The sequence below is a fragment of the Oenanthe melanoleuca genome, chromosome 5 (assembly GCF_029582105.1).
Source record: "Oenanthe melanoleuca isolate GR-GAL-2019-014 chromosome 5, OMel1.0, whole genome shotgun sequence".
Lineage (NCBI taxonomy): Eukaryota > Metazoa > Chordata > Aves > Passeriformes > Muscicapidae > Oenanthe > Oenanthe melanoleuca.
In genome coordinates this window covers 52,726,589-52,869,226 of record NC_079339.1, presented here as the reverse complement: position 1 = coordinate 52,869,226, position 142,638 = coordinate 52,726,589, and the positions used below count along the sequence as shown (strand labels likewise).

Here is a 142,638-nt window from a genome sequence, read left to right as displayed (position 1 = left end):
TGCTGGTGATAAAAAGTGAATATCTGAGTGTGACAGACACAGTGCAGGGACCCAGAATGAGCACAGGCTGTGCAGGCTGTAGGACTGGAAACTGTACAGCTGGGCTGTAGCTGTGCTGTTCCTGCAGCAGCATCTCCCAGGGAAGCTGGGCTGGGCAGCCCCAGCAAAGCAAGTGCCTGTCCTGGGGCTCCCAGCTCCTCTCTCAGGGCTGTGTGTGCTGTGCTGTAGCCCCTGCCAGCCTGCCTGGCTCCCTCACAGCTCACTGCACACAAATGCTCTGAATCTCCTCTTCCAAAGCAGCTCAGTGCAGGTCCCCACCTCCAAAGGTTTGCTTTTACAACACCCCCACACAGCTAGCCATGGATAATTATTGTCAGTGGACACAGAGGACTTTACAAGCCTACCCAGAAATGGGTGGATTGGGAAGTCCTGCTGCTCACCAAGGTGTTGTAGTGACAGTAAATGACTCTAATGAAACACTGTGCTGTGAACAATCTCATGCTGGCTCTGGACTGATCCATCACAGCTCCCCAGCTCCTTGTGCCCTGCATGGCTGAGGCAGCACCATCCCCAGCAGGCACAGACCCTGGCTCTGCATGGGGGCCCAGATCACCTCCCTTGGTTTGTGGACCCTGGGCCAGGCCATCCTGCTGCTCAGCCACTGCACCACGTCCAGGCTGGGGCTGGAGCTGGTGATGCTGCAGCCATGCAGGGCAGGGAATGTCCTGTGCTTCCAAATATCCCATATCCCACCTCCCTGAGTCACCCAGCCACACCCAGGAACATTGTGTGCTACAGGAGTCATGATGGCAAATTGTGGTAAGAACCTGAAGTATTGTCAGTGAGCAGTGCTTTTGAAATGAGAGATTGCTTTTCAAATACCACAACAGCTGTGGTTGTTTATTAACTTGCTCAGCATTTTCAATTTACAAACAAAAACTTTATTCAGTTTTCACACAGAATGAAACATTTCCTGGTGTTTTGAGACCATTTGCATTTTTCACTTGTTTAGATTTTGTGTGGCTGTTCCTCCTTCTCTGCTTTTCCATCTCCAATCTGGCAATGATGGGACTTGGAGAGGAAGAAAATAAATAAAGAGAACCATTCTCTTCTTTTGTTGAAACAAAATTGGAGTTAAAAAAATTCCTAGGGGAGTACTGGGTGGGAAGGCAAGCATAAGTTGTTATAATCACCTTCTAACTAGGTCTGCTCCCATCTCCTCCAGCTTCAAGATGCAAAGCCTTGCTGAGCTGGCAGTCCCCATCCCTGCTGAGGCTGCTGCAGTGCCCCACACCCCTGCCTGCAGCATCTCAGCCTCCAGCCAAGACTGGGAGTGCTGCAGACCCCAGCATTTAACCTTCCAAAGGGCTCCTCTTGTCTTGGAGACACACTGTGCAAATATTCTCCACTTAATGCGAGTTCTTGGCCTGGCCCTGAGATATTGAGTGGTTATGGCAGAGAAGGAGCCCGTGATGGGTGATCAATTAAAGATGGTAAACATGCTGTCAATGACTGTTCCAGGAAATACAATTTTTTTTGAGTCATTTTTATGTGAGAACATGAGGAGAGTAATTAGAAAAGCTAACAAGTGTATTCACTTGGAATTTATAACATCTCACTGAGATACACAGGCTTCCCATTAGCCAGCAGTGGAACAGAGACATCCTGGAATCCAGACTGCAGAAATGGATGAAGAATAACATGCAGCTGATGTAACTACTGCTGAAAATCAGATTTTTCAATACATCATTCACCTGTTAGGCTGTTCCTGAGGTGCATTCACGTTTGGGATGGCATTTTATTGTCAGGTCAAATTATTCTGGGCTCAGAGACTAGAGCCTCAGCTGGTTCAAATCAGCAATATCCCCATCTCCACCCAAAGCCAAGGGAGTTAAGGTATTTACACCTGTGGAGTCTTTCTCAAGAGATTTATGGAATGATCTTGGGGAGGGCAGAGAGCTGAGAAAGGGCTGTGCAGGAGGAAAGAGTTTCTGACCTGCTGTCCTGACCCTGAAAGTTGTAGTCTGAGAAAAACATTAGTATTAATTTTGTTTATCTCTGAGCTTTTTTCCCTTCCTTTTTCCCAGCATCAAGAAACAAAGGTTTCACTTTCCTGGGGTGTCTGTAGCTTCCCTCATCCATGAGTCTCAGACCTTCCCTAAAGGCACAGCCCACCTTCTGGATTTGGGAGTGATGCTCAGATGCAGAGCCTGGGCTGGAAGCAGCATCCAGCAAGCAGCAAGGATGAGAGTGGGACAGCACAGCCAGCAGCTCACTTGTCCCAGGGGTGAGGACAAAAGGCTCCCCAGAGCTCATCCACCCAGGGCTGCTGCAAGAGAGAATTGCCTGGGCTGCATCCTACAGGTTCTTTTAGGATGCTCATTGTGCATTTCTGTGTGTTGAGTTGGGGAATTTGTCAGCAATTGCTACAGTGAAAGCAAGTCAGAAATGATGTGATGTAATGTTCAGACAAATTAAATTATGTAATACTATCCCAGGGAGATTTTCTCTTCTGATTGCCCCTGAACACTCTTGCTCTTATCCTGTCACTGTTCTTCACCCTCTCTCTGGATTCTTCTCTTGCCTCTAGGCCATAATTTTCCTTCAGTTCCTCACTCCCTCATGTGTGCCCAGGTGTGCTGTCCATGTCTTTCACCCTGACCTTGCTTTGTGCCACCTTCCACAGCAGCCCTTTCCCAGGAGCATCATCTCCAAGGTGTGGTAGCTCTCCCATTAATCCAGACCCATGTGCCATTCCTCACTCCTGCTGGTTTGTGCTGTGCTTCTCCCATATTTTACTCCCCTTACCTCCATCCTAGAGGTCTTTTCCAACTGAAACAATTCCATGATTCTATTATTCCTGTGCCCTTGGATGAGGTGAGTGCACAAGCCAACCTCTTGGAACTTTTCATCACAATTAGGCAACAGCAGAGCTCAGGAGAAGGAAGCTTGGTGAGAACCAAGGTGTCTGTGGGCAGGAGCACAGGAAAAGCTGAGGGAGCTGCAGAGCTGTTCCTGGGCAGGGTGGGGCTGTGAGAGAGGCTTTCTGCACAGGGTTTTGCTGCAAAGTGTGCTCCACTCATCCTCCCATTTCCAGGCACTTTGGCTGTGAGGTAGTTGTGATAATTTCCTATTCTATTTTATTCATGCTGCCACACTTATAACTTATTTCTACTCCACTTAGGTCAGAGCCTGCTGTCTGCTAGGCATGACCCACCCATGGCACACACTCAGAAATGCTAAAGGAAGGTCATAACAACACAAATGTCTTTTTCATCAGGGGATCTGGGAGTGTTCCATGAAAGATGCCAGCACAGTATCCCTCCTGTGAAGGGGAAGCTGAGACTGTTGAGGGTCTTGTCCAAAGTCACTCAGCAAGCCAGGATTCCAGTCCAGGGATCCTACACTACAGTGCACTCTCTTCATTGTAGGTCTTTAAACAAAGTGGTATGAAACACCTTTTCCTCAATTCTCACCTTCCTAGAATAACACAAATTGTTTTGAAGTCCCAGGCCCCATTTCACATTTGCCTGCTGAGTGTCTGCAGCCACCCTCCCCTCTTGCCTGGGACCAGGAGGATTGTTCAGAACAGCACAGAGACTGCTGCATGGACAAGAGCCTTGGCATGGACACATGAGGGTTATTGCAGTTTCAAAAGCCCATATGTGAGTTCTGCTGGCACAATCTGGGCAGGAAATTTCACAAACATGCCAACTTTTCTTTGTAACTTCATCCCTCCTGACAGTGTATGTATGACTCACTCAGACATATCTTTACTCCATACTTTTCTCATTCCTTTTTAATTTATTTGAACTATGCCTCACTCTACTTTCTTCCAGAGGATGCCCTGTCATCTCACCAGTACACAGGGAAAAAATGTGATTTTTTTTTTTTTAAGAGTAAAGGGAAAAAATAATATTTCAGTCTTTTATTTTTGGTGAGTATTATGATGACAGAAATCATCAACAATAATCTTCAAGTCAGGGATCATATTTCAACCAATTAGGTTGAAAAAGACTGCCACAGCCAAGCTCTTTACCTCTTACATACATATGTTATATATAGTCGTTCATTACAATCCCTTCTTTTATAGCTTCCTTTTCCTAATAAACACATCTCTTTTTTATACCTTTTGGATCACACTGTGCTTTAGGCATGTACTTCTGTTTTCTTAGGGTCTGAAACTGCACAGACCAGTGCTGGTGGTGGAGTGTGTTACAGCTGGGGAGTTACTAGCAGCAAATTAAGCAAGGATTAATTCCTCACCCACAGCATTCTTGCAGCAATGCAGATCTGTTTATCTCTTTGGTGTGATGAGGGCAAAACACTCTGAGCCCTGGCTGGGTCTGTCTGCAGGGCTGGGCAGCAGCTGCAGCACAGGGGCAGGAAGGGTCTCACTCAGGTCCCAGATCACAGATACTGGTTTGGGGGAAACCTCCAGAGGTCTCACCAGTCACTTCAGAGGGATTTTGTAACAGCTGGAGAAGTGACTAAAGGTGTTGCAGCCCTCCATGGCAACGCCTTGTCTCACTGATTGCCAGAGACAGAAAGTTTTGCCATAATAATAATTAGTGTGTATTGCCTAATGTCATTTTTATTTTGGAGGTGGATGTTGTCTAGGATTTTGCAGGGAAGAAGCAGGGTTTGGAAAAAGGAATTGAAGCTCCTAAATACTCAGCTTAGCCCCTGCTGTCAGAAAGATAACAGAGTATCTGACCAGCCCTGGGCTGAGGTGCAGTACCTGGTGCTCATTTTTTGCCTTCTTCTGGCCAAGACAGCTCCTGACTCAGTTTTCCCATTTGTAAAGCAGTGCTAATTATATGTTCACTCCCTTTGTGAAATGCTTTGAAGCCTACTCATAGTATGTGTTACCTACAGGGCTGGTAATGGCTACAATAATGAAATTAAAATCAAATTATATATATATATATATATAATTTGCATATACATCATAATTAAATAATTAAAACTGGTATTATTTTTTTTTCATGACTTGAGATAACATACACAACAGTTCCCAGTATGCCAGGATATTGCAGGTTCATTCAGCATAGAGCAAAAATGCAATTAATTTCAAGATGGAGCTCTAGTGTAAGCAAACCAACAAAGAAAAGTCTAAATTAAAGAAAAAGTATCAAGGGATGCCAGGGTTGTGAGTACTTTACTGAGCATTTAAGTTATTTAGGCAGAGGTGCTTTTCAATATTGTTTTGACAATCACATAAAAGTAAAAATAACAAAATTCAGTCCTCTGCACCTGAACTGGAGATCTAGATCTGGTTTTGTCCATTTTTTGTCTGTTTTTTCTAATTAAGCTCAGCATCACTAATTTATAATTCAGACAGATGTGTTGACATTTTGTGAAACTGGCAAAAGTTTTGATTTTTCCTTAATTTAAGTGGCTGTTGGCTGCCAGTCAGAGAGAACTTTACTCTTTCCCACTGGTTTGTAGTATAAGACTAGCTCAAGCTTTGCATTATGTTGAAAGCTCTTTCCTAAAACTCTAACTTCCAGTAGTTGTTCAATTTAATAAGAAAAAGCTGAACTGACATGTAAGACATGTTGATTTATTTGTGACTCAAACTGTCTGCAAATACGATCTCCAAAAAAGAAAAAGAAAAACATTAATATAATGAAGCAATGTCAGATGCAGGGCACAGTTCTCTGGCTGAAGATGGAGTGAATTGCATTTCCAATTTACCAACACATCAGTCACCTCTGTTTCAGAGGCACTGTGACATTGAATGAGGTTTTCTTCTTAACAGGGCACTGCACGTGTTACAAAATTTAGGGTTAGAACCAGAAATGCATTTATCTGCTTAGTGTTTAATTTCCATTAGTATCAGTCAAAATGCAGCTCTCTTGTTTTAAAATTTTTAAAATAATTTTTTATTTTTGTTGCTCTTTTTTATTTTTGTTGCAAGTTCACCAAATCCCACCCTCCAGTGGGCACCTTCCCTTCTGACCCAAACCAGCAAGCCTGTGAAGGGCCACAATCAGTACTAACAGACTGTGGGACTCCCTTTTTGCAGCCACCACCTAAATGTCCCCTTAGCAGTGGGTTTTCTAAGCCTAGACCACACCACAATGCTCCCCCAGCTCTGCAAGCCTGGGATTTGTGCAGAAATGGGGCACAGTGAACACATGCTGTGTCTCACTCTGAAATGAAAGGTCTGCACTTGGAGCACCCAGACCCCAGGTGTGAGCCCTTCCCACCTGCTGGATGTCACCCAAAGGAGCTGGGCAGCAGCAGTGCACAACAAGCCTTCTCCAAGAGCAGGCAGAGAGAGCTCAGAGAGTTATTTGGAAAATACTTGCCATGTTTAGAGAGATTCCCTCAGTTCACCTGCCTTCAAATGCCTCTCATTTAGTGTCCAAGAGGTGCTGTGAAATCACAACAGTTCTGAATTCAACACAGACCTCACAGTTCCCAGTCACAGCCTGAAGGTTGCTGCTCCTTCAGGAGAAGCTCTTGACATGTTTGTCTCTTTGTGCTGAGACAGCAGTCCTCACTGCTCTGTGCTATGTGATTAAATAAATTACTGTTCTGTGGAAACTGTGCCTGGTGCACATTCCCTGCTCAGCAGCTGGGGGAAAACTGGGGCTGGTTTAGGTTATCTGCTGCAAGGAGATGGAGAAGTCCCTGCACTTCTGTGTTGACATGAAAGCTTTGCCACCACCTGTAGTTTATTTCTACTGTGTTGAAGGTGTGTTAGAGCCCCAAATCAAAGCTGGAATTCTAAACTGGATGCTGCAGAGAAGACAGTGTGTGCCACCCATAAACAAGCAAATCTAAATAAGCAGGAAAGTCATCAGGAGAAAGGCAGGACTGCCCAGGCTGGGCCTTGAGGCTGAGCTGGACTGCTGCAGATACTGACCTAACTCAGGGGGAATTAGGAACCTGCACAGGCAAGAGGAACTTCAGTCTGAGCAACTTGCTGAAAATCACACAGCAAACCTGGGATAAAGTTAGGAACTGATAGAAAATGCCAAACTGTTGGTCAGTGCCTGGACCTGCCACAGGGCAATTTCTGACAATGTTTTTTATTGTGCTTTTAGAACAATTTCACAGTCACCCAAGGAAGAGGCAGAGGGCTTGGTCTGGCAACCTTGCTCTGTGAGAATTTGGGACCTAGAGGTTCTTTCTTTCTCTTACCCCTGAGGGTATCTTGGCAGCCATTAAGTCTGAGTGAGCACTTCCAAGATATAATTTCTAGAAATACAGGTAATTATTTTTGCCTTGAGTTGCTTTTTTCCAGCAACAGGTGCTGTTGGAGAGTTTTGGCTCAGGTGGGAGCAACTTTGATGGGGGAGAAGGCAAGGAGCCTCCTGGGAGACCTGAAGAGCCTCTAGGCTGGGAGATATTTGTTTGAAGAAGCAGCAGAGAAGATTTTCTCCACAGATGTAGAATGTGAGCAGGCAGGAGCCATACTGCAGCAGGAGACAGAGGGTAATAATTTATACAGGTGCTTTGTTCTGTTAAAACCTGGTTTATTTTGCTGAAACTCATTCAGTAGGAACACCACCTTGGATTTTCCCTTTCTCAGCTCCAAGTGAGCCCTTCACAGTGCCACTAGGCTACTCAAGATGAGTCCTTTCAGAGCTCATGGACACACCAGGTGTGCCTTTAAGATGGAAAGAGGTTTTGCAAGAACTGGGAGAAATCAAGATTTAGCATGTGAGATAAAGGTAGAAGCTGCTTTAATTACAGATTCAGAGCACGTTGCATTAAGGATTACTCAGTGATGAGATGACCACTCAGTCCCCATATAACCTCATTAAAGACTGATAGGCTTGTCTTTTAAATATGTGCTTTTCCCTTTGCCAGATCTTAAATGGTTCTGTCCTGGTAATGCAGCTGCACCTTTAACAGACCTTCAGCTTTTTTTAGGTTATTGAAGATGCATTAAAAAAAAAATCTGCAATGCTTCAAATCTTGGATCTTAAATGCTGACTGCCTCTCAGAGGGCCTGGGCAGCAGCTGCTGGGCTTCTAAAGGTTAAGTTCTGCATCCAAATCCTGTAATGCTTTTAGCAGCCAAGCCTGGCTGGCTCAGTAGCCAGCCTGGTGAGCACCACACTGGCAGCCCTGGGTGGTCAAAGGTTTGGAATGTGTCTCATGTCTGCATTTCAGTTCACACTTGCTTTCCCTGGATCTCTCAAGATCTACAGAGTCCTTTGTGGTGGTTGTGAAAGGACCACAGGGGGTGTGAGCCCACCAGGACACAAGTGAAAACTCCAGGGGGATGGAGGAGAAGGGATGGAGACTCACCACCCAGCAGTGCCTGGGTGCTTCTGGCTAACTCTCACTCATCTTTAAATGAGATCAGGACATTTCTTATGGGAGGAAAACAGTCTTATGCATCTAGGGCACTATCCAGAGTCAATGCCACCTTTTCCATAGATTCCTCCTGTGACTACAGACAAATAAGTTACCTTTTCCCTGCCCTTTCCTCAGAAAAAAAAATGAGAATAACTAAATTTGCCAATGATTTGTCTCCCTCCAAAGTTGAGGTAAGTCAAGAGCATTGCAACTGGGGTAAATGGATTTGCAAGGATGTAAAAACAGGTGAAAATAAGCAGTGTTCAATTACAAGTCTACTTAGATTTGAGGTGTCCCTGACTCTTTTTATACCTCACTGTATAATGTGTATATAATATTTAGTACACTATGTCACAATCTCAGCTGGAGTCATTAGATGATTCTATCCTATTATTAATAAACACTGTTGTTTAAATATGACATGCAACATTTCTAATAGCAGAGTATTTTTCATCTGAGAGTCTTAAAACATTCTCAGAACAAACCCTGATTTCTACTCTAGAAATATGTGCTTTTCACTGGTCTCATGGAAAGAAAACAGCCTTCCCCCTTGTCTCTCAATCTAGAGAATACAGGGTAAAAAAGCATTTGTATGTCTTTGCATTCCTGCCAAAGTGATTATCAGTGTCTTTAACAATTACAGTATTCTGAAATGAATCATCAGCCTACATCTCATCTGAGCATCTATTTTTTCCCCATAATCTGCTTTTAGAGGAGCTTTTAACTGCATCAGATTTTTCTTTCCCATTAAAATGCTGTCTGGATGACTGGAAAATAGAATAGCCAGTCCTCACTGCTTAGTTTCCATAGTGAATGTCTGGAGCAAAGGGCTGTGGGATTATTCAATTACTGCAATAATGGCCTTTGACCTGCTAAAAACAATCCAAAAGACAGAATTCATATATTGGATTATTTTTAACATTAATCATATTCTATTTAGAAATCACAGTAGAGCAGCTATGGCTGAAGACAGACTGTAAACTATTTGTGTGTACTTTATATGTTGCATGGTTATACAAGTGATGCCTGCAGGGATTTTCCTCCCCTCCCCACATTTATGTACTTTGCTAAATGCAGTTCAGACTGCAAAGCCTCCTCCCTCAGCAGTGCATTACTAAATACAACAACCTGGGTGATCCAAGCACTCTGTAGACATTAAATTGCAGATAAATAAATGCTCTTGATCCTGAAACTGCAGAAGAGAGGGAAAGCAGCAACACCTCACACTTGAGCCCAAACTCTTCATTTCCATGAACTACAGGAAGAGGCAGCACACTCCAACAACTGTCCCCCCTTAACTCTGCCCCCTGTCCACATGTCATAACCTTCCCCAGACTCCCCTTTTTGTAAGATATTACTTTGGAAAAGAGTGAAACTCTGCCCTGGACAAACTCCAGGGAAAGATTCCTGGGATCCCCAACACATGTGTCATCTAGATGTGCTCCCCTGACATCCTGATGCCACAGCACAGCCATGCCACCACTCCCAGGGAAGGAGGAAACACACAGGGCTTGAAAAGGAGGTCTGTGGGGCTGTAGATCAGGATTAGGTTTTAAGTTCAAGTACCAGTTGAAAAACACTCATTATTCCTGCAACCTAATATAGGATCAGATGCCCTTGCTGAAATTTTTATTGGCATTAGAGCTACACCCGTAGCATTGAGGACATTGGCAATACAAATAAACATCTGAAAAAGGAATTCACACAGCAGTAATGCTGGCTGCATGCAGCTTCCCACCCAGCTGTTGCAGAAACTACAAAATGCACCTGCCTGGAAACCTGTGTCTGTAAAGAAGATGCACTCTTTATCAGGAGCACCGTGGCTGTTTTAAAACAGCTTCATCCTCTCGTGGGAAGGAGCAGATTTGTGTTTTGGCACGGAGGCAGTGGTGCTATGGGCACCAATCTCTCCATGCAGGCTCTCTCTCACATGGGTACCACTCCCTGGCTGCTCACAGTTTGCTGGATGCTGAGGATGTCTCTCTGATGCTGTAACCATGGGGCAGTGTGTCTGTCACTGAGAAGAGAGTGGTGCTGCTGGGCTGATTGAGAGGAAGGGATGGGAGCTCACCCTTCCAGCAGTGAGATCTCCCTTCTGCCACATCTGCTCATCCAGCAGCACCAAAACCACCTCTGTGCCTGCTGCTCCCCTGTGACCACCAGCACTCTGCACCTGCAGATGTGCAGCTGCTTTTGTCTTATCTCAACAACAAACACTTCCAGTGAAACCTCCCCTTCAGGAGCATATTTGAGGGAGGCATGTTTACTTCAGACACACAGTAAAATGAAAACTTTGCTAGTACAAAGAGAGACCTGCCCTGGAGCTCCTGAAGCACGAGGTGAAGCAAATTGCCACTACAGAGCAGTGGTTACTGTGATGCTGGGACTGTGTAACTGTGCCTTTACACTGGGGACAAGCAGAGTCCAAAGGGGTTCAGATGCTCAGTCTGTCCTGGCTCTGCCCAGGGCTGGATGACTTCCAGAAACCCCTTTCAGCCCTTATTTTTGATGATGCTGTGATAAAATTTGAGAGGATGAAGAAAAAATAGAACTTTTTCCCCCTAAAAGTAAACTAGTGATTTCCTACCACAGGCATAGCAAATAAATCAGGTGTGTGCTCACTGTGACAGCAGGATCTATGGCACCCTGTGACAGCCAGCTATAAATGACCCAGCAGAAATTCACGCTGGGCAAAATCAGAAACAATTGTCAGAGCAGGTGGCATGAATGTGCTGAGGGGAAAATCAGATGTCACAAATAAACTGTTACCAGGAGGAAGAGGCTGAATGCAAAGGAGTTCTTAAAAGCTCAGTTCTTCTCTGAGAGCCCTGCAGGTCCCTTCCAGGTCAGTGGGAGCTTCAGTGCTGCCTTTTGCTTGGCAGGAATGTGTGCCCACAGAACACAGCCCCAGTGCACTGCCCTGGCTTATCAGGCACCTCTGCTGATAAGGCTCTGTGCTGAGAGCAAGGAGCCCTGTGTGGGGAAAAGATTCACCTCATCTGAGGGGATAGCTGCACAGAGCATGGTTTTGCAAAAGCTGTTTATGCTTTACCCCCCTAAAATGCAATGGGATGGGAAAAGCAAATCCGAAGCCCCCACAGTGCACTGCAAGGACAGACTCCAGGGCAGAAAGTGTGAAAGTGAATCTGCAGCTTCAGGTCCCTGCCTGAGGAGCTGCCCCATGGGTTTCAGTGGAGCAAGGAATGAGAAAAGCAGCAGAGCTGATGGCACTGGGACAAAAGGAGTGCTGCCCAGCATGAGCCCCTGGCTCTTAAACACCTCCCTCTGCACAAGGGGTGTGATGGTTGGTGCAAGCAGCAGACAGCCCTCACAAACTGGAGCCTTCCAGCCCTCCCCAAAACCCTGGGCCTCACAGCAGCAGCTACAAGCCATCCCTCCACCCATATGATGCTTTCCAAAATGAGACTTCTGTCTCCAGACTGCCACAAGCCAGGGCTGAGCTCTGAGCACCATCTGAGTTTTCTCTCAGGTTCAGGGCTGATGTTTCCATTTAAAGTGATGGCAAACCACTGTGAGTTGCCTTCACTTGATGACAGAAAACTTGTATTTTGGGACTGGGGAGTTCCAGTGCCCTGCTTTGGAGCAATGACCTTGCAGCATCCCTGCCCAGTTACCCAGCACCACACCAGAGCTTTTGGCCACCCAGCTGCTGGAAGTGGCCATGCAGGTACCTGGAAAGAAAGCCATGGCTTCAAGATGGGAGAGGTTATAAAAAAGGCAAGCAAGCACACACTAGCACAGGTTTCTGTAAAAGCAGGGAGAGCTAACCCACCTCACCATGGAAGTGCTGTTTTTAATAGGGCACTAATTGGGGGTTTTTATTCAGCGTTGACTCTCTTTTATCAACTCCTTGCCCGCATGAAGTTCTTTTAGTCATGGTAAAATGAGATTCATATTAGCACATTCCTGCTCCTCCAGGCATTTCACATCCCTTTTCCCCTCTGCAGATGAAAAGCAGTGCAGTAATAAGTGGCATTTCTGTAGAATATACTGCCTCCAGACACAAACTGCATGCACAATTACTTCTCCCTATGGGGAAACTAAGACATAATGATAACAGCATCTTGCCTTTGCTAGGCTGCTTTGATCCTGGAGGATCTCACAGATTTCCAGAAAATCTTATCCTGAAGCAATAAATCATGTGAACTAGGCAAAACATTTCTGAGATTATTTTTTTAAAATACAAACACTGGTCATACATGGACAAAGCCCAAGAGGTTCTGTCAGATGTCTCCCGTGACAGCTTTACATAAAAATAGTGAGAGAGAATGAAAAATACCCATGGATAAGCATACACCTAAACATTCTGTATTTTCTTTAAAAACTGGATCTCTTACTTGTGTTTCCTACATCATGACAATCTGCAGCTGAGGATATATACAGGTAGGGAGTATGGTCCCTCTAAGTGGGGCTGGGCACAGCCCAGAGATCTAGAATAAAAATATTTTATTTCTTCAGTGGCTGCAAGGGATTGGAGTTACACCCTCTAGCTGTGGGAAGACCTAGGTACCCATCTCAGCTCCTGGAAACCCTTTATCCCAAGTATCCTACGGCCTGGAGTTCAGGGAAATTCCCTGTTAGAGAGATGTTTGCATTGTACCATGTTGAGAAGGGCTTAGGCATGTGTCTTCTTATCCATTAGTACAAGATCTCTGAGATCAGCTGGAGCCTCATCCCTCCAAGTTCATGTTTTCAGGGCACAGGCAAACTTGCACTAGCCCAGAAAGAGAAATTACAGAAAGAGAAATAAGCAGGAATCATATTAGGCAAGACTTGAATGCAAGTGGCATTGCACTTTTGAATGTGTCCATTTCCTTTCCTAACTTAGCTTAAAGACAGGGGATGCCAAATGGGTGCTTTGCAGTCAAACAGCACATTTAGTGCCTGGGATATTCCATGGGAGTAGTTTTAGCTGCAGTAATTCTGCATGGCCACCCAAGTCACTGACCCGATGTAGCTTTAAAGCACAGTAGGGGGATTTCAGAAAACTTTTGGTGATCTGGCTTTCTTTAAGTAATAAAATTAATGCAGAGGGTCTGTGAGTGAGCAATATACTTCACAGCCAGCTGGAGTTTCTGACCACTGACTGACTCAGGAAAGGACTATCAGACATGCAGACACACTGCATGAAAATTCTGCCATCGACAGAGCTGCAGGTCTGAGAGTTTCCTTTGGTCACCCTATGCTGGTGGAAAATATCACCCAGCTGTCAGCCAGATTTCATTCTGACTTGGTTTTAACAGACTCATTAGACCATTCCTGAGCTGGCTTTGGCTGGTGAAATTTCACTTCCTGAAACAGAGTGAAGTGAGAAATGAAAACGTAAAAGGTAAGGGAAGATGATTTTTGCTTATTTGCTCTAAGTAGATGGTTTTGCAGGCCTGACTAGGAAAGTCTTCCCAAAATCTGCTTTCACAAGCTCTCCAAGCCGCTCTCTGCTGGCTCACAGATCCTTTGCTGGCTCGGTAATGAGCTGTTATAAGTGAGACTCCTGTAAATCAGATGACTCTGTAGTCATTTGATGCTTATATTTGGCATGCTGAGTCACAAGGACAGGGGTTACATCATGTCAATCTCATCATGCAAAATGAATTACAGCTAGAGCAGAGATCTGGGGTGTGCACAGGGTGGCCCTGAGGTGTGGGAGCTGGGCACCACCACCCTGCCTTTACCCCATTGTCACCAAGAGTGGGGCTCTCTGTCCCTCATTTGTGCTCCTGGCACAACTCTTCCTCCTCCTCCTCTTTAAACAGCATTTACAAGAGACCTCTGGAAGGCCCCCACCAGATAAGGTCTGGTCACACACCCAGGTTCAGAGCGAGGTCGGACAAGTCCCAGCACAGACTTACACAGAGGATCCTATTTTTCTTTAAAACAGAAAAGCCAAATCATTTTATTTTCCAGCACACTGTTCCCTCTAACAGCCCATCCCTGACCCGCCTGTTGGCTGTACACTTCTCCCCCAGAGCCATGGCTGCCTCCCTGTGCCTCCTCCTTCTTCTCCTGCAGTGGCCCCAGCCTTGCACCCTCCTCATCTTCTCACCCACTGGCACTTACCACTGATAAATGCTCAGCAACCTTTAGACTTCCTAAAGAAAACAGCCTTCATTTAAGGGCTTAATGCAGTAGGGAAGCTACAGCAGCCTCTCTCAGCCTCTCCCTTTGGATAATTAGAGTTGCTGTTAAATGCTGCCCTGTGCTGCAGGTGGAGGTACCCAGCTCTCCCATCAAGCTGTGGGATCCCTTTGTACCTTTGGCTGCTCAGAGTTCACACCAAAACCACTGAGACAAGCAGAGTGGAAAACAGACATATTAACACCTTTACTTTTCATAGGGGTGCAGCAGTTTAGAAGAAAGAGCATTTCATTCCATTAGTTTTAGGGTAGTCTTGCAGCATGAAATAACTCAAAAACCTGCAAGCTGAAGCCAGGTCAAAAATCCCATAAGCTCACCAAAAAGCAATGTTTGGATAATGGTATTCTGGTATTCCCTGGTGAAATATTTTGCAAGTTACCTCTCACAGGTCACTCTTTTTCCTTCAGATTTCAGTAAGCAAAGCACATGCAACAAGGAAGAAATTATGACTTTGATGGTTTAGCAGTCAAGCCACTCACCTAGAAGAAGGGGCACTCTGCTCCAGAAAATCACTTTCTCTTTTTTTATGTGCTAAATATTTAATGCAAAATGTACAACAAGGTTTGGCAGCCACCTGCTTACCTCAACCACTAAATCACAGTGCTATTTGCAGTGGTGCCTCTCTATCTGATCAGAGTCTGAGCTCCTTGCTGCACAGCACATACATTTTCAGGAAATGCAATGGGAATTCCCACAGCTCCCATTAGACTACCTGATGAGCAAGCATGGATTTGAATCCCATTACTCTGCAAATCTGGCTCCCCCAATTCTTGGACCAAAGCTCCAGATTCTGTGTAATCACTGAGAAGTAAAGGATTAATTCAGATAGAAAAGATTCAGCTCTGGTGAGGTCTTTGGAAGGAAAAGGTCCTGGGTGGTGGCTCCCAGCTGGCTGTAGGTGTCTCCTTGCAGTCCTGGGAAGGACACTGGTCCCACAGAGGCACAAGTGTCCAGGTAATAAATACCCTGTGCTGGGTGGTGGCACTCCTGTGGCAATGTCAGCCACGGCAGGTGACACCAGGAGAAGGGCAGAGGGCAGTGGCCAGCAGAGCCTCACTGGCTGCTGAGAGGGCTCTGCTCCAGCAGAGTCCCTGGCTGGATATTCACAGTCTCTGCAAGGCACAGTGCTGTGCTGAGCCTCAGCTCCCACAGAGCAGCAGGGGGTTATTTCTTAGGGAGTGCATTATCTCTGGTGGTACTGCAGTTACCCTCCCTCTCACCAGCTCCTATCACTCCTCCAGCCATCCACATTTCAGCTATGTGACCATTTGCTTTTAGGGATTTTTGTTCACACACAGAGTACTTTCCTAGGGAGACCAGTTCAAGAGCATCACACGTTTGATTTTTGTCCCTATTTTCTAGAAAACAGCGCAGCCTGCCTGGAAGTGTCAGGCTATCCAGGGAGAGCAGCTCTCCCTGTGAGCCCTCACAGCTGGCTTGTTTTCAGAGGTGATGCTGCACAGATCATGGCCTCAGTTAACATAAGAATGATAACTGATCCCAAATTTTATGGCAGGTGAAGAGCAGTGGCTGCAGCTGATGGTGTGTCCTGGTGTTCTGGTGGCATAGCTGTCCCACCCCTGTGCCTGGCTGAAAATGTAAATCCCTGTGGCAGCAGCTGAGTCACTCCCATGCTCTCCCTCCACAGAGGTACCACACATGAAATAAATGGCAGCAGCCCTGCCAAAAGGTTCCTGCCTTATTGAGGACCAGGTTGAAACCCCAGCAAGCAACTCAGAACTGTCTCCCTCCTCAGAACTTGCTCTCCCTGTCCTCCTCTGTGAGAAAAAAGGGCAAAAATCCCACAGCCACAGCCCTTCCTGGTGGGAGAGGGGATGCCTGGGCTTGGAGGGGCACAGCTCTCACTGCCAGGGAGAGTAGAGCAAGGTCTGCATGAAACCTCCTTCAGGGCTTCAGAGCAGGAAGAAAACTCTCCCTGCCACCCTTGACTGGCCTGAGGCTGTCTGCAGCACGAGCAAGCAGAAGGTGAAGCCCCTGGCTCACAGAGAGCAGCCTCAGCGCTGGCTCAGTCCCTGCTCTCCGGGAAGTCGAGCCTTTGGTGTGCTCAAATATCTGATCCCGTTTGAGTCACAGCCCTCCCTGCTGTGACAGTGCTGGTGAGCTGACAGCAAGCAGCTCAGTCAGATGTGATGGAGGCTGCAGCACCAAAATGTCCTGTGTGACAGCAGCCCCAGGTGCTGCCCCTCCTCTGTCCCCAAGCAGAGCTACTGTGCAATAAGAAAGTGCTCTGGTCTTTGGAGAAGAACACCGTGTACCACTTGATCTCCCAAGGATAAGTAATTATAATGCTGTTTGCTGGTGCCTGTGGGGACCAGCAATGCATGTCTTGGCAGCCCTCATGTGTTGTTCAAGGCAGATTTCCTGCACAGATCCAGGCGCTGGATGGCAGCCACAAGTAGGACGGAGATGAACCCTCCACCCTCTCAGGAAATGATAAAAGAACTGAGCAAATGCTTTTGTTTGTGAAACAGCATCATTTGGAGCTCCATGAGACCCCCCTTCCAGAGGCAAAGGCAAAGTGTGGAAATCACAAGCAGCTCCTAGCCCCATGCCAGGCACTGGGTGTCACTGGGTGAGCTGTGCAAGTCAGCCAATACTAGAAAGAATCTTAATGCATTGTCACTTCTGAGTGGTGGGCCCTTTGGGATTGGCAAAAGGATGGTGATCCCCTTGTTATGAGCTCATCTCTGAAAAAGAATTTTCTTTTTCACAAAACAGCATTGAGGAATCAGGGGAATGATCCTGGCATGGGGGAAGCTGAGAGAACGAGAGAGCAGATACAACACAGGCTCATGGAGTGGGAGGCACTGCACAGGGGACACACAAGTCTGCAGCAGATAGAGGAGACCTACAGCAAAGATGGGCTGGACAGATTTCAGCACTGGGACAACACATGGAACCCTGTAGTTAAAAGGCCTTTTTCATGTGGGAGATTATTTTGCAGGGATGAGTCATGAAGACTCTTATCAGGCATCCTCCAAGGCAGCAAGCTCTGGAATACAGAAAGAAGAGATGCCCACCAGTCACAGCATTTTCCCAGACCTGCCAGAGCCCAGTTCAAACACTTTTGCTGCTGGTTGAGGGATGTTTTCAAGCAGGGCACTGTGCCTCTCTCCTAGTCCATGGTGCAGCCACTGCTCACAAGGCTCTCACCCAGCGAGGCACCTTCAGCATCCTTCTCCAGAAAATGGAAGGAATTGCTCTCCAGCTTCTCACCTTCCAGGACTGTGCTGCAAACACTGAGATACTCCATGCAAAGGCAGGTGTGCCTCTCCCCAGCTGTGTTTTGTGACAAAAGGGTGGCTTGGACATGGTCTCCAGGGAAAAGTCTATGGTTACAGATCCCAGGTGAGAGTAGGTACTTCTGCAGCTCAGAGCTAAGTGTCTATATCTCTTTGCAGGTCCCTGCTACTCTCCTTCTTCAGGCTGACTTAGGGGATTGCTCCTTGTTAGCCTTGGTGAATCCCACTTTTACATGCTGAGTTCTCCCAGAATCTGCACAGGACTCCAATCAGAACTGGCTAGAGAAATATAAGAGGTAATGTGCTGAAATACTCAGCCCTGCAGCCTCTAAAATCCTTTTTATCTGGGCAATGCATGCCACTGGATAGCTAAAAGATCATTACCTTTTGACTGGTTAATGGAGGAGCACTGATCTGTGGAAGGTCTTCCTGCACTGATATTTTCTCTTCAGCTGGGAAGAGGAGATTGGGAAACAGAACTATGGAAAACTAGCAGATTTTAGGCAACCAATACCTCTTCATAGCCTAAGGAATATAACATTGAAAAATGTGTCCTTGTAAAAGGGAAGAAACTTCTGTAATTGATTTTCTGGGACTCAAATGGCTGAAACAGAAAGAGATAAATGAATTATCCCCATAACTGGACAAATCAGGTTATGCAGATAGTTTCTTGTAAAAATGAAAGCTTTTATATAGTTGAGGTGGATATATCTCACTCAGAAATTTACAGAGACATTTTAATGAAACTTTCAAAGTTATTTTACTAGAATCCTAACTAAAAGTATTTTTGGGTAAAACACTGAGATATTACACCTGATTGTCTCAAAAAGGAAGCCTGAAAGCAAGTGTATTTTACTGGGAACATCTGTACTGTACTTTAGCATTACTATAGTGTGATGAGAGTGCAGGAGACTTAACCTGGACTAATTTTCTCACTGTTTAAAGCAGTGAAATCTCTTCTGCCCAAGCTTTGATCTCTGCCTAAAGACTTACCAGGAGGAGGCTAAAATCAGACAGCAGAGAGGGCACTCTTCTAAAAGGCACAAAGAGCAACAGTAGAAATTCTCCAGAAAAAAAAAAAATAATAATTTAGGCATAGAGAGTCCAGTTAGATCAGCAGCAAAAGTCAATGTCTTTACAAGTAATAATCATGAATGGATCAGTCTCTAGAGGTCCCTACCAGTCCTCAGTCAGCCTGAGACAGATGCTGAACTATACTGAGACATCCAGTGTCTAAATACCTTTGAACAGCTGGTCAATAGAGCTTGGCCAAAAGAGCAGCTGAGTCAGGACATCAGAACATGACCCTACAGAGATTCACTGGGCATATTTTCTTTCCTCCCTGCCCCATGGATGTACCAGCACATGCTCACTTGCATGCAATGCACCAAATACATTAAAAAAGAGAACAAACTGCCATGACAAGATCCTTTACAGACAGAAAACATATTCTGGGGTCTTCACTTAGTCCAGTAAAATGGTGTGTCCCAAGTTACTACAGGAAAAGATCTCAGGCTAGAAGGAAAACACCAAGAGCTTGGTGCCAATGTAAAGAGCTGCACCAATTTTTCTTAGAAAAGATCCCTTTTCTGATGCATCTGAACTCTGCACACAAAAGGCCAGTGCAACTGGGCTCCTTCTGCATCAGGGAAGCTGCAGCAGAAACTGAGGGGGCCTTGCATGTGTTTGTTTTGGATACTCCATGTGCACAGTTCCAACAGTGGAGAAAATCACATATTTAAAAGGGAGGGATGGGGCTAGAAGGCTGAAGTTGAGAAGGGTTTTTTGTTTATATATTTCAGGCAAAATATTTTAATGTTTTTTATCTAATTTTTCCATGTACAATTATTAGCTTTGCTTGCCTGTAGGAACAGTTTCAGACAACTTCTAAACTTGCTCCTAAGTTCTCTGTTCTGTTCTTGCTGTACTGCTTAAAAGAGCAAGACATGGCAGGAATGAATGACACCCATTTGGCTCCAGGGACTTTGTTGTCTGACTTTCCCATTTCATTTGTGCCAGAAAAGGTTTGTGCATCTGAGATGAGAGCAGCTCCCTAAGCAGATTTTTACCTTGGGGGAGTGATGAGCTGAATGTTACTGTCAGAGGGGATTGTGTAACTCAGCAGATACCAGATCACAAAAGTGAGGTGGGAAAAGTCACTGGAACTGGTCCATGTCACGTAGACTAAAACCTCCAATCACCTAGAAAGTTATGTAAAACACTCTAGGAAAAAAGCAGAGTCACATAAACAAAGCAAGAAAATTGGTAATTCAGGAGATGTTGCAGGACCCTGCAGATCTCAAACAGCTGAACTAGCCAGAGTATAAATCCAAGCAGAAGACATCCAACAAATAAGAATGGGCACGCTTCAGGAAGCCATTGAAGGGGAGAGGGAAGGCTGAGGAGGGACTAGCTGAGCCTTCTGTTGGACATGGAAATGTGAACATGTTTCCCAGGGCAATGCATGTCCCCTGTGATCCCAAGACACCTCAGTGGAAAAATCTCCTGCCACCCATTTTCCACAGTTGCCCAAACAGTGGCAGCACCATCTGACCAGTAACCAACAACTGAGGGTCAAGAACAGAAGGACATTGAAAGAAAGAAAGAAAGAAAGAAAGAAAGAAAGAAAGAAAGAAAGAAAGAAAGAAAGAAAGAAAGAAAGAAAGAAAGAAAGAAAGAAAGAAAGAAAGAAAGAAAGAAAGAAAGAAAGAAAGAAAGAAAGAAAGAAAGAAAGAAAGAAAGAAAGAAAGAAAGAAAGAAAGAAAGAAAGAAAGAAAGAAAGAAAGAAAGAAAGAAAGAAAGAAAGAAAGAAAGAAAGAAAGAAAGAAAGAAAGAAATGAAGACAGAGGAATCTGAGCCCTCAAAAGAGCAAGTATATGAATTTGGAACTTGAGCACAGTGCTGGGATGCACGCAGGAATGGAGACTGGGAGATAGCTGTGCAGCCTGGAAAAACACAGTGCAGAGTGACAGTGACATCCATGCCCAGGGGAGCAAAGGAGCTGCTCCCAGCTCAGCCATGTGCTGCTGCAGAGCAGCTGAGGGGCTGCAGAAGGCCCTGCAGGACTCACACAGCCCCTGAGAACAGATGCTGGTGCTGAGCAGCCTTCCCCCAGCTCGGGGTGTGCTCCTCGTTTCACCCAAGCATTTGAGGATCAGGGAGGCATTCAGCCTCATTAACCTCTCAGTGGTATGAACACTGCAGAGCAAAAGGACAGCTGGAACTCTTCCTCCTGTACACACTGACCTAGGGCAGAGTCATCTGAACACACTGGTGTGTGCAGACATGGAGTGCTGGCATTTGGAGGAATTGCTCAGGATATAACAGGGACCTGCTGGAGCAAGTCCAGAGAAGGGCACAGAAAAAATCAGAGGGCTGGAGCACCTGTCCTACAAACACAGGCTGAGAGAGCAGGAGCAGCTCAGCCTGGAGAAGGGAAGGCTCCAGGAGGATCTTCCAGTGCATGAAAGGGCTCCAAGAGAGCTGGAGAGGGACTTTTTACAAGGGCATAGAGGGGAAAGGTTTTAAACTGAAAGATTAGATATAAAGAAGGGTTTTGTGAAATGAAACTGGTGAAACACAGGCTGCCCAGAGAGGCAGCAGATGCCCCACCCCTGGAAGGTCAGGTTGGGTGGGGCTTTGAACAACCTGATCTATTGAAGAGGTCTCTGCTATTCCAGGGGGTTGCACTATATGACCTTTAAAGATCCCTCCCAACCCAAACTGTGCTGGGATTCTGTGATACCTCTAGGAAGTATATTGCTAGCCCCTAATTTCTGGTACTGTTTATATTTTTGGCAAGACTGTGGTGTTACTGTGAGAATCGACAGATGGGAGAGGGGATGAGGTCTGTGCCCTGACCTCACCCTGCACTGTGCTCCTGCACAGGCTGCCCTCCTCCCACAGCACACAGGGAATGAGGTGTGCCAGGCCAGAGCCATAAATCCCACTGGAGCAGTGCTACCTGAGAAATGAACTGGGTCACACATCAGAGGAGGAGGTTTCTAACAAGAAGCCAAATGAAGTGCTGCTATCCAGGAAGTACACACAGGACAGAAATACAAGCTCATTTGAAGAGATTTCTTCACTGTTTGGATGAGTTGAACTGCAAGGGAAAGAGTAATTCAAACAAAACAAGTAGGAATGAATGTATAAAAATAAATATGTGTCTCTGAACCATTTTGATCTCCCCATTATTCGAACTGTCAAGATCCAGAACAGATGTGTTGACTCAGCTTTAACAATGACAAAGTGCAGCCTCCCTGGCCAGGTTCAGCTGTCCAAATGTAAGCAAGTTGTGCTCCCTGAGACAACCAGGATATGCTGCCTTGCCTCTGCTGGCCTCTCTGGAAGGGAACAGGTTTATCCTGTGTCAGATCTGCCAGCCACATGTAGATGTCTAGGGGCCCTAAGGTACCTAGGATGGGCATCAGGCACCTTTGTGTACAGAAGAAAATGGAGAAACTGGACTGAATCCCTCCTGCAGGCTCCTTGAGCTGTGGTGGAGAGGTGTGTATGTCTGCAGCACCCATCTCTAGAGGGATCTCCTCTCAGAGGTACATTTCTTTCCCCAGACACTTTTAAAAAATCCTTGAAAATTAACTTGCAATGTACATGTTCTGCTTTAGAAACAAAAGACTCTTCAGTTACTCTCTTCCTTAGTCATGCAAACATACTCCCCCCAGTATCTCATTTTGGGTCTTTGTAGGCTCAAAGATCCCAGAAATCCCACACCACCAAACTCTGACAGCCAGTGACTGCCTTGCTCTGGGACATTGGTGGCCTGGTCCAGGGGACGTGACAAGCAGTGAAGGGACACAGAGCAGCAAGGCTGCACATCACATGGAAAAAGGCTCCTGGATAGGCAGCGTTCCCAAACCACAGCCCACTTGCACCAGGGACTGCTCCTCCCCCACCACAAATTTTCTGGGGTGCCAAATATCACTTTTCATCTTATTTTTGTTCACAGCCCCGTAGGGAGCGTTAGCACTTTGCAATTGCTTTTCGCCGTTCTTCTGTCATCTGTGGATATTTCCATGACACGCTTGCCCTGAGGCCATCAGACTCAGCTGCCAGCCCTGAGGGCATCTCCACCTGGCTGAACTAATGAGCAAAGGAGGGAGGACATTTTCAGAGGACAAGATGCTCGGATTTTACAGAGAAAGGGCGTGATCAGAAAACGGTAGGATTAGCCCTATTTGCAGGTTGAGAATGCTTGCAGAGAGCAGCAGGAAGGCTGAGGAGAGCCTGGGGAGGACGGGCTGAGCAGGTCTGTGTGGTTGTGCAGTTCTAAATCTTGGGTCCCTTCTATCAGCACCTCAGACCTTGTTTCAGCAGAGACTCTGGTGACATCTGGTCCATGGGCAAGCAGCGACTGGTTTATGGCCATTTCCTTCAGGAAGGGGCTGTCACTTTCCCTTCATCTGCGTTTGTGAGGACTCTGATGGAATGCATGCAGCAAGCAAGAGATACAGAGCATTCTTAATGGTGTCACGAAAGGATGTTTTCCAGATCCAAAGAAGCTCCATATTTATGTCTCTGGTTCTTCTGAGATAAGGAAAATGTGAATCCAAGCTCTCACCCTCACAGAGCAAACTGAGACCTGAGCCCAGACCACCTGCATGCCAGGAGGGAGCTCCATGGACTGGTGTGTTATGACAAAAGTGGGTACCACCCCTAAACCACTGCAGGTGGAGAAACCCAGACCTGCTCCTGTGGATAAATTAAGCTCCAAGGATACCTAACAAAACAGCAGGGAGACCCAGCAGCTCAGCAGGCTCAGGAATCCAGATGGACTGAACTTTTCCTGCAGAGCAGCCCCCTCTGTGCTTGTCTGGGAGAGATCCAATCTCCTGGCCAACAGAAACCAGGTCCCCCTGAGGATATTTGTGTTTAGCACGAGGCAGCAGCCCGAGCAGAGAGCTGGGGTGCCTGGCAGCACAGTGCTGGACTAATTTCTGCACATGTCATGCTTCAAGCTCTGAAACCTCATTTAAATCTAGTCCCCAGTTATGGAGCTCTTCCAGATTCTCCCCTTCTGCTTCCTGTGCTGGATAGTGACATATTGGTGCATTCCTTATCCTGCTCACTTTCTGCATTGTACTGATACCAGAAGCAAAAATAAAGTTAACCAAAAATATCTGCCCAGTAAGTATTTTGGCTTTGTAGGTGCAAACATATTGCTGAAATGAGTAAACAGGGAGATCTTCCAGCTGAGTTGTTCTGTGTGTGCATGCACATGTGCTTGCATCTGCATTTTCACTTGAGCTGTTGTCATCTTCACTAAATATTTTACTATGCTCAAAAGCATGTCTTTAAAGGGCTTTCAACAGTAGGAAAGAGCACATGGATTTTTATTCCTCTACTGCACTAAGAATAATTCACTTGTCAGATACCACACCACTCTCTTGATCAGCTGGTTCTGCAAATAGAGAGGAACCACATCCTATGCACACAGAGAATCCCTGAGTCACCACTCTGTCTTCTGATCCATCTTCTCCACGTTTGAGCCAAGCTGGGGCCTTGGACTGACCCTACTGCTCAAGGATTTATGCCATCAGGCACAGTTAGCAGAATACAAAGTTAGAGATGCAATTAACAAAATCTGGCTGGATGACTACAGTCCTTTGACTACAATGGGACACAGCATGAAGCTTTTATTCTCTACACATCTAAAGTGTGAAAGTTGAACCACAGAGCTGACTTCTGGTGGGAGTCACCTCTCCTGTGATCTTTGAGGCACCAAATCCCCACAGAGCTGGTGGGGCCAGGCTAACTGGTGTCATGGGGATTATGCTCCTCAAGACAAACTAAGGGCTAGGTATACTCTAAGGTGGATGCCAGCAGTACAGCCACACTTGTTGCAAGGAAGCCATCTCTAGCACAAAGCCTTGAAGTCCCTTCCCACCCTGTGCTCTTCACCAATACCACTCACAGCCAGAGAACAGGGGTGATGCTTTGGGCACACTCCCTGCCTTTAGCAGCACTGCCCTCCTGGCTCACACTGGCTGCTCTCATCCTCTCCTCAGCTTCCACTAGGATCAGGGAAACTTGTCCTGTTGATTTCAGTGGGCACTGCATCAGAACCAGTGCACATTCTTGCACAGCAGCTGGTTTTGGCTGCAGGGTGGTTACATATGGAATGGGCAGAATGATTTTCCTGTTTTTTTAAAGATTACTAATGAAATGTCTGAGCATCATAATAAGTTCAACACAGAAAATCTACATATAATTTATATCTTGCTCTTTTTCGTTCTTGGTGGTGGTAAGTACTGGCCATGGATACGAGTTCATTTCCAAGAAGTGTCCCAAACCCCTTCTTCTGATGAGTGTCCAGAATGCAATTTTAAGCAGATGGGTGGGATTCCCTTCTGCTGATTTCGGTGAGGAGGGTTGCAGCAGACCTTGCTCAGAGGGGAGGGAAAATCCCAGGGTGTGCTCACCCTTCCTGCATGCAGAACAGTGCCAGCCCCAGCGCTCCTGGCTCTCTCCATCTCCAGGAGGCTGCTGTGCTCTGTCAGCCTGGCCTCTCCCTGGAGCTCGGGCAGTGCAGCCAATCGGGCAGCCTTCATCAATCTCCCTAAGTGTGCTCAGACTCTGCGAGGAACATCCTCACCACTCCTCTCTCTGCAATGACCTGAACTCCAGCTCTGCAAGCAGTGATCAGTGAGGCATAATGCAATGCAGGGCAGCCCGGAATAATCTGGTTTGCATCCAAGGATGTATAGTCACTGAGAGGCTGAGGAGTGTGTCAGCATTTAGTTTCAGGCTAGCTGCACTTTTCCTGCAGCACAGAATCACAAAGTCTCCGTCTCCTCCTCTGGATTGGGAGTGATTCTGCACCGGGATCCTCTGAAAAGACAAAGTTTTCCTCTCTTGTTATTGCTGTACCACCATAATCTACCAAGATGTGTGACTGCTTTCATCTAGTTCTTCCTAACTGGCAAGGATCTCCAGCCAGTGGTGGGCTCACGTTTTCTATACTTTTCTGTATTCTGCTTCTGCTTTCCTGTGCTCCGCTCGCTGCGACTCAGCCTCCCCGGCAAACCCTGCAGCTGCTGGGTGTGGCTTTCTCTGATGCTGCATGAATCAGATAAGGAAAAATAGAGTTAAGAAAAGCCTGTCCTTACCTCCTCTAAACTTTGCTGCCTATGTCGAAGCTGTGCTTAAAGAAGCCTTTGACTTTGTAAACAAATTAAATTCAAGCTGTGTCTAAATGACCTCTTTCGGGTTGCATGCCTTAATTCACGAGCTTGCCCTTCATTTCTCAGAGTAGCAGGATTCCTGCATGATCCAATCCACCCAGCATTTACAATAGCTAAAGCTGTGCCGTGCACTGTATGTTTGCAAATTCAACGTGTCCTGTGCTCTGTATTCGCTCTGTTGGCTGGACAACACGGCACTCTGGAAGCAGGGATTAATTCCCTGGGTTTCCCTGCAGAGCAGAAGGAAATTAGCAATTTAATTTTTTTTTTTTTTAAGGGGAAAAGATACACATTTTAATATAAAATATTGCTGAAGCAGAGCAGGGATGACTGGAGGAATGAGTCTAAAGAGTAATGCAAAACAGTGCTTAGCTGGCAGAAGAGTATCAATAAATTACAAATCTGCTCTTTAGTTTATGCAGAGATTGACCTGTTTTAAAACAAGCAACTTGTAGTCTTAAAGTTGTGTCTACAAAAATGGCAGGAATCTGAAATTTCTACAGTATCTTTTCCCCCCTAAAATATACAAAAAACTATGTTTATCTACATTCTGCAATAAATTTCCTCGCTATTTATTCTGCTAGAAGTTGTAATCTACAAAACACAGTCTGTAAGATTTTGATAGTCTAAAAGTGGAGCACTTTTATTTTTTTCTTTAAATGCCTGATTATTTCTGTTTTCTTCTGTAAATAGTTTAGGATTATATTTTCCATAACAATGGAAAGTCAGAAATTGCTTGTCAGACTCTGAGTCCTATTATTGCCTAAGTTGACTTGTTGAAATCAAGGAGACAACACAAGGAATAACTCATCTCTCCACCCAACAAAAGAAACAGTCTGGCTCTCTTCTGGTTACCTGGTGATTAGATAAAACAATTGAATGGCTATAAGGTTATAGCAAATATTTTAGGACTACACTCTGACAGTATTTAAATACGATTTATTTAAAATATATTTAACATAGTTTTGGTGAAAATATTTTCTTTTATAAATGTGACTTTTCCAGTAGTAGCATTTTCCTAATGTTTGTCTGCCTGCAGAGATTTACTTGTTTAGCAAACAAACTAGTTTTGTGGCTCTTACTACTCTTTCTATTTACCACATTAGAGACATTCTTGGGACTTCTAGGTGCTACCTAATAGAAACAAATACAACCAGAACACTAACAGAGCACTCTAGCAAACCAGGCTTTCCTCACTGGTTAGTAAAATGTTTGGGTTGTTTTTTCAGGCTTTTTTGGCTGAGGAAATAAAATTCCATTTCCCCCATGCCATTACCTGGGTTGTTACTTCCATGGTAGCAGTTTTCTGGTGGTGTGGCAGGATGCTGTTGGTGGGTGACAGGTGAGAGGAGCATCTCCTGCCCTCGTGCCACGGCACCATCCAGATCCTGGTGCCTGGGAGGTGCCAAGCAGAATCAGGGCCATGGCACCTACAACAGGATCAGTGCTGGGAAGGGATGCAGCAGGGAAAGACAGCTGCATGTGAAATTTGACAGGCATCTGCTTTCCAAACAGTTATTGCTGATGTTTCCTGACAGTGGGTTATCATCCTCAGAGCTCAGGGTGTGGCGGGGAGAAGCAGCTCTGTTTTTCTCAGACAGGTAGGCTGGCTGGCTGCCCAGGCATGTGATATGGGTTTGAGAAAGGAATATCAACGTGGTGATGAGGCAGGATCATCTGAGCATGGGTGGGGAAAACCACACCATGAATCCCACATCAAGCAGAGCATATTAAATGCCTCGTTTCCTCCACAGCATGGAAGGAAGGCTGGCTAAAAATAGGCTGGTTTTGTAAGCTCCTGTCTCTGCTGGCTATATTCATCTGTTCCTGCTTTAGCTGACTGTCATGATGACACAGGTGAGAAACTGATAAACAAAAATTTGCCAGTTTTCTTTATTAGCCAGGCAAGCACAGGCATGCACTTGGATCTGACATCTGGAGGAGGCAGTTGTTGATGAACATGTTTTCAACAGATAATTTTTGAGTCAGAACAACAAATAAGTAGGAGAACATCTCCATCAGCAAACTGTGGCAATTGGCCAAATCCTAAAATATAGAGGTCTTTCTAGCACAAATGTTTTCTAAACCTTTTCTTCACCTTGTTTTGGGGCATGATCTAAATCCCCAAAACTAATGGCTGTAAAACACTCTGTTCACTAAGACATTGGAGCAAGTGTGTATGGCCTCCTAATTGCCACCAGATTGGAGCAAGGGTCAAAATAAAACATGTACCTTAGTCCTTTGCTGAATGGACACCTGGACCACAAGATTGCTGCTTCTCAGGTGCAATGTTGATCTTGGCATTGTGTGGGAATAACACACCTGAGACCCTGAGATCAGCTGGAGCTGTGGAAGTCCCTGGTCAGGGCTCCAGTGCAAGCTGTGACATCCAGAAAAGCACTACAAGTACAGTGACATCCCTTCTCCTCTGTTCTTGTCTGCCATGCCAAAGGCTGAGTGTCCATTGCACCATACGAGCTGCTGAACATGGTCTGCAAATTTTGAGGATCTAAACCAAAATGCCAGCTCAGTTGCACTTTTTCTTAGAGATATTTTCTCAAAATGTTTGACTGTGACCTGCAACAGCATCTTTTCCAGCCCCATCAAGAGACAGAGATAAACAAAACCTGTAGGAGGCAGACTCCCAGCTTGGGTGAGGAACACCCTCCTTGGCTCTCAGGAGAAACTCTGACCTGGCACACCAGCATATTTCATTTTCCCTCCTTTTACTTCCTCCAGTGAGAATATTGTTAAGATGACAAGCTGTTTCAGTTTCAGCAGACACTCACTCTCTGCCCAGTAATGCTTCCCAATACCAACTCTTGTTCTGCCCGTGGTAACACCAAAATAACTGTGGTGCCAGCAGAGACTGAAAGGGAATCTGATTCATCTGGCTCTGGCAGAGAGCTCCCTGCCAGCATCATGAATCAGGCTCACTAAATTGCATCCCTCTGGCTTCTCTTGGTCTTCCCTCCCTCCTGACTCATTTTCTTCCCTCCAGAGTTTATATTTTTAGTTATTAGTTTCACACTTCTATTTCCAATGGGTACGCAAGGGCCCTTTGGTGACTTATGAGCACAAGTGAAAAAGAAACATCAGCATGACAGAGCCCCACAGCCAACAAGGCTTTCTTTGTCCATCCCCTGTCCAACGAAGGGTTTGCTGTTCTCCATCAAGCTGCAAGAAATGGGGATGGTATGTACCCACCAGAGGCACAGCACATTGTGTTTGCCATAGCTTCTGATTCATGTGAGGAACAGACATACCCCAGCAGCAAACCAAAACCAGCTGAAAAATGTTGATTTTTCTTTACTGCTGTGTTTCAAAAATTCAAGAAGGAAGGAGAATCAACAGACATCTCAAGACAGATTGGGTAGTGTGCTCCTCTCTGGGCACCAAAGTGTGATGTACTTCCCCCAGCAGTTTGTGCACCATCTGTTTCTGTCCAAGGCACTCTGGCTGCAGCAGCCTCTTTTCCAGGGCCCTTGTTACTGTGTGAGAGGTGGAAGAATGCAGAGCAAAGGCCAGGGAAAGCCCCCACAAGCCAGGGCCTCCAGGGCTGTGCTACAGCTCCTCGCTGGGGCGAGTGCTGCCGTCACTGGAGATAAATGACACCCTTGGTTCAACGTGGGGACTCACTGCCAAGGCAAACACTCAAACAATCAGCCAGGCTGGGCTTGTCACACAGAGGAGTGGCTGCAAAACACTTCTGGATCCAAGCTTGCAGCATGCATGATCACCCAGTGCCAGTGTCCTGTGCAGATGGACCTTGTGCTTTCCTTGTTCCTGTGTTTCCTGTGGCACAGGGCTGCACAAACCACAATCCCATCCCAGCACATCTGTCCTGTGGTGTCTGCAGCCACCATGGGTAACCTGATGTGTGGGGTGCTCAGAGCTGCATTGCTGAGCACTGGGATATCCCCATGGGGTTTTGGTTGGCAGTGGGGTTGCTGGAGGGTTATTTTCTCCCTGGTCTAACTTAGAGCACACCTTTGGGGGTGATGTGGCAGTGCAGAGAGGGATAACAAGGAGCTCCTATAGCCAGTGTTGATGTGAAAGAAAAGGCACATGGAGCTGGTATTCTGCATGAGGGAGCTTTCTCCATCTTGGCCAGCCCATGCTAGAGCCTGTTCACTGTAGGAAATCCAGGCCACCAAATCCTCAAACACCAAAGGAATAACTGTCCCTCAAGGACACACTCCTGCCTTTATAGCAACAAAGAGAATTTCCTGACTGTATTGTCATGAGACACAGATGAGTTTGAAAGTTCCAAAAAGGTCCTGATTTTTCTAGCCTTAAGCCTTTGCATTTACTAGTAGTAGATATTACAGCTGAACAGTAATGTCTGTGTACCAAACCTTGCTGGCATAATTTTGTGTTGAAGTATCTTCAGGGCCATAAGGGATGCACAAGTGTAACTTTCATTCCTGTTTTGCATTAGTTTGCTCCCCTACTAACCCTGCCAGCCCGTGTGCCTGCACAGAGCCTCACCATGCAGACAGCAGCCAGGTCTGAGGTTGCAGTAATTAGTCCTGGCTGGGCTTCCAGTTTTCTTTAGTGCTATATTACCATTAGATTTCTATCAGTGTGTCTTCCTCTGTCAGAACAGGTAGTACAAAAAAAATAAAAATCTACCTAGTTGTTAGAATTACAGTGGGAGAAATATTAGTAAATTAATGCTAGCAAATTAATTGTAAATTACACAGGTGCAATACACATGCACATTTCTCTTGCATTTACTGTTGTGTTCATAGAATACGTTTCTTTCACTGCCATCTCACCTCAACACAAACTTTTTTTAATGCAACACACAGCTGGGATGGACCAGCAGACTAGTCCAGTCTGAGAACATGATAGATGCTTATGGGCCAAGAAAATTAAAGGAAACAGTCCTACCACCTTTACCCTTTTCTTAGGGTACAAAAGGCAGATGCACTGCACAATCTGGGAAGTTTTCCAGGCTTCTATTTTTTTTTTAAAGTTCATGACACACAGCATGAAACAGAATCCTTTAAGCTACTGTGGCATCAGATGTGTTTCAGGAGAGGTGCTGGGAACGTGGATGAATGCAGAACAGATCAGGTTCTCCACACTTTTGTTTTCAAGGTCTGGCAGCACCAAAACTGTGCTTAGCTTGGACTGATGGCCAACATCAGTAAATCCCTTTGGGACTCAGCAGTAGCATGAAAGGGGAAAATCTATCCCAAATCCAGAGGGACTTGGAAGCTTGCTGCCATGGGCTGGCAGAAGAAATGTGATAGTCCCAGTGAAGCCAGTGATACATAGAGTGGCTTGTCACAAACATTTATATTTCATCTGACCCTATTCAACAAAACACTGATGCCAAATTTGACACCATTGTGGCATGGGAAAGACTCTGCACCCATTCTGTGGCACCCATTTTCACAGTGGGATCAACATTCTGGTAAGACACAGACAAAAGACAGGGACTTTTCTCTTATTTTGACCCCTATTGCTGAATTTGAGCCAATAAAATCAATGTGAGGTTTTGCCACAGAGCCGGGGGGGACTCCTCGTATGTGCCTTTGAGAACATTGCTGCCTTCTTAGTGCCTCACCCTGAAAATGATAACCCTTGTCTTTGTTGGGCTCCTATTCTTAATTAATGGCTGAAAAGCATCTGGAGAAGGTTGAAGTAGGTGAATGATGCAACTTCACTCCCAGTCTGATGATTGGTATCACTGTTCCCAGACTACAATCTCTCTTTGATATTGGAAACAACGGTGAGAAAGATGCTGACGATGGTGACATTGGTTTTGGCTCTGGCTCCTGGAAGGTACAGTCACCTCATATCTTATGATCCCAATTACACCAGCAGATTTACTCTGGATTCACACTAGTGTAACTGGAAAAGGGAGCTGGACCACAAAAAGCTTTAGTAAATGGGGATTACATCTACGACTGGAAAAACAGAAAGGATTAAAAGAAGGTACGGAAAAAGATGGAAAAGGTGGGTCAGCATGGATCTGAAAGAGCTGGATCTGAAGTTGTTGAAAAGAACAGAGAAATCTGTGATCTAGCCCAACAGTCAGCATTTCTGAGCCTCCAACAGCTGCTCTCTGTATTACACAGAAGGGCCAACAGGACGATGAGAAGAGAGAAGCACATGAGGAGGAGCAGGAGAAAATGAGATCTGGAAAGAGCCACACATATCCCATATCAACAGAAAGGCAACACTGGCATTAAAGAGAGAAGGAAGAAAACAGCCTAGGAAAGCTTTGCCATGAGCTATCATGAAATGATGTCAAGCAACCTATAAACAGTCTCAGGAAAAAGCTAAATAGCAAAACAGTTTTTTGTCTCCCTCCCTTCCCTTTTGTGTCCTTTCTTAATCCAGAGTGACCTTAGCAAAACAGCACAAGAATAGCTGGGCTCCACCTAACTTGGACTAAGGATAACTCACCTCCTCCCTACCCTATTTCTAGTTCTTTGCTTGACTTGTGTCATGTTTGTCTCTTGCACTCTGATCTCTGGTATGTGCCACAGCAGGAGAAGCAGGGAAAGGAGAGATGTTAACCTTTTCCTTGAGAAGCAAAACATGACTGGTGTGAGGGGGAACACAGTGCCTTTTCTTGGCCACTGAATAAGGCAAGCAGAGAAAAAGCTGCCCCTTGCATGTCTCTATCCTGATTTCCAAAGGGGAAAAATTCATAAAGGAGAATACGCTTCTCGCCACCATCAATCCTGCAATTAAACTGAACTTTAGCAAAATATTTGCTGGGTTATGTAATAGAGGCGGATTACAACAGGCTGCCACATGGCTGGAAACTGCAGTTTTAACCCCTGGACAAACTGCCTTGTGGTAGGTAAAGATAAGTGACATCATGGAGCTGTAAGAACAGTCAAGCTCAGACAAACCTTTAAAATACAATTTGATGGTCCATCTGATAGAACAACTCCAAATATTCAAGGCTGCTTTTCTTCCTGATTTTCTTGTCTATTTACAGCCTTTCTGTCTTTCTCCTATCTCTCCTTCTGAGCAGTGAGAGCAGTCCCTCCCATTCCCCAGGTGCCTCTTTCTCAGGCTTCCCACTCTTTACGGCTGCAGAGGATGCCCTGGAGATGTTCCTTTGCACCAAGGAGTTCGTGGTGTCATCCCTTCAATGTCCCAGCCCCTCCTGCAACTGCAGGTGCTGATGGCTCCCTCTCTGTTACCTGAACCCAGTGATCTGTACCAGGACCAGGAACAAGGATGTGGCAGTTTTGGCTGCACAAACCAAGGTACAACCCCTATTGTGATACTGACCCCGAGCCACAGTGTCTCTGCTGATGTTCTGTGCATCAGCTGGATGAACCTGCCACAGGCAGAGACCACCTTCCTACCTCAGCACAGGCTTTAAAGTCTCTCCAGGTCTGACCAGCTATTATTCGGGCAGCACTTAAAGAAGCTGAGCATTGTAGCTAATTAGCTGAGCCAGAAAGGCACAAAGGATGTTTGAAACAGAAGAGAAAACAAACAAAGCCTTGGCGGGGACTCAAAGGCGAGGCAGGCTGGCTGCAATTTGGCAGAGAGGCTCCTCAGGAGGGCTCCCAGAGCCATGGGAGAGGGGAGCACCCTTTGGGAAGGGCTGGGACAGAAGGGCTCACATGCTGCGAGGCGGGGTTTGGAGCCAAAGCCGCCCCCGCTGGCCCCACCCTGGGACCTGGGCGCACGAATGACCCAAAGCTCTCATCCAGCCCAGCAGGGACACTGCCACCAGGACACCGCACCAAGCCTGCCCACGGCGTCCAGGTAGGAGCTCGCTCCGTGCAGCACATCCCCTTGCCTTGCCTGCACTGCCAGGCTGCTCATGTGTGTGAGAAGGCACCTGGTGCCTCCAGAAGATGCAGTTTTGCTTCTCTGAGCACACACCACATCAAGACTTTCTACCTGCGTGTTAAGTTTCTTCCCTCTCTTTCCCCCAGCTGCTGGGGTTTGAAAATCTTGTTGGATGTATGCTAAGGTGAAAAACTGGTTTTATTTCCTTTCTGCCTGGTATTGCTGTCATGACAAGCAGAGAAAAGTAGGATACCCCCCATCCTGACAGAGCAACCAACATGCTGCTGAGGCATGTGCATTTGCTTTCTTTACAAATGCCTGCAGAACAGAGAGTGGCAAGGAGCTTCTTGAAATGGTTATGCATCATTGAACTTAACTGGCACCCACCCAGACCCCCAGATGGGAGAAGAGGAGCTTTTTCTAAGCCCTTCCCACATTCTTGTGCAAATAGAAAGGATGAATGATCACCATCCCCTGTGCCAGACAGTTTTCTGGGCCAAATTCACACACAAGCACAGGAAAGCCAAGGGGAACTGAGACTGGTGAAGCTCTCCCTTCCTTCCGCTTCTCGCAGTGACTGTATTTCATATGTTCAAATCCTTCTGGGACTGCTTAGACTGACTTTGCGTAATTATTTTCATCCTTGGATTAAACAGGCCAAATATGTAAGCTGGATCTCAACTTGCTGAGATCTTACTTTACACCATATTTTGTCCCTCTGGCATATATATTACACAGCAGCAGATTGCATTTAAGTAGTTTTTTCAGAATAAAAGTCTGTCTTTGCTTGAGGGTGTCAATTTTCTCGTAATTCTTGCTGTTCTGTCTTGTATGGATACTTCAAAGGATCGTGGAAAGGTCCTAAACCAGGCATCTCCCCATTCTGGCTTCCAGTACACTCAGTCTGACTGACACCTCTCCAGACTTGGAGCATGCACAGATTTCTCAGCCTAGAGGTTAGGGGGAAGGTGTGACTTGATGCAAAAACCTGTAACTACACCCTTATTTCTACCAACTGTGCTTGTCCTTCATTGCTTGTGATTGATGATGAGATGGGCAAACTCATGGATGTGCCTAAACTTGAGGGATATCCTTGTTTTCAGAAAGAGTAGACAAAGATGCTTTTTGAAATTAAGGACAAAAGGGCTATGGGACCCCCAGGCAGGAGCAGTGGCTTTGAAATCAGCTTTTAATTGCCTTGTGAGATGTCAGTAGGTACAGGAGAAAGGGTGGCCATTGAGTCTGCTTTGCTGTGGGAGGTCCTGAGTGCATCCTGTGCAGAAGGACAAAGTATTTATGCATTATAAAAAATTCAGTGTGTTCCATCTGTCACCAGGTCAGGGTCAGCAGGTACAGCCAAAATTAAAACCAGCATTTTTGATGTGCACCATCTTTCTTTCTGCTGGCAAAGTGCCACCTTAAACAAAGCTTAAATCTTTCATGAGTGAAAATTACTTGCTCAGCAGTCAGAGATTTCCAGGATTTCCAGGGAAATAACAATAGTTTTGAAACCATCATCTGTCGGTGGTGATTTGGTCACTCGGTCCTAACCTTTTCTTTGAACATTTGGCATCTAAACTGGGAATTGTGGTGTGTGACCATCACTGGATACACATTGGCTAAAAATCTTACCACCCAATTACTTTGTCTACTATTAAGAGATGCTCAAAATCTTCCTCTAGGCTCTTCCCCATGAACTTAAGTGCTAGAGGCTTTGTGAAATGCAGTTGTGGTGAGCAGAAAATGCATGAAGGGCAAATCCTAGCTACACTCCTGAGAGGACTGTTTCCCACTCATCTCTCCAACACTCCCTTCCTCCTTGTTCCACACACTAAATTCCAATTTCTTCTGTATTGCTGGCATCTGTCTCCAGGAGCCCTGGAGGTTTCCACCACGCTTCTTGTTCAGTCCAGGTGAAGATGTGCTCTCCTTGGCTGAGCCTTGACTAGGTCCAGCTTGTACCTGAGCCTAATTCTTCCAGCCTGCCACAGTTCTTGCCTGCTGTGTCCTCTCCCCACCTCTACTATCTGCAGGAGGCTGATGTGCTGCCATCCTCTCCTACCCCAAGGGATGAGTGTTCCTGGTAAGGACATGTTCTGTCCAGAACCAGTGAAGTTTTAAGGGGCAGGGTCACTGAACTAAGAAAATGCTGCCATGGTTGGGATGGAAGGCACCTGTCTGTCTCATGCTGGCTCTATCTGAAGCACATTCCCAATATTCTCTGCATCTTGGCCCTGGCACTGTTCTGCTGTGCTGAATTCCTGCTCAGTTGGTTCTTCATAAAGTGGCTGTTTCTTAATAATAATGGGTGGTCTTGCTGGAAGGCTATAGGTAACATCTGGCAGGTGACTTTCCTTTTTGCAGCTCCCTGGATGACGACTGTGGGCCTTGAGCTGCAGACTCCCAAACCTGTTCTGGTTTGTAAGCACCCCAAGGGTGTTCTGCAGTGCTGCTCTGTTAGAACTTGTTCCCTTCTAAAAAAGCCAAAAGCTCCTCAAGATTAAAAAAGTGTAAACTAAGAAAATAGAAGATTAATGCTGTACCTGAAACTAATCTCTTCCCCAAGATGTCTTTTAAGTTCTCACCAAGGCTTCTCCTCTGTGCAGTTACCAGGAACCAATTCCTCCATGCTCTCACTCCTTTGTCTCACAACCCTTGGTCTCTCCAAGTTTTTGGAGGATTAGGTGGGTGCTCCAGACTACAGATAAATCTTTGAAGCTGTTGCTTGCACTCTCCCTTCTGCCTCCAAATCAGTGCAGGCAGTTAGATTTGCAGCTTGGTTGAGATTTAGGCATTTTTGAGGCTGTAAATAAAACACCGTGTGTGATATCCAGGTCGTCTGGATTTGCTGATTTTGCACAGGGCTCACACTGCTGTTTAAAAGTGAATTGGCTGCTCTGCCTCATCTCTTCCTGAGTATCATGACTCACATAAAAAACTCCTCTTGGGTTTCTAATGGCTTTATTATGGGGTATGCACATGCAACATCTTTTTGATGGTCTCAGAGTTTGTGAGATGTGGCCAGATTTTCACTGAGACCACACACAATATGATAATAAAACTGACTAATTGGGCATTTGGGATGTTTCACTCCTTCATTCCTTTACCAGTTTTAAAGTTTCAGTTTGTTGCTTGGGGACTTCATGTCGCCTCCAAGGGTTTCTAATTTTTTATGGTGCATGATTAGTTTGGAGATGGTTAATGGGTCCTTCATTCCTCACCAAAGGATCTGTAAGAAAAGAATAAAGTTCAAAATCCAGGAGAGGAAATTAATTCTTTTCTCAAGAGAAAAAAGAATCCATTTCTCTTTGAGTGAGAATTTTATATCTGAATATAAACTGTGTTTCATTTACTTTTCCCTATTGAAACTTCCCTCTTCAGCAGAATGATGAGAGAAACTTCAGCAAGGAGTGAGAGAATAATCAGAAAAGCCAATCTGCAGCTTTTCTGTTTTGATTCCTTGGCAAAATGCACTAGAAAAATATTCTAATGCAGGGAAAGAATAGTACTAGTCCACAGCTGTATGAATGTGGTTCCAGAATTGGTCTTGGAGCTGAAAATGATGGAAGCAAGGCGAGGGGGGTCATGGGAAGAAAGCTGAGCACCCTTCTGCAATGTGCCCAGCTCTTCCAGCTCTTCCTGCACCTCTGCAGGAAGCAGGGGGTGGTGTTCATGTTTCTTACTGAAGTCCTCAGTGAGAAGGGCTCAAAAAAGAGAGTGATTGACAAACCCTCTGAACCCAGCATAACTGCACATGAGAGGAGATACAAACCAAACCAAACCTGCTTTAATTGCTGTTAGATTGGGTTTGTGTGCTAAGCAAAATCTGCTCTGCCCCCTTATCCCCCTGCTCACAAGGGAAGAACAGAATTCCACCTGCCTCTGCCATCTGTGGCAGCTGAAAAGCACCTGGGGAAGCAGACGTGGTGAAGGCTCACCCATGGTGCATGTGCCATGCTCAGGCATTTTTCAGGACTGAGAGAAAGAAATGTTGTTGTAAATGAGATAAATTACTATCTCATCCCTGTAGCTGTGCTTAGTTCTACAGAACTACAGGCTATACCCAGAGAGGGCTGTTTTCCACACAGCATGAATCACTAGCTCGGTTTTTGTGCTCACCAGTTTCACGTTTGAGTTTTCCATCCCTCTGGCTTTCCTCACGCGGGTGAGTAATGATCATTTACAAGGCACCAGCAATATCAGAGCGCAGGGCTGGGGCTGTGCTCGGGGTAATCCCTTCAGACAGAGCACTCCTGTCGTGCACAGCCACGTCCTGCTCCCACAAAGGAGGTGGGAGGGGGTGCCAGCCTGGCAGCTCTGCCTCTGCCACCCGAAATAGGCTCAGGAGCTGAGTCATGCAGGGAGCCCGCGGTAATGGGTGATTCCTTCCACTCAGGGACAATACTCAGCTGTGCTAACAATTACAGATGGAAATGGGCTCCAGGCAGCTCATCACAATACACTCTGAGCCCTCTCATTGCCCTAAGTAAAAGAAAAAGGCAGCCCCAGGACTGGCCCCGTGCTGTTTTCCCATAGCGCTGTGCAGCCACACTCAGCATCCTTCTCATCCATGGATGCTGCTTAAAGGAGAACTTGCTTCTCTTCTTGCATCCAAAAATCTTCATTAAGGACTACCAAATCCCACTTGAGCAGGTGATGCTTGCAGTTCTGCTTTTCTGCTTCCGTGTCACACCTTGTCATGTGTTTGTTGAATATTTGGAAAAGGAATAGTTTCCTGAAACCAGGATTTTGAGTTTGGAAATATGTAGGGCCAGTGCTGCTTAACTGAACCACTCTCTTCATAGGAAGCCATCAGCAGAAGAAGGTCATGAATCATGTGTCTGTAGTGGGAAATTGGAAGCCTTCACAGAGCTGCTTGTGAGGTGTCACATGTGTTTATTTCCTTAGTCACTCGCATTACTCAGAATCATGGGCTGGGATGTGGCACATGGGTATGCCTGGGCAAGAGCCCAGTGCAGGCAGGATCCTGCAGCTGCCAGAGGGGCTTGGAGGGAGCTCAGGGCCGTGTGAGCAGGAAGGATTCACCCAAGTGATACCATGAGGAGCACTACAGCCTTCATTTGAGTTCCTTGAGCAAGAACTGAACAGGCGCTTAAAGAATACGTTTTAAAAATTCCCCACTAAAAATTCCCCACTACCTTCTGTCTTAGCCATTCATCCACAGGAACACCCATTTCAAATAAAGGAACTTATAAGGAAACTTTTGTCCCATTTTTTAAAAACAAAGATGTTCAAACTAAGCTAACATAATTAAGCTGACCAAGCATGAGGTAGAAAAGAGAAGAGCTACATCTCCTCTCCTTTCACTGGTCAATCTAGGTATTTCTTGGGATTGTTTTAATTAATAACATAACTTCTTATTTGAAACAAGACAAAGAAAAAGCTAAACTATTCTTTATTTAGCTTTTCAAATCCTTTCATGAACATTGTATAAAAATCTTTAAGATTCAGTTCTCCTCCTACTCCCCAAATACATTCAATACCTTTTTTTAAAAGGAAAATAAAACTAAAATACTTTTACTTATAAGCAAACAAGGACTGAGAACACAAGCACTTGTGTGAGATAACAGATTGTGGAAGAACAGGACTCACTGCTGGCAGTGTTCAGTTTGCTGTGATCTCAGAATAAATGCTCTTCTCTGCTCCTGACCCATTTTGGGCTCTTTCTTCTCAGCCTACATTTGCAGGGTTTGCATCAGCAACTGAGAGCACTTCTGCTGTCAAATCTCCACAATATATATAATGCCTCCCTTAAAAAAAATATGAGCTATTCTCTCTCACTTCATTGATTCCTATCTATTGACAACTGCTGCCAGAACCAACATAGCACTGTGTGCTGTGCAAGACTGAACAGTGACCTGGTTTACCATTAGCACCACTGAAAATTAGGAGGAATTAATTATCACACACTGGGTTTTTTCATCCAACCAAGTGGCTGGCAGCTGAACTCAAAGGCACCAGTGCAGTGGTGAGGAAAGGTCTCTTTCAGGGCCCCTTCCTCCACACAGAAATGCTGCCTCACAGCTGAGTGCTTCAGCAGAACCCAAGGGAATCCTGTTCATACTTATCCAGCCGATTTTCTCTGCCAGGATCATCAATCAATGTTTAAATTCAGTTTCTGGGTGTGTGTTGAGGAGTCCAGCAGTTTCAGTAATATTTTACCTTTCTCTGGCACTGACCAGTGAAAAAGATGAGATGATTTATTTCTCACCCCTGACTGAGGTTGGTTGCTGTTGTTGGGAGAAAGTCAGGAATGAAGCATTAGAGGGCTCAGCATTGCTGCCATTAAAAGTCACAGGCAATACTACAGCTGACTTCAGTGACAGTAACAGGATGAAAAGGCCTGAAACCAAAATATACAAGTGCCAAGACCCTTAAAGCCAAAAGTTTAATTCCAGCTATAGAACTGCACAGGACAGAGCCAATGGCATCACAAATGCATTTCCTATTCCATCTTGGCAGCTATTTCCTAGAGTTTTCCTTTCTGGGGCACTGGTGAGCCAGTTCAGCTGAGTAAGCTGAAGTGCACAAGTCAGATAACTGTGCTGATTATCTGATTTTACTTGCCCTGTACTTCTGGCTTTCCCCTTTCCAAGGGAAGGGTTTTTTTTGTGATGGGGTGTAGGGCTTTGAGGTGAATTTCGTATTGCTGGAAAGTCTCAGCTCTGTGAGGAAGCAGGAGAGTTAGAAATCCCAGATGGAATTAACCTAATGTATTTCCATCTCTCACTGATGTTGTTTACACAGTGCAAGCCAGTCCAGAGTGGTGAATGGTATATTTAAAACGAGATCCTCTAACATTTGGATCCACCCCATCACTCAACTTAACAGATACTTGATACCAATCGAGTGAGTCACTTCATTAAGAAATAAACCCTGCTGTGCTGCTGACATCCTACAGCAAACACTGAGCCCCATTGTCATCTGCTGAGCCCTTTCTCTGTCCCAGCCCACGCCCTGAAGATGCACACCGAGTCTCAGGCACAGCAGCAGCACTGACCCTGTTTTTCCATGGTGCTGTGTGCCAGCCACAGACACACAGCAACCCCTGTGTGTGTGGAATACCCTCCCTTAATCCCCAGACTCCCTCTGTGCCCTGACACAGAGGGGCAAAACAGGGAGAGCATTCATCATCTGCAGGAAAACAGTTTGTTTTATTAGCAAGGCAGGAGCTGGTGCTTGCTTGTTCCCAGTTTGAGGGAGTTTCTCCTGTTTTTCCCATTCACCTGGGCTTCTTGCTGGTTGTCAAAGGCAGCACCTGCCAGCTCCTGCCCACCAAGCAGGACACAGATACAGGTGCAAATAATCCAGCAACAGGTGATATTTCAGATGTGTGTGAAAGCTTGGGTTAAAACACTGTCAAAAAAGAAGTAACTGTAAGAAATGTCCCTTGTGCCCAGAGACACTGCCAGCAAACACCCTTTCCTGACTGGGCACAGCCAGGGCCCCAGGTGAGCACTGACACCTTTCCATCACCCAGAGCAGGTTTCATCGGGCCTTGGAAGCACAAGAAAGGGATTATTTCAGTGCAGTTCCCAGTTACTCCTTCACCAAACCTGCTAATTACTGGTAACCACCGCCGAATGCCATGGAAACCCCAGGGCACATCGTGAGATCATCTGCCAGGACTTTTTTATTTTCAGATCTTTGTTTAAGAACTGTTCTAAGGCTTTGGAGAGAAAAACAACAAGGGAGGGTTCACTAAAGCATTTCCACAGCTGGAATGTCACAAGCCACACGAGCACCCACAAAAGACAAGAGTTTGTGCCATTCCATACAGGAACTAGGGAAAAGGAAAAGGGAAAAAACCCAAACTGTAGTGAAGCATCTGAAATGAGTTTTGTTTTAGCAGATGAAAACTTCTGCTTTTTTCAATGGTGTCTGAGCAACTGCATTTAATAATTATACTTGGCTTTTACTGATGCCTGCTTTTTATATGAGATATTTTTATATGATTTTATGATACCACATCGGTGGCAATACCCTTCAACTTTCAATTTGATAGGAAAAGAGTGTCTTGATCAAATATAACAAATCTCACACAGTTGCTTAAAAGTACTTCAGAAATATCTAACTTAGTAAATGATTGAAAATGGAGAGTTTGTGAATGTTGTATTCATAGTTTGACAGTCCTTAAGGGCGTTTTTCCCCTGGATTTCGAAACGAGAAAACTTACTGACTTTGTGATATCCAGAAGTACCAAAACTGGAAAGAAAAGTGCTTAAGGCAGCATAATGACATTGCAGGAAGAGAAAGAGTTTGTTTCAAATAGGTTTTTTTTCCAGGTGCTAGAGCATTAGATCTAGTACAAACAGGTTATGCACAGGTAATTAACACCTATCTTTCCAGCTTGAGGAGCTGCTTTTGTTTCGCTCCTGTCGGCTATTTGTCACTAATATTCAATTTTCAGGGAGCAGCCCGGGGCTGCTCTTCATACAATGTCACAGGTTTTGAAACAGTAAAATAATAAAGGTCCTCGGTCAGCCAGCTCTGAATTCCAGTTGAGCGGGGAGCTGAAAACAGCAGAGAGCAGAGAACGAGACGGTTGTGGGGAACATGGAATAAATACCAGCTTTTAATTACAGCCCTGCACAGCACAGTCTGGAGATGGAGGAGGATGCTGATGGCGAGGTGACTCCTCAGGGGGTGTGAAGAGCTCTGTGGCTTTGTTCCCCTCGGCTCTGAATAATCTGAAATGCAGCTGGCAGGGCAGGAAGGCAGCTCTCCCTCAGTACCGTGGGTTTTGTGCAAACCTTGCCAATTATAGCAGTTTTCCCCCAGGTCCACAACCATGGCTGCCTTGCCCCTTGCTCTGGCTGGCTCCTGTTCTTCTGTTTCGTTCTGTCCAAGCTATTTCGGCTGCAGAAGGTCAATGCCAGCACTGTCAGGTCAGTGGAAATGCATCTGGGGGACAAAGGGAGATGGAGCACATGCCCGAGGACAAAATAAAAGAAACTGTGCAGGGAGAATTAGTTTCCTTTTCCTTCTCCTGCTGTTAGTGAAAGGATTGCTCTTGGAAATGTCTCATTTTATTTAATTTCTAAATAATACTTTCTCTGTTGTTGTTGGGATTTTTTGTTTATGCTGGTAGTAGATCTGCATTTTTAGGCTCTTTTGTTTTTTTTTTTTTTTTTTTTTTTTTTTTTTTCCCATCAGCAGCAATATTAACCACTAAAGTAGAAAAAAAATGTATTTAGGATTCTGGAAGAGAATATTTGAATGTCTGAAAGTATACAACTCTTCCCTGGGTTTGTTTGGGTTATTTTGCCATGAGTTTGGATTTTACTACTCCAGCCCTGGATACCTGGAGTTGACATTTGTTTATCTTCACAAAGGAGAAACCTCTTTCTGTACAAAATATTATCAGCTGCATCTTGGTATTAGTGCAGGAAGCAGGTAGTACTGGTAGAACTTGCCACAGGCAGGTAGACACTGGAGTCTCTTTTGAGTAAATTCTCAAATGAAATGACCAATCTCTTTGGAGGACAGACTGCAGTTAAGTTACAAGATACATGAATGACACCCATTCACTTTTTGGGGGCAGAACTCACCTGAATTGACTAACTTCAGAAAGAGGTCTTTGAGTTCAGCCCTGAGGTTTCTTAAAAGAGGCAGTGATGGAACCTCATTTCCATACCAGGCTCTCTCTCTGTTTGTGAGGTTGCATGTCTACCTGCAAATGGAAGAGTGTTATAAAAAAAAAAAAAAAAAAAAAAAAAAAGCAAATTAATGGCTTATGTATTGCAAAAGAGAAGAAATACAGAGGAAGTTTATATAAATTCTCATGTCGTAACAAATGCGGTCATGGAGACAAAGCATGGGAGATGTCTGTAAATTAATGTTACATTTGTCTTCCTCTGAACTAGAACTGAGAGTTGGTGGCCAGGTGCTTCTACCTATTCATTCCTCTCATTGCCTGTCTTCATGTTCAGTTCCATCCACTCTTCTACATCTTGAGTTCACACTGATCTTGTCTCTCCCTTTTTCTTTTTCCTGTGGTTCATTCTTTTAGCAGACTATTCTCTTTCAGCTGGAGGTCCTCAATTTTTTAACTCCTTTCTGAATTGTGCAGACAATTTGTTTTCTTTAGCTGGTCTCTGCAACCCAGTCTTATCTACTTGTGGAAATTCATGGTTTCATATTTTTCCCCCAAATATCTGAAGATTCCTAACTGCTGAAAAGGAAAATTAATAGAAACTTGTACCCTCCACACTAAACTACAGGAATTTGTGTTCCAGAGCATGCTTTACTATAATCTCATGGAACATATTGTCTCTCTCTCTTTGGGTCAAAGAAAACATAGGAACATTCCCGTTGTTTTTCATCTCATTTCTCAATTACTATTAAAGCAGCACACCCTTATGTGTCAGTCTAACAGGAGTCCATGCACAGGTCAGGGTGTGAATAGCACTAATAAAAGAAAGCTGTGTCACTCAATTATGTGTTTGCAGCCTTACCTGTGAACAGAGTAGAGAAAACAACGTTGTAACCCAGGGAAGTTGGGAAATGGGGTTAGATATGGGACAGAGAAATGTGAGATACAGTGATGCTCCCTGGTAAGGCAGCTGAGCAGAAAGGAATGTTTTTAAATATTGCTGCAGCGTAACTCAAAGAGCTTTATCTTTTAATATTTAGATGTCTGTCAAGAAGAGTAAACACAAGGGTTGTTTGGAGTGTTCTCACTAAATAACTTGTGCTGGAATCACTTGGTGAATTGGGAAATTATCAGTCTCATAGCATTTTTTCAATAGCTCAGTAGACAAACAGTGGATTTGATAAATATTTAAAAATAAACCAAGTAAGCATTATGAATTCCTGTCAGTCAAATAATGTTGAAATAGTTTGACAGTACTGGAACAGCACCATATTGGCTGAAAAGAGGGGAGATTTTAGGCTGGAAGTTGGGTGGGGATAAATCTCTGACACAGCAGTCGTCTTCACTGGAGTCACAGCTGCAGGGCAGTGCTCAGACACCCGAGCTCACACCTTCAGTTCTGAATGAACCTGGAAAAAAGCCACTGACAGTGAACACAGATTTCCCAATACCATGAAAACAATCGGAGTCATTTCTTCCAGGTTTATGGAAAAACAGTTGGCTTCTCTCAACTTAGCCAGGAGTTTGTCTCTTATGGGCTTTAAAAACTCTTAAAAGATGGAAACAACGCCCATCCATATATCCAGCAGAGACAGCTGAGGTGCAGCACTGGCTGGGGATGAGCACACTGCAGCTGCTGCCACCTCACAGCCTGTGCCCTGCTGGATGCTGCTGCTGGCACCACTCACTAAGGAGTTCTGCATCCAAAGGAACTGTCCCCACATCGGTCTGTGATCTAGGCTGGCCTCCTTGTTTTGCATGTCTGTTTCTGAAAATATATGTTGTTTGTCAGGATGTTGTTTGTCAGGATGTAAGATGGCTCAGAAAGGCTGGACCTTGGTATAGTCCTAAAGACTGCACAGAAACGGGAATGGCAGCAGAGCAAGCCTGAAACAGCTCTTAGCAAGTCTTGTTCCCATTCTCAGCAATCTCAGTTTACTCTGCTGCTGTCAACTGCACCTCAGGAAGCCTTTATTGCTTCTGGCCACCTCCATCCTTGAGGCAGCTGCAGGACATCTTGCTTGAAACACGGAATCATGGAATGGTTTGGGTTGGAAGGGACATTAAAGACCATCCAGTTCCTGTCCATGGGCAAGGACACTTTCCACTACATCAGGTCACTCCAAACCCCACCAGCCTGGCCTTCAACACTTCCAGGTGCCACCTTCTCACTTCCCCTGTGCTGACACTGCCCCATTGCCTCATGTTCCTCCTTCACAGCCTTACCACCCTGCAGTGGCTTCAGCCAACTTCTGCTTTTAGCTCTTTATGTGGCTGCCACACTCTCAAGAAGACAGAGGTTGCATGTGAACTGCATACTGCCTCACAACATATCTATATTAGTTATATATGATTATAGATATAGTATATAATCACACATTATATGTGATTATATATTACTTATTGTGTATAGATATACAGTAGAATCACATGATAAATAGACAACTGCTGAAGTGTTCATGTGCTGAAAAACTGTATATTAATTAGATAAAATTACATATAGTATTTCTAAATTAAATTATATATGTGATCTGTAATTAATATGCAATGCATAATTAGATGTAATAATATACATTAATTGCACAAGTTTAAGAATTGGCTTAAATATAAATACTGTAGTTCTGTGACCCAGATTTCATAAAATGCCTGTTAAGTACCCACATAGGATGGGATCAGATACACGCTCAGTTTTCCCTCTCAGATTTTCAGATATCCTCTGTGGAAACCACGTGTGCCCATTCCAAACTTGGGTCCAGAAACCCAAAATCTGCAGAGTTTCAGATAGTGAAACCTATTCAGAGCCAGCAGCATAAAAATCCCCAGCACAGCATCTGCTCCACACAAAACGAGGCTGCTCTGTTTTCCTCCTCCTTTGGCTGGAGTGTTTTTTACCTGCTCTGGGGTGTTGGCAAAGCAGCGGGAGCAATTGCAGGACACTCCCAGGGCTGCTCATGTGTTGTTTGTATTTTGCACCCTCTCTCACCTCACCCTTATTTAACAGAACGCAAACCAGCAGCCAGATGCTTCTGTGAAACACGGAAACCCAGGCTGAAATCTCTTGCTGTGACTTCTTAAAGCTCCAGGGAGGAGGAGTCGAAGGATCAGTGGAATTCCTGGGAGAGGGAGGAATCAGCTGTATTAGAAATTTCTTTCCTTTTCATGGGGTGAAATAGAACCAGGTGAGAGGAGGGGCTGGGAATTTTCATCAATCAGTTTTTGCTGGCATTAAGCAGCTCCTCTCGAGTGCAGAATATCAGGACACGGTGAACGCGGCACTAAGCACTGGCACTGCCACCACCGCAGCGTTCACTTGGTGAAGCACTGTCAGCTCAGCCTTCAGGGGGCTTTGGGAAAGGCTGGAACAGCTGACTAGAAGGGACAAGGAAAAACAGACTTGGGGAGGACACCGGGACAGCCTTGAAGCCCGTTTGAACCGCGCTGTTGTGACAGCCTGACAGGCTGCATCCTGTGTGTGTGCATGAGAATTTACTGATACGTACAACGTTAATTACCCAGTTACGTCCTGAAGCGAGGCTGGGAATGAATCTCAGGAAAGGAGATGTTTGTTTTGCGCGGGCGCCCACATCCCACAGAGTTTCTGTGCCGCGGAAATCGCCCCGCATCTCCGCCCTGCGAGCGCCCGAGCGCAGTGCGGGCAGGACCCCCCGACACCCCGCGCCCCATCCTCCGCTCCCCAGCATGGAGAGCCCGAGCAGCAGCGAGCCCCGGCTCTGTCCCCTGCTCCCGCCTCGGCTGAAGCCGTACAGCTGTTGCCTGGGCAGGGAAAGGGATTGGATTTCACGGGCTGTGTGATCTGCGGCAGCACTCTTTGCCTCGGGATCGCTGCGAGCCTCGCCCCGGCTCAGCCATCCCCTTTCTGCCCGTCAGGAACGCCCCGGCCGACATAGAAGGAAAATTGTTTGCTGAATTTCTGCACAGCCCTCCTTCCAATTGCTGCAGAGAGAGGGGGAGTGAGAAAGAGAGAGAGTTTAAGGCAGGCTCTGCACTGGTGTTCTGGGCTATTTCAACTTCAGGGCAACTTTAGAGAACTTCAGTTATTTTTGGTAAGTTTTTTTTTTCTTAAAACCCGAACGTCTCTCTCTCTCTTTCTTTCTTTCTATGAAATCTCTGATGCAGATTGCAAAAAGTTTGCAGTAGATGATGGGCTTTTAAAAATGCAGAGAGATGTGGGCGTGAGCGTTTTTCGTCCTTTGATACAGAAACCGGACTTTACAATTGCAAAGACATAAAGTTCCCAGCTGCTGTACTTGATAAGCGAAACCTGAAGATGTTGTGTGTTAAATGACACTGCTGTGGAAAAGGTTGCCCAGAGATTCAGCCAAGGTGCATCTCACCTGGTGTAAAGCTTTGCCTCTTTCTTGTGTATGGGAAGAGGTGAGATCAGGGATGAACAAATGTGTTCGCCCTGATAAAGTTTCTGATCCACTTTTTTACAGAGGGAGTTTCAAGCCTCTAAGCCTCCCAATGCTTTCAGAGGGATGTTGGTTCTCAGTGTATACACACCCCTCCATTCAGTAATCTCTATTCCAGATCATGCATGTTGTTTTCCTTACTTCCTCTGTCTGTATACTTAACCCATCGGGACGATCTCAGAGATAGTGAGATTCTTTTGTAGTGCTTAGAGCCAATCCCAATTGTTGCAATGAATTGCAGGGTGCAAAGAGCAATTTTCTTACAGTGATTTCTTATGAGTTTTCTGTTAGTTGTCCTTCCTCTAGATATGTCTGGATTTTATAGTATCTCTGCTCCTATAGGAGGAATACTATTTGTGTGGATATTGTATCTCAACAGATACTATTTGCTATATATATATATATATAAATATATTAGATGTAATATACTGACTTGGCATTAGGATCTCTGAATGTTTGTGGAATTGTGAGACTAAGATTAACCTTGAAGCCTTCAAAAAGCAGATCCATAACTGTGTCAGTAGAAGTTGGATCCTGGAAGTGCTCACTGCAAGGCTGCTGAGGCTAGTTCATAAATTGCTGGGAAATACACAGGGTAAAATTATTCTGTCCACCTGTCTAGGTTCATCTAGGTACCTTGATATCTCTCTGAACATGTGAATATGGATGGCTAGAAGTAGGATCTATAACTGTAACAACCTGTAGAGAAAATGAAATCTGTTCTCTCAAAACTTTGATAGAAAAGAGAGAAAACATTACTCATGTGAGAGAAAAGACTGAAAGTCATTGCTAAGACAAAAATAACCATTATTATTTATAATTTATGACACAAAAAACCACAGAAGGTTAGAAGATTACTTTAAGAGACACAGTACTTAGCTTATGATCACCTGTTGCATGCATGAGGGAAAAGGTCTAAGTGTTGCCTCACTCTTTTTTTACTATAATAAAGAAAAATTACAAGAAATTTTGAAGACCTAAGCAAATCAGAAGCAAAGCAGCTTACAACAGCCAATTTACTTCCAAAATCCATCCTAACATAGGTCAAAAATCCAGCATAAAAAAAGTTTCAGATGTGTAACTGCACAGGAAAACCTGTAACATCTCAGGATGCATTGAGTTTTATTAGCTATGCTTAAAGATGGTAAGTGGGACTGGAACTTTGAATTGTAGAAAGTCTATGACAATGGAGTTAACAATAACTCTTCAGGAATAAACTGAAAACTGTGACTCTGTGCCAGGCGCTCTGCGGTGCTGACACGCTCCGTGATGGCTGTAGCTTTTCTGTACACCCAGATAGATTTGTAGATTTGTCAGCTAAAACTGCATTTTACTATCTTTGGTGTGGCACTCTCGTAAAGTAAACTCTACTATTAGATTATGAGGCTTGTGTAAATCTCTGACTGAAGTCAGTTTGACTCTAGTCAGTGCTCATAAGCAATCCATGGGGGATGGCTGCCTTCCAACCTGCTCTGCAGCGGGTGTTAATGTCTTTCAGTGGGATGGGGCAGCGGTGACTCCTGGCAGTGGCTTGCCAGGGGTTTGGAGATGGCATGTATTCCCTGCTTTTCATTGTCTTGGACGCTCTGTCTGGATTCACAAAACTATGAGGTCAACGTGCCTCTATTCGCTTTTGGCTGTACTCGAAGCTCATCACTGAAACGAAATCCAGCAGTCTGTAATGCATGGTTATTGGGAATAGCTGCAATCTGAGTTAACCTCCTGTTGGCTTCAGGGGGTTCAGTGCCTTGTGCTCAGACACACCTTTCTCCAGGGAGCCACACAATGAACCTCACAGGCGCTTCACTTAAGGTTGTCACTGTGAGTGGAGGGAGCATCAGGGTCTTGCTGAGATGTCATGCCTTATATGAAGCCACAGGAATGTGTATTTGAAGGTTTGAACCTTAAAATATACTTGGAGCTTTGGGTTGTTTTTATTCCTCACATTTTCTACTTTTCTACTTCTAAGTAAGCTTATCCTATGCAAGTGTAAAACATTGAGGGATTAGAGCAAGATTTTTCCCAGGATTCCTCAATTTAGAGATCTAAGTAATTAGAATATAAGGCAGTGTATTTGAAAGGTGTGAAAGCTTATAATCTAGGTAAATATTTGAGTAAATAGAGTCAATCTATTTTTTTTTTTTTACATCTAGCTATTTTTGCATTCCATAATGTTGCTTACATTTGGAAACAGCAAAATACACTCTGAAAAACCCCAGGGTTTCCTCCTCTGGAGAAACATCTCACTGTGTTAGTGGGCTATGTATTGCAGGTACAATCTGAACCAGTAAGGCTGAGAAAAGCCTCACCATTAGCCTTGTTTGGAGTGAGGAGGGGACCAGCACAGGCAGACCCAGCAAGGGCAAACACTTGCTCTCAGGCACTTTGCCATGTCCCTGACCCCCAGTGCACCAACAAACTGTTTTCCTGACAACACCAGCAAACAACTGCTGCCTTGTCTGCTTCCCTGAGGTGTAACTTCCAGTCTGCCCAGCAGACTTTTCCCTCCACAGCCAAGTGGTGGAGCAGTGCTGAGCCACGTAGGGGATTCAGCTCCCAGTGGAGCTAAGATTCAACGTGACCAAAACTAGTTTGCCATCTCTCCAAATGCTGCAGGAATCAGAACACCATCCCTGTGGCAAGGAAGGTCCTTTGGATGACCCAAAGCTGTGCCTAGCCCCAGTGTGGGAGGGTTATACCTGCTCCAAGGAAAATTTGCTAAATCCACATGTTTGCTCATTTCACTCTGGATTTCGGAGTCAAGATTTCAGAGTCACATTTCATATTGGAAAACAAAACCTCAGGCTAGGAGATGACCTTTCACGTACTAAATACTTCCTATCAACATGTTTACTTCCTGAAAAGAGGACTATACGTAGCCAAATATCTGAAAGGAACTGCTGCTGACTTATTGCAGAGAATGACTTTTCTGTCAAAGAAGGGGATGACCAAATGTGTAGTCCAGAGTGACTGAAACAAGTCAAAATATGCCAAGGGTGCTGTGGCATGTAAGTAATGAATAGGCCAAGATAATTGCTAGAGGACCCATCAGTAAGGGATGGCAGCTGTGCAAGGGAGAGAGTCCCAGGCCACAGTAACCGCCCAAATCCCTGCAAAATTCCATGGAGCAGGAATGCAAGTGCCTGAAGAAGAGCAGGCACCAAGTCCACTTCATCTGCCTAATAAAGATAGCAGTGTCTTCAGGGGGCAGAATTATCTGTTTTTCAGAAACACAAACAAAGAGATAAGGTTTATATGATTTCCAAGCTTGCTGATAAACGCTCGAGACTCCAAAGCCACAGGAACTGCTCTTCACTGCTGGGCAAATGTTGTTTCTTCTCTGTAGTTAAGAGAACAAACACTACTTGATTCTGATAGCAGTGGTCTGTACCTGACTTTCATAGAGTCAGAAGAGAAGCTCTTATCCATGCAGCCCTCTGATTTTAAATACCTTTTACCTGCCCACTCACCCCCCAGTTCCCTCCCCTTGAACAGTGGTGTGTTTGCAGCCTCAGCCAGCCAGCACTGAAAAGCAAAGGTTTAAGCTGCACATACTTCCTCCCATTTCCACAAGTCCTGGCTAAATAGTCTAATAAATTGTTACAGATATAAAATATCCCACCTTGAAGTGCATCCTAAAAGCTCACTCATTTTATTAGTCCAAGAATCCTCACTTTTCCTAGGATTCCCATACTCCATACCAGTCATAGGAAGTAAATATCATCAGATTTCCACAGGTCCTCTCCTCATTTACTTGCTGTGTGGTTTGCTCCAGCTCTTGTACCTTAGACTGTCCAGTCCTCTACTTTTCTCTCAAGTAAACACATGCAGGAACTTTTCTTTCCCTTGCCTTACGTCACTCTTTTGAATCCAAAGAATTTGCCTTAGCACTATTACTTGATGAGAATTTTAGCCTGAGTAGAAGAAGCTCAAAGGATATGCATGCAGGAGCAAAAAATTATTTAAGTTAGCACATGGGATAGTAATTTTTCCACACAGCAGGAATGTTTTAACTGATGTTTGCATTGTATTCTGAAAGGGAAGAATGGCTCAGTGGGACTAGGCATCGTTATCTTGAAAATTAATTAGAGCCCAGCTTTTGGTGAACCTCAAAGAAGTTAGCAGCTCTCTCTGAGATCAGAAGATCAGATAAGCATCCAAAAGATGCGGTTTTTTTGGGGGGGTTTGTTTGTTTGGTTGGTTGTTTTTTTTTAATTTGCTTGAAAACTGGGCATGGCAGTTTCAGGTCAAAGGTCGGACTTTATGATCTTGGAGGTCTTTTCCACATTTAAAGATTCTCTGTTTGTGAGTGTGTGAGTTTATTGGAAGGTCTATAAGATGAAGATCTGTGAAACTATCATGAGAAAGCTGGTGGTTTCAGTTGCTGATATTTCCTGATATGAGCTGAGCTTCCCTTATTCTCCTTCTAAAATCAGCCGAAAGCAAATAATTTACAAGAACACAAAAATGTCATTAAACATTCCCCAAATATTTTCATATATGTCAGAGCTGATCTGATTTATGTTTCAGTGAAAGGTTGCATTGATTTTTATATGAACTGTGTCCTCACACTCCTTAAGGCTGACTTTTTCACATAATGGGCTTGATTATGAGGAAAAAGATAGTTTGCAGAATGAATAGCTCAGCCAACTCAGTGCCTAAAGAGCGAGTAAGAGCCCATTTTGGAGGCAAACTGGGCATTTTCTTATGAGAATGACTACAAGCAGCACTTGGGTTCATGGTGATGCCATCTTGCTACTCAGGTTTCCCATGAACAGTGATGGGTGTTTTAGGCTTTGCTATCAGTATCCTTTTAGGGAGCAGGTCTCAGACTAGAAAATGATTGACTGTGTAAGTGTAAAACAGAATTGTCACACACAGGTATTTATGAGGGGACATTCCAGTGATAAACAGAGCTGGATGGAGGCAGGGCCCCCACAGATCTGCTATGAAAGGAATAAATTTAGTAATGGCACTGTGATCTTATATCTGTGGATTATATGTTCACAGTGGATTTAACCACTGCTTCAGTCAATCTTCAATCTTCAATCAAAAGCAATCTGTGAATGAAAGGGTTTGGATAGAGATAGCAGGAGAAATCATGTTTTTCTTCTTAAAATTATCCCTCCTCAGAGATTAAAAAGAAGCTTTTGGATAACTGTACCAGGTTATGCCAGGAAAGCTCATCACAGAGATTAGTGCATTAACTACATAATTATAATGTATACATTGCATGCTTCACCAACCAAATATATAAACCTTATTTAGTCTAAATAAACCTTAAAGCCCAGAGAATAAGCCTAGCACTAAGATAAGCTCAAGCATGAATGTAATCTCTCCTTAATATACCAGCTTTTTTCTTAGAAAGAAAACAGTGTGCTCAGTGCATGTGACAACAAATCATCCCTGGGTCTCATGGTGAGGAGATCAGAGCAGCCATCAGGAGTCCCCAGGGAGCCCAAGCAAACTGTCCACAGCAACATTTTCCTGGGAGCTCTGCCCAGTGCTTCCCCTTCCTTCACTCCCTTTCTCACTTTGTCTGCTTTTCTGCTGTGGATAAACAGCCCCAGTCCTGCAGAACCACTCACATCCCTGCCTGGACAGCCCCAGGCCATGGGACCCTCCCAGAAACCTGGATCATCATTTCCCTTCTGCTGCTGCTGAGCACAGCAGGACTAGGAGTGGGGAGGGTGTGTGGGTGCCTGAGGTATCCCTGTGCAGAAGTCAGGCTGCTCAGAGGATATTGGAAAATACAGCATCCCAGACTGGCAGGATCAGCAGCAGTAGGCAGGGAGAACCTGGCAGAAGAAATGTTATTTGGAGGGCAGCAGTGTTTTGTCATTTTGGGGCCAGCATGAACAGGTACATGTGTCAGCAGCATTTACTGGACATCAGTAAGATGATGTCCTGGTCAACCTATGGGCTCCAGAGCACATTGTCACACAAATCCAGAGCTCTGCCTCTCTTGATTAGGAAAATGCTGCAGTCCCTCTCTGTCATGGAGCCGTGGTGTTTCCAGGAGAGCAGTGCCTGGTGCAGTGGCAGGCAGATGGCAGAGCAGATGGGGGCTGGTTCTGCAGGTTGGGTGTTTGCAGGCAGACAGAGGGTGCCCAGCACAATGCTAGCAGGGCATTCAGGGCAGTCAGCACTGCAGGTGCTCTGGGTGAAGCACCTGAGTCGGATCATCTTGTTGGATGTGGATCATAGTTGATGGCATGGCTTGGGTAGGAAAACCTGTGGGAAAAACATCTGATTTCTTATTTTCAGTTTTTGGAGCTTTTTTTCTGAATAAAAGTTTAAATTCATACAGCACCCATGAAGGAGGATTGTGACAGGGCCACCTTGAAGTCCATTACAGATGGTACCTCTGGGATCAGTCTGCTTGGCAGAGGCAGTGCTGAGGGAAGATACCTTGGCAAAAAGACAGGTATGGGAGCAGGGACACCCCCCTACCACAGCCTGCTGCCTCAGCAAGGCTGCCCAAAGGTGCCTGAATACCTTTGGGATGCAGTGATGGAGTCAGAAACAGCCCCAGAGCAGGGATGGAAGCAAATGGCATGGAAAGAAAACCAGTGATTTTGGATTATTTTTCAAGGGCACTGACAAAGCAGCCAGCAGGGCCACACACAGACACATCCAGCCACAGGCCAGTGAAAACCAGTGTGGGTGAGACAACCTCATGCAGCAAAATCCCCTCCTTGCCCATGTGGACAGCCACAGCAGTTTCCAGCCTAGGGGAAACACCTTGTAGGAGTTTTGGCTGGTGCCACAGAGCTGTGCAGCAAGTCACACACTGCCATGTGTTTGGGGTGTTGCTGCTGACCACTGCCCCCATCATTCTCAGCTTCATTAATTTATTTGCCCTCCTGTGTGTCTGGAGCTTGTTGCTGGTTCTCATCCAGTCCCTGCCCTGCTCTGAAGATGGGGATTGGAATCAGCAGATCTCCACCCTGGTGTTTGATAGGGAAGCTTTCGCAATGATCCCCCAAGTTGTGACATGCACTGAAAACTGCTCCTCTGCCAGCAGTCCTCTGTGCAGGGAGCTGCAGCTGAGCTCAGGTGCTGCAGGAACACCCCTCCACTATCACACTGTTATTTCATAGCCTTGGCTGACAAAGGCTCCAGGACAGCACACACAGATACAGCCCATGGGCCTGGGGCTTTCGTTTGCACCAGAGTCAAGGGAGGGCAAAAGAGCCATGAAAAACCATTATGAATGTTTCCCCTCCTCACAAATCCTCCTCTTTCAAATGCCCAGTAAGGGATGTAGAGGGAGGGAAAAGCATCATCCTCTAATCCAAAACAGGAGCTGGCTGTCATACCAGCACAAACAGACCACGCCAACTCCTCCACTAGCTCAGCTCTTGCAAGGAGACAGAGATGGACAGCGATAAGGGTTTGGCTCTCAGACACACTTGGAACCATGGGGAAGGCCAGGCAGAGCCTGTGCACTCAGGGAAGGGAGCTGGGACTTGCTAAATCAGCCCTGACAGATTGCAGCAAGGAGCAATGTCCTTGACCTGGCTGCAATAGCCCTGAGGAGCAGGAGTGAGAGTTTCCTGCTTCGCAGGGACTTTGCAGACAGCAGTGTCTCTGGCAGGAGCACAGGCTCAAATCTGTAAAACTGACTGTTGTTGCACAAAAATGGCGCAACCCAGCCATGTTTGTCAAGACCTATTCTTGTCATTTATCGCTGCTGCAGTCTGAGGGCAGGTTAAGGTCCTCACCGTGTTCAGTGATGCACTGTCTCCTGCCCAGGTGTGCCTCAGAGGATTTAGGAGCTTTGTGTCAAGCAAGTTGAGCAAAATGGAGGTGACAGTAATGAGAAAATAGTTCTCTGCAGAGCTGAGAAAGAAGGAAGGCTTTTTTGGGCTGGATTTTTGTGTGTTTTGTTGTCTAGAAGATCTCAGAAATGTCAGTCATAATAAAGCCCTGTTGGCAGGAGCAAAGCTGTGGATGCAGTTACCCAGCTTGTGGGCTCATGCAGAGTGCTCATGGTGGAGGCACCTAATGCAACAGCATCTAAGGAGACCATGAGCTCTTTGACCCTGCCATGAGTGGGATCCCCAGCTGCTCTTCTGCAGAGGAGCAGGAGGCTGCAGGAGACCTGAATGCAAAATCTGGAGGGTGTTTGTTTTCCAGGCAAGAGAAATGAACAAGTGAAGTGTTTTAGGCAGCCTGCACCTGCTGAGGTTTTTGTTCCCATTGTCATGCCCCCTGAGCATTTGGGTGAGAGGAGGATGCAACATGAAATGCTGCATTTCTTTTTAACTTCTGTCCAGCTCCCCTGAAGTACCTTCAATATGCAGAGCAGCATGTTGGAAGTGGAGTTACAGCAACTGTAGCACAATACCTGCAACCCCAGCTGGGTTTGTATGATGGCAGCTAGGAAAAATGGAGTGGCATTCACTTTGAGGGTGAGAAAATAGGCAAGTAAGAGTGTGTTTAACTGCTCTGAGACATGGACTTACCTTGGGCTGGCAGCAGTAAGGATATTTTGCTGACAGAACATGAGGTATTAGATGGAAATGAGATTTACATTGCTTTTGGAAAATATATGAACATGGCCTACCACACAGACACCATAGATAGCTTAATGAGCAAATTTCAAATATTTGGACTCTCTGATCACTAAATAAATTGATGGGAAATTAATGTTAATTAGCTATCAGTCTTATGGCAGACCCGAGTTCAATGGTTGACAAAGTTTCCTATCTTTCAAAAAAATAAGAGGCTTATCTTAAATTTACACTTACAAAAAGTATGCTGTAGCTTTTTTATGTTTGTTTTTTAATAGTAGCAGATCAGTTTATTCACTGCTTGATTAAGTTGCTGTCATCTGCTCAGATGTCATCTGAGCCCCAAAGAGCTATTCACTCCCTCCCTCCCTCCCTCCCTCCCTCCCTCCCTCAGTGGGATGGGGAGAGAATAGGAAGAGTAAAAGTGAAAAAACTCATGGGCTGAGATAAGAAGAATTTAATAGGTAAAACAAAATCCACACACAAAAGCAAAGCAAAGCAAGGAATTAATTCATTGCTTCCCATTGGCAGGCAGGTGTTCAGCCATCCCCAGGAAATCAGGACTCCACCTCAGGTACTGGGGAAGACAAATGCCATGACTCTGAATGTGTCCTCCCCCTCCTTCTTCTTCCCCCAGCTTTATATGCTGAGCAGATGCCATATGGTCTGGAATATCCTTTGGGTCAGTTGGGGTCAGCTGTCCCAGCTGTGTCCCCTCTCAGCTCCTTTTGCACCCCCATTCTGCTCAATGGTGGGGTTGCTGTGAGCAGCAGAAAAAGCCTTGACTCTGTGGAAGCACTGCTCAGCAATAACAAAAACATCCCTGAATTATCAACACTGTTTCCAGCACAAATCCAAAACACAGCCCCATACCAGCTACTATGAAAAAAATTAACTCTACTTCAGCCAAAACCATCACAGTTACAAAAATTGTGGTTTTGTAATTAGTGGTTCTTTGCAAAGTCATGAAATGTACATATGTATACACAAAGCATATCTATATAAAAGCAATATGTGCTTAAATGAATTTTGCACTGATAGGCTACTTGGCAAAGAAATCACTTTTAGTTGTCCATTAGGGCTGGATTCAATAAAAATGTTGGCTGGCTTCACTGCAAGCCTTGGAAACCATTGGAGTATTCAAGGCTTAGGCAGTCAGATGCCTGCTTTAATTTCTCTTGACAAAGGAAAAGGAGGGATGAGTAAATGTAAAACATTTCCTTCCAGCATTGAGCTAAGGGAGGCAGCATGGTGCAGGGAGGAGGTGGAATCCAGGACATCTGGGTTCTATTTATTGCTGGCTCTGCTGCCAACTTAGTTTGTGACTTTGAGCAAGTAATTTTTTTTTGTGGGTTTTTTTTTTTTTTTTTTTTTTTTTTTTTACTCTGCTATCTTATTTTCTGCAAGATGGGGAGAGCTCACCTAGTTTCAAAAGGTGCTTTGGGCAGGAGGAGGGATTTCCTTGGTGACCATGACCAGGATGCAGTTGCCAAGCTGGCAGATTCACACGTGCCAGGCAGTGCTGTCTGTGTGATAGAGGGGACAAGGGGTAGCTGTGCCTTTTGAGAGCCAGAGGGAAAGATGTTCATGAAGCAGCACCATGCCTGCATAAACATGTGTCCACAAGTACCAGTAACCAGTAACTACCCACCACAAAGTAATTTAGAGCTGAAGTTGGGTTGGCAACCTCTACCTATGATAACCTTTTTGATTTTCTACAGCACTCCCAAGGAAGAGTAATTGCTTTGGGGCTAAATCATAGAGAATGAGGTGGCTATTTTTAAATGGTCTCTATTTGTGCTTTCTGGATCCAAACTGTTTTCAGGTTCTCAGTGTGGAAGAAAGAAGCCTGGCAGCTTCTTTTTTTTTTCTCTTTATCGTAAGATGCATTTTCTGCCAAATGTGAAGAACTGAAAAGCATGTGAAAGCCAAGAGAGAGTCATATATGGCCCTCTGGATGCCACCACATCTGTAGTCCAGCAGTGATACTTGGGCTATTGCTGGAAAATTTCTGCCTATCTCTTATTTGCCTTTGCTTCTCACTTTATACAAAACTGATGCCTTAGTGCTACTTGCTGTACCCACCAGTGGAGCTCATAGCTCATCTACAAAATGCTTGCAATTTTTTTCTCAAAGCATTTATTCGTACAAAGTTGCAGGTGTGATAGCTGTGGGCAGTGATGTGTGCTCTGCTGGATTTTGCAAGATGAAATCAAAGCTGACCTCAGCCCATATCACAGTCTGAATTGCAATATGCATGCAGTGTAACATGCCATGTATCAGTTTCAGTGAGGCCAAGTGGTGTCTTGCTTGAGCAGGCACAGAATGAAGTATGAACATTTTAGGATTTGATCCTGTGGCATTGGATGATCAGCAGGTATCATGTAAGTCCTACTGATTTTTGTAAGCTTCCATTTATGGCTGTGTCCTGATGACCCTACTGGTGAGTGAAGATGTCTTTGATGAAACCTTTTGGGAATACCTGGAACATGAGAGATTGGGCAGACTTACCTCTCCTCAAAGCTGTACATGAACTCAAGACTCTGTTGAGTATTGCACAGATGATGGAAGAACTTGTCAGGAATAGTGATAATCATGTGCCTTTATGCACTGTACAAATCTGAGAATAAAGATGCAATATTCAAGTCTAGAGACAGAGTGCTTAAAATCAATAGAAAACATTGATGGAGACTGATCTGATCTATGTACTCTACTGCAATATTCCCCTTTATTTTTTTTTTTTTAACCTATGAAGGAAGAAAGGTTATTAAGAATAACAGGGTAGCATGAGTATAAATCATACTGTAGCTTTGTTGTAAGCTGTCCTAGTTTTGGTGTCACTTCAGCTGCATTGATTTTCTCTCCTCACAGGGCACATAATGTATTCTTCTTCTCACTGTAACATATTTGGCAACTAGAATCAGTCATTTGAACTGGGGTGCAAGACACCTGTGTGTCTGGGTGGGTAATGCAGTCACATCACCTCTGTCTCTGCCTCCCCCTTTGGCTCTCTGTCAGTTTAACAGAAACCCCTTTGGAGCCAGCATTGTTCTCCATTGTTTATTTGTACAGCATAATGAGGTGTCAGTCTTGGGACAGGCTCTTGGAAACTACTAAAGCATAAATGGCAATAGAAATTAATTAAGTGAATACCCATGTCATGTTCTAGGTGTCAAGGCACGGTGTAAAAATTATCTCCAGTAAAGTGGTCTGAGTGTTTTAAAGTGTGATACAAAGCTTCTCCAGACTTCAGGGGCTTAAATCCATCTCTTAGCACACAGCCAGGACTTCCTGCAAAGTTCTCTAGTCCTGCACAGACAACTTTGTGATGTGAAGTGAAAGCTCAGTTTCAACTGCCGTGGGTTAAAGGCGGTTATTCCCACAGTTCCCATTTCCTAATGTTTTCCACTTATGATGTTCTTCTCTTTTAATGTTCATAGTAACTCATGCCAAAAAAGGTGTTTCCTATCATGTTCTCCTCACATTGTGTGTTGTGGTTTAGGGATTTTTTTATTCCATATTTTCAATCCCCAGAGAGCTAAGGTTAGTCATAAACATGCTTTTGGCTATCAGATTCATGTGTGGTTTGCTATAGCAACAAACAAAAGCATTAGTCAGAAACTGGCATGAAGCTATAAACACATATTTTTTTGTGATATTACCCAGAGTTAGCTGAATTTATCTGGTACACTGTTGCCACACAACTGCATTGTATTTAGACTATAATCCTGGTAGAATAGGAATCTTGTAGAAAACCCAAATAATACATTATAGCAAAGTAAGCAAGTCTGTTAACTGATGTTGTCGTCTGAATATCATGGCCAAATTCTGCTATTGCACTGTTAAAAATTCAGCTGAACACCTTCAGGACACACATTTAGATCAGAGGCTAAAATTTGAATCTATATCTGTAGAATAAGAGGAAAAATTATAATTAAAAAAAACTTGCTTTGCCTTTGCTGTTTTCACCTCCATAATTGTACTGCAGCAAAATGATCAGCGGTAGGTGTTACCAGATTGTGGTAGATGGTGTGAGTTCACTGCCAGCACACTTGGAACACATCATCTGCAGCATGGCAGGGATGTGAGCATTGGTAAGGACAGTCTCTGGCTGTGCCTCCACAGTGCTGGGAGGGTTTGTGCAGCTTGTGCAGAGCTGGTGTCTATCCAGCCACTCTGGGCACTGCAGGAGTGGCTTGTGCAGCAAGTACTGGCTTCCCTGGGGAGCTGGTTGGGTTTGTAAGGCTGAAATCCCACAGCTACACAGCTACCAGTCCCTGAGCCAGCTAGTCTAAAGGTTGCCCTGAAGGCTGTACAGAAGTGGTGATTTTTTCCTAGGCAGAGTAGGCACATTCCTGCTTTATTCCAACCATTTGTCTTCTCTTCCCTGCACCTTTTCAGGAACGTGAGCCCTGCTCTGTTTTGACAGCTGCATTTAATAAAAAACATATGCATGAAAAATGTGTTTTCCAGTATCCCTGAGCTGGCACTGCTGTGCAAGGAGAACTTAAACTTCCCTAGAAATTGTTCAGATACCTTTTCAGATCCCTCTCTTTGAGGGATATATGTGTGAAGTGGCCATGACCTTCCCTGCTGCAGCGGTGTGCAGAGGAACACAGCTGTAATATCAACACCTGCCCAAGTGATAAGAGTAACAAATCCATCAGAACCTGCTCGTACCAACCAGTCTGGAAGTTGTTCACAGGGGCAGTGGTTCCAGCTGCAGAGGATAAACCTGCAGCAACATGTACTTTGCACATGTGTGCTTGAGAATTGGCTTTGGAAGTTCAGGGATCAGGAACAAGACCTAGCATTGGCCAAGCTGTGTTCCAAAAACAAAGAGCTCTTTTCCTGAACTAAATCCATAGCAGAAGGACATGGCCCAGGAGATCCTACATTTTAACCCTCACTCTGTGCTTTGCTTAGTGTTGTTGAATCTGGGTCCTACACACTTGAGACCCTGGCCCAGGTGTATTTTCAAAACCTTTTGAGATAATTTTTCCAGGTAGATTTCCCTGATGTAGGAGTGTAGAAGGACCTGTTTTTCAGTTAGCAGGACTTCAGGAGGCTTTGAGCAACCTGGTCTAGTGAAAGGTGGCTCTGTCCATGGCAGGGGGGTTGGAATGAGATGATCTTTAAGGTCCTTTCTAAACCATTTAATGATTCTATGATTTTGTGACTTACTCTGCGCTTACATGTGGTTTGTCTTTGCCCTTTCCATCTGTCTCCTTTTGCATCACAGGCCCTGCACTTGATTTCTCTGAAAAGAATAGTTCTGAGCATTTGTCTTCTAAGATCAGCAGAGTGCTTTTCTTTACTCTGTTTTGGTCAAATGGGGCAGATCTTCTTCATAAGAGTTCAAAGTGGGATTAAGTAGTGTTCAAAGTATTTGCAATCAAGAAAGAAACAAATTCTGGTCTCAGTGTAGTTGCAGAATTCTGTCAACACTGCCCCAGCACCACTATATAAAGCAAATATTTCAGTCTCTGCTGAAACCCTGTTAACATTTCAGTCCATGGAGGACTTTGGGACCGCAGTATTTAAGAATGTCACAGTGAGATGATGGTGGAGCCTTTCGTTTTAGATGGGATAATTTCATGGTAGCAATTGTTCTCCTTTTCTGGCATTATTGACTGTAAACTGTGCATAGTGCAAGGAATGCAAATGCATCTTCCTTAGGAGAGAGCAGTGGTCTCTGTGCTGCTCACAGAGAGCTGAACCTCTGCTCAGACAGCAGAGTCCTCACTGGGACCACTGGATCAGGCAGATGCAGGAGAGCGCAGGCACTAATACACCATGGTTTAAAAATACTCTTTGCAAAGATGTGCAGAAACCCTATAGATGGACTGAAGGGCATCTCCAGGTGCCTACCATTCTTTCCTTTTCCTCAAACTCTTCACAGTTCCACAAATCAAGGTGGTCATTGCTATTCTTCAGAGTGGGGACAAGCCACTGGATTGTCCTCCTGTTGCACAGATTTAAATGACTCTGAAGAAGTCACCTTGCAGCAGATCTCAAAAACTGTAACTGAAGCCACAGGATCTTCATTTTCCTAATACTTTGTATTGGTACAAAGCTGTTTTATTTCAGTGGAGTCCTTGATCTGGCTGAAGAGCAAAATGCAATTTACTCTCCCTTATGCATTAGTCTGAATCTAGCACAGCTTTTCATCCAGAAAAACCTACCATGTCCCTTCAAAAAGAATGCATCCTGCTTTAACTGAGTTAGAAACTGAGTTAGAGTGTGAACAAACCATTATGATAAAGTTACTCATTTCCATTAGATATCATTATTTTCGTTTTACAGAGAAGCTCTGGATGTTTGGAAATGTTATGAATCAGCATTAGGGTTGATAATCAGATCCAAGAAATAGTCCTCTTAGTGCTTTCAAACAACTCCACCCATCTCAATTCATTCACCAGTTACTACATGGATGAGCCACAGTGTAGTTACTTTTTCACTATTTTAGTCTTTAACCAGAAAGAAATCCAGAGCTGCAGTGATGAGTCTTTAAAGAAATGGTTTCTCCCTATCATTTATACTAGTGTCTGTGAAACCTAAAACTGAAATCTGTTTCCTTAACTAAACTGTGTTTTTCTCTAATCCATTAAGCAAGAATTTTGATTTATTATTTTTGGGTGCTAGGAGGTACAGAAATGGAAAATCAGTACTGAACCATTTAAAAACTACATGCAAAGATTCAATTTTATTTTTTAAAAAATATAATGCAACAGAAGTTTGTCAGCGTCAGTTTTTTCTTCTGTAAATTAATATGCACTTTAAATTCCAATGCTTTTCAGTCTTAACATAATTATTTCTAATTTCAAACAATGAAGATTAAGTTAACAGATTTAATTTGCAAAAGAAGACATGCATCAAATGACACTTTAGAAAACACTGGGGCAAGGTATACATCTGTTAGGGAAAGAAGTTCAAAAAAGAGGTAAAAACCAATGGGCTGAAATCAAGAGACAACATTTTCAAAAAGAATTTGGTGTGTGACCAATTCAATTATTTTGAAATCTGACCTTTTTGTGACTGAAAGCCAAGTTTATAGTCCATTTATTCAGATTTGAATTACACTGATGTGGGCAGAACTAAGCTAATTTATTTATTTATATGACTCAATGGATTAATTTATCTGTAAATGAGATTTTACGCTTTTGTAAACCCAGTCTGCATCCAGAAATTCTCTCTAATTTTAAACAGAATCTTCTACCACACAAAAACAAGGAAAAGTGAGCTGTGATAAATGCTGTTTTGCTACTATCAGTGTTTATTGACAGAAAAGATTTTTATCTTAAGAAAATAAGGGAACTGTTAACTTTATCTTTGATGTAAAATATTTTCCCATAATAATTTTCTGTCACCTTTATCCCATATCTCTTGTATTACATATACATTAAGGAATTTAAAAGCTTAAAAAATACTTTCTTCTGTGGTGATTTACATCTAAACAAGTTACCCAGGGAATTTTCTCTCTAACTGAAAACCTGTTTCCAAAGGCAGATATTTATATAAATGCCCCCATAAAAGGTTGTGGGAACACTACAAGGTTTTTTTCTGCATTCCTGTTTTGAGAGGGGCTGTGCCCAGCATACCAGAGAGACAGCCAAAGTAACATCACTCCATTAATACTGTTGTATCTGGGCACTTAATTGTGCACTGAATTTCATCAGTGGGGTAAGGAGAAATAAAAGTCTTCTAGACCATAAGGACCTTAAGACCATAAGGATCATAATACAAACTCTTTCTCTTTATATATGTATGTATGTATGTATTTACATTTATCTCCACATAGAAAACATTTTACTGAGCATTGATTCTGATGAGGATTTTTTTAAGCAAAGTGTTTGAAGAGCATTTTTAGCAGTTTGGGCTAAAAAATCTGTTTCTAATTTGGAGTGGCAAGTGCCATTTATACAAAGCCTGCATCAGTTTCTTGGACTTTTTGCAAAATGTTAGCAGTTCCTCTGTTCTTATCTAAAGACCTATTCTTACAAAACAAATGTGCTTTCTACCAAAACTACCAAGAATTAGCATCTTCCTTCAGTGTGTCAGTGCTGGGCTACCTTAAGAGACAGCTTGGGGTTACAGCCACTTCTTTTTAAGAAATACTGTCTCTGTGGCCAGAGAAATTGAGTCTCCAGGGCTGCCAATCAAGCCTACGCAGGCAGAGAGATCATTTTTCCATAAATGCATTCATTTGATTAATTTATAAATCTGAGCAGGGCTGTGCTTTGGCAATGGAACAGGCAATCTGCTCTGGTAGAAGCCTGAATTCTTGGAAGGGTGAATCAGAGAGGAGAAAGAATGTGGCAAAGTTAATTTTTGTGATCTTTATGGGTCTTATCTGCAATAGAAACCCACCTGCCCGTGCTTCTAGGTGAGTGATGGTAAGAGCTGAGTTCACAGCTATCCAACAGAGAAGGCAGCAGGAATCTAGTCCTTGCTCTGAGTGCAAGGCAGATGTGCTCTGCATTCTCTTCCCAACTTTAGTTTGTTGTGTAGGTGAAGGGGTTTCTTTCAGAGGGGAGAAAACTGCAAGATGCCTAATCAATATACTGGATAACAAAATAGCTGCAGAGTAGTTCCCACTAGGGTTTCTGGAAGCTGGTAAGCAAGTGAGAGCTCTTCATTTGCAACGTGTTCCTGAAGCCCTTCTTTAAACTCAGATCATCCAGATGAGCAGTGACACTCCAGGAAATTTTATTTGGGTATCCATACAACTGTTTACAGCATGGTACCAAATGAATTGCAAGTAAAACCGGTATATCCAAAGAGATAAAACTGTTGAGAGTCACAGGAGATAAAACTCTTGAGTGGATTAGACCAGTCTTTATTGCTTTATTTGGCTATGAATTGCTAACTCACTTTCTGTCCAAAAGGGTGGTAAGCAATTTTGGTTCAGTCCAGGAGCTTGGGAACACGTAGCAATAGTTGCTAAAAAGTAATTCCCTTCTCTTACCTTCTTTGTGACAACAGGCCCTGCAATCCTGGAAAAATGGTAATTGATAATTATCAGAGAGGGTCCTGATTCACTACATTATCACAATATTATGCAAGAAGACACTGTACAAATTCATGCAGGAAGTAAAGCACGGACTGGAAACCCATTCTGTTACATAAAACCTGAGAGAGAGGAAAATGCAGGACAGAGACACAGGGCAGGAAGTTACACCTGCCCTCCATGCAAACAGACTAAAACTAGAGATGACACAGAACTTATCTTCTGAGACAGAGCAGTGGCCTAGGGGAAACAGCACCAAATCTCTGCTTGTCTGTTTGTCTGCATGAGCATTTCTCCAGCTACCTTTTTCACTCTGCCACTTGTAGCTATGTTTTAGCCTAGGAAGAGGAGGGATGGACCAGGAGGGCCAAATACAGCTATCAACCACTGCTGTCTGCTTTTGCTGTCACTATCACTCTGTTCATATCCTTGCAATAAACTTTGGTTAAGAGCTTATTTTCAAACTCTCTGTTACTCATAGGAAACATTATTCTGTTTCAGTAAGAGGTGAAATGTTAGACTAATGAAATACTCTAGTTAATATTTTATCCTTGTAGCAGAAGAGCTATGTGGATCTGGCCAAACTACATTTCCTTTATAGCCAAGTAACCAATAAATGATGATAGCTAGATGAAAGTCATTAACTCTGGATCTGGGAAATTTCAGTTTGACAACTGGAAAAAAAAAAAGTCCCCTGTGCTTTTCATGGTAAAATATGACTCAAGCTGAGAAGGTCTGTGCAGAGCCCCACCAGAGTGATTTATTTTCATGCTCTGAATTGTTCTGTGGTTTCTATTAAATTTATCCTTACCATCAGAGGAAAGGTGGACCACTGTAAGAATCAAGAACTTCTTTCTGATCAGCCTTCCTAAAGGTTTTGCTCCTATTGTGAAGTGTGAGCAGGAATGCTTTTAATACTTTTAAATCTGTGGGCAGAGCTTATCAATAAACACACACTCATGGGGAAGCCATTCACTCTTCTTTTCATCTGGGAGCTGTTAGTTTCTGTTTTTATGGTAGTGTTTTTATCAGTTCTTAGTTACCAGTGCTCTTACACATCTTTCCTGATATTAGTCAACATGTAGAAAATGGTCTATAAAATCCTACAGAGCTCAGTATGGTCTGCAAGGAACCTTAATTCCTGAGACATTTTCTTGCTTGGATGTACTTTGCAGAGCAGAGTACTGTTCCTTTTGATAAAAATAAGTGTTAACTTCATAGGCAATCCTCTGGCTGGGCAAGGAGACTCATGATTGTAACTCACATATGTATAATGTCTTCAAAAGGTTTTGAGATGAAATGATTTGAAGGCTTTTAATGAAGTGCTCTAACAGCCAACAAGGGCAGCTTAACATACCAAGGCAATGAATCAAAACATCTTGTTCATGCCTTGAATGGAAGGAATAACGTTGGTTATTTGGGAGTAGCTGCTCCTTTAGCACGACTGTGCTCCAAGCCCCTGCTCTCGGCTCCCAGCTCTGAGCCACATTCATCACAGCCCAAGTATGCAGCCCAGGGACAGAGTGCAGCCAAGGGGCATTGCCAAACCAGCGCAAAACAAAGGCAGGAGTGTAGCTTGAGCACCGGCCCAGCTGGTTCTGATAGCATCCCGCTGATAACAAGGCCTGTTAAACTCCTTCAGCAGCAAAATCTTTATCTTCATTCCACAGAGCAGTGCTTTGTCTTCATCCCACAGAATGTCAGGGCTTGGTGGGGAGGGTCCCCTCTCCCAGCACAGAGCAGAGGGGAGGCACCAAAGGGACGATGCTGCTGCTCACTTTAACGCGATTTCTGAGGCAGGACGGCTGCTTGTTCCACTGTGAGCACTCAGAGCTGGTTCTCCTAGGTGGAGCTGCTGCGTGTCCCCGCTGTCCGGCTGGCTGCGCTCCACGGGCAGGAACATGACATTCCTGCCGTGGAGGGTGGGAGAGGCAGCGTGTCCGTGACAGAGCGCCCGCATGTCCCCAGGGCCGCGCACATCCCTCCTGCCCGCATGGAGCGACAGCCGCAGCATTCCGGCCGTGCCCCAGAGCCCTGCCCCGCAGTTGTTGTAACTCAGTCCCCGGGATCTTGCAGGACAATGGAATGAATCCAGGTCTCTGGAATGCACTAGGAAATGTCTGTAGAGGATGAACCGCTTGATTTTTTTTTTTCTTTTTTTTTTTTTTTTTTTTTTTTTTTTTGGCTGGTAGTTTTCCCCAGCATCACTGGAGCTGTGTGGGCAACATAGTTCTTCGTGTAATGGAGAAGCAAAAGAGAGAGCTTTATTTAAAGAAACACTACACTTATACAGGGTAACCTAGCTCAGAGCGCAGCCTCGGTTGTTGACAGCCTCGGTGGGTCTGTCCCGGTTCCAGCAGACTGTCAGCTCCGAGTTTATCCCGGTGCTGTCCCATCGCTAAGGCGATCTCAGTTCACTCGAGTGGCGATCTCGGGGGAACCGCCAAATGTTGCATTTGTGCTGTAGGAGAGTGGTGAAAAGGATAATGCAACATAGTTCTTTGTGGAGAAGACAAAAAGAGCTTTATTTAAAGAAACACTACAGTTATATATATATATATATATAGGGTAGTTCGTGCAAAACAGAATAGAAAAGGCTCATTGGTCCGAGAAAGCAACACCTCTTTGAAAACATGCCTTCTGCAAAACATCACATCTCTCACAGGTGTTTAATCATTGTTACAATTTCTTGTCCTTGAGCAGTCTGAGAAAGGCTGCTTTCTTGGTTCCCAGTAGTTCCCAACGACAGAGCTGTTTACTGGAAATGCCGTGAACCTTCTCGAATCTCAAGACTTTGCTCTAAACCATGGTGTAAACCTCATGGCAGCTTCCTTCAGGAGCACAGCACATACATAACACGATTTATTTGCAGACACTTTCAGATTCTTATCTTTGCAGCTGATGCTTGCAGGATCATTTCCCTCCAGCACTGCTTGCTAGGAAGTCAGGTGAACTTACCTATCTGAAGAAGTGCTCTTGAGAGGCCAGGATGAATGTCAGGCATGTGCATAGTGTTCCTGTTATCAAGTGCTTTCCTGAACTGGGACCCACGATTTAAAACATCCTAACTATTCAAAGTATTCCCTATTTCAACTCTAAGAAGTGAATCAGAAGGGGCTGGGGAACTTCACAGCAGCGCTGTTCAGGCGGCAGTGAGAGCTCTGAGGGAGGAAAAGGAATCCCAGTAATTGCGATACCTGCGAGAGAGGGAGAACAAGCTGTGGGGAGAAAGGTCAGGCACACCATCCTTCCAGAGAGAGGGATATGGTTTTAAAAACAAAAGACATTCTGGAGAAATGGATTAGCAGTTACCAGCCATTTGTGCATGAGGAATAACAGCCCCATGACAGGGTGCTGAGGGCAGAGGGACAGACAGACAGACCTGCAGGTACAGGCACTGATGGCTGCAGGAGGAGAGGTCTGATACAGCAGCCAGCTGAAGCTGTCCAAGACAGCAGCCGTGCACATCTTTTTTACAACAAGACATAAGCCCATGAGAGAGCACCATGAAAACTGCTGACCTACAGGTATGAATTTAGTAGGTCAAACACAGTGCCAACAACGACAACCACATTAGATTATTAGTGCTGCTGTTTGTCTTGCAATTATTCATTCCTCCTTCTCCTGATTAATAATTTAAATGAGACTATGTGTCCAGAGTGTGCTTTGCACTGTCAGAAAAGACCTGATCTAAAGATGTCCCAGCCTTGCCCACATGTTAAGGCACAAGTTTTCTGACTGGCTATGGACCCAGAGTTATTTTCACAACACTGCACAAACTGCACTGTTAGTTTTTTGTCACGGCTTAGAAATGGTAACTAGCAAATGCCAAAATCCTCATAAAGGAAAGGCACAGGTTGTGACTTTAAAAAAGAATAAGTGACTGAGCAAAGCATAAAACTTTTCACCTGTGGACAGATATTTATCATGGATCAGGTTTCCGTCTGTTAAGAGAAACTATTTGTTGAAGTAACATTGAAGTTAATTCAAGGAAAAGTAATACACCTAAAGTTAAGAGCACGTTACTTAAATTCACTATTCATATGCAAATATAACTTCAGTACAAAATCTTAAAAAACGAAAAGCCCAAATCTAAGAATTGCAGGGAAAGAGCTGTAGTCTGGAAGCAGAGAAGTTAGGGTGATCAGCAAAATATGGTATTGTTTCTTTTATTAATATCTCTGGTATTTTCATGTACTGTTTTATTTTATTTTAAAGTATACAGATCACAGAAATTTTATGTGCCACTGTTCCAATTAAAACTAGGTTTTCTCTTTATGCAATACATTAAAGCACATTTGATTTAAATTCAATGACACTGTCATACTTGGAATTCATTATATTGTATCAAATGTGATTTTGGAGACTATTGCCCACTGAATGTGAATACCAAAAAGTAGCCTGTTTTTATTTTTTCCTTCTGGTTTTCCCCAAACAGTCCATCTGGGTTGCTAGGCTAAAGATAAAATAATTTTTGAATAATTGCATTTCAAAAAGCAGATACACATTTCAGTCATGTGATATGAAAATGATCCAGCCTATATAACTCCTACTGCTTACTTTCAAAAAATTCCCTTGTTCTGAAGTCAGTCCAGTGGCTATTAGAAGTAGTCACTGATGTAAATTCCATCTTGTTTATGAAAACATTTTGAACAAAGCATTGGTTGTCCAGGGTCCATAAAAAAAAAGCTAAAATCTATAAAATGTTGGCATCGCTACTACTCAGGGCATGAGAATGACATGCATATAAATCACAGTTTATTGGCACAGGCTTTTCTACTCAGAAAGAAGGCTTTGCTGAAAATGTACTGTAATGCCCCACTTTTGTATATTTCTTTTGAAAGTATTCTGAATCAGGAAATATTCAGAAGTAAATCTTAGTCTACAGTACGAATCAAGGGCACAGCAAGTCTTTTATGACATGGGTTAACTATCGTAGAGGGGCAGCCTAGGCGGAGTTTGGGGAAATCAGGGTGGATGGAAAAGCCTCAGTGTGAAGTTCTGGGAGGAAAGGTCATCTGTGTGTCTGATGCCCCTCCATGAAATCTCACCCATGTCTCTGTTAGCCCTGGGGCAATATATTGGTTGATTTTTTTAGGAAAAGGTGCTACTATCACAGTTTAGGAGAGCATTTAGTACTTGCATTGCTCCAGTTCCAGACAACTAAAGTGTTTTACATCAGAGTAAAACAAGAGAAACTGCAGTGAACCAGCCTAAGAAGTCTTACAGATGGTTCTTTCCTGTTTCTTTTCCAGTAGCAAAATTATTGGCAGCCACCAGGGATCAATGCTGCAGTTAATGTTGAAGTGCTGCACTGAAGAGCAAACACTCCAGCAATCCAAGCAGTTTTCTGTTAAGTCATTCTACTGGACTGCAGGGCTTGTGGGTGGGATTCTCCCAAGTGAAAAATATGGCAATACCACAAGACTAAGTCCTTACTATTTCTTGGAATTTCAGTAACAGCCATAAAATTTATTGTTGGCACCTGAATCTCTAGAAGCACTAGGCAAATTAAACAATCAAGCATCAATCCTGCAGCTCTTCTCCTCATATGATGCTTATTAAAATACATTTGGTGAAGTGCTTCATGAGTGGATTCCAGAATTTTTAAGCAGAAATGCTTAAAATCATAAATCCACGTCTAAATTTTTTAGCAAGGTTATGCTGATTTTTCTTGAGCTTCTGAAAGCTGCAAATTCTAGAGCTTTTGGAAAAAAAAAAAAAAAAGCTAAATTTCAAGCAGGTCTTTAATCTGAGTTAAAATGTACATTGAGAACATTTTCTAGAAGTTGCTAGAATTGTCCATTTTAGGTGTCAGTCTGGCAGCTCTGATGTCTTCTGGGTTGATCCTCATTCCCTGGGGGTGGAATACTGCAGGAGAGCTGATTATGATGCTGTACATATGGCTAATGTGGATTGCCTTCTATTTTATCAAGTTTGGAAGCTTGACCCACAGACTGTTACAGGATATTCCTACTGGAAGCACATTATCTCCATTCATCTTAACAAAGTGGTCCATCACTGATCACTGGGGCATAACTTTTTCAAAACTTTGCCTGTATTATATAATTTCATCTTCAAAAAATCAAGGAAAAAGTAAACGTGTGAGATCAGAAAACCATGAGGAGTGACCAACAAAATCCCAGCTGCTTTAACAAGAGTTTGGCAACCTGTGAAAGTCAGGAATTGCAGACATGACTAAGTCGTGCCATCTTGTCTGCACACACAGTGTGTAATGTCCAGAAACCTTGTGTTCCAGCCCAAGGATTCTCCATTTAAAACAGACAATGAGTTGCACAGTTCTTCTTGTCAGTTGTTTTCTTGAGTTTTTGAGCATATTTTTAAGCCAGAGGATCTGTTTAGGAGAGCCAAAACTATGTATAGTAATGGCAGTTGCAGAACTGAGTGTTGTGGAGCTAGACAGCCTGATGGCTTGGAAAAAACAACCATGGAGACAGGAAAGAGACACAGTTATTGGGACAAGGACTTGGGCACGTGTGTGAATAGTTGGTGCATTAGGGAATATGTTGTTCAGCCACACTGTCCTCTACTGGCTGAGCCTGGATCTCTGAAAACATGTTCCAATTCATGCTGTTTTCATTCCTTGGTGCCAAATTTAAAGCATTTCAAGAGAATCATACTTTCAGACAGCCCATCTCCTTCACCACATCTCTGTCCACGCTCAATACTTTTAAAAACTAAGAAAACAGAGTCGTTGTGACTATCAAGGTTCATGATGTTTACTCTCCTGTTCTTAAGATCTTTGTCAGAAGTGAGGAAGAGCTTCAATATGGGGAATTTCAATCAATTTAATTTATTGTGAATTAGCAAACTGTCAATTACTGATTCTGATATTTTAAAGAATAAAACAGCTCAGGGAAAAACACTTCAGATTCCCTCTGTACATCTCTCCTTCCCTTTTTCTGGTCTGCAGTCCCTCCAAGCCTTCATTGTGGGCCACATTCAGTCCCTTTGGAAAGGTGGAGGCTGGTGCAGGAGACAGAGGTCAGCAGATGGCCACTGTTTTCTTTTTCCAAAGATATAGAAATATCCAGAAACTCAAAGGCTTTTGTGAAGAAGAAGAATCCCCAGAATGGAGAAAATGTAGATCTAGAAGAAAACCAGATTATAACCTCTGCCCATGGCTAGTAGGGTGAACTAGATAATCTTTAAGGTCCCTTCCAACCCAAACCATTCTGTGATGCTAGGAGTCTAAATTAAGGCAGGCCTTTCCAGTGGCCTGTGCACATCCCTTGCCATGCTGCTCCAGAGGGTTTCAGCTTGCCAGCTGGCTGCTCTGTGTCTGTGTGGATTGTGCAGGCACCAACAGCCTGTGTGCTGCTTTCAGGTTCTGGACGACAGCTGGGACCGGCTGAGCCACCAGGAGATGCTGATGCTGCTGCAGATGCAGAGGATGAAGATTCTGTGAGTTTTTAGAGTTGGATTTTTCTGTGATGACAGTTTGGCAAAATGGGATCTTAAATATTTTGTTCATAGCTCAGTCTTGCTGGTGATTTTCCTCCCCATTAAAAATGTTGTATTTTAGATTGAGATTGTCCTGCCAGCTCAAAAACCAGAAAGATGTTTCAGTGTAAAGGCATCTGCTCTTTGCCATGAGTTCATTGGCATAAGTTTACTACCAAAACTACATGGCTGTTAACTACTTTTCTTTAAGGATTTACACAGTTTAGGTTCCCTATTGTCTGACTGGAGAAGGAAGAATGCCAAGTGCTTGTCAGCAGAAATTCCTTCTGGGACTTTTCCATGGTTTGCTTGCCTATAGAGGGCAATAAAGTTTGAAGCCATTGGATGCAAAGTTTAGGTGTTCAAATAGAGCAGGGAAGGGATTTTTTTTTTTTTTTTTACTTTTTCAATTAATACTAATTGATCTGTTTCAGTCTGTTCAGTCTGTAGATACATACAATACATAAAGAAAATCAAAATAAGCTTACCACTGGTTTTTGTCTCTCAGAACTCTGTCTTTCATGGTTTTGAATGCTTTAGCATGAGAACTGTATTTGTTCTTTGCCTAAAAAAAGAGTTACTGGTTATTTTTTATCCACCATCACTAATGAAATATTTTTACTCAGAAGAACACTATGGATAACTAGAGAAACACTCCTAAAATGAGTCCCTGTTTAATGGTGGGTGTTCCTTTACCATTGCTCATGTCTTTTCCACAGGTTAATGAAGTGGCAGTAGAAGACATTCGTCCAAGGCCACAAGGATCCTCTCCAGTTTATGAGTATCCTGCAGAAGAAGACTATTTAAAGGCAAGATACTGAATTTTCATGCAGGCATGGCTTTATCAGGTTGATTCAAGAGGCTTTAGCTCCCACAAGTAGCAGAGAGCCACAAGTCATAGAATGGGACATTTTTGCAGCCATATTGTCTTCCTGTCCCCACCAAAATTGCATCTGTGTTCATTGATGGATTTATTTTGTGCTGGACTTGCTGACCATGTTCTTGTTTCTTGGCAAGAAAATGCATTTGACTTAATTCTGTAAAGGACACAAGGCAGAAAGCATAAAGAAATAGTAGTAATTTTCCTGTTAGAATATATAACTGGCTTGAATCTAACTAATAAGTATTTCAAAATTACCTGTACCTCTTGATTATTCAAAGTTAGAGATTTATTTAGTACAGCCATGTTAAGTAGGCAACAGTTTAAAATTCATGCTGGAGTTGAGTAAGTAAAAAAAAAATAGTATGTTTACAAAATTGAAAGATGAACAGTATACTACATTAGGACACAAAAGAGCTCCCAATATCTTGAGACATTTGATCTCTGACCAAATGCAAATTTTGGTGCAATGGTCTCTGATTTAATGCAAGTTTTGGTACAATGAAGGGAGGCCTTGGCATCTAATTTACTACTGGGATTAGTATAGTTAAATCATTCATGTTGTATATTGCATTTGACACTGATTTTGCTCTGTTGCCATTAAAGTCAGCCTCATTTCTTACTCTAAACCTGGAATATTAACTGATTTTTGTTGTACTTAAAAACACCGTGGCTTCTGAACATGAAATAATCAAAAATTATTTTTCAGCTTCAAGAAGAAAACAAAAGACATTCTACAGACAAATCAAAACAGAGTCATCCACAGGTCAGTCTAAAAGTACTCTGTAGTTTTAGGTAGGAGCCTAAATTGTAAATTGTACTATTGTAAATAGTAAAGTTTGTTATAATACACAGACATGAATGTGTGGATAAAAGGAAGGACAAATGGGCAAAGAATCACTTTGCACTTGTTTTGACCAGGGGCTTCATGAATGGCCAAGTTGTGGCACAGGAATAAACATTTATTTGTCCTATTTGTGATTCTTACATAGTTCTTTTTCAAATCCTTTCTTTAGCCTTCTCTGATCTAAGTGCAGTACAGCATTAGCCCTTAATCTGACTTTTCTAGCCCATTGACTTTAATTCAAGTGGTTGACATCTTCACAGAAAATACAATCTTTTAGCCCTAAAAGTTTCCATATGCTTCACATTTTCAAATTATAACCTCTTTTCCCTATGACCTTGATCCAACATAACTCTAACACAAATGCTTGATTTCTAATCTAGAACAGAATCAAACCCACACTAATATATTCTCTATTTTGGATAATTTTTCTTGAGCTATTGAAAATATACCTGAGGAGACTAAAGATTTTCTTGTAGAACAACTTAGAACCCTTTAATACAAATGAATAAAAATGATAAATTCACATATTTTTCTGTCTCTAGGAGACAATGGAAGTGACCCTGAAAACAGAAGTGGAAGCTGGTGCTAGTGGTTTTAGTGTGAAAGGTGGAGGAAATGAAGGAATATTTATTAAAAGAGTACTTAAGGAATCTCCTGCTTCAAAAATATTTAGTCTAAGAGAAGGTACAGTCTGATTTTTTCATATATTTTATTCTATATATTTAAATATTGAGGTTTGTAGCTGTGTGATCTGCCATCTATTTAGGTATCAGAAATAGTAAATTTCAAAGCAACTAATGTTATCTGTGAGTTTAACCTGTCCATATTTATAATTTCTAAGACCACTTGCTTGAACAATAATGAAATGTGATTTTTTTTGTATACCATAAAAAAATCAGATTTCACTGGAACAGTGAAAAAGCCACATAGAAAGTAGTATATATAAAACTAAAATGAAAAAAAAAAAAAGAAAAACTACAAGAAAACACAAAGTAAAATTATGTATTATTCCACTTGCAGGTGATCAGCTTCTAAGTGCTACAATATTTTTTGATAATATCAAGTATGAAGATGCACTGAAGATTCTCCAGTATTCCGAGCCATACAGAGTCCAATTCAGCCTCAAAAGAAAAATTGCTGTGCAAGAAGATCCAGAACATTCTGCAGCCCAGCACAAAAAGGAAAGGATAGGCCAGGTAGATATCTGATTAGTTTACAAAGTTGGGGAAACATACTATAATAATGTGCTGTGTGGAAATAGATCAGAAAACACACTTTGTGTCTTCTTAAGACGTTTGCATGTGTTTAAAGTTACTAGCATGAATATTCACGATTTTTAAAAAATCCCCCACAATATTTGCAGCTTTTTAAATACTTTGAATGAGACAACAGGTTTTACATAAGTCCACAGTCTTGTTTTAGGGTGTAAAAATATTCTTCAGTGAGTCAGCATTTTTTAATTGTTAATTGTCCACTGATGAAACAGACTTGGGTAATCTCTGTAATACTTATATTTGGTACGTTCAAAAATGTAAAATATCAGAAAACTTTTTTATCCAAAGCTCCTCTGTTAGATTTTCTATTAAAAAATCTATATCTAACCACTGATATTTTGATAGACCTATGATCTTTTCATAAGTTTCCATTAATTTAAAGATTATGTTTTCTTCATATACATATATATAAATACTATATATAACATATATTTGTACAGACACATATATAGATAGATACATATAGGAACCTCTGTTTACTGTAATGTTTTCAAGGAATGAAAATCTTCAGAAATCCATACATTACAGTACATTTGTTTTATGTAATTTCTGCCTGACATTGTATATTTTTATAGTCTTCAGGAATTTTTTCAAATAACAAGTAGATACTGGTAGTAAAAAGAACATTTTTTTAAATATTTTATAGTATGTTTTTTATTTTCTGTTACACCTATATTCAGGTTACTTCTAATCTTCTGACTACTATTTGTTCTTTTAGGAAAAAGAACTCAGTGAGAGCATTCCTGAAGAAACACTGCATGTTTCAGGAAAAGCCACTTCAGAAGAAGACAGGGAAACATTAATTGCAAGCCAAAGAATAGGAAGAAGTAAGAGACCTAAAAAAGACAGATTATCATGGCCAAAATTTCAATCAATAAAAAATAAAAAGATATTGAGGCACAGAAGATCTCATAGTACATCAGATGCATATGAGCCTGCTATACAGGATATTTCCCCTACAAGCACGGACACAGAGTCTCAATTTCCACAAGAGGTCCATACCAAAGAGAAAAAAGGAAGCCAAAGGAAGCTGAAGTTCCCTAGCATTGGATTCAGAATGCACAGGTTCAAACCAGAACCACAAGAGAAGCAAAAAAAAGAAATAAAAACTACACTGATCTCTGAAAGAGAAAAAATAGATAAAGATGATATAAGCCTGGAAAATCCTGAAATCTTAACTGTTGAATATACCACATCTCCTGCTTATGAAATGAAAACAGGTGAGGAACATAAAACTTTAACAAAAGACTTAAAAGAGATTAAAAATGGCATTCCATCCCCTGTAAAACAATGCCCTGAAGTTGAAATAAGCATTAAAAAAGAAAAATACAAGGAATCAGCATCAGAATTTAGTGTACCTGAACTACCAGACATAACAATAGAGATACCAAAGCCCAGTTTAGAAACAGCTGATCTGAAAGTAAGCTCAACTAAAAAATCACCACAAGCCTCATCAAAATCCCGAAAAAAGAAACAGAAAGGAACAACAGATAAAAAAGATGGAGAAAGTGGAATTAGTGTAGACTTGATGGGTCTCACAGCTAAAGGATCTGTGCAGGTAAAAGGCCTAGAAATAGGCACTGCTAAAGCTGAATTACAGACATCTGACACACTGGAAACAGGAGAGAAACAAACAGAAGAAGACAAACAAATGCTAAATACACAGAAAATAAATTATGGAATTTCAATACCCAAAAGAAAAGAGATAGAGACTGACACCACCAAACAGGGAAGTGATGTTCCACAGTCAGAAACAGAAAAAACAGCTGATATGACTTCACAGGACACCAGGAATTTCAATGTGAAAACTCTTATGCCAGATGCAGAATTGGAAGTGTCTACGTGGAAAATACAAATGCCATTATTCAAAGTGGCCAAAGCACCAAAAACTGACATAAAAATATCAGGAGATGAAAGCAGAGAGGACATAGAAGGTAGGGAAAAAAAAGAAAGGAGAGAGGAAGATGGCATGCCCACAAATGACAAAGCTTTAAACATAGAAATTGGAATGAAAACAGGAGAAAAAGATATAGATGGGAAAGAAAGCAAATTCAGGCTGCCAAAGTTAAAATTCCCTACATTTACCTGGTCAACGACCAAGGAAGAAATTGTCCAAGCTGAAACACAGGTAAGTGAAAGTGAAGTAAAATTGCAAAGCCTAGAAAATGCAGGAGGGCTTCAGATAAGTGGAACAACAGCAGAAATAACCATACCAAGTACAAAAAAGGAAACAGGAATATCCATAGGAAAAATGGATGAAAAAGATATAAAACAAAAGACAGCAGGCCAGTTTCCAAGTCCAAAAAAACAAAATATAAAATCTTCCTCCATAGAAATTAACACTGAAGAACCAAAAGAAAAAATAGGGATTTCAAAACTTAATACAGAAATAGAGAACATAGACTTCAATATAAAATCAAAATATGAAATGTCAGAAATTACGCTGTCTGACATCAAGGCTCCAAAGGTGGACATCAGCCTGCCCTCCGTCGATGTCAGCCTTCCACAGGCCAGCGTGGACCTTCAGGCGCCCGAGGCCAGCCTTAGCCTTGAAGCAGAAGCCAAAGTGCCAGAGAAGGAGGCCGCCAAGACCAAGGACGGCAAGTTCAAGATGCCCAAGTTCGGCATGCCTTCCTTTGGCTGGTCCAGCAGCAGAGAGGCCAAGGGCACCGTGGCCGCCGAGGTGGATGTCAGCCTGAAGGAGCCTCAAGTGACGGTGCCCTCGGGAGCCGCCGAAGCGGACGTGACCCTGCCCGCGGCCGATATCCAAGCGCCCGGCCTGGAGGTGAGTGTGGAGACGGCCGCCGTAGCAGCGGACGGCGAGAAAGGCCGATTCAAGATGCCCGACGTCAAGATGCCCAGCGTCAAGCTGCCCAAAGTCAAAGCTCCCCAGGCGCAGGTCAGCCTGCCCAAGGCCGAGGTCTCGCTGCCCAAAGGCCAGGAGGGCGAAGTCGCCCTGCAGGGCCCCGAGGCCGAAGCCAGCCTGGAGGTGGCCGCCGGCAAAGCTGAGGGCGGCGGCATGAAAATACACATGCCCAAAGTCAAGGTGCCCAGCGTGGTCTTCTCCAAGCCCACCGTCAAGGCTCCCAAAGTGGAGGCAGATGTCAGCCTCCCGCAGGCTGAGATCAAGGCCGCCGATGTCAGCGTGGTGGCCCCCGAAGTCAAGCTGCCCTCGGTGGAAGGTTCCCTCGAGCTCCAGGCGCCTGACATCGACATCAAAGCGCCCTCCGCCGAAGGCAAGCTGGAGCTGGAAGGCACGGGCCTGAAAGGAAAGCTCAAGATGCCCAAGTTCGACAAGCCTAAATTCTCAGTGTCCTCCCCCAAGGCCGAGGCGCCCGCAGCCGAGGTCAGCCTGCCCAGCGCAGAGGTCGACCTCCCCTCAGCCACCGTGACAGCCGCAGGGGAGGGCCCCGCGCTGGAACTCAAAGCTGACGTCGCTGGCGCCAAGACGGAAGGTGCCGGCTGGAAGCTGGAGAAGCCCTCCCTCAAGATGCCCAAAGCTGACATCAAGGCTCCAAAGGTGGACATCAGCCTGCCCTCTGTCGATGTCAGCCTTCCACAGGCCAGCGTGGACCTTCAGGCGCCCGAGGCCAGCCTTAGCCTTGAAGCAGAAGCCAAAGTGCCAGAGAAGGAGGCCGCCAAGACCAAGGACGGCAAGTTCAAGATGCCCAAGTTCGGCATGCCTTCCTTTGGCTGGTCCAGCAGCAGAGAGGCCAAGGGCACCGTGGCCGCCGAGGTGGATGTCAGCCTGAAGGAGCCTCAAGTGACGGTGCCCTCGGGAGCCGCCGAAGCGGACGTGACCCTGCCCGCGGCCGATATCCAAGCGCCCGGCCTGGAGGTGAGTGTGGAGACGGCCGCCGTAGCAGCGGACGGCGAGAAAGGCCGATTCAAGATGCCCGACGTCAAGATGCCCAGCGTCAAGCTGCCCAAAGTCAAAGCTCCCCAGGCGCAGGTCAGCCTGCCCAAGGCCGAGGTCTCGCTGCCCAAAGGCCAGGAGGGCGAAGTCGCCCTGCAGGGCCCCGAGGCCGAAGCCAGCCTGGAGGTGGCCGCCGGCAAAGCTGAGGGCGGCGGCATGAAAATACACATGCCCAAAGTCAAGGTGCCCAGCGTGGTCTTCTCCAAGCCCACCGTCAAGGCTCCCAAAGTGGAGGCAGATGTCAGCCTCCCGCAGGCTGAGATCAAGGCCGCCGATGTCAGCGTGGTGGCCCCCGAAGTCAAGCTGCCCTCGGTGGAAGGTTCCCTCGAGCTCCAGGCGCCTGACATCGACATCAAAGCGCCCTCCGCCGAAGGCAAGCTGGAGCTGGAAGGCACGGGCCTGAAAGGAAAGCTCAAGATGCCCAAGTTCGACAAGCCTAAATTCTCAGTGTCCTCCCCCAAGGCCGAGGCGCCCGCAGCCGAGGTCAGCCTGCCCAGCGCAGAGGTCGACCTCCCCTCAGCCACCGTGACAGCCGCAGGGGAGGGCCCCGCGCTGGAACTCAAAGCTGACGTCGCTGGCGCCAAGACGGAAGGTGCCGGCTGGAAGCTGGAGAAGCCCTCCCTCAAGATGCCCAAAGCTGACATCAAGGCTCCAAAGGTGGACATCAGCCTGCCCTCTGTCGATGTCAGCCTTCCACAGGCCAGCGTGGACCTTCAGGCGCCCGAGGCCAGCCTTAGCCTTGAAGCAGAAGCCAAAGTGCCAGAGAAGGAGGCCGCCAAGACCAAGGACGGCAAGTTCAAGATGCCCAAGTTCGGCATGCCTTCCTTTGGCTGGTCCAGCAGCAGAGAGGCCAAGGGCACCGTGGCCGCCGAGGTGGATGTCAGCCTGAAGGAGCCTCAAGTGACGGTGCCCTCGGGAGCCGCCGAAGCGGACGTGACCCTTCCCGCGGCCGATATCCAAGCGCCCGGCCTGGAGGTGAGTGTGGAGACGGCCGCCGTAGCAGCGGACGGCGAGAAAGGCCGATTCAAGATGCCCGACGTCAAGATGCCCAGCGTCAAGCTGCCCAAAGTCAAAGCTCCCCAGGCGCAGGTCAGCCTGCCCAAGGCCGAGGTCTCGCTGCCCAAAGGCCAGGAGGGCGAAGTCGCCCTGCAGGGCCCCGAGGCCGAAGCCAGCCTGGAGGTGGCCGCCGGCAAAGCTGAGGGCGGCGGCATGAAAATACACATGCCCAAAGTCAAGGTGCCCAGCGTGGTCTTCTCCAAGCCCACCGTCAAGGCTCCCAAAGTGGAGGCAGATGTCAGCCTCCCGCAGGCTGAGACCAAGGCCGCCGATGTCAGCGTGGTGGCCCCCGAAGTCAAGCTGCCCTCGGTGGAAGGTTCCCTCGAGCTCCAGGCGCCTGACATCGACATCAAAGCGCCCTCCGCCGAAGGCAAGCTGGAGCTGGAAGGCACGGGCCTGAAAGGAAAGCTCAAGATGCCCAAGTTCGACAAGCCTAAATTCTCAGTGTCCTCCCCCAAGGCCGAGGCGCCCGCAGCCGAGGTCAGCCTGCCCAGCGCAGAGGTCGACCTCCCCTCAGCCACCATGACAGCCGCAGGGGAGGGCCCCGCGCTGGCACTGAAAGCTGACGTCGCCGGCGCCAAGACGGAAGGTGCCGGCTGGAAGCTGGAGAAGCCCTCCCTCAAGATGCCCAAAGCTGACATCAAGGCTCCAAAGGTGGACATCAGCCTGCCCTCTGTCGATGTCAGCCTTCCACAGGCCAGCGTGGACCTTCAGGCGCCCGAGGCCAGCCTTAGCCTTGAAGCAGAAGCCAAAGTGCCAGAGAAGGAGGCCGCCAAGACCAAGGACGGCAAGTTCAAGATGCCCAAGTTCGGCATGCCTTCCTTTGGCTGGTCCAGCAGCAGAGAGGCCAAGGGCACCGTGGCCGCCGAGGTGGATGTCAGCCTGAAGGAGCCTCAAGTGACGGTGCCCTCGGGAGCCGCCAAAGCGGACGTGACCCTGCCCGCGGCCGATATCCAAGCGCCCGGCCTGGAGGTGAGTGTGGAGACGGCCGCCGTAGCAGCGGACGGCGAGAAAGGCCGATTCAAGATGCCCGACGTCAAGATGCCCAGCGTCAAGCTGCCCAAAGTCAAAGCTCCCCAGGCGCAGGTCAGCCTGCCCAAGGCCGAGGTCTCGCTGCCCAAAGGCCAGGAGGGCGAAGTCGCCCTGCAGGGCCCCGAGGCCGAAGCCAGCCTGGAGGTGGCCGCCGGCAAAGCTGAGGGCGGCGGCATGAAAATACACATGCCCAAAGTCAAGGTGCCCAGCGTGGTCTTCTCCAAGCCCACCGTCAAGGCTCCCAAAGTGGAGGCAGATGTCAGCCTCCCGCAGGCTGAGACCAAGGCCGCCGATGTCAGCGTGGTGGCCCCCGAAGTCAAGCTGCCCTCGGTGGAAGGTTCCCTCGAGCTCCAGGCGCCTGACATCGACATCAAAGCGCCCTCCGCCGAAGGCAAGCTGGAGCTGGAAGGCACGGGCCTGAAAGGCAAGCTCAAGATGCCCAAGTTCGACAAGCCTAAATTCTCAGTGTCCTCCCCCAAGGCCGAGGCGCCCGCAGCCGAGGTCAGCCTGCCCAGCGCAGAGGTCGACCTCCCCTCAGCCACCGTGACAGCCGCAGGGGAGGGCCCCGCGCTGGCACTGAAAGCTGACGTCGCCGGCGCCAAGACGGAAGGTGCCGGCTGGAAGCTGGAGAAGCCCTCCCTCAAGATGCCCAAAGCTGACATCAAGGCTCCAAAGGTGGACATCAGCCTGCCCTCTGTCGATGTCAGCCTTCCACAGGCCAGCGTGGACCTTCAGGCGCCCGAGGCCAGCCTTAGCCTTGAAGCAGAAGCCAAAGTGCCAGAGAAGGAGGCCGCCAAGACCAAGGACGGCAAGTTCAAGATGCCCAAGTTCGGCATGCCTTCCTTTGGCTGGTCCAGCAGCAGAGAGGCCAAGGGCACCGTGGCCGCCGAGGTGGATGTCAGCCTGAAGGAGCCTCAAGTGACGGTGCCCTCGGGAGCCGCCGAAGCGGACGTGACCCTGCCCGCGGCCGATATCCAAGCGCCCGGCCTGGAGGTGAGTGTGGAGACGGCCGCCGTAGCAGCGGACGGCGAGAAAGGCCGATTCAAGATGCCCGACGTCAAGATGCCCAGCGTCAAGCTGCCCAAAGTCAAAGCTCCCCAGGCGCAGGTCAGCCTGCCCAAGGCCGAGGTCTCGCTGCCCAAAGGCCAGGAGGGCGAAGTCGCCCTGCAGGGCCCCGAGGCCGAAGCCAGCCTGGAGGTGGCCGCCGGCAAAGCTGAGGGCGGCGGCATGAAAATACACATGCCCAAAGTCAAGGTGCCCAGCGTGGTCTTCTCCAAGCCCACCGTCAAGGCTCCCAAAGTGGAGGCAGATGTCAGCCTCCCGCAGGCTGAGATCAAGGCCGCCGATGTCAGCGTGGTGGCCCCCGAAGTCAAGCTGCCCTCGGTGGAAGGTTCCCTCGAGCTCCAGGCGCCTGACATCGACATCAAAGCGCCCTCCGCCGAAGGCAAGCTGGAGCTGGAAGGCACGGGCCTGAAAGGAAAGCTCAAGATGCCCAAGTTCGACAAGCCTAAATTCTCAGTGTCCTCCCCCAAGGCCGAGGCGCCCGCAGCCGAGGTCAGCCTGCCCAGCGCAGAGGTCGACCTCCCCTCAGCCACCGTGACAGCCGCAGGGGAGGGCCCCGCGCTGGAACTCAAAGCTGACGTCGCCGGCGCCAAGACGGAAGGTGCCGGCTGGAAGCTGGAGAAGCCCTCCCTCAAGATGCCCAAAGCTGACATCAAGGCTCCAAAGGTGGACATCAGCCTGCCCTCTGTCGATGTCAGCCTTCCACAGGCCAGCGTGGACCTTCAGGCGCCCGAGGCCAGCCTTAGCCTTGAAGCAGAAGCCAAAGTGCCAGAGAAGGAGGCCGCCAAGACCAAGGACGGCAAGTTCAAGATGCCCAAGTTCGGCATGCCTTCCTTTGGCTGGTCCAGCAGCAGAGAGGCCAAGGGCACCGTGGCCGCCGAGGTGGACGTCAGCCTGAAGGAGCCTCAAGTGACGGTGCCCTCGGGAGCCGCCGAAGCGGACGTGACCCTGCCCGCGGCCGATATCCAAGCGCCCGGCCTGGAGGTGAGTGTGGAGACGGCCGCCGTAGCAGCGGACGGCGAGAAAGGCCGATTCAAGATGCCCGACGTCAAGATGCCCAGCGTCAAGCTGCCCAAAGTCAAAGCTCCCCAGGCGCAGGTCAGCCTGCCCAAGGCCGAGGTCTCGCTGCCCAAAGGCCAGGAGGGCGAAGTCGCCCTGCAGGGCCCCGAGGCCGAAGCCAGCTTGGAGGTGGCCGCCGGCAAAGCTGAGGGCGGCGGCATGAAAATACACATGCCCAAAGTCAAGGTGCCCAGCGTGGTCTTCTCCAAGCCCACCGTCAAGGCTCCCAAAGTGGAGGCAGATGTCAGCCTCCCGCAGGCTGAGACCAAGGCCGCCGATGTCAGCGTGGTGGCCCCCGAAGTCAAGCTGCCCTCGGTGGAAGGTTCCCTCGAGCTCCAGGCGCCTGACATCGACATCAAAGCGCCCTCCGCCGAAGGCAAGCTGGAGCTGGAAGGCACGGGCCTGAAAGGAAAGCTCAAGATGCCCAAGTTCGACAAGCCTAAATTCTCAGTGTCCTCCCCCAAGGCCGAGGCGCCCGCAGCCGAGGTCAGCCTGCCCAGCGCAGAGGTCGACCTCCCCTCAGCCACCGTGACAGCCGCAGGGGAGGGCCCCGCGCTGGCACTGAAAGCTGACGTCGCCGGCGCCAAGACGGAAGGTGCCGGCTGGAAGCTGGAGAAGCCCTCCCTCAAGATGCCCAAAGCTGACATCAAGGCTCCAAAGGTGGACATCAGCCTGCCCTCTGTCGATGTCAGCCTTCCACAGGCCAGCGTGGACCTTCAGGCGCCCGAGGCCAGCCTTAGCCTTGAAGCAGAAGCCAAAGTGCCAGAGAAGGAGGCCGCCAAGACCAAGGACGGCAAGTTCAAGATGCCCAAGTTCGGCATGCCTTCCTTTGGCTGGTCCAGCAGCAGAGAGGCCAAGGGCACCGTGGCCGCCGAGGTGGATGTCAGCCTGAAGGAGCCTCAAGTGACGGTGCCCTCGGGAGCCGCCGAAGCGGACGTGACCCTGCCCGCGGCCGATATCCAAGCGCCCGGCCTGGAGGTGAGTGTGGAGACGGCCGCCGTAGCAGCGGACGGCGAGAAAGGCCGATTCAAGATGCCCGACGTCAAGATGCCCAGCGTCAAGCTGCCCAAAGTCAAAGCTCCCCAGGCGCAGGTCAGCCTGCCCAAGGCCGAGGTCTCGCTGCCCAAAGGCCAGGAGGGCGAAGTCGCCCTGCAGGGCCCCGAGGCCGAAGCCAGCCTGGAGGTGGCCGCCGGCAAAGCTGAGGGCGGCGGCATGAAAATACACATGCCCAAAGTCAAGGTGCCCAGCGTGGTCTTCTCCAAGCCCACCGTCAAGGCTCCCAAAGTGGAGGCAGATGTCAGCCTCCCGCAGGCTGAGACCAAGGCCGCCGATGTCAGCGTGGTGGCCCCCGAAGTCAAGCTGCCCTCGGTGGAAGGTTCCCTCGAGCTCCAGGCGCCTGACATCGACATCAAAGCGCCCTCCGCCGAAGGCAAGCTGGAGCTGGAAGGCACGGGCCTGAAAGGCAAGCTCAAGATGCCCAAGTTCGACAAGCCTAAATTCTCAGTGTCCTCCCCCAAGGCCGAGGCGCCCGCAGCCGAGGTCAGCCTGCCCAGCGCAGAGGTCGACCTCCCCTCAGCCACCGTGACAGCCGCAGGGGAGGGCCCCGCGCTGGCACTGAAAGCTGACGTCGCCGGCGCCAAGACGGAAGGTGCCGGCTGGAAGCTGGAGAAGCCCTCCCTCAAGATGCCCAAAGCTGACATCAAGGCTCCAAAGGTGGACATCAGCCTGCCCTCTGTCGATGTCAGCCTTCCACAGGCCAGCGTGGACCTTCAGGCGCCCGAGGCCAGCCTTAGCCTTGAAGCAGAAGCCAAAGTGCCAGAGAAGGAGGCCGCCAAGACCAAGGACGGCAAGTTCAAGATGCCCAAGTTCGGCATGCCTTCCTTTGGCTGGTCCAGCAGCAGAGAGGCCAAGGGCACCGTGGCCGCCGAGGTGGATGTCAGCCTGAAGGAGCCTCAAGTGACGGTGCCCTCGGGAGCCGCCGAAGCGGACGTGACCCTGCCCGCGGCCGATATCCAAGCGCCCGGCCTGGAGGTGAGTGTGGAGACGGCCGCCGTAGCAGCGGACGGCGAGAAAGGCCGATTCAAGATGCCCGACGTCAAGATGCCCAGCGTCAAGCTGCCCAAAGTCAAAGCTCCCCAGGCGCAGGTCAGCCTGCCCAAGGCCGAGGTCTCGCTGCCCAAAGGCCAGGAGGGCGAAGTCGCCCTGCAGGGCCCCGAGGCCGAAGCCAGCCTGGAGGTGGCCGCCGGCAAAGCTGAGGGCGGCGGCATGAAAATACACATGCCCAAAGTCAAGGTGCCCAGCGTGGTCTTCTCCAAGCCCACCGTCAAGGCTCCCAAAGTGGAGGCAGATGTCAGCCTCCCGCAGGCTGAGATCAAGGCCGCCGATGTCAGCGTGGTGGCCCCCGAAGTCAAGCTGCCCTCGGTGGAAGGTTCCCTCGAGCTCCAGGCGCCTGACATCGACATCAAAGCGCCCTCCGCCGAAGGCAAGCTGGAGCTGGAAGGCACGGGCCTGAAAGGAAAGCTCAAGATGCCCAAGTTCGACAAGCCTAAATTCTCAGTGTCCTCCCCCAAGGCCGAGGCGCCCGCAGCCGAGGTCAGCCTGCCCAGCGCAGAGGTCGACCTCCCCTCAGCCACCGTGACAGCCGCAGGGGAGGGCCCCGCGCTGGAACTCAAAGCTGACGTCGCTGGCGCCAAGACGGAAGGTGCCGGCTGGAAGCTGGAGAAGCCCTCCCTCAAGATGCCCAAAGCTGACATCAAGGCTCCAAAGGTGGACATCAGCCTGCCCTCTGTCGATGTCAGCCTTCCACAGGCCAGCGTGGACCTTCAGGCGCCCGAGGCCAGCCTTAGCCTTGAAGCAGAAGCCAAAGTGCCAGAGAAGGAGGCCGCCAAGACCAAGGACGGCAAGTTCAAGATGCCCAAGTTCGGCATGCCTTCCTTTGGCTGGTCCAGCAGCAGAGAGGCCAAGGGCACCGTGGCCGCCGAGGTGGATGTCAGCCTGAAGGAGCCTCAAGTGACGGTGCCCTCGGGAGCCGCCGAAGCGGACGTGACCCTGCCCGCGGCCGATATCCAAGCGCCCGGCCTGGAGGTGAGTGTGGAGACGGCCGCCGTAGCAGCGGACGGCGAGAAAGGCCGATTCAAGATGCCCGACGTCAAGATGCCCAGCGTCAAGCTGCCCAAAGTCAAAGCTCCCCAGGCGCAGGTCAGCCTGCCCAAGGCCGAGGTCTCGCTGCCCAAAGGCCAGGAGGGCGAAGTCGCCCTGCAGGGCCCCGAGGCCGAAGCCAGCCTGGAGGTGGCCGCCGGCAAAGCTGAGGGCGGCGGCATGAAAATACACATGCCCAAAGTCAAGGTGCCCAGCGTGGTCTTCTCCAAGCCCACCGTCAAGGCTCCCAAAGTGGAGGCAGATGTCAGCCTCCCGCAGGCTGAGACCAAGGCCGCCGATGTCAGCGTGGTGGCCCCCGAAGTCAAGCTGCCCTCGGTGGAAGGTTCCCTCGAGCTCCAGGCGCCTGACATCGACATCAAAGCGCCCTCCGCCGAAGGCAAGCTGGAGCTGGAAGGCACGGGCCTGAAAGGCAAGCTCAAGATGCCCAAGTTCGACAAGCCTAAATTCTCAGTGTCCTCCCCCAAGGCCGAGGCGCCCGCAGCCGAGGTCAGCCTGCCCAGCGCAGAGGTCGACCTCCCCTCAGCCACCGTGACAGCCGCAGGGGAGGGCCCCGCGCTGGCACTGAAAGCTGACGTCGCCGGCGCCAAGACGGAAGGTGCCGGCTGGAAGCTGGAGAAGCCCTCCCTCAAGATGCCCAAAGCTGACATCAAGGCTCCAAAGGTGGACATCAGCCTGCCCTCTGTCGATGTCAGCCTTCCACAGGCCAGCGTGGACCTTCAGGCGCCCGAGGCCAGCCTTAGCCTTGAAGCAGAAGCCAAAGTGCCAGAGAAGGAGGCCGCCAAGACCAAGGACGGCAAGTTCAAGATGCCCAAGTTCGGCATGCCTTCCTTTGGCTGGTCCAGCAGCAGAGAGGCCAAGGGCACCGTGGCCGCCGAGGTGGACGTCAGCCTGAAGGAGCCTCAAGTGACGGTGCCCTCGGGAGCCGCCGAAGCGGACGTGACCCTGCCCGCGGCCGATATCCAAGCGCCCGGCCTGGAGGTGAGTGTGGAGACGGCCGCCGTAGCAGCGGACGGCGAGAAAGGCCGATTCAAGATGCCCGACGTCAAGATGCCCAGCGTCAAGCTGCCCAAAGTCAAAGCTCCCCAGGCGCAGGTCAGCCTGCCCAAGGCCGAGGTCTCGCTGCCCAAAGGCCAGGAGGGCGAAGTCGCCCTGCAGGGCCCCGAGGCCGAAGCCAGCTTGGAGGTGGCCGCCGGCAAAGCTGAGGGCGGCGGCATGAAAATACACATGCCCAAAGTCAAGGTGCCCAGCGTGGTCTTCTCCAAGCCCACCGTCAAGGCTCCCAAAGTGGAGGCAGATGTCAGCCTCCCGCAGGCTGAGATCAAGGCCGCCGATGTCAGCGTGGTGGCCCCCGAAGTCAAGCTGCCCTCGGTGGAAGGTTCCCTCGAGCTCCAGGCGCCTGACATCGACATCAAAGCGCCCTCCGCCGAAGGCAAGCTGGAGCTGGAAGGCACGGGCCTGAAAGGCAAGCTCAAGATGCCCAAGTTCGACAAGCCTAAATTCTCAGTGTCCTCCCCCAAGGCCGAGGCGCCCGCAGCCGAGGTCAGCCTGCCCAGCGCAGAGGTCGACCTCCCCTCAGCCACCGTGACAGCCGCAGGGGAGGGCCCCGCGCTGGCACTGAAAGCTGACGTCGCCGGCGCCAAGACGGAAGGTGCCGGCTGGAAGCTGGAGAAGCCCTCCCTCAAGATGCCTAAAGCTGACATCAAGGCTCCAAAGGTGGACATCAGCCTGCCCTCCGTCGATGTCAGCCTTCCACAGGCCAGCGTGGACCTTCAGGCGCCCGAGGCCAGCCTTAGCCTGGAAGCAGAAGCCAAAGTGCCAGAGAAGGAGGCCGCCAAGACCAAGGACGGCAAGTTCAAGATGCCCAAGTTCGGCATGCCTTCCTTTGGCTGGTCCAGCAGCAGAGAGGCCAAGGGCACCGTGGCCGCCGAGGTGGACGTCAGCCTGAAGGAGCCTCAAGTGACGGTGCCCTCGGGAGCCGCCGAAGCGGACGTGACCCTGCCCGCGGCCGATATCCAAGCGCCCGGCGTGGAGGTGAGTGTGGAGACGGCCGCCGTAGCAGCGGACGGCGAGAAAGGCCGATTCAAGATGCCCGACGTCAAGATGCCCAGCGTCAAGCTGCCCAAAGTCAAAGCTCCCCAGGCGCAGGTCAGCCTGCCCAAGGTCGAGGTCTCGCTGCCCAAAGGCCAGGAGGGCGAAGTCGCCCTGCAGGGCCCCGAGGCCGAAGCCAGCCTGGAGGTGGCCGCCGGCAAAGCTGAGGGCGGCGGCATGAAAATACACATGCCCAAAGTCAAGGTGCCCAGCGTGGTCTTCTCCAAGCCCACCGTCAAGGCTCCCAAAGTGGAGGCAGATGTCAGCCTCCCGCAGGCTGAGATCAAGGCCGCCGATGTCAGCGTGGTGGCCCCCGAAGTCAAGCTGCCCTCGGTGGAAGGTTCCCTCGAGCTCCAGGCGCCTGACATCGACATCAAAGCGCCCTCCGCCGAAGGCAAGCTGGAGCTGGAAGGCACGGGCCTGAAAGGCAAGCTCAAGATGCCCAAGTTCGACAAGCCTAAATTCTCAGTGTCCTCCCCCAAGGCCGAGGCGCCCGCAGCCGAGGTCAGCCTGCCCAGCGCAGAGGTCGACCTCCCCTCAGCCACCGTGACAGCCGCAGGGGAGGGCCCCGCGCTGGCACTGAAAGCTGACGTCGCCGGCGCCAAGACGGAAGGTGCCGGCTGGAAGCTGGAGAAGCCCTCCCTCAAGATGCCCAAAGCTGACATCAAGGCTCCAAAGGTGGACATCAGCCTGCCCTCTGTCGATGTCAGCCTTCCACAGGCCAGCGTGGACCTTCAGGCGCCCGAGGCCAGCCTTAGCCTTGAAGCAGAAGCCAAAGTGCCAGAGAAGGAGGCCGCCAAGACCAAGGACGGCAAGTTCAAGATGCCCAAGTTCGGCATGCCTTCCTTTGGCTGGTCCAGCAGCAGAGAGGCCAAGGGCACCGTGGCCGCCGAGGTGGATGTCAGCCTGAAGGAGCCTCAAGTGACGGTGCCCTCGGGAGCCGCCGAAGCGGACGTGACCCTGCCCGCGGCCGATGTCCAAGCGCCCGGCGTGGAGGTGAGTGTGGAGACGGCCGCCGTAGCAGCGGACGGCGAGAAAGGCCGATTCAAGATGCCCGACGTCAAGATGCCCAGCGTCAAGCTGCCCAAAGTCAAAGCTCCCCAGGCGCAGGTCAGCCTGCCCAAGGCCGAGGTCTCGCTGCCCAAAGGCCAGGAGGGCGAAGTCGCCCTGCAGGGCCCCGAGGCCGAAGCCAGCCTGGAGGTGGCCGCCGGCAAAGCTGAGGGCGGCGGCATGAAAATACACATGCCCAAAGTCAAGGTGCCCAGCGTGGTCTTCTCCAAGCCCACCGTCAAGGCTCCCAAAGTGGAGGCAGATGTCAGCCTCCCGCAGGCTGAGATCAAGGCCGCCGATGTCAGCGTGGTGGCCCCCGAAGTCAAGCTGCCCTCGGTGGAAGGTTCCCTCGAGCTCCAGGTGCCTGACATCGACATCAAAGCGCCCTCCGCCGAAGGCAAGCTGGAGCTGGAAGGCACGAGCCTAAAAGGCAAGCTCAAGATGCCCAAGTTCGACAAGCCTAAATTCTCAGTGTCCTCCCCCAAGGCCGAGGCGCCCGCAGCCGAGGTCAGCCTGCCCAGCGCAGAGGTCGACCTCCCCTCAGCCACCGTGACAGCCGCAGGGGAGGGCCCCGCGCTGGAACTCAAAGCTGACGTCGCCGGCGCCAAGACGGAAGGTGCCGGCTGGAAGCTGGAGAAGCCCTCCCTCAAGATGCCCAAAGCTGACATCAAGGCTCCAAAGGTGGACATCAGCCTGCCCTCTGTCGATGTCAGCCTTCCACAGGCCAGCGTGGACCTTCAGGCGCCCGAGGCCAGCCTTAGCCTTGAAGCAGAAGCCAAAGTGCCAGAGAAGGAGGCCGCCAAGACCAAGGACGGCAAGTTCAAGATGCCCAAGTTCGGCATGCCTTCCTTTGGCTGGTCCAGCAGCAGAGAGGCCAAGGGCACCGTGGCCGCCGAGGTGGATGTCAGCCTGAAGGAGCCTCAAGTGACGGTGCCCTCGGGAGCCGCCGAAGCGGACGTGACCCTGCCCGCGGCCGATATCCAAGCGCCCGGCCTGGAGGTGAGTGTGGAGACGGCCACCGTAGCAGCGGACGGCGAGAAAGGCCGATTCAAGATGCCTGACGTCAAGATGCCCAGCGTCAAGCTGCCCAAAGTCAAAGCTCCCCAGGCGCAGGTCAGCCTGCCCAAGGCCGAGGTCTCGCTGCCCAAAGGCCAGGAGGGCGAAGTCGCCCTGCAGGGCCCCGAAGCCGAAGCCAGCCTGGAGGTGGCTGCTGGCAAAGCTGAGGGCGGCGGCATGAAAATACACATGCCCAAAGTCAAGGTGCCCAGCGTGGTCTTCTCCAAGCCCACCGTCAAGGCTCCCAAAGTGGAGGCAGATGTCAGCCTCCCGCAGGCTGAGATCAAGGCCGCCGATGTCAGCGTGGTGGCCCCCGAAGTCAAGCTGCCCTCGGTGGAAGGTTCCCTCGAGCTCCAGGCGCCTGACATCGACATCAAAGCGCCCTCCGCCGAAGGCAAGCTGGAGCTGGAAGGCACGGGCCTGAAAGGCAAGCTCAAGATGCCCAAGTTCGACAAGCCTAAATTCTCAGTGTCCTCCCCCAAGGCCGAGGCGCCCGCAGCCGAGGTCAGCCTGCCCAGCGCAGAGGTCGACCTCCCCTCAGCCACCGTGACAGCCGCAGGGGAGGGCCCCGCGCTGGCACTGAAAGCTGACGTCGCCGGCGCCAAGACGGAAGGTGCCGGCTGGAAGCTGGAGAAGCCCTCCCTCAAGATGCCCAAAGCTGACATCAAGGCTCCAAAGGTGGACATCAGCCTGCCCTCTGTCGATGTCAGCCTTCCACAGGCCAGCGTGGACCTTCAGGCGCCCGAGGCCAGCCTTAGCCTTGAAGCAGAAGCCAAAGTGCCAGAGAAGGAGGCCGCCAAGACCAAGGACGGCAAGTTCAAGATGCCCAAGTTCGGCATGCCTTCCTTTGGCTGGTCCAGCAGCAGAGAGGCCAAGGGCACCGTGGCCGCCGAGGTGGATGTCAGCCTGAAGGAGCCTCAAGTGACGGTGCCCTCGGGAGCCGCCGAAGCGGACGTGACCCTGCCCGCGGCCGATGTCCAAGCGCCCGGCGTGGAGGTGAGTGTGGAGACGGCCGCCGTAGCAGCGGACGGCGAGAAAGGCCGATTCAAGATGCCCGACGTCAAGATGCCCAGCGTCAAGCTGCCCAAAGTCAAAGCTCCCCAGGCGCAGGTCAGCCTGCCCAAGGCCGAGGTCTCGCTGCCCAAAGGCCAGGAGGGCGAAGTCGCCCTGCAGGGCCCCGAGGCCGAAGCCAGCCTGGAGGTGGCCGCCGGCAAAGCTGAGGGCGGCGGCATGAAAATACACATGCCCAAAGTCAAGGTGCCCAGCGTGGTCTTCTCCAAGCCCACCGTCAAGGCTCCCAAAGTGGAGGCAGATGTCAGCCTCCCGCAGGCTGAGATCAAGGCCGCCGATGTCAGCGTGGTGGCTCCCGAAGTCAAGCTGCCCTCGGTGGAAGGTTCCCTCGAGCTCCAGGCGCCTGACATCGACATCAAAGCGCCCTCCGCCGAAGGCAAGCTGGAGCTGGAAGGCACGGGCCTAAAAGGCAAGCTCAAGATGCCCAAGTTCGACAAGCCTAAATTCTCAGTGTCCTCCCCCAAGGCCGAGGCGCCCGCAGCCGAGGTCAGCCTGCCCAGCGCGGAGTTCGACCTCCCCTCAGCCACCGTGACAGCCGCAGGGGAGGGCCCCGCGCTGGCACTGAAAGCTGACGATGCCGGCGCCAAGATGGAAGGTGCCGGCTGGAAGCTGGAGAAGCCCTCCCTCAAGATGCCCAAAGCTGACATCAAGGCTCCAAAGGTGGACATCAGCCTGCCCTCCGTCGATGTCAGCCTTCCACAGGCCAGCGTGGACCTTCAGGCGCCCGAGGCCAGCCTTAGCCTTGAAGCAGAAGCCAAAGTGCCAGAGAAGGAGGCCGCCAAGACCAAGGACGGCAAGTTCAAGATGCCCAAGTTCGGCATGCCTTCCTTTGGCTGGTCCAGCAGCAGAGAGGCCAAGGGCACCGTGGCCACCGAGGTTGAGACTCCTGAAGGTGGAGACATCAGTCTGACAGGGCCTCAAGTGGTGGTGCCGTCAGGAGATGCCGTTGCTGACATGACGTTGCCTGACTCTGATGTCCAAGAGGCCTGTATTGATGTTCCTCTAGATTCTTCCACTGGTAAAGAGGAAGAATTTGGTAAATCCAAAGCTTCAGTTTTTAGATTGCCCAAAATTTCTTTCTCTAAAGGTTTCAAGTCTCTTACCCAAGGCCAGTCTGGGTGTGATGTTTCTGTTTCAGATACGCTTCGTTATTCTTTAACAGAGGACACTTTTTCCGTTCCTTCTGAGAGTGTTGGATCAAAACATTTGCCTGACATTAAGGGAGAAAATGTATCTAAAAGTACCAAATTTCGACTTCCTAGCATTGGTTTCTCTAAAGCTGAAGTGATTTCATCAGAAATTGATATGGAGTCCTCATTACAAAAGGGGGATATTACTCTTACTAAATACCAAATTAATGTACCAGAATCTCAATCAAAAATAGCATCTCGTGCTGATGAAAATCTTTCAGATTTTGAAATTTTAAGTGATGATGCTTCTGAGGAGCAAGGAGGTTTTAAGTTAGAGGGCAAAACAACATCTGCTGAAATACCTTTCACTGACACAGAGGTCACCGTTAAAATTCCTAAATTCCGAAAACCGAAATTCAGAATTCGATCTAAGGGAAAAGCATCTGAAGCTGACATTGGTTCCACTGTGGAATCTGAAATTTCCAAGGGAAAGATAACATCTGATATGACTGATCATGATATTGAAAAACCATCTCAAATCTCTGATGCCCAGCTTGGTGTAAAACTGCATAAGCCTTCACTTGAAGTTGTTCTGGATGCACCAACAATGGATCCAAATCTCTCACCTATGGAGGTTACCTTGCCAAAATTAGAAGCAGAAATCCATGGCCCGGATTTAGAGTGCAAGGCAGAACAGGAAGTAGTTACAGGAGAGAAAAGTACTGAGGAGAAAGAAAACAAATTTAAATCATCAAAATTCAAACTACCTTCATTTAGGTGGTCACCAAAGAAAGAAGCTGTTGCTCCTTCTCACATTGATGAACATCTGGAAGGACCCAGTTTGTCTGCTTTATCTGAAGACATGGGATCTGAATTAACTTTTCCTACTCCTGAGAATCAATACCTCCATGATGAATTTGATACAACAGAAAAAGACAGTGAAAAGGCCAAAACGAAGAAGTCCCAATTTACCATGCCAAAGATCTCATTCCCTAAAATTAAGGGTCAGAAAGTACAGGGCTCTCTGCCCATACTGGAAACTGATGTTTCTGGACCCAATCAAGAAAAAGAAGGTGTTTCTGTTCAGATATCTGAGAAAGGGAGCAGTGGAGAAGGGGCAGGACTGGGCATAAAAGTGCCAAAAGTTACAGTCCCAACTTTGGAATTTTCCAAACCAGAAGCCAAAACTCCTAAAATAGACATGGATGTTAGCATACCTACAGGTGAAGTCACAGTTCCTACCTGTGAAGATGAGCTGACATTGAAATCAGCTGCTGCTAATGCCAGCCTCTCTACTTCAGATATTAAGATGATACCTGAAGGTTCACTTGAGGTAAAGAGTCCTGACATAATTGTTGAAAGAACATCAAGTGAAATTGCTGTGGGTGATGTAGAGATAAAAGCTGAAGGCTCTGAAGGGAAAACAAAAACGTCTAAATTCCACATGCCAAAGTTAGGAATTGCACTTTCTAAGGGGAAAGGGTCAGAAAAGGATGTTAGCCAATCCAAATCAGAAGTCAAGGTTCCCCAGCTAAAAGCAACAGTAGAAATATCTGACATTGCTGTTGAAGCACCAGACTTGGAGGTAGAATGTGGCACAGAAACGGAGACTTACAGCTCTGAAGCCAAAATTGCCAAAACTGACAGTAAGGCACCAGAGTCTGATGTTCATCTCCCATCAGCTGACATTTCTATTTCAAAACCAGACAGTGATATTCAGGATTCAGATGCAGTAGTAAAGATCAAGGGGGAAATAAAGCAAGATGGAGATGGAGAAGAGAAAGAAGGACATTTCAAAATGCCCAAATTCAAACTTCCATCCTTCAGTTGGTCACCAAAGAAGGAAGCAAGTGTTAAATCAGATTCTGGAGCAATTTTGGAAGACCAAAATCTTCCTGTCCTGACAAGCAGAATAGACACAGAAGTGAAAGGAACTGCAACTGATGATCAGGGTAGTGGGCCAGACCTTGATCTGGAAATATCTGCAGGAAAAGTTGAACAAAAAAGTCCAATTAAAAAGCCTCAATTTGTCATGCCTAAAATTTCACTCTCCAAGATCAAGGTTCCAAAATCTCAGTCTCATTCACCAAAAGTTGGAGCTGATTCTGGTCTTCCCAAAAGAGAAATAGAGAGTGATGATTCAATTAAGATACCTGATATAGAAAAAAGTCATCCTGAAGGGACTGAAGAAGGGGCACAAATAAGCATAAAACTGGCTGACACTGCAGAGTTTGCCAGAGTAGAAACTGAAGCCTCTAAAACTGAAATAGGAGTCAGCTCAGCAAAGATTGATGCTTCTTTGACTCCCTCAGAGGGGAATTTTCAACAGGTTGACTTCAAAATAAGTTCTACCAAAGAATGTAACATTGAAAAAACAGGTATTAAACTTCCCAAGGGAGAAGCTTCAGTTGATTTGAAGAGCCCTGATATATTAACAGAAAGCTCATCAGTTGTGGATGGAAGAAAAATGAAATTGGAAGGTCCTGAAGGGAAGATTAAAATGCCCAAATTCCAGAAGACAAAGTTTGGAATCTCCCTAACAAAAGGGAAAGTCTCGGAGACAGAGATCAGCTCTCCAAAAATAGAAGCTGAGCTACCCCAGCTAAAAATGACAAACGAAATTGCTGACATTGCTATGGGAGTTCCAGCATCAGAACTTCCATCTGATATGTCAGATTCTGGAGTAGTTGATGATGCAAAGGTAGACATAAGCACCCAGTCAGTGTCTAAACCAAAGACAGAGGGAATTATTGAGAGACTTGAGGAAAAGGAAATCAAATTGAAAGAACATGAAATAAAAGCTGAAGAAGTTCAGACTGAAGAATATCAGGGATGGTTTAAAATGCCAAAATTCAGAATACCTGTATTTGGCAGGTCATCCTTAAAGGAAAAAAAAAGTGATGCTGATACTGAAAGAAGTATGGAAAAAGCTCAGGCAACTATTCCTTCTGCTAAAGTACAAAGTGAAACAAGTATTCCTGAAAATACCTTCTCATTACCACATGCAGTTGCTGAAATTACTATTGGAAAAGAAGGAATTCAAAAATTAGGAGATTCTGTGAAGAGTTCTGATGTTAGCTTGCCAAAGATGGAAGGAGATATTTCAATATCCACAGAAAGAACAGATAGTAGAGTGAATATTCCAAAAACTGAAACTTACGCAGACGTAGTTAAGCGTAGTGCTGAAGGACATACTTCACAAATCACAGTGTCTGCAGCAGAATTGTCTAAATCATACCCAAGTGCTTCAGAAACTGAGAAAGACAAGAGTTCAACAAATAGGTTTTCTACATGTACTCTGACGTTTCCAGAGCATAAAGGCAAATCACAGGATGTAGAAGTCCCAAAGGTAGGAAGTTCCATGAAGTTAGAGACATCAGGGGTAGGATGCAAACCATCAACAGGTGAAATTACTCTGGATGCAACACAGAAGAAAATAGATGTTAGTCTTCCAAAGGAAGAGCTAGATATTCAAAATAAAGAGGCAGCAATTAAAAAAGGAAAGATAAAGGGTGAGGTGAAAATCATAGGAAAAGACAGTGAAGAAAGTCAGTTAAAAAGGACTATATGTGAATGGTCAACAACAAAAGGATCAGAAGATGGTACTTACGTTACTGCTAGGCTGGAAGATCTAAAGGTAGAAGTTCCAACAGTGAAAATGGATGTTAAAATTACTGAAGTAGATCCTGAAATGAAATTTCAAGTCAAAAGTGTGGAAAAGGATGTGTCTGCAGGAATGAAAGTGGAAGTAGAAGACAGAGCAGAAACAGGTAAAATTAAAGCATACAAGTTCAAGATTCCAAAGTTTGGAATGTTGCGTTCAGAAATCAAGGGGTTTGAAGATGATACCAATTTGCCAAAGTCAGAAGCTGATTCTGCACCTGAAAGTGAAAGAGGCACAGGAGAAATACAGTTACAAAAACCAGAAGGATCAGTTGATGTGAAAAGTCCAGCTCTAGATCATATAGAAGCATCTGCCAGAATAACAGGGGAAACAGTGCGCCAAACACAAGGTGTCCCAGAAGTAAGTGTAAGAATTCCCAAACTGAAAATACCAAGATTCACATTCAGAACTCTCCCAATTGAAGCTGATGTTTTACTGTCAAAAGTAGTAACAGATCCAAAGGGATCTAGTACTGACATTGAAATAGTGCAACTGCAAGCAAGCCCTGCTATCCATGAAGAAACAGGAGCTCTAGATGGGGGTATTCAAAAAGCAAAAGGCAAAATTTTGACACTGACTGAGCCTGACATTAAAACAGCACAGATGACAGCTACCATAGAGTCATCCCTTTCAAGTGGAGGGCAGGACATTCATTGGTCTTACATAGAGGGCCAAGAAGTACGTGAAAAAGTGGAGCCTGAACATGTTGCTATTGAGCGGTGTGAGATCTACACTACTGAAATACTGAAAGGATCAGAGATTCTGTCATCAGAGGTCAAAACTGCTACTCTGGGGTTCTCATTGCTCAAGACAAAGTTGCCTGAATCACGCAGTGATTTAGACGTGCTGGTCCAGAAGCCGTCTCCAACGGGAGATGCACCTACAGGTGCTGGTGAAAGCTTTGGGGTAGCAGCACAGAGAGCTGGCAGTGCTGAGCTTAAACTATCTGACAAACCACACCATGAGTCTGAGGAATCTAGAGGAAAAGTAAGTTTGACAAAGTTAAAAACATCTACTGTTGAAGTAAAGTGTTCCAGTAAACTTGAAGAGAGTTTTCCTGATAAATCACCAGAGGGAATAACTGCAGCTTCTCTCTCTAAAGACGAAGATGTAGTTGAAGCAGTGGAAGGTGAAGAAAAAGACATAAGCAGTGAGAAAGAAAAGACTGATAGTAAAAAATCTCCTGGAAGATTCAAATTTTGGCTTCCAAGTGTTGGCTTTTCATCTTCTGGGGATGAAACAAGCACAGATGCAAAACCAGAAATAAAAAAATCAGTTCCAGAAGATGTGAAACCTACTGACACATCAGATGATTCCTCTAAGCAGGCTGATAAAACTGGATGGTTTAGATTTCCCAAGCTTGGTTTCACATCTCCTTCCAAAAAGGCTAAGTCTGTTGACAAAGAAGAGGTGGGTCATAAAGAGGGGAGACTCTCAGATGAAGATAGCCCAACAGATAAACCAGATGTGTTTTTTGATGCACAAGAAAGCTTATCACCTAAAGAAATAGGAGAGGGTGAAAAAGCTGAAATTGATGGAGCCTCATCTATTGTGACATCTTCAGCAAGAACTGAACTAATCTTGTTGGAGGAAGAAAAAGAAAGTAAATCTAATATTGTTGGAGATACAACCAAATGAAGGTTGTAGTTTCTCAATCCTCAATGAAAACAAAATCATCTATATGTACAGAAGAGAATGTTTTCCTAATTTTCTACTAACTGAAAATTAAAACCCAAGGCTGGTATTCATGAGAACACTTGAACAGAATGTACCACATTCAGATTTTCAAATACATGGATGTACACTAATAAAAATAATGATTTCTTCATATCTACCCCAAAGGCAACAATTATGACAAATGCAGAGGAGCCCCTAGTTTGAGCAAAGTCTGAGTAGATACCAGAACCATGAAAGTAAATCATTGAAAGGCTCAATGATAGCAAAAGACTTGTTAAAGAGGCTTCTCAAAACACACCAGTTATATTTAGACAACAGATTATTTCCAGAATGGGTTCTAAACTAGTACTATAAGAACTATACTCACCTGCTTAAATTTTGGAACTTTTTTGCTTTGTTATTAAAATGTTTTTGTTTATTTCAGCTAAGGTAGTATGTATATTTCACAAACATTTTAAAATATAAAATAGAAATTAAACACTAGTGTAGAGAGACTAATGCTTTGCCTCTTTCTGTCTTCTCGTTTTTTTTTTTTATTATTGTGGTGGGTCATATTTAGCCTTACAATAATTTAAAAAAAAAACAGCAAAAACCAACAGAATAATTTCAAGACCAGAAAAATGTACCTAAATCATGTTTGTAAGATACCAGAATAAAACATGCTTACAAAGAATATTATTCAAATGTGGATAAATAAATTTTAATGTACATACTTATGGGATAGTTAAATGCTTAGAATGATCTGCCACACTGGTGGAATTGCTTCAGAGATTTTCTGGGAAAGGAGGTGTATATAATTATTTGCTCCTTTGTTTATATTAACGCTTCTCTCAAGTGCACAAAACCAGAGTGCATATGTGACAGCCTTCACATGTACCATTAAAACACTGTCTGTATTCTTAATTCACAATAAACTCACCATACAAATAATAACTGGAGTAGTGTGAGTTACTGACGTTTCTGATTGGGAAAATCCCAGCTTAAATTTTCAAAGGTTGCATGTACTTCACTGTCTGCTGAGGTGGATGTTTAGTGACAGCACAGTTCCTAAATATAGGGGTAATGGAGACTGTTCAGTCATTACAACCCCATGTTGAATCACGGAATATGTTGAGTCAGAAGGAAGCTGTCAGGATCCTTGAATCCCACTCCTGGCCTGCACAGGACACCCCAAGAATCACCATGTACCTGAGAGCATTGTCCAAAGGCTTCTTGAACTCTGTTAGGCTTGGGGCTGTGACCACGGCCCTGGGGAGCCTGTTCCAGTCCTCAAACACCCTTTGGTGAAAAACCTTTTCCTAACATCCATCCCAAACCCCTCATCACTCAGCTCCAGCCCTTTCCTCAGGTCCTGTCACTGGCCGCAAGGGTGAAGAGATCAGCACCTGCCCCTCATGAGGATATTGAGGGACACAATGAGCTCTCCCCTCAGTCTCCTGCAGGCTGAACAGACCAAGTGGCTTCAGCCACTCCTCATACAGCTTCCTCTCCAGACCCTTCCTCATCCTTGTGGCTTCCTTTGGATGCTCTCTAATATATTTTTTTATTGTAGCACCCAAAACTGCTCACAGGACTCCAGGTGAGGCTGCCCCAGCACAGAGCAGAGCAGGACCATCCCCTCAAATACAAAAACATTTTCCCAGGAGACTTTACTCACTAGTTCCTGAGCAACCTGAAGCCAGCTCTCCTGTCCAGAGCTGAAGTTTTGCTGTCCCTGTTCCTTCTGTCAACAGAGATTTTAAACTCAATTTCTTTGTGTTTCTGTGACCAAGACAGCTGCAATCACCACTCACAAGATCCTCTCTCCAGAATGACAAGTGCAGACATGCTTCATTATAGTAGTTTCCTCATTCTGTATTTCTCCATATTCTACTTAGTACAGGAAAGCAGGCATAGCAAAACACTTAGGAAAGGGGTTGTAAGTGAAGTGTACTTGGCTGTCTAACCACCTGTTCTTCATTTCTTTTCTTCCTATCACAGGTTCATAGAATGTTAACAGGATGAAAGGAATTTTAAAGATCCTCCATCTAACTCCCTGCCATGGGCAGGGACACTTCCACTATCCCAGGTTGTTCCAAGCACCATCCAGCCTGGCTTTGAACAGTCCCAGGGATGGGGCAGCCTCAGCTGCTCTGGGCAACCTGTGCCAGGGCCTCACCACCCTCACAGCAAAGATTTTTTCCTTATATCTGATCTAACCCTGTTTCACTTTAAATACATTTAGAGTATTAGTATTATATATATTTAGTATGGAATAGATAATTAAAAGGAGCCCACAGTGATCACTCAGTCCACTTGCTTGACTACTTCAGGGGTGACCAAAACACAGGAAAAACATTGAGGTTATTAAGGGCATTGTCCAAATGCCTCTTGAACACTGACAGGTTTGTGGCATTGAACACCTCTCAAGACAAGCTTGGTTTAGTGTTTCACCACTCTCTTGGTAAGGAAATGTTTCCTAGGGTCAGGTCTGAACTTGCCCTGATGCAGCTTTGATCTATCCCCACACTATCCTATCCTGGATCTATCCTATCATGGATACAGGAAGAAGAGCTGGCACCTCCCTCTGCACTTCCCCTCCTCAGGAAGCTGCACCACCACAATCCACCCTGCCACTAAAGCTGACTTTTCTGGGCCTCTATAGAGAGCAGTGCCCACGACCCAAGAGCTATCCTCTAGGGATTATGGAGATATTCATGACTGTCAAAAAATTAAGTGTACTCTGATATGGCACAAATGGTAGATGAAATGTTTTCTCAGTACCTGTATTAAAGCAACAAAAATATGTTTTATCTGGAACAACTGGGAAAGGATAATCCTAGGTAGTGACAGAAAAAATGAGAACAGTTAATACTAAAGCTTTTGGAACAAGCTGGTGTCTAATGTGTGTAGCACAGGTATGTGAGATGAACTGATCAGAGGAGAGTATCCATGCTCAAGAGCTAAACTTTCTCTAGACATGAATAAGCCAATACTGACAAAAAATTGAACAGCCTGCAGTCAGAGTAGAAAATCATACACAGAGTATCCTGAGTGGGAGGGGACTCACAATGTCCAGCTCCTGGCTTTACACCCCAAGATCCACAGCTTCCTGTGACAAATTCCCTGGGGAGCCTTTCCACTGTCCAGCCACCCTCTGGGTGAAGAACCTTTTCCTAATATCCAATCTTCCCAAGGATGATACTAATAAATACCAGTGGAGGCCCCAGGTTACATTTGCTACAGTCCTTAGCTTGGAGAAATCACAATCTAAATGAAAGAGACAAGTAAGAGATGAGTGGATAAGGACTATTACTAATCCTTTTTCAAAAATGGAAAATAATTGAAACTCAAAGCCTGGTTATAACTTACATGATACTCTACCTTCCTAATAGAAAACAAGTAAATAAGAATCAAGGTATGGATGGGCTTCAAAAGCCTCACAAGAAACCAGGGAAATAATCTCAAGTTCTTATTAGATTTAGTTCATGGTATTAATCATGGTATTAATTGTAAACTCACCTTTCACCTTCCCTTGTGAAAACCAAGAGGAAAACCAAGAGTGGTGTCAGTAGAGAAAATAGAAGAGCACTCTCCTGAGTGTCTATTTGTCTTTTATAAGCCAAACCTTCACCTACCTGAGGTTTATATGGCCATAAGAAAATTCTGCCTGCATGTCCAGAAACTCTGTCCTGCTGAACAACTAACCCAGCACTGCCAGATTCGAGCTCACAAGTAGAAGAGAAAGAAGTTTTCTTACTCCTGCGATATCTATCCCTGCCAAAACAGAAAAACACAGCTTGGAGTGCCATCTAGAGGAATACACTCCTCTACAGAAAACTCTTTTGTTGGTTGAAGATATAAAGTCTCAAAGTTTTCAAGCTAGCTGTAGTAAGGAAATAGGGGGTGAGAGCACAAAAGGCAACTGCATGTTTCTCAATATTTTGGCATGTATGTGAATGCTCCCAAAATTTTAATAATATCTGTACATGTAACTACATGTCTTTTAAAATCTGCCACAGTAACAAGAAGCATTAATTTGTAATGATGGATAAGATATTCCAAGGAATCTTGGAAGTGTCTGAAGAGATAGCTAAGGAGCAGCCTGGAAACCGAAAAATAGAACTTTGATGGGGTTCACCTCTAAAATTCCCTTTTTGTGTGGGGATTTGTGTGTGCACAGCCCTGACAAGGCTCATGGAGCTCCAGCCCAGTGCCACTCACAGCAGGAGCACTGCCCTGCTCTCCTTTTTCTGCCACTTCAGAAAGTCACCCAGGGCAGAGCTGTGGTGGGTACAGATATCAGGCACCAGATGGCTCAGGGCTGTGTTCCCTGAGTGAGTGCAGGAGGAAAGGCACACAGCACTGCTCAGGGGCAGCACCAGGGCAGCCCAGAGGGAGTGAGGGGGCTCTCCATGCACTGCCCTAGCCACAACAGCACCCAGCAGCTTTTCCCTGCTCCCCCATCCTGTTTGCTGCACCCAGACATCCAAACATCCCCACACACTTGGGGTTCCAGGGCAGCTGAGTTGGAAATTAGCCCCAAGCTTTAAATCCCAGGCATTTATCTTAACACTTAGAAACAGGTATTTCCCTGTTTCCCTTTAATTTCTAAATGCTTTTAAAAATCTGCTCTTTCTATTGAAGGTGATCATATACATGGCTCAAACATTTATTAAAAATGTTTAAACACATGTAAGCAAACACTGTTAATGGAACATCCAGGTTGAAATATATAATTTCCAAAGATAAAATAACATCAATAATGATCTGTGTCTCTGATGTTTGCTTTAATGCCAGACAGCTTGTCATACAACACTGTTTGCATTTCATTAACTCTGTAAGGAAGAAATCACACAAAAAATCAAACATCATACATTGACTAATGGGTTTGCAGGTAGAGCCAACATGAGAAATTCTCATGTCATCAATGTGGATGCCACAGGGAAATGATTTCTCTGACAAAAACAAAAAGAAGGGAATTCTTTGATTTCCACGTGAACAAGATTCAAATACATTTTTTTGTTTCTATTTTAAATGTACATTTCAATTCACTTCAGGGTCTGCCTCCCAGTTACAGTCTTTCTGTCCCTGCACATCTTCCAGATTCACTGCATATTTGGAATTCCAGTCTCGCTCAAAAAGATCTTTCAACTGTTCCTGGACAGGTTGTTGCCTTCTTTGGGGGTTGGTCGAATTCTGTTTGATAATTAGTCCCACGCCAGCTGTATCAGTGAAGTAGTTTTCTGACCAATTGGAAGTCCCTGTGCAGTGGAAAAGTAGCTGATTAGACAACATTAATTTCCCAGTGTTCTGTTTGATCTCTGGGCTTTGTTGATTTGCTCTATGACTGCAAATCTCATTAGGAGCAACAAGACAGCAAAAATCAGGTCATCTCCTTCTTATGCCAGACCTCAGGTTTTGAAAACTTGGTATTAACTGCAACCCTGAAGGTTCATAACCTTCTGATTTGTTACAGCCTGTGACAGAATGCACAATTCTACCCATAAACATGGTAATAAAGTGCAATATTTGAGTATTAAGAGGGATAAAAGCCAGTGTTTGACATGGGTTTCTGTGTTTAAAGTAAAAATCTTTAATGGACTTCTCTTCACTTGTTAAAGGAAAACAAAAGGACAACCTGGAGTCTTGATCAATAAAACCTCTGAGCTTGACATGCAAATCCTCCTTCTAAACCAGGCACAGCTGGGAATCCAGCTGCAGACGTTGTCTAGGGCTCTCTCCAAACCTACCTCAATTCAGAAAATCAAGCACTGTGAAAAATACACATTTTATCACTTACACACTTCCCCTCGTGATTGCCTTAGCCAGAAAAATCTGTCGATTCCAGAAGGTGCTTAGGCATGAAAACAAATTATCTGCATATATGCCTTCAAGTATAAAACAAGTTATGAAAGTATTGAAGGCAATTGGAGCTGAAAGCCTCCGCCAGTTGGAAGATCAGGATGAGCTGGCTGAAATGACTGAGCACTTTCACATCCCATTTTCTGAGGGTTCCTGATAAAAGAGTGAAATGTAAACACCATCCCAGCTTTCAGGAACAGCACACAGTTGACATTACTGTTTTCTCATTTCCTTTCCTAGAGTTCAACAAACAGTGCACAGAATTAATTCCTCACAGCAGTTCCTTTTTATTAAAGCACAATAATGTTGTATATTGGAGCTTCAGCTATCCCTGTGTCATTCTGAGCACACAGGCTGTGAAATTCCCACTGTGCTTGTCACAGGCTGTGCACTCAGCCTTGCCATGCTCTGTTCCTAATGGTTCACAGTCATATGAAATAATCTCTTACCGAACTTGACCTACATTATTTTCTCCCCTTCACATCTGTACTTCTTTGCCTAGGACAGACTTTGCTTTATGTGGCAAAATGAGGTATTTTTTGGTAGTGCAGCTGATCCTATCTCAGTCTCAGTCCAGTAGATCTGGAGATACTGTGTTTGGAATAATGGAATACATACCAATGTAGGCGACTTTATCAGTGACCATGTATTTGTTGTGATTCACTCTTCCATGAGGAATGTTTGTGTGATTCAGAAGGGGAACAATGAAGAGTTTCTGGAGGGAGAGAAATTTAAAATATTAACAGAAGTACTAGAGTGAGGAACAGACTTCATGATTGGACAGTGCATGTTTTCTATAGTTTCAAAGAATAGAATAGTATGAGAAGAACAGAAGAGAACATATCACACTCTGTTATTGAATAGACCACAGAAGAGATTTTACTCCTATCCAAGAAAACTAGCAAATAATACTTCCACTGTACATAAAACTGGGTGAGCAATTGAGATCAGATACAGATAATGTTTGCCTCACAATGTTCCATTAGTGGCACAGCTATTATCATTACAGGGCAGACAATTAAATGCAGTTTTAGGCAGCTGTTTAATAGATCTGCATTTACCACTGATTGCTGCTCTTATTTTGTGCAAGAATGGGCTGATCACAGACACAAGGGGTAACTTTTTGTGTTAAGTCTTACCAAAATCTATATTTCTCTTTTTATTTTTTTTCCTGAAACCCAATCCTCCTTCTGTGATATCTCTCTGCTGTGATTATTGCATCGTGTTGGGAGCCACTTGATGCATTCCAGCCTCATGCCTATAGCCTGTGTGCAGTATTTAGTGTTCAATAATAGATTTATCTATAAAGGCAGACAGCAGAGCTCTCAGTTTTAAAAAACTGATAGCAATTGGACCAATTTAACATATTCTATGCAGGAAAAGGTCTCTGAGAGGAGCACTAAATTATCATATAAACTCTTACTGTCACGGTGCTCAGTAAAAGCAACTGCCTGGATAATGTCTCAAGTGCCACAGCCAGGCACATACCTGGCATCACTAGCAGCTGGAAATAGCTGCTTCCTCAAAGATTATATATTGGGCCTTATTTTCACAAAAATGGGAAGCAGTCACTGCAAAAACAGACAACCTGCTTCTCTAAAAGCTAATATTAGTACACCCAAACAGCAGCTTAGTCTCAGAGATCAGTGTGGGGGCATATCCTCTAGCTGGGTTTCCACAGTCGGGTTTCCTGGCGTACCACGGCGACGCTGATGTGGGCGTGCGGGTTGTTGAGAGCGCGCAGGGAGCGCAGGTAGTGGAGCATGGCTGGGTCGGTGTACGCCCAGCAGCTGACCAGGAGCCGCACCTCTGCTCGGTGGTTGAAAGCTGCACGTCTCAGGGCGTTGTCAATGGCTGGCCAGTACCTGCAGAGAAGGAGGGGTGTGCAAAAAGGGATCATTTTCATCACAGCTCACTAGAAAGCTGTGATGCTAAACTGAGATTACAAGTGATGATGCACAGATGGGATTTCTGATGTCTAGTAAGTGAAGCACTTGGGACTTCCCTGGAGGTACAAATGAAGTTTCTGCTTTCTACCAGGTCCATTCTTTTCACAGAATGTGTTTTGAGACGTCCAGACTCTGCCAAATTGGGGTGAAATTCATCCAAAAGTTTAAAGCTTAGTAAAGTGCACATACACAGATATACACACAGCATGGTGCCACCATGCTCATCTCATGAAACTAAAGATAACAACAGGGTAAAGCCAGTCCATACAGCACAGAGTAAAAGGGGCAGTGCAGAGCCCAGAAGGTCTAAGGACCATTTTGCAGAATATGGCTGTTTTAGGCCCCTGGAGACTGTTCCCAGTGTCTGCAGTGGTCCTGTGCCATCAGCCAGCCTGGGCAGACCCTCCCTGGCCTCATTGTGTGTGCTCAAGGTAATGGACACAGCTGTGCTCTCCATGTTCCCTGAACATGGGAAAATCCATTTTCCTGACACTTGTGTTGGCTGTAGCTATGGGGAACATTTTTAACATCTTTCACACAGCCACACAACACTAAGAGCTGGACAATGTGCATCCCAGGGCTGGTAACTCCAAACACCCATGCAGCATTTTCATTCCATAGATCCTAACAAATGCTGCACAGAGGGAGACAAGCATGTTTAGTACAGATTGGAGGGCTGATACACAGAGAGGTCCAGCATTTGCTCACAATCCCATGAGCAATGATGAATTAATTTGCCTAACTTAATCCTTTTGGTCTTATGTACAAAGGCCTGAATTCTCTAATCCTCCCCTGTGCGTCGTCCTGTTGCCATCAATGGCCTGGCCACGTGCTCTGAGGCTCAGGCTTGACTTAGAGATCCTGGAAAGCTTGGGAAATCATGCTATTTGTAATGCAATTTTTGAATGGTTTCAGTTTTTAAAATATATCAGTCTCTAGTTGATTAACACTCAGGCATTAGACAGCAGCTTTGTTCCCTCTGCCTCAGCTGCTGGAGGAACCTAACCTGAACTAATCAGCTTCAATTCATGGCACTACAGCTGGTTGCTGTGGAGATAGCCCGAGGCCCTGCACTGCTTTCCCTGGGCCTTTCAAACTCTTGTTTGCATCTGATCAGCCCTAGATGTCACAAACTGTGGATTAAGCCTTCAGATGAAGAATAAGGAGTATTAATGCATTCAATCCTAAGGGGAAAAAGAGACTTTCTGAGAACTTATTCTTGGCTAAAATCAGAAGATGAGAAACCCAGTGACTCAATTATACTACATAGAAACCAAAAATCCTCTGAGCTGTTTAATTTATTAAAAATATCCTCCAAGTAGAAGCTAGTCTCAAGATTTTGTTTCTTGAACAGTAGAATTATCTGTGTCTCCCTATTATTGTAAAATCTTCCCCATACCACACCTGTGCCCCAGCTGAACAACAGAGGCTTTACACAGCTGTGACAGGACATAGTGCATGGTATCATTCTGGCTAAATGGCAGCCTGGAGCTTACCCTATTCAACAAGCCATGTTGTACTTTATTCTTTCACTTCAAATTCTTTCTCACATTATTTAGATGGTTGGAAAATTCAGAAATGTAAGCAGATAATTCAGAGCACTTGTTTGCATGTAAACATCCTAATTCAAGCATATCTAAGAGGATTTGGGAGTCTTAGTGCTGCCCCATGACTAACTTTCTGTTATTCAGAAATTTCTGGGTTACTCAGGTTTGGGTACAAGAAGGTCTGTAACCCAAACCATTCTATGATTCTGTGATTACTCCAGATCACCACTATCACCTCATCTCTGAAGCTACTGCTGGAACTTAGATGGAATTATTAAAAACAAAACAAAACCCCCAAACAACAACAACAACAACAAATCCCACCAACCTCCCAACAAACAAAAAGTCCCAGAAGTTTCTTTTAAAGGCTGTGAACCCCACCAACCTCCCAACAAACAAAAAGCCCCAGAAGTTTCTTTTAAAGGCTGTGCCAGCTCTCACTGCAAAGGTCAGGACAGTCAAGAACCACCCTCTAAACTGTGGGTCAAGTGCATCAAGCAGGAAATAGAGCAGGAAGTCAAGACTCTTCAGAAGTAAAGGACAGCAAGAAAGCAAAATGGGAGCAAGAAGGGAGAAAACAGCAATGTTTTCTCTGAAAAATCTTATGCCAGATATATTTCTGGTGTTCCTTTCCCCCTCTCTATTCATAAAGCTGCTGTGTTGAATTTTGGAGGATGCTGGACCTGACTGTCCCTAGAATGGCATTTCACAGCTTTCCTGCTGTGTGTAGAGCACAGGAGGCTGCTCTAAAACACCAGCAAAGCACACAGGTATTGGATATCATCCTTCCTGGAATCACAGCATCCTAGAATTGTTAAGTTCTGGAAAAGACCTTTAAGATCATCAAGTCCAACTCTCAGCCCAGCACCAGCAGCATATTCACCACTAAACCATATATTCAAGTGCCATATCCAATAATTTTTTAACACTTCCAGGGATGGTGGCTCCACCACTTCCCTGGATAGTATGTTCCAACACCTGACAACCCTTCCCATGAATTTCTTGTTCCTGATATCCAATCTATCCCCTGGCACAACTTGAGGCCTCATCCTGTCCCTTGGTCCCTGGGAGGCACAGTCTACAGGATGGCTGTGAATGCAGAGCAAAGCCCCTCTCCATTCTGAATATTTTCATTGCAGAAGGAGGAGAATAATTTTTTTTTTTTCATTAAATAGTACAAGTGACTGATTTGCTCAGGATTTAAATTGTACCTTTTTGGGTGAATGAAACGGCTCGTAGGGAAATATTCCATAACAGAAACGTAGACAAACTTTTGTGCCTGGCTGATAGCACTGAGTATAGCATAGAGGTCATGGGTGCGACCTTCTGGACAAAATGCTGGAGGGGAAGCCTGTAAAAAAATAGGAAACACATAGATCAGTGATTTAATTTTTATTTTTCTCTCAGACTGTGACTCAGTTATGTTTAGATGTGTCTAGTTTTCATTAAAATGTCACAAAGCACTTGAACTGGACCAGCACCTTTCTTCATGCCTTCCACATCCTGCTGGGTCAGATGCTTGTTGATATATTGAGCCAGGTGATTAGAAGAGACCTGCACACTGTGCCTGCCATACAGCTTATGCTGGTTTTATCCCTATTCTTTGAATAGTTCCAGAGAAACCAAAGGAACGAATTATTATCCACCTGGAGCACAAGCAGGAGGACTGCTGAAGAAACTTTCCTGCTCAATCCTTCAACAGTTTACAGTCTGTCATGTTATTTTCAAACATACTTACAGAAAAATAGGCTTCTGTCAAGATTCCATTGAATTCCACTTCCAGAGGCCGATGCTTGTTAATGTGGGTGGAATAATTAAGGGGCCAAGGGAATGGGATGGTAGCATTAGGATATCCAACATCCCAGTAGGTACTAAACGTTTTCCAGAGGTCTTTGGCCAAACAGCTGCAGTTGTAGATCACAGCACCAAATTCTTTCACCTGCAAAGAGAGAAAGTTGTGTCACAGCCCTAGAAGGAGCCCCTCCAGGGGTTTATTTGCTGTTTCTTCTGCTCTGACAATATTTTACATCATTACAATTTTTCTCTCTTATCTGCTGGGACATGAGATTTCCCCCAGATTTTTGAATATGCAGCAGTAGAGGTTACCTGAGATAAAGATCTCCAGTCCATGTTTGCACTACCAATATATATGTGTTTCATGTCCACTATCCAGAATTTGCTATGCAACACTCCTCCTGTCAAATGTCCAAAATCAATCTTTCTCACATGAGCCCCTGAAGAAAGATGGGGAGGTGGAAAAAAGAATTTAGATATAGCATGGAGATGGTTTCTCAACAGCCAGAACAAATCTGCATGTCTGACTCTTGCAGCAACAACCACCAAAATTTACAAGCACTTATTCCTGGGAACGCAATAACTTGAAAAAAAATATGCAAAATGTGAACTTCCAGAAAATCCTAAAGAGCATGATAACACAGAAAGAAAGCATGAACTAGTGAGCAGATGGTGCTTGTCCTGTGAACCCATGCAAGCAGCACACCAGAACAGGCCTTGGAGACCAGCATCCCCCAGATGCTTTTTTGCAAAACAGAAACTCTGGAGTGGATCACCAAAGGGAAATAATTACCTTTTTCCTCTAGAAGCTCAAGATCCCTTGATTTTGTAGCCAGAGTTGGTGAACTTGCTGCAATATACAGAGAGACATTCTCTGCGAGTAACCTCTCAAACCTCTGCAGAATATCTTCACCCTGTGTGGTACATTGGTTTTTTTACATTTTGTTACAGAAGGTGTAGTAAGATATCTGCAAGTGCAATGTTACTAATGGGCACTTCCTTTGAAGAACCCCAGCACAAGGAACGTCAGAATTTTCACCTATTTCAGTCTAAGTTGACTGAAGGAGGAAAGTTGGGATGTTGCTTCAGAACAGCATGGAAAACCTTCCTGGATTTACAGGAAAACCTTCCTGGATCTGCAGGAGGAGTGAAGCAATGTCTCTGGGAGACAGACCACACAGCCAACCTGCCCTGTGCCCCATGTACATGAGGAGAAACACCCACAGATGTGCTTGCTGCTGATTTTACATTACCTGCTTGGAAGAGGAGTCATTGACACCGATATCCTTCCCAGTAAGAGACCAGTAGTAAGAAGCCACGTGAACTTTTTCCTGGGCTAGATCAAGCAGTCTCACCCAGGCTTGGTACAAGGGTTTGGCTGCAGTGCTGTTTATCTCGAATGGTAAGTCATAAGGAACATTTTCCACAAGTTCAAAGCTGCAATGGCAATTTTATTTTGTGAAGCAACTGTGACCCCAACAGGACACCAAGCATTTTTCAGAATGTATCAGGCTGTACAGTTGGCCATGCTGGGTGTCACCTCCCAAACAAGATGAGCTGGACAAACAGGCTGGGAGTGCTCTCTACCCCTAGTTTTATAGCCAGGTTTATATTGTTGTACAGTGAAATCCCAAATTCAGCAGCCATTCTGAGCTTGTTGTTTTACCATGCCTAAGATATGGAGAAAAGCAAACCCCCGTGGCTGGATGTTGCTTGGGTACCCTCTTCACCCTTTCCAGCACAGACATTCCCTGCCCCTCTGAGAAAGGCTGCTCTGCCAGCTGGTCACTCTGCTGCCACAAAAGGAGGATGGCTGGAGCTGGCAGAGGAGCAGCTGAGCTGAGATGAACATACAAGCACAGGACTGGGAGAGGAGCTGGGACACTGCCCCCACTGCCCCCACAGCAGGCAAATACCAATCACCCAGTGCCTAAACAGCACTCTCAGTCTTCCCAAATTATTAGTGCTTCATCACTTATGAGACAGTGGGAAGAGAATAAAACCCAGCTGATACTATCAGTGCTGTAACTATTTCTCCATCTGGTGGTGGCTTCTCCATGTGCCATCTAACCTGACTCACCTGCAGGAGTCATTGGATCTGTTGGTGCCCTCCTCAGTTATTGTGGCTCTTGGGAGATCTCCATAGAGTCCTTCTTCCTCTGGGAGTGCTCTGTAGAGTCCTTCCTCCTCCACCTTTCTGTAAATGATGACAACTCCTGCTCCTCTGTTAGCATCCACTCTGCTGCCCACACTCATGAAGTAAGCAGCCATCAGGACAAGACCAAGCATCAAAATTGCCCCTAAGATTTGAAACTAGAACAGAATGCACAGAGGAGAAGATTTAAGTGGTCACCAAGACACTGATGCACCAGCTAATGGGTGACTACCTGTGCAGGTGAATAAATCACAACCTTTGACTACGAGATCTGCTTGCAGCTACTGCCAGACAGTGTTCTGAGATGTAGAGAGTGAGGAACAACTGTTCAAGGTCTGCTTGGACAGGGCCTGAGCAACCTGATCTAGTTGCAAATGTCCCCTGTCTCTGCTGTGGGGTTTGACTAGATGACCTTTAAAAGGTCCCTTTAAACTCAAATGAGGTGCAGTGAAAAGAACCAAAACTTGCCAAAATTATTCACATTGAAACCCCAAAATCAGGGAAGAAGGGTAAACAAAGAGACAGGAGAAGAAATTGAAGAAATTAAGTGCTAAAAAAAAAACAAAAGAGAAAATTCTGAAACTAAGTGAAAACAATAAAAGCCATTGGGATGACATGAAGTGCAGGGAAATGGACCAAAGCTTGCCCAATTGATCCTCATGGAAATGGCAAGATTTCATTTCCTTTCCTAAAACAAAATTCTTCCTTTCAGGAAAGGGAAAGAAATCTTGAGATCAGAGAACCAAGTGGAACAAACACTCTGGAAAGGAGATATGATCAAATAAAGTGAAATTGGAAAAAAAAAAATAAAATTTGGAAATGGATTAGTGTTGGTTTATGTGAAGACTGTGATTTTAGTCCCATTTTTTGTTTTAATTTTTTTGTGCCAACATATCAATCCTTTGTTTTTTCCCCAATTGTGTGATTAATTTGACATTGATTAGCTTTATTTTAGCACAGGACCAATGGACGTTCAACAAAATTTCTGCTAAAATCAAAATAAGGAAATTCCTAACACAAGATTAACTGTGGGCAAAGCATTACCATAAAAAGGAAGTTTATGTTGTCAGGGGAGAAAAAACAGTTCAGAAACTGTCAGAGGCAGAAAGACATTTTGTGGTTTCTGAACATGTTCTGGTTTTGTCTTAAACCTCCCTTAATTGCAACTACACAAATCTCATTTATCCATGTGAACAGTATTCCCATGTCATTCTAGTGTGGTGAGTAGGTTTCATTTCCCTTTTGCTGGACTTTCTTTTTGTTTTTTTTTCCTGAATGTAGATGAAAAAAAAAAAAAGTACTCTGGCTACCTGGTAGCTTCAGATTTGCAGCCCAGCCATTCACCTGCTGAAAATTATGGCACCAGGCTCTAAATGCTGCCCTGTACCAGCAGGAAAGGACAACCAACCACACCTGCAGATCCATTTCCCCCAGTAATTATCATGTCTGGCTCCTCATGGCAATTCTTGGGAGCTGAAACCATCCACCAGGCTGTGATGGCCAACATGCAATTCAGAGCTGAGCTGCTGAGCTTCCAGGCAGGAGAACTGAGTCTGGGGTGGTCGTGGGGCTGTAGCCATAAATCTGAGCTCCCAGAAGGGCACTTGGGAAAACCACACAGAATCCATTTGCCTCTGAGAGTTTCTATTTCAGTTTCTATGTGGATAAAGCTTCTTGCTTTTAATTTTCTCTGCTTTTCTCAAAATCTACAGTGCTGGCATTGATTTCAGGCAGTGATTTGAATGAATAAAATTTTTTTAAGCCATCTACTTAATTTTTTTGCCCCCTGGCTTGTTTTCTATGTGACCACAAAAAAAAAAAAAATCTCACCCATTTTTAACAGTTCTGCATTTCATCACATGAGCATGTTAGCAAGACTTAAACAGGTTTTAGAAGACATTTCTAAGATAAGAAATCTATTTTAAATTCACATCATGGCTGTCACCATGCTATGACTGTGATGTCCAGATACTCTGGGCATCTGAAAAAATGAACAAATGAATACATGAATGAATGCTGTGCCAGTGGGGGAAGTGAGGCTGTTTGTAGGAGCATGGTTTCCTTGTCCCAAGCCAGGAGCTGCAGGATTTATCTCCACATTAATCCCTCTGGGCAAGGTTTGATCAGTCTGCCGGATAAATCAATGAGGGTTTTGTCACTCACTTGTTTACAAATAGGATTGAAACCTACACAGATTTCTAAAATGGCCAATAAAATCATTCTTCTTAACCTGTTATTTCTTTTCAGAAATGTCAGTGCAATCTCTCTCTTGTAAGTAAATGTGGTGTATCCCAATAATTACCGTTTTGACGCCTTTTTGATTGTTCACGCCTAATTTCATGTTGGAGGACTCATTAAGCATCAGGGATGTTTTTAATGCTTTTTTCACAATCTGAAAAACAGAAATGTATGCAAGGGGAAAAATAAAGCTTTATGACAACATTTGTGTACAGCCAATTACAGACAAAAAGTGCAGGTTACTGCCACTTTACACAGTGCTCTGAGATTTGAGTATGGATCTGTGCAACATCCTCCCTGTATTATGGGAATTGAGTGACATTAAGAGATTCCAAATTGTCAGAGAGACATGTCCCTGAAGTTTTCCCCAGTGCTGTCTACACACAAAAATCCCTGCAGTAATTAATGTGCAAACAACTGCATTGCTGCCTCTTCCAGCCATACTTCAACACCCACTTTTGTCCTGTTGCAAGCAAACATATTTGCCAAAAGCAGCAATTAAATGCAGAAGCAGTGGGTGATGGTGTGCAGCATCACTCTCATTCTGTATGTGACTCAGGCTTCTGCTCTCTTCCTGTGCCTGTGAGTTGTCTTCAGTGCCAATGTCTCTTCCAGAAGTGACTCTGTTAAGGGGACAGGGACCAGGCTGAAATACAAACTCCCCTTCTCTCCTGTTGCAGTCATGACTCTAGAAAATAAGTTTTCTTCTTTTCCTTCTCAGACAGTATTTCTTCAATCTTGTGTTACCAGCAGCAGAGGCATCCATAAGAGCAAATACCAAAACATGCCAATATGACAGCAGATGGCCAGTCAGGGGGAGTTGGCACTTGCCTATTTTACCTTCTCAGAAATTTGACACATGCCCAGTGGGTCATGAATCATCCCTGCTTTGGCAGAGGTGAATTTACCCCAGAGAAGCCTGATGACACTTTTAATTCTTAGAAGCAAGAAGCAGATCCTGGGGCACAGCAGATCTCAGAAGGTGCTGCCAGATGATAGCATCACCTGCCCAGTCCAGACTGCTTCTGACCCTGAGCCGCTGAGCATTTGTAGCCTGGAGGATGAACCTGCTGCAGTGGTATGGGAGATGGAGTTGCTCTGTGGGTGGCCTCAAGAAAACAGGTTTTACATAGGAAGGATCCTGCCAGACTTGTCCCATCCACCTTTGCTGTGTGTTCACAGCTGTTGTCACCTGAACTGGGTGGGCTCATGGTAAAGCAGCATGGCTGTACATGTTCCCTGCTGCTTCCAGCTCCTGCCCACTGCACCTTTCTGCATGGATGCTGGGGCTGTGAGGAACAGGCAGGGGTTGGGCACTGCCCAGACACAGCCCCAAAGGCTTCCTGTGGGACTCAGGACTGGTGGGGCTGAACCAAAGAGCTGGAGGGTGTCTTGGAAGACAAGAGAGTCTGAAACTCTGGGAATGAAGAGAGGTATGTGGAAAGGAAGAGCCTGTGGTAAAAGAGCAGACAAGAGAATTACAGAGATGGAAAAGGTGGAGAAGGAAGAAAAGGTAGAAACACTCCTGCTTAGAAGCCTACTGGAGCTGCATAGAAGAAAGCCATGTTTCTGTTTCAGGACCTGCTGTTGTTATCAGCTGTAATCACTGTAGCAGGGCCCACTTCCCAAAGCAGTTTTACTCACACTTCTTACTGTCACTTCTGTTTGCTGCCCCAGGCTCAGCTGCAAGCTTTTACACTAGGAGTAGTTACAAATGCTGGCAGGTAACCATCCATTCTCCCAGGCCTGGAGAAATGGAGTGGCTGCCAGCATGAAGGACTTCCCCATACCTCTGAAATCCCTGTTCATGTTTTCAGCACAATACAAAGACACACTGTCTGACCCCAAAGAGCTGACAGCCCAAGCAGATGGGGGGATATAACTCAGCACACAGAGAAAGGTGTGTGACAGCAACAGACACGAGAGGAAGTGGTCACATTCCAACCCAGAAATCTGAGTGGGGAGAAAGGGAAGAGAGAGCAAGAGTGAAGATGTGAAAGAGCTGGGTAGGAAAGTGAGGCAAAGCTATTTTAAAGGGGGAGAAAGGCATCTGGCAAGCAGCAGCAGCCCTTCAGGCTGGGCCAGGAGAGTGCACTGGGGCTGCAGGTCTCACTCCACAGCCTGTGGCTTTGGCACAGCTGTCCCAGTCAGCTGGGCTGGCCAGGAACAGACACCATGGGGGCTTCTTATCACAGAACTGGAGCTGGGAGGAGCTGCCCTGTCCCTCTGGCTCCCAAAGTCGAATCTGGTGACCCAGGCAGTGTCTTGGTAAGAAACTGCAGGCGTCAGTGCTCTTACAGCCACATGACGGCCTCAGATGGATGGAGCTCACCAGAAACAACTTGTTTCACTTCTCTTTTCCAGAAACAGTTACAAAATGTCCTCAAAAAACAGCGTTTTTCTTAAAATATGAAGGTGAACAGATTTTGGATGTGCTGTGATAGAATCATCTACCACTCTGTTCAAACAAAGCCCTTCTTGATGCTTTTGACTGTTGATGGGTTGGAGTCCCACCTGCTGTACAGAAGTCGTGAGAACTGCTCTAAAACTGTTCAATTTTCAAGAAGGGAAACATCACAGACACAACCAGAATCTAAAGAATAATATTGTAGCTAGTCAGCAATTAACTGCAACTCTCTGGAAGCTTTCAGGGTTCTACCAGATGTCAGATTCAATGACTGAAATTCATCCAAGAGCAATAAATATAAGCAGTGTTTAACATTGCTTCACAGCTGGGACACCAGCTAATGCCAGTCTGCTGAGTACCCAGAGGACACTGCTGTTTGTAACATTAAAGTTGTGTTCTCCTTGCCTCCAAAATACCTTTTGGTACTTCTTTTCTGCACCAGCAACAAATTGTGTCAGACTTCAACTTTCAAACACAAGAATGTGATTTTTCCCTAGAAAATCCTCCCCAGGAGCTGTCTGAAGTGCCTCAGATGAACAAGGTGCATTCATCCCCCCATGGCCACCCCCCAGCTCTCTCAAGATGATGACAAATGTACTTACCATCCTGGAAGGTCTGCTCCTGTGTGGATGCCCCACTGCACTCCCAGCCTTATGTATATGAGGCAGTACTCATGCTCTGTCAGCAGATTTGTTTAGGGTTCTTCTGGTTTTTTCCCCTCCTGCTGTACATCACTTCCTCTTAGACACTGAGTTTCACAATGTGCACTGACAGGGTGCTAACTTATCATCCAGTTGTTGTGCTCCAGTTGTTAAATTCTGGGTCCTGATCTTCACCTGTTTGCCATAACTTGCTCTGTTGGATGTTAAAGCTCCCTGTCCGTGGTGGAAAGTCAGACTAGCATGAGAAGACACTGAAGAAGATTTGGAAGAATTGCTCAGCTTTGGAGCTTTTAGCAACCCAAACATGGCTCTATTCTCACTACATTATTCTTAACCCACCAGAAGCTTCATTTTAAGCAGACAAACAAGCCCTCCAAAACAACCTCTCTACAAAGTTTTTCTTGAAAGCACTTTCCTGTTCAGTCATGCTTGGACAAACACAAGGGAGCAAGCCAGCTCCTTTGGAACAATGCAGCCCTCATGGTCAACACGTGGCTTTTGGAATTTGCAGTGGTGCTGTTGGGGGGTTGTATGTTTGGGGCAGCTTCTAAGAAATTATGCCTCCTGTAAAAATCCAAAGGCTGCCCCTCAGCTGACACAAATCACTCTGGGAACGCTGCTGTTGCTCTCCAGGCAGCCTCTTATTCCTCCTGAACCCAAGGATGCAGTTCCCTAGTGCAGTACCAGAGGAAGGATGCTCTAAGGAGTCAAAGGAGGGACAGCTCAGAACACGAGGCTTTAGCACACATTGTATTAAGCTGAAGATGGAAAAAGAAAGGAGCCAAAGAATAGGTTTGGGACAACAGAAAGAGGCCTTTCCCTGGGAAGCTGCAAGTGCTATGAATCCTCTGCTTCCCTCAAGACCAAAACATGAGCATGAACTCAAAGACCAAAAGGTGGCTGGTGGAGCAGATAGGACACCTCTCTGCTCAGCCACCTCACTCCTGAATGTACTGCTGTGCAGAGATCACTCATCATGGGAGCCATCCCAAGTCTCTGTTACAAGAGGATTTAAAAACAGAGCAAAGGCTGCTGCCCCTGCAGATCCAGCTACCAGAAAGCTGGAGGCAGGATCTGCAGCCAATGAAAAGAGCTGCAGAAAGCCACCCTGCTAAAGGCCCAGATCACCCCCAGGAAGTGTCCCTGGCCCTCAGATGACTTCAGAGGCTGAGCATTCCAACTAAATATTTCTGCTAAGCTCCTGCTTGTGTGCAGGACTGAAATCCTGGCATGAACTACGTCAACATAAATCACAAAAGCTCCACACAGACAACAGCACTGTTTTACAAAGTTCAGGATTTATCATTTATTTCTCCAATATCACCAGTTCAGTTCAAGCTGGTTTTATCAGAGGAAGAGCAGCTTCCAGAAGGAATACAGGAGCTGTATTTCTCTTCCTCTTTGTCAGCTCTCTAACCACTTGCAGCACTGATAAATTCCACTGCCCTCCTCCTCTCCAGCTTGCAAAATCCTGGTTTCCTTCTGCTCATATGATCTCACATACCAGCTCAACAATTCTGCATTTCTGATCTCACTAACAGTGCTGTAACTGTGAGAGTTTCAGGATGGAAGTGGGTTTTTGGGTAGAATATGGTTCTATTTAACCAACTCAGGCAGCTGGGAGGAGGAAAGAAAAAAAGAACAGCAGGTTTTAGAGCAAACAGGAAATTTTCTTTATTCTTCCTCTTCCCCATCTCTCAGACAAGGCTCCTTCTACCAGTTGCTCTTGCCACCATCTCACACAGAGTAAAATGCATCTCTTGCTGTATGGTTGGGTGGCACTCTGTGGTTAACATATTGCCTCTAAAAATCATGCCTCATCCAGTTTGGTACAGGGTGCATTAAAAGATACAGTGAAAGAGCTTTTTCTGCCTGTGTGGGAGGTTTGCTAAGAAGAAACTGCCAGTTTAACACATTCTTGTCTCTAAGAGCTAATTATAGACAAAAACATCAGTACCAATGTGAAGATTACTACAAAACTACACTTTCTGTTTCAGGAGAAAAAGGCTGGGCTCCAAATACCAGCAGTTGACAGAAGGATGGGAGGCAGGAACAGCCAAGGTCTGCACACTTGAAAATAAAAATGTTCTATTTATACTTTGAGCCAAAAGATTGTATACTCAAATTAGCTGGGGAGGGGGGACCCTAAAGAAGTTATTCCAGGTTTAGAGCTGGGAAGTGATGAGAAGCCTAGGGAAAATTTCAAAGTCTAAATAAAATTGTGATTTGTTTGGAAGTATTTTTAAAGATTTACTCAGTTTCCACTTTTTAAAATATTAAGTAAATTCACTAAAATATCTGACCATGGACTTGAAACATTTAACTTATTTGTAATAATTTTATACAGCCTAAAATTAAATACTAAATGCCTGCCAGCCATGTTTTGTTTGGAAAAATATTTCAGTTGGAAATAAATAAAGCTGTTACTCATATAACACAAGAGATTGCAGAGTCTTTTGCTATCTCAGTCTCACTACTCATCTCTTGTAGCACTCACCCTCCAGTCACACCTGGGAAAGATGACTTGCAAGTATTAGGAGAAACTTTAGTGTGTGCTGTGTGTTGAATGTATTTTGTATTACAAAATACAAAATATTTTCTTCTCTCTGTGGTTACTGCTCCTGCCTCTGGCTCTCCTGTTTGGGAAGTGCCTGCAGATGCTAGGTGGATGCTGTATTTTGGGGTTTTTTGGGGTTTTTTTTTCCTTCCTATAAATGTTTACAGAAGCATTTAGTATTGAACAAACCTTTTCTGGCACCAACTCTTTTGGCAAGTACAGTATTTCCAGTACTTTCTGTTCAGAGGAGAAAAGGCTTAATCAGAGTAGAGTCCTAATGAGTGCAACTTTCTTATATTCATTGTTCTTGCCTTCTCTTGCTCAGCAGCCAATCCACTAAAGTAACACACCTTTAGTAGGTAACTGCACAGGTGAGTCTTTGCAGGGCTGCATCCAAATGGCTGCACCCCATTAGGGAAAGCAACACCCCCCAAACTGCTGCCCCACACCAACCCCATCTCACCAGCTGAGACCAGCAGGGCTTTGCTCCTCAAAGCTCAAGAATGTTCTTGCTGAGAAAGACACAGTGCTCTCCCAGCACTGCATGGGCAGAACCCAGCAGGAGAGAGTCTGGATCTTCAACATAAAAAAAAAACCCCTGTCTCTTCAAAAGAATTAGAAGTTTTGTTCTGAGAAAGGATCCTGAAATCCTGCTCAAGGCAAAGCATTCTAGTGTTCCCTCCTATGCACATGTGGAAAACCAGGCCCTATTTCCCAAAGCAGCTGAGGATGTTGGAGAGCCAGGCTTGCAGCTGAAGGCTCAGCAGGAAGATGCACAGAGGAGATCATTACTTTTCCCATCTATCCTTTATTTTTCAATTCTAGCAGCTTTCATTATGCTGCAAATAGTTTTGGCCACAGTTGTACCACCTCTTTTGTTTATTCAGTCAAACTGTTAAAAATTAATGAAGTGGGTGCACTACTGATTTCAGAAGAGCTCTTTGCACAGCATCCCAACTCAAACACTGCTCAGTGCTGTCAGGCAAGCCTGGGAAGAAAAAATACTGTTAGTGAATAATGCAGCCCTGCATTGTACACAACACACAAAACCTCTGCAGACACAGCACACAAACTAAGCTTCAGAAGGCTTTTTAAGAGAGGTATAAGATTCATTATTTTTTTAGACATGAAATCCCTCCCTGAAACTTTTAAATGTAAGATTTCCATGTTCAATTATCTAATGGAAAGGTAAGCAGGGAATGGAAAATCTCAAGTGATTCTAGTTAGGGATTAGCATTTTCTTTCTCTTTCTGTTTGTTATTGCTGGCAAACAATGCCATGTTTTCATCATCTGCATGTGTTCTGCTTCCTACAGGAGCTGTGCTAATGCAGAGTCCCACGTGGCACCAGGCAGGGTGGGGGAGGCTGAAGGCAGTGCAGAGGAGGAGGAATAAACATAATTTCTGAAGTGCCAGGAAGGATGCAAAGCTCAGAGAGAACTGCAGGAAGGAAGGAGGACACTGGTGGAATGAAGGAAAACATCAAAAAGTATTTCACAGACACATAAACTATATATATATAAATACATATATATAAGATGAGAGCAAAAAAAAAGTAAAAATGTAGGCCTAACAATGTATCTGCAATCACATAGCTCCTGGGGAATGATCACTTCCAGGCTGGATTCAACTACCATGTTAATTATGGCAACGAAACAAAACAGCATTAAAAACTGAATCAAGTATCACCATGCAATACTCAGATGTGCCACCCTCATGTGAGAGGGCCTTAGGGACTTCAACCCAGGAAGTTCTGGGGAATAAGGGGACTCCTATTCTTTGGAGAGGGATCTGCCCAGTCACAGGTGTCACCAGGGCTGATCCAGTTGTGCTGTGAGTCTTCAGTTGCTGACAATTCTGTCATTGCACTGCACTTAACACCAGTGAGAACAGGCAGTTGAAACAATCCATCCATCAAACACACATCCTCCTCCAAATTAATGCACAAAATCCAACATCACTGTCACATGATAAAAGAATGATTTATTAGAGCAACTTTATGATAAAATTATATAAAATAACAATTTGGTTTTTTAAAGACATCCACAATATCACCTTGAAACAAAATGTACAGATACTGCCTATAATCCAAACAAAAATAAATTACTGTTCAAAAAAACCAAAACAACAAACCAAAAGTGAATAGAAATCAGAGCAGAAGAAACAAATCAAAATTATACACAGCATTTCAAGAGGGTGTGGAAAAGAGAAAGCCATTAATTGATTCAAGTTATACAAACGTGTTTCAGCTTTACTCTCAGACAGCTCAGCTTGCATTTGTGTTGCATGCAAATGGAATGATCCAGTGAACAGTTCAGAACAGCAGAATCAGCAGCATAACAACAGCAGAGAGTGAAATAGGCACAATTCAGCACGGGGCACATTGAAAGTGAACAGGTAGTTCTGTCTGGTCTTTGCAAAAGTTATACACATTTACCAACTTCAAAAATAGCTAGTGTGATCTGCAAAACAAGAAAAAACTACTAGAGTCTTGCACTTAAATACTTTACACTTTTTTATCTTTTTCTTTGTCTCCTTTTTGTCAGTAGGCTGTATGTAAACATTCCACTAATTGTACCTTTACTAAAATACTCAGATGATGCAGATGCTCTTTCCTCCTGGAGCATGACCACAACATGACACCACCATAAATCCAGCTGGGTCCTCACTCCCAAAGCTCCTACACACCCTCACAGGAATTTACATTCATGCCATCAGAACAGAGTAACAGGATTTTACATCTGAAAGCGTCAAAATGAAAAGTTTTCAAGTATAGTGGAAGAGCTGAGGGCTGGGATTTTGGAAGGTGCTCAGGGAATCAGGCACCCAAAGCATATGGAAAACCCAAAAGGACCTGAGCACTTGCTTCCCTGAGACTTTGAAAATCCCACCCTTCGTTACATTGCTTTAGTCAGACACAAAACACATGAAAGCAAAGTGGCATGGGAGTGACATACAGGGCAGCATCACCCCTGCCAAGCTCAATGCAGAGCCCACCCACAGCTCATGGAAGCCAGCAGGAATCTCGTGCACTGACCCTGGGCCCCCCAAATACACCACTAGACATGGGTCAGGGTCACACTGGAGTCACACAGGCATGTTTCCATGGTTGCATACAGTACTGCTTGTAAGAACCAACAATCAGCAAAGGAGTGATAGCTCTTTGGCTTATCTGGAGCAGACAAGTGCAAACCACAGTACTTCAGAAGCAGTGAAACAAGAAAAAATATGCTGCTTTTCATCAATGACTAGCAAAACCTTTTCAAATGCAAAGATCCAAAAATGAGCATTGTGTCAGGACACAGAAGCATTTTACAGTTTGGCTGAGTCACAAATAAAACAAATCAAGCTGTGCATCCTCCCTGCCTTCACACACTCATCTCCGAATTATCAAGAGACACTGATTGTTGCATCCTCATTAGTCACTTGAAGAGGTACCGTATTTTGCAGGTTGATTTAATTGATGCAAGGTGTCTGTGGGCTCACTCTCTAGTTCAGAACAGAGCAACCAAGGGAGAAAATCCCTCCCTGATGTGTTCAAGAATCAAAGAAGAATCAAGCAATTTTCAAGTGAAAGTAAACTGAAGTCCCATCAAGGACACATTGCAGAGAAACAGAATCCACTTGCGCATAACCATGAAGATGTGGAAATAACAAATAAGCAGAGAAGCCAGATGTACGTCTTAGTAATTCACTTGTCTCTACAGCAAAACTGAAACTAACAGCAACACCTTATCTGTGAAGGTCCTTCAGCTCCTAGTGAGTTGGGGTAGCACCTGGTCAGCTCAAACCCTAACTAAGAAGGGCTTGAAAAATTGTGTCTCATATTTCAGGAATGATACCACCACTTATGATATTCACCAAGGACACAGTCAGGTATTTCAAGAAAAGACAGATCAGAATCAACGACTGAATTAACACATTCAGATAGTGCGTATATTACAGGCAGAACAACATCAAGGGCAAATTCTTTTTATTCTGCATTCATCTACGTGAAATCCAGCAGATTTCTTCATGGAAGGGCATCTCCACACAAGCAGATGAGCTAATAGCCTACTGGAAATCTTGGAAGGATATCTGCACCTACTATTTACCAGCCAGCATCTTGCAGGCTCCAAAATAAACTAATGGTGTGTTGACATACTCCCATTTTGGGACTGATCTTGTCTCTGCTGAAATTCATGGAAAGCTCTTACTGGCTTCACCAGGAAAGCAATCACCTTCTTCACTAGAAAGGTTAAACACTTTGTGAGCATCCCTATTTATTTAAATTATTTTAATAGGTTCCCACTGGTTACAACATCCTAGCAGAAAAGCTCAGGTAACTACTGAAGCTAACTAAGGAATCCACTACTCACCCCAAAATATAGAGTCAGCACACAAGAAGCAGTCAAGCTTGGGAAACCATTTTCACTGGTTAAACTACATACTGTATGAGGGCAAAGTGGAACTCATCTGCTCACCTTTCCCAGTAAATGTATCCTCCACAGCTACAAAAGAATTTATTTGCCTGATTACTATTTGTTGACCTGGAAGAATGAAAAAGGAATCGATACAAGACAGAAAAAACTGGGAGCAAACACATCTGGAAGAGATCCCCTCAAAACCAAAATTTTGGCTCTTAAAGCAACAAAAATTGCTTAGTGTTTTGCATTTTAACACAAAGACAGAATATAAACCCCAACTTTTGTTAAATAAGAAATTGCTCCAACAACTGTACATAACCCTTAGTGTTTCTAGGATTGTAAACGAACCGAAAGTTAAATCCAGAGACAAAAATTCCAAACGTACCAAGTGCTTGACACTGTTGAATAGTTTCTGAAGAACACCACAATGGTGGCCGTTGCAAGCACTTTTGCATTGAAAAAAAATTCATAACAGAACTAGCCATAAAGGTGGAGCTACATTGAGGCCACTATTTTTTCAGTGCTGTCAAGTGATTGCATTAGTTCACAGCCACTGTGTAATTAAGTTTATTCCATGAGCCATTGGAACAGATGGTTTTCTTTGCAATTGGGTAATTGCAAACATCTTAGTCTTTGGCCCAGCCAAGAGCATTTGTACCTCATTATGAAAAGACTGTATATTTAAATTAAAAAAGAAAAGCAGCTTAAAGACAGCATTTGTACCAAAATCACGAAAATTTGGCAAGCTAAATTGTAAAATCTAACTTTCTGTACCTACCCCAAACTCTGGGTCTCAAATATCATCAAAAATAGTAACTGTATTAGTAGTCCTTACATTCATACCACTATTAACTTTTATACTTTCCCAAGACAAAAAGCAAAAGGGTTTATTCTGTCTTGTTTTGGTTTTTGGACTGAAAAACAGATGCACAACTTCAGTGTGGTTGTCTTTTTATGACTGTTGAAAGGAAATCTTACACAACTGTAGTAAGGGCTTCTCTCAGAAACCCATGATATTGCACAATCATTCTGTTGGATTTGCAAATTGATTCCAACAGAGTTGTAATGTTTCACCCAACAGAGTTATAATGCTTCACTTGTACTCTTCAAAAAAATTCCATCAAATAAAATCCAGACAAATATAGTACCAAAAAAGGTGTGGGTATTTCTTCCAAACTGAGCCTCATTACAACTGGATAGTTATAAACAGGCCAATGCAAGTACACTTTAGTCTCGGCAGTATAGAATGGAAAATATGCAAAGCCTGTTTTCTTATGGCACACTGGAAGAATAAGTGAGTAATTTTGTAAAAATCAGTTTGCCTCTGTGCTGAGTATGTGCTGCTCCACAGTGCTAGTCTTGTTTAAAAGGCATACACAGACTTTCCATTCACCCTCACAGCATAGATTTTTCTTTTTTGTGCAACATGTTAGCAATCTAAACAACTGCTCCACACAAACTGTCCACAAACCACTCATACACAATACTAATGCAACAGTAGATTACAGTATAACAGCAATACAAAATATTGTATCAGATCACATATTTCTCTCCATCTGGAATGAAATTGGAATCTTGTAAGCTAGAAGACCCACAGTTCGATTTCTGAGCGTAGTTTCTCATCTGTGCTAGGGACAAAGTCTCCAGTGTGGACCCAGAATTGTTAGCAGTCCTGACTTTAGTGGCTGTAGATTGTTTAGCAGCAGAAGATGCTTTGTTACTGGCAACTATATCCAAGTTTCCAGTAGGGTCAATGATAGCATTTATGACTGGGGAAAAAGGGAAAAAAAAAAACAGAAACACATTAGCAGCAGTAAGCAAAGTTTCCAAACAAAAGTTTACTGCCTTCATTTTGAAAGCAGTAGAACTGTAAGCAGTACTTTTGTTCATTTTAGTCAGGTTATTTTCCTCATGAGTACCTTCAGGTCTAAACAGCTTTAACAAGCAAAACCTCTCACAGACTGAAGAGATGTGGACTCTCAACTTTCGGGTTAAATTGGAAAAGACAAACTACAGCAGCCAAACAACAAGCATTTAGCAGGAGCCCAGAATGATGCCTGGATGTTTTTACATGCCTTTATTACACTTTTAGATGATGCATGAGCTTGTCTTGCTTTTCCTAATGCAGAGATCTATGTGCAAAATTCAAGTCCAAAAAACGTAGAACAGCTTATTGGCTGGAAGATGTACTAAATATTTCATCAGAACAGTCCTGAATCAGTTTATCTTATGGGAATATGCTAATTACCACACACAAAGCATTTCCACAGCAACAGTGTCTACATTTCCATAGTCAAAAATTTCCCTAAAAACTGGCAGTATAAGATAAATAAATCTGGTGTTAATTCCCTATGCACTCATCAGAGAGCACTGTGGTAACAACCCAAACTTCTGCATCCTTTCCCAGCTTTCACTGACAAATCAGGCCAACATTACTTTATTTTGTGCAACTTTACTGGCATTTGAGAGGCAATAGGAAGATTTTAGATGACCAACCTTCAAGCTGTTTTTGAACTCGCCTGAGCTCCTTCAGGATAGAACTGATTTCCTAGAAACAAAAGCAACAGAATGGAAAATTAAGCAACAAAGTAACCAACTGACACATGAATCTAGTCTTACTGCTTCTGCCTTATCTGATCAAGAAGATTCAAAGCCAGAATTGCTCATTTAACATGAAAGATGTATTGAGGTGCATGTGGTCAGTGCACAGGCAGCCTGCTCTGCACGTCACCAACTGCTACTACTCCACCCCATTCATAGTCACAGTTGCTTTTAGATATGAAATGCTACACCTGTACAAAGACGCCTCCTTAATATAAAACACACAAAGATATTTGTAAACTCAATTCCTAGACCAGACAAGGCATTTGGCCACATTTATACTGCTACAGCACCAAGCTACTCAGGACTTGCACAACGTTGTTTAGCATTAATCATATCTGCTGGGTTCACTACTGCACTTAAATTCTTACTGACAATCTCCTTCAAGGACAATGAAAGGTCATGAGAGCACAAACACCATCTTGAGGCTGAATCACCTGAGTGAATTCACCCTGAGGTGGATTTTTACTGCCCTAATATCAAACAGTTACAGGTGAAGAAAACAAACATTTCATGAGAAACACCTGTCTGCAACTGGAGCTGTGGAAACCACATGGCAGGTGATTTTTTTTTAAATGTTTAAATGAGGCCTAATGACCCTGAACTTCAACACTGGTTAAGAAACCCAGTCTTTGAAGATCACTTGCAAAGGAACTGGGAAAGAGTTTGGTGAAACAAAACTACAGAAGGAACTCCAAACAGTAATGAAACCCAGCAGTTCAACACATGAAAATGGACCAGAAATTTCAGAAATCGGTATAAGAAGGGTCAGAGTTTGTTGGTTTGGTTTCTTAGATTTCATGGATGGAAGTCTTTAGTAATTCACCTGTTTGCATGGACTTACTTTGTTTGATGTCTTCAGAATTGGCACTTCATTTTCTGAATTGATTTTGGCCTCCATCTCCTCCCAGGTCCTCTCTGAGTTTTGAAACAGAATCCTATAACACAAGAAGTAGAGCAGATCTTAAAACTGCCATCAAAAAACTGCTTGTTTAAAAGATTTAATTATCACAAGGTGTGGCAACAAAAAAGATTAGTGGATTACAGCTGGAAAAAGCTCCTTTCAGCTGATTTAGGAACAATTCAAAGTCCTTCCCTAACTCATACAGGAACAGCAAACTTTGAAAAGATTTCACAAGCTTGGTAACCTGCACATTTACAAGAGCCTTGGTACAGAAAAGGAAAGAAGAGACAATCCACCAATTTTCTGCTGTATCTCCTGCACAGGCAGCATTTCAAAGTCAAGGCCTAACAGGCATTACAAATCCAGCATTAAAATTCCAGCGGCCAAAGATATGAGGAAAAGTGATAGCACATAATCCTATTACCTCTGGTTCACTACACACACACAGTTTCCTACATCTAGATTCCCTGCATCCCAATTACAGAACTTTCCAAGATGACAGTACAATATCTTCCACAAGTAGCAAGCCAACAAACTCACCAGCAAGTCAATATTTCAGATCAGGGACAAGAAGTTACTTACTTCATTTTCTCAGCGAGGTTTTCCGTATTTTCACGGATTGTATGTGATAACTGGGACACTGGGTTCAACATCAGGTTGTCAAAGATTACCTAAAACATGAGGACAGATTGGAGAACTTTCAGAAAAGCAGCATACTACAAAACAGGATTTTTTTGTACAGTAAATGTACGAAACTGAAACATCTTTCTTTGTGTGGATGATACTTGAAATTCAAGGGAGATTAAGATGATGTGCAGCTTTATTGCAGCACTTTGGCAAAAAAGGTTAATACTAACTTGTTCAGACTTCTTCTACAGAGACACAACTGTTTGCAGTAACATAAGTATTTAAGCATTTCTGAAAGAACAGCACTTAGGACTTTCCACACCTGACAAAAACCCCACAAAAAGTCAAATCACAAAGCAAGAAGCCCCACAAGCAGTCTTGCTGAAACTACCTAATGTGACACATGTGAGTTCAAACCACCTTCACAGCCAGGTATCCCAACATGTTACATTCTGCTTTATTAAAATAACAACAAAACCCCAAATATTCAAGTCCTGTGGCTTAGCAGAGCCTCCAGGCTTCTGCCAGGAAAGCCCACATGAAGCTGGGGGCACTCTGAAGCTTTTATCCAGCCTTGGCACTTCCCTACAGGAGAGAAAGGGATTGCTTCCAACGAGTCACAGGACAGGATCAGTACCAGTGGCTCAGCCCCTCAGCCCACAGTCCCCTGTACAAGCCTGTGTGAGTCACACTCCACCTCCAGAGTGGCTGTGCTGCACCCAGATCTCCCCTCCTGCCTGCACTGCCTCCCTGAAGCCTCTGTCCCAGCTCTTCCTTCCCACCACAGCTGGCAGGCAGAAAGCAGGAGTGCTGGACCAGCAGCTTTCTCCTCCTCCCCCAGCACCATCACCCCACTACAGCCCTCACCCCAACACCACCCCCAGCCTCAAGTGCAGGCCAGGCTTTCTCACCCTTTAGCATCACCCCAGTGATTTGCAGGTTGCCCTGCTCTCTCAGCCCTGAAGAATCACAACAATTGCAAACATTGGAGGGAGCAGTGCTCACAGAGTGGACTCACGGAGCCCAGCCCTAACCCTCCTAAGGTCCAGACCCTGCCACTGCTGCTCCACAAGCAGCTCTGACCAGGATGCCAGCTGCAAAACACTTAAGGTGCCATTAAACTATCAGTGCTCCAGATTTCAAAGCTGAGATGCCTCATTCTCCTCTAAGACAGCAGTGAAATACCCTAAGAAGACTCTGACACTAAATGTGTTCTCCCAAAAAACAGGTGACCAAGCCTCAGGTTTTACTGGCATTGTACACAAGAGAGGAAATTTCCAGTCACTGCTGGCAAGAGGGGTGGTTCTGTTCCTCTTTTTTCTTTTTAAACACTGCTTCTACACCCACACATCAGGGCTGCTGAGAAGTGTGGGGTTTTTTTTGAGCAGCCTCCTTTGGCAGCTTACAAAGAACAAATATACATACAGCATCTTAAAGCAATGTCATATAGAAAGGAAATAAAAGTGGCATGCCTCCTCACGGTTTCTTGTCCTTGGTTTTCTTGAGAGTTCCTCTTCTCTATTATCATTCATATTTTGGTCAAAATCCTTCAGTTCCACTGATCCCGGAGGCACTTTCTGGTAGTTCAGACTTGCTTCTGGAATGTGCTGCACCAGCTTGGAAATAATGAGCAATGAGTCATTAAAAATTTGTAGGGAAAGTAGGCTAACAGGCACTCACTTCAGGTATTGCAGATTTTCAGGCAAGCCCAAGAGGAACACTGATTCATTTAAGTCTTGTTCAGACAGGTATGGGCTCGTAAGCAAATGACTAGACCCCAGTCCTCCAAGTGCCTATCCACTGGAGTCATACCAAAAAACTCTGTGGGGCTATTCTACTTTAAAATTTTGAGTCTTGAGCACATATGGAAAAGTACATCTTTGTCTTTTTTGAATTTAGCTAAAACTCAAAAGGACCCTGTTTTCCCATATCTTATGTCTTAATATATCAATGCAACATTAAAGACACACTCAAATTAATCAAAAACCATTTAGTAACACATGAAAGAGATGAAAAAGCAATACAAAACCACTAAAAATGCAAATAATTAACAGGAAGAACAGAAATGACAAGACAATTACTCCTGTTGGGTTTACTGACAAAAACTTTAAAAGAAGGGGAAGAAAACAACTGACAAGACAGAGATACAAAAATAATGGGATGGAAAGTGCACCTGAGATGGATATGCCAGCCGAAAAGATCTACGAGCAATCTGTGTTAAAACAGAAACAAAGAGATCAATGCTAGTGAATGACTGTGACAGTAAGTATCAAAGAGAACACAGGGTTTGGGGTTATTTGAGGTTGATATTCCCAAAAGCACATTCCTTAGGACCACCCCCCATCATGCACTGAAGCCCATGGAGATCCTGGTCACCAGCCAGCTCTGCTGAGGTGACCTCAGGCAGCTCCCCATTACTCCAAACTGGACTGTGCTGAGTGAAATCCAGAGCCCTCTAGGAAAGGGCTGAACATCCAGCCCAAGAGGCTCTTTGGTTGGCAAAGCACACAGCTCCTTGTGAGGAAACCATGTGCCATCCAAGGTCCAGGCTCCCCACACTATGCAGCAGCACTTGAGTTATACACAGGCAGCAGGTGTGAGATATTATAGTGCAGAGGCACAACAGGCAAAATGTTTAGCTAATAAGCTTCTTTTCATCAAGTGCAGAAACAGTAAGTTAGGCTGACTGCAACAGTACAAGTGTCAGAAGAGAATGAGATATTCCTACAGTGAGCAGGTCTCAGCACAACTGAAAACAAGGTAAGGACAGCACCTGCTCCACCATCACAGATTATTGTACGTGACCTGTTCTGTTCTCACATTTTCTGTTCTGTCACACCTGTAACCATTTCCTCTTGTGGTACCAACACTCATACTGAGCATGTTACACAACAACTTAACAACCTTAATCAGGCCCTTTAGTTTTTGTTACATCATTATCAACTTTTTTTCAAAAATGACTTGCCAAAAGAATTTTATGCAGGGTTAAAATTCGCAGGAGTCAGTGATTTGGGATGACCCAACCTGCCTGTGTTTGCAGCAGCTGAGATTTAAGTTTGATGGCTGAGCCCTGCAAAACCTACATACCCACAAAACAAGGCATCCCAAACAACCCAAGGCTTTAGTAAATCATGAAGGTTTCACCCTTGCTGAACTCTTTCTTTTGTTCTGTCTGTTGGTTTTTTGTTTTTTTTTTTAAATTTGCCTAATTTGTAGCAGTACTCAGTTCTGTACGCCAAGAATCTATCTTATCATAAACTATACAGCTGAGGCTAGAAAAACAAAATAAAACCACCCCAAACATGCACTGAGGAAATGGAAAGCCTCCCTGGCAAACATCCAAGCCAGCACTGAACCTGAAAGGACAGAATATGAAGAATAAGGTTTAAATCTAAGGCTCCACCTTAACTTATAAGAGGATACTCTTCATTTAAACTTTACCCAAGCTTCTTAATAAAAGTAATTTAAAAAGCAGTTCATTTGAGGCTGAGCCACACACTGGTCCCAAATGACATTTCTGGTAAAGTATTAAACACTCAAAAGTGATTCCAGTATCAGTACTTTTTTTTCGTGCTTTCTCCCCCACTTTTTTTGGAATAGATATAAATATTTAGTTCTATAATGCAGAATGGCATACAACAGTGCATAAGCCAGAGCAGCATAAGAGACAGCCACACACAGAAAACTTTTCTTATGCACATAATTTCTTTTATCAGGTGTTTCAATATACTAGTATTAAAACCATAGCTATTTCTCATCACTATGTTCTTTCCTAGAATATTAGTACAAAGTTGAGAAACACTCACAAAATTCACAGTGCTTAGCATCACACACAATGACCTTCAGACAATTCTCTGCATCCATACAAAATTATTAATTCAGCACAGTTTCAACAACACTTAAGACTGTGGGAAGCAGGTGTGGCAGTGCATGGTGCTGAATCTGCTCCAGTACCAAAGATGAGGTGTCTGTTTATTAAATTCCCACCAGTTTATATTGTTGGCATTGCTAACAAGACCCCTAAGCTTCACTGTTTGGGATCCCAAGCTGTTCAGGACCCAGCTCCACATCTCAGCACTGCCAACAGAAAGCCCTGCTGGTGGAACCTGGCCATCAATAACTTAATGCAGCAACACTGATGCACTGCAACATTTTGGGTGTAACTCAAATGGCCTGCCAGGTACTGGCCCTGCTGAAATCATGCTGATATCCACTCCTGCTCAGAGGAAATCTCATTAGAAGCCTTTAGAGTGTTTTCAGCCAATACCTGAATACACCAAAGGTTATGGCTCCTGAACTCTCTTGACAGGCTCCCATCAGTGCTTCATCCTTCACACCACTCTAAGATCTCAAAAACTGCTCCAGCAGTGGGCACTGCCAGGAGTATTCCCTACAGTGTGACAGTCCTGAATTTGCTCTCCTGACTGTTGTGAGGGACTGACTGGCATGTCCCACACAGCAGCACTGCAAAGCCACAGAGAAACCCTCACCCAGGTCCGAGCAATCCCGGGTTTGTGATTCTGCTATTCATCATCACGCTTTGGAGCCTGTCATTTTGCACAGAGCAGAAACACTATCTTGCAGGTGTCTTCCTCTAGTAGCTGGGAACATTCCTCTGTATGAACTAACTTATGGTTGAACCTTTCAGTGGCACTCCAAGAAAAAAGCTGGGATGCTGCTCTTCCTCTCCTACTTTTCTGAGAATAAAATGTTGCATTTGCAAGTCAGAAGTACAGTAGGCATGTCACCTTTACAGCTTGTAAAGAAAAATACAAAAGACAGCTTGGCAGGTGTGGCACTTGCAAGGAAACAAAGCAATAAAACACTTTATCTCAGAGCCCGCAGTTATTGCGAAACATTTGTGCACTTTGGCTCCAAAAGGCCCCAGGACAAGCCTCTCCCTGAGCAGGCTGCAGCTGACCTTGGTTTAGCACAACCACAGCCACACTCGCCTGATCTTCTGGGTATCTCCCTAAACTTCTGCTTTGCACCTCTAGTGCTGATCACAGCAGGGTCACAGGGCCTCCAAGGACTCTCTTGGCAGAGTAACAGGCTTGGTCTCAGCTTTGAACCCTGCCTGGGATGGGTCTGCAATTCTCATAACAACAGGGGGCCAGGGAACCATCCGACCAGCAGAGAGCTGTGTATTTTTAAAGCCCTCACTGGTGGTACACAGGAGGGAATGTGGATTTTAAAGCAGGAAAGGCAATTTTGCTTTAGCAGCTGAAGCCTCCTGGTGACCTTGCAACCAAATTTGAGCTGAGCTGGTCCCTGCATTGCAGCTGGTTTACCAAATTAAGAAATTGCCTCTCTCCTTCCCAGCCTAGTGCTACAGACAAACTGTGCTACACAATTTGGGAAAAAGCCACAGCTTCACTGAAGGGCTGGGGAACAGCACTTCCCAAGCTACCTGCCTGCCTCCCTGCCCAGCTCCCAGAGTCCCTGCCCTCTTCCATCAATACTCAGATGGAGGAAAGGGATTCAAGCAACACCTGCACAGCATTTTGACAGTCCTGGCACAAAGGACACAGCAGAGGTACCAAACACACAGCTGACACAGCATGCAGCCAGCACACAGTCAGTGCCTTGTATGAAACAAAGGGGAAGGTTCTGGCTGCCTGGCACAGCAGCACAAACACATCCCCTCCATCCTGTTCTTCAGATGCAAATTTCAGGGACCAGTGTCCAAACAGAAGCCTTGAGAGCCTTAGGAAATTATATGATTCCCCTATCTTGCAAGGCTGGCTGTGGCACAGAGGACAAACTAAAGAGCACCCTTAACAGGCTGCAGCTGGTCTTTCTGGAGGTGCTTTTTAGGAGGACAAGGAACCAAGGTTTTTCAGTGCTGCAGCAACTGGGGCTGCTGCCCTGGTTCCCCACCCCAGCCATGGCCTCTGTACCTCCTGGCACCGAGCAGGGATGTCTGTGATTCCAGAGCTCACCTCTTCCCTCGCGGATATGGTGGAAGCCGGAGTGTTGGGCACGGAGCCGAGGGAGGGGCTGGGCCCCGTCCCCGAGGAGCTCTGCGAGTCCCCATCTCCAGCAACATCGTGGATCTCTCGAGCAAGGATGGCCACATCCTTCACCAAGGTTTGGCTCAGCCTAAAGCACAGGCAACGAAGCAGAACCATTAGGAACAGAGTACAACATGCCTCATATTCATAAAATATAAAAAGAGGAGCCACAAAAGGTCTGTGGGAACTATAGCCACAGCAGAGGCTAGGGCAAGCAGGGTTTTGGGGTACCTTGGCAGAATGCTGAGGAACGTTTTGGCTGCATGCAAAATAAATCCCCTTCCTTACTGAATCAAGCTTCAAACTGGAGAATTGATATAAAGCAAATTCTAGTGACTACAGACTGCCAGAAAGTACTGGAGACAATCCATAAATAAATTTTATGCTATTTCTCCCCCACCCATTCACTCTACTTCTTTCTCTTTTTTGTTTGTTTTTTTTTAATACAATACAGTTAATTTGTCTTCTTCAGTCTTGTTTTCCATTAAAAAGTACATACAAGGGAATTTTTTTATTTTTTTTTACTTAAAGAAAAAAGCCTCAATTTCTCTTTCCTTTTCCTTGTGGGCTGTAGACTGAAAATCACAATATGCCTCCACATTCTCCAAAAGAGCTGAGGGATTATGAGGGTAAGCATGGCATACCTTACAGGGATCTGGTTTTCAGAAACCAAGTCTTGAAACTTCAAGCCCCTTGACAGGTGTCCAGTTAACACTCAGTGTTGGCAGCACTTTGCTCTATTTGCTCTAAAGCTCAAAAACAATTCCTAAGTCTCTGCATTGTTGGTAGCAGAGCTTTAAAAAACCCCTTCACACCAGAAGTAGCTGTTGTGGTAATTTCAAAGGAAAACTTCCAAGAAGAAAAAATAATCTTACAGCTGCTCAGCTTCATCTGAAACAACTGTCTTCTTTTAATAAAAGAAACAAAACCAAAACAACCAACCAAAAAATAAACCAAAACACCCCACCCAACCAAAAAAAAATTATTATGGAATATTCCAAGTTGAAAGGGACCCACAAGGAAAACAAGCAATGTGATAAAACTGTCAGTTCATCAAAACATTTCCTTGGAAAGAAAATGCACAGTTGAACTAATAAAATGCAGGTTGAGCTGCCTGCATAAGGTAACCCCTCTCCATGCTGGTTTGGATAGAGCTGTCACCAAACACTTCCATTATGTGATTCAGTACTGTAAACAAGTGGCATTTTCCCTTTTAACTCTCCCTGCCTCCTCTAAACCCCTCCCAGTTAATTCGGGAGCAGCAAGGGAAATCAGAACTGCAATTAGCAGGCAGACTCGGTGACAGAGCCCTGCACGGTGCAGCCAGACGGGTCTGACGCAACCCTTTATTTATAGCAGCTGAGAGCCGAGCGCTCCCCGGTGCTGGGAGTGCTGCTGCCAGGGAAGCCAGCGTCTCTCACACACACTCTTCGTGCAGCACAGGTAGAGCAGCCTGGTTTGAAGGCTGACACACTTTTGAGCAGCTTGACAGCAATTTTCAGCAAGAAAAGCCCTGTCGAGGTGAGCGTGGCAGTGGCGAGGGCGATGTGGCCAAAAGCAGACACAAGGCAGCTTCCTCAGGCAAAAGTATTTCAAGTATGGCCAGTACAATGGAAGACCAGTATTTCTGGAAAGTTGGCATAACACAGTTGCATATTAGAGATGACAAACCTCAAATGCCACTGTTTAAAAAAAGAATCTATTTGCTTTATTGCTGAGGTCCTCCAGGCAACCATCAGACCACCAGTACACAGCAAGTACCGTATCCAGGGATATCCAGCTAAGCAACGATTCATTTATACACAAGGTCTAGACAGGTTCAGATTCAGCTGTGCCAAGCAAAGAAGTTTCTGTCCTGCAGCTATTTCTTACTGCTCCCTCACCAGCTTCAGGCAAAGCAGCTTCAACAGTTTACATATTCAGTCTTTGCTAATCCATTTGACATCCTGTGCAGAGAATTAGGAGAGTTCACACCAACCACACCACACACACACACTGTGACTTCCAGCAGAGAGCAGATATATGCAGGTATAAACAGACAGACTTCCTACAGCTCGAACAAGAAGTAGATACAAGGTACAACCAGCAACATCCAGGCTGTAAAGGTTCATGAAAACCTTCCAAGCCAATGTTCATGTATAAAGGACATGTGAGCACACAACGGGAGAAAGTCTCTCCTTCTACCCCCACATCTGGGTTTGATTTGAACCCCAAGGAGAAAATAACCCATTTTCAACATGTGGGTTAACAGATAAAGCCCCACCTCACCTGGCTATTTCTGCTATCTCTGCTGTTTGCGCCATGAAGTTGTAGGGGTCAGGGTTGTCATCAAAATCTTCATCATCATCCGTTTCTCTGCCGTTGTGTTTCTGCTTGCCCAGCCCAGAGCCACGTATCCTCGGTGTTTGTGTGGCTGTTGAAGTATGGGAGCGTTTGTGTTTAGGGGAGCTGTGATTTGAGCCATATTCCTCCTCCGAAGTGGAAGTATAATCTGAACCCTGTGGTCTCCGCCTTGATGCTTATAAAAAATGAATTGGTTTCAGACCGAGGACAGTAGTTAAGAGTAACTACAAAAGGCTGAAAGGTAACACAAAACTAGCCCAAGAGCACAAGGAAAGGAGAGTTTCTGTGCAGATCTTAAGTTAAAACACCACATTCTCTGAGCTTGTTTCAAAGTTGAGCCCCTCTATGGCTCCCATTCACTGTACAAATTTGGAGTGGGAAATTCCAATGGAAAATCATAATGACTGTGTTAACGCCTCCACTGCAGTAAATTATTACCACAGACTTGACTTGCCATGCACAGAAGCTCTGTGTGTAAGTAGCACACATTTCAGACTCCTCATAGTCCCACAGAAGTCCTTTTCTAATGAGAGCCCAATTTTCAAGCCTGCAGATAACTTTCTAATTAGCTTCAAGTACAAGCAGAAGGAGGGGTTTTTGAGTGAGGAGTAGACTGATGCTTGGTGTTATTTGCAAGAGTCCACACCCCTTGTTCACCTTCTGCCTCGCAATTCACCATTAATGACACTCTAGGAGAAAGTGCTCACAGTCAGGACTGGCTCCAAGCCCTGGAGCCAAGTGGAAGCTGCCCCCTTATCCCAACTTGTTCCGCAGATCTGTAGACACCCAGGTCTTCCTTGCATGAGAAATGTCAGAGTGTCATTTGAAAACTGGGCTCCCAATATTTGCTGCCTCACTATACTCTCTGCAGGTACTGCTTCATTCCTTTCTGTCCATCCCTGGAGAATGAAGACCCACCAAACACAGAACCAGATGAGTTATTTAGAATTACAACACCGAAAAACTTCACTGTGTTACCAAGACATGCCTTACACTGAAGCACTATAGGTGAATCAAGCCAGCATTGTACATCATACAAACAAAACCAACTAATTTGGCGTGTAAGATGAATGTAGAAACTATAGATAATTACTGTATCGTGAAAGAAGTATTTCTAGACATTGCTATCTCACTCATAGCTGTAACAATGCCTTGTCTTAGAATTTATATATATATAAAATAACTATAAATTTGCTCACATTCAATTCATAGAGTTGTATCTCTTTTTTTTTTTTTTATGCAGTTTTAGAATCAAGAGGTCACCCTGTCACTGAACACCAATTTTAAAATGATGAGACTCATTTTCCACCTCTGTACACCAAGGGAAATCAGAATCAGCTGCCTCAGTATCATTTAAATTACCCTGAGTAAACAAATTGTGTACAAAGAGGAGCATGGAAGACAGGTCTTTGGCTTCCAGAACTGGTAACTTCTGATGTTATCTGTGACTTTCACAAGAAAGCTACTTCAGATGGCCCAACAATAAACTGGCATTTCTTGTCTCATGGGCAGACAGCTCATGCTGTTCCTCCACTAGAAAGATTAACTTTCTCCCAGCGGGAGAGTTGGGAACTCCTGTGATTAGCTAAACACTAAGAACTCCTGAAATAAATCAGCCACATCTGCTTCCTTATCCCCTAGGCTTGACACTCGATGCTTTCAAAGGTTGCTGTATCATGCTAAAAAAAGTCTTGATGGCACAGTGCAATAGTCCAGTTTAACAACATGTCACTCTTGCTGCAGGAAGGGAGTTCTAGCTGCTGACTTGCTATGTCTATAACAGCATTAGTACAGGAGCATGCATCACACAACAGCAAGCACGATGAAGCTCGAAATGTACCAGATGTACTTAGAGCTTGCACAAGGTTCACAACCCTATCAAGGAATTAGGAGGTTAGTATTTTAAGAGCGACTAATTCAGAGGAAGGATTAGCATCATCTGCTGCAACTATGGACAAGGAAAGGTGTTAGCACACTGCTACAGAGCTGTGGAAATCAAAAACCAATTCATTTGAATAAAGAACTGGCCAACACTTATCATTTTTCTCCGAATGATTTGAAGCCTGTGGTCCAAAGGCAGAGGGTGTGCAAAAAGCACCTCCTGTTCGGAAAACTCTGAGCGCATTATCTTGCTTTAAATTTGTTATTGTTGAACAAGAAGTTAATAATAGCATCATCTCAAAAAAAGGCAAGAGAATAGACTGTACATACTCTTTTAGCTTAATCACATTCTGATTTACATGCATATACAAGTGTGTAAGAAAAAAAAAAATCACTAAAATTAAAGATGAAGCTGAACGCACTAAAACAATCCAAATCAAAATAAGCAGCAAACAACATTTTTAGCATGCAATAAAAATGAATACTGCTAGAGTGATAAATAGTTCAGCTGTATGACAATATATTAAACTATCAAACGACACATCCAGAACTCCAAGACCCCTTACAAAATCACGAAACTGCTGAAAAGGAGCATTCCTCGCAACAGGACTGAGAAATCCATCCAAAGGGATTCTTCCTGTCCCTCTGGCTACCAATTTTTCCTAAAATCCTATGCAAACACATCTGCTTTGTCACGTCTGTGGCACATCAAGGGCTACATGCATAAACCTGAACTTAGACCAAAGGTTTCAGACACATCTCTTATTACCAATTACCATCCTAGAGTTGCCATCTGAATTGTCCCACTTCTTTAACTGAAGGCTGATTCCAGTATGACAAATGCTGGTATTTCAAGGGTCTGTTGAGTGATCAACCACAGGACAACCTCTTCCCCATGGGAATCACAACTGTGAACCTGCCTTATCTATGGCAAAAGTGAGTGAAAATACACAGAAGTGTCAATCTCCTGGTACAATCAACATGCAGCGCCCAGCTCTGCATCTACATTTACAGGAAGAGCAAGGGAACACCTTTCACAACACAGGGACATTTATTTCTTGTTCTCCTGTTTCAGCTGCCTTCAAACCTGCCACCTTGGACATCAGCTGCCACCAACACCATTATAAGCTCTCTTGGAGAAAACTTTGAATCTTACAAGTAAAGCAGAACAGAATTTCTTATCGCACTAGCACTTTTAAACAAAACTATGGCCAACTGTCAAATGGCAACTGGTTGATCAAAAAACAAAACCACTGAAGATAAAAAAAACCAGCTATTTGTAGTATCCTCACAGAAATCACCTCAATACTATCTCACTGAGTATGAGAGTGCTGTGCTGTCTCCACACTCACAGGAAATCTCAACATCTGTGCTGCTCATTATTGCAGACTTCTGTACTGACCAAGGCAGCACCTCTACTACTGTGATACTAATCCTCAGCAACCATGTGCAGCCTGCAAGTCAGAAACAGGGGAAGAGGGGAGAAATACAGCAAGAGCACTTACAGGATGATGAGGAGGAATACTTGACACTGCTTGAACGGGTCCTGCTGAAAGGCTGCTTGGCAGAGGCAGCAGCTGCTGTTTTCCTGGCTGCAGCTCTCACCTCTGAAACACCCGTCTTCCGATAGGAGTCGGCGCTGCGGCCCGAAAACCCCGTCCTGGACTGCGCCGCCTCCGAGTCGCTGGGCACTGTGAAGGACCCTGCCCGTTTCCTGGGCATGGCCAGGATGTCCAGCCGGGACAGCTTCTTTGTCTCTGTGGGCTGCTTGGTGCCCTGAGCAGCGGCGTCCGAGCTGGAGGCTGCTTTCTCAGCATCCACGCATTCGTTGTCCGAAGCGTCTCCCAGCCGGGCACGGCGCAGCTTTGAGGCCCTCGTGGGCCGGGGGGTGGATAAACTGTTGGACCGGGTGAGAACCTGCTGGATTTTCTGCACGTTCGAGGTCGTTTTGCTCTGCTCCTCCTTGGTGGCCTGAGTGTAAGGTTTCCTCCTGGGAACAGGCCGGGCTACCGAGTGCTCGTGGTCAGACACGACCGCGTCTGGGACTGGCAGGTAGGGCGAGTTTGAACTTCTCTCGTCATCTGTGAAGTCGAGTGACCCTCGAGTCCCAGCGCTCCGCTTCATCTGGAAGCGTTTGGCGGCCTCTGCTCGGTTTGGTGCCTCTGGTGCCTGTGTTTTCCTCTTCTCCGTCAGCCTGTCCCGAGCGCTGGGCTGCCCACACTGCTCCTGGATGGACGGCGTGGAGGAAGATTTCTCCTTCTGCAAGCTCACGACTGCTTTGCGTTTTGGGGCACTTGCTGGGACGTTTTTGCCGCTCACCAAGCTGACTGTGCTGGCCGTGTCCACATCTGAGTCCCCTGACAAGGAGTCCTCCAGCTGACCAGCAGTTTCTGAGGGCTCCAGCTGTTGGCTTTGACCAAGCAATTTGGCTTCCAGTGCTGCCAAGGCAGTTTCAGTGTCCTTCAGCAGAAGATGAGTGTCCTGACTAAAGTCCATACGAGTTGACCGAACAGCCTCTAAGTCTTTAAGCAGAGGATGGCTTGAAATATGTGGGAGTTTATTTTGAGGAACACCACTGCTTGATTTATCTTTGGTAAAACTTTCCTGTCTAACAAAAGATGCCGTTTCCTTTCCTGATGTGTTTTCTTGATCTTGAGGAAGACTCTGATGAAGGGAAATGACAACTTTTCCAGCCGTATTTATATAAGCACTAACATCTTTGACCGGCGGCTTTCCAGAAACTGGTGTGCCAGCACACTTGAAGGAAAACTCCGGATCCTTGCTGTCCTTGTCTGCACGAATGTGGGACACACTCAGAGAGAGCTTGGAGGGAACCCCTGCATCACTGCTGTCATCACCAATGTAGAATGAAGTAGAAACTGGCTCACTCACAGCTCTCACGTGAGAGATCCGGGAGGCTCCTGGCTGCCGGCTCTCTGATCTACTGTCTTCCCTCATCTGCTCCAGCATTTTGCTGTTCTCTTTATATTTCTTGCCTTTTTCTGTGCTGAAGCCATCATCTGATCTGCTGGCATCGCTGAGGCTATCGGGATCCAGGTCCTCTTGGATGAAGAGGTGGCTGCTGGAATCGCCATAGGCTTCCACACAGTGATCCTTCACAACAGTTCTCTTGGTGACCTCTGAATAGGACTCCTGGCACACCAGGACCGTGGGAGTGGGGCTGTCTGATTTATCACTGGGTGGGAGCTGGGGAAGAAGGCGCCTTGTTCTCGAGGGCACAGAGTTTTCTGGTTCCCCTGGTTTTGGGGGTACCCCGCTTTCTGAAGAAAGTTAAGTGGAAAATAATCAATTACTGTAAATCTGTGCCACTTATTTATTTGTTTGCTTAAGAAGAGCTGGATCCTGCAAAATGCAAGTCCATAAAAGCACTCACAAGATGTGCTTAGAATTAAGGTTTTATGTAATATGAACATCAGCAGGGCCTGGCTGGTCCCTGCTCCCTTGGGTTTATCAATACAGACATTAAACTTAATTCCTTTGCTGAATCACACTGCTCAACACCTTCCCTTCTCAAGGTAGTATGTCAGCTTCATTCTCCCATAATGTACCTCTCAGTACAAGCACTGTGGAGGATAATGACATTGCTGGCATTTAGCATCAATCAGGCCACAGGAATGAGATGAAAAGCCATCAGACATCAGTGATGCAGTGTTTTAAGTGCCATTCTAAACAACATGGCCCATTTGACTAAACAGATGGTGTTTTTCACTGTACAAGTTCTTCTACACTAATATCCCAAAGCAAAGCCCCAGGAGAAAGACCCTGTAATAATCAAGAGGCTCTGAATTAGAGCTTGCTGCCCCAGCCTGTGTGGGCTTATCAGCAGGGAAAAACTCCATAGAAAGAGCATTCCTATTTCTCCCATGCTGCTGGCCTGGCCTCCATATCTGATAACACCTTTAA

General features: G+C 45.5%; 3 protein-coding genes across 11 annotated transcripts in view; 1 reads left to right on the top strand and 2 right to left on the bottom strand.

Annotated features, from left to right (window-relative positions):
• The first annotated feature begins 33,622 nt into the window (after positions 1-33,622).
• On the top strand, positions 33,623-99,719 carry LOC130254397 (protein AHNAK2-like). Of its 2 annotated transcripts, none has more exons than XM_056493876.1 (7): positions 33,623-33,696; positions 72,650-72,726; positions 73,485-73,574; positions 74,355-74,411; positions 75,035-75,176; positions 75,513-75,688; positions 76,485-99,719. In XM_056493876.1, the coding sequence occupies exons 5-7, from the start codon at positions 75,041-75,043 to the stop codon at positions 98,745-98,747; spliced, it is 22,575 nt and encodes a 7,524-aa protein (XP_056349851.1). In that variant the 5' UTR covers positions 33,623-33,696; positions 72,650-72,726; positions 73,485-73,574; positions 74,355-74,411; positions 75,035-75,040; the 3' UTR covers positions 98,748-99,719. The 2 variants fall into 2 exon arrangements, with proteins under 2 accessions (XP_056349851.1, XP_056349852.1); XM_056493877.1 differs by having other exon boundaries at positions 33,654-33,696; positions 72,622-72,726.
• A 3,817-nt stretch (positions 99,720-103,536) lies between these two features.
• Positions 103,537-117,403, bottom strand: PLD4 (phospholipase D family member 4). The gene is made up of 11 exons (XM_056493493.1): positions 117,323-117,403; positions 114,378-114,467; positions 112,001-112,233; positions 111,174-111,357; positions 110,714-110,834; positions 110,233-110,360; positions 109,865-110,065; positions 109,338-109,477; positions 106,330-106,495; positions 105,249-105,345; positions 103,537-104,029 (listed from the first exon to the last, which is right to left on the bottom strand). The coding sequence occupies exons 1-11, from the start codon at positions 117,323-117,325 to the stop codon at positions 103,812-103,814; spliced, it is 1,581 nt and encodes a 526-aa protein (XP_056349468.1). The 5' UTR covers positions 117,326-117,403; the 3' UTR covers positions 103,537-103,811.
• A 4,496-nt stretch (positions 117,404-121,899) lies between these two features.
• CEP170B (centrosomal protein 170B) overlaps positions 121,900-142,638 on the bottom strand; it is a 57,739-nt gene continuing 37,000 nt past the window's right edge. For 2 of the 8 annotated variants that reach the window (XM_056493333.1, XM_056493335.1), the window contains 9 exons: positions 140,220-141,995; positions 136,759-137,008; positions 134,419-134,578; positions 130,650-130,688; positions 129,949-130,092; positions 128,432-128,520; positions 127,790-127,883; positions 126,841-126,892; positions 121,900-126,113 (listed from right to left, as the gene is read on the bottom strand). In XM_056493333.1, coding sequence (XP_056349308.1) covers positions 125,878-126,113; positions 126,841-126,892; positions 127,790-127,883; positions 128,432-128,520; positions 129,949-130,092; positions 130,650-130,688; positions 134,419-134,578; positions 136,759-137,008; positions 140,220-141,995 — 2,840 coding nt within the window. In that variant the 3' untranslated portion in view covers positions 121,900-125,877. The remainder of the gene's footprint in view (positions 126,114-126,840; positions 126,893-127,789; positions 127,884-128,431; positions 128,521-129,948; positions 130,093-130,649; positions 130,689-134,418; positions 134,579-136,758; positions 137,009-140,219; positions 141,996-142,638) is intronic. The other 6 variants (XM_056493334.1, XM_056493336.1, XM_056493338.1 and 3 more) reach the window with 4 other exon arrangements.

What these genes read in the sequence shown, in the direction of transcription:
- PLD4 (XM_056493493.1), bottom strand. An exon ending in CGTTTCATTCACCCAAAAAG is followed by an intron (nt 106,496 to 109,337) that starts GTACAATTTAAA and finishes CCTTCTCTGCAG; the next exon opens with GTACTGGCCAGCCATTGACA. An exon ending in TGATAAAGTCGCCTACATTG is followed by an intron (nt 104,030 to 105,248) that starts GTATGTATTCCA and finishes TCCACTGCACAG; the next exon opens with GGACTTCCAATTGGTCAGAA.
- LOC130254397 (XM_056493876.1), top strand. Translation starts at nt 75,041, where the DNA reads ATGGAAGTGACCCTGAAAACAGAAGTGGAAGCTGGTGCTAGTGGTTTT. An exon ending in AATATTTAGTCTAAGAGAAG is followed by an intron (nt 75,177 to 75,512) that starts GTACAGTCTGAT and finishes TTCCACTTGCAG; the next exon opens with GTGATCAGCTTCTAAGTGCT. An exon ending in AAAAGGAAAGGATAGGCCAG is followed by an intron (nt 75,689 to 76,484) that starts GTAGATATCTGA and finishes TTGTTCTTTTAG; the next exon opens with GAAAAAGAACTCAGTGAGAG.